The sequence below is a fragment of the Meriones unguiculatus genome, chromosome X (assembly GCF_030254825.1).
Source record: "Meriones unguiculatus strain TT.TT164.6M chromosome X, Bangor_MerUng_6.1, whole genome shotgun sequence".
In the NCBI taxonomy this organism is placed as follows: Eukaryota; Metazoa; Chordata; class Mammalia; order Rodentia; family Muridae; genus Meriones; species Meriones unguiculatus.
Window position 1 is genome coordinate 6229296 of NC_083369.1, and position 144179 is coordinate 6373474.

The 144179-nt window shown below is 36.5% G+C and overlaps 1 protein-coding gene across 2 annotated transcripts; it reads right to left on the minus strand.

Annotated features, from left to right (window-relative positions):
* Nucleotides 1-20808: 20808 nt before the first annotated feature.
* Nucleotides 20809-110411, minus strand: Klhl4 (kelch like family member 4). 2 transcript variants are annotated; one of them, XM_060374543.1, is made up of 11 exons: nt 109841-110411; nt 69891-70055; nt 69252-69388; nt 62289-62485; nt 50854-51066; nt 39108-39276; nt 33216-33440; nt 31149-31311; nt 28847-29059; nt 22821-22992; nt 20809-22337 (listed from the first exon to the last, which is right to left on the minus strand). In XM_060374543.1, the coding sequence occupies exons 1-11, from the start codon at nt 110260-110262 to the stop codon at nt 22278-22280; spliced, it is 2136 nt and encodes a 711-aa protein (XP_060230526.1). In that variant the 5' UTR covers nt 110263-110411; the 3' UTR covers nt 20809-22277. The 2 variants fall into 2 exon arrangements, with proteins under 2 accessions (XP_060230526.1, XP_060230525.1); XM_060374542.1 differs by having other exon boundaries at nt 39090-39276.
* Nucleotides 110412-144179: the final 33768 nt, after the last annotated feature.

Here is a 144179-nt window from a genome sequence, read left to right on the forward strand (position 1 = left end):
GTTAAGTCACCTTTTGGTGAGGATTTGCATGGGATACAAGTACCTTCACATACATCTCCAATTTGGAGAAACCATTCCCAATAGGTATTTTCAGCAGTTTTCCAATCATAATCTTTCCAGATCTCTGATCATCCAGCCCACGAATCAGTGAAAAATCTCAAATCTGACCAAATATCCTTCCAAACAAAAAGTATCACCATATGTAATGCCTGAAGTTCTCTCCACTATTTTTCCTTTATTTGTGTCTTTCAGAGTTTCCCAAGAAAGGGATTGTAATGTAGCAGCTGTCCAATTTTGAGTGGTGCCTTCATATTGTGAAGAAGCACTGGTAAACCAGGCACTATTCTTTTACTCAGACAATCAGTCATAGGGTATATTTTGTGAAGTCGTAGGTGCATGTTAAAAACAGTTAGCATTGTAACAGCAGTAGAAGCCATAAGAATTTGGATGACTTCTTCATATAACATGCTTGTGCCTTCAAGAAATGTGTGGACCTGATAGTTTATTTACTATTTACATTTGGTTATGGATTGCTACTGGGCACAGCTTATTTTATGACTTTGTGGATAAGATAATACCCACCACATGATGGAAAGCTTAGCTCACATGTTAATTTGCTGGGTCATTTTCAAACATACAGTTTTTGCTAAGGCCCAGTTAACAGGTCAAGAGCTGTCTCTCAAAGACAGAATAGTTGTCTGCAAATGTCAGCAGAGCCTTGCTCCAAAATCCCGAAGGTCTCTTCTATGATTTACCTAAAGCAGCTGTCAAGATTTAAATCCAAGATTATTTGACTAAAGCATAATTAAAGATTCTGAACTACAAACAACCACTTAAGCTTCTGCTTCATTTGTGACCATCAGAAAATGTGGCAATGGAGGATGGTTCCCCTTTCTACACATCCTCTCCAGCATGTACTGACATTTGAGTTTTGATCTTAGTCATTCTGATTGGTGTAAAGTGAAATCTCAGGGTTGTTTTGATTTGCATCTCCCTAATGACTAAGGACATTGAACCTTTCTTTAAGTATTTTTCTGCCATTTGATATCCCTCTATTGAGAATTCTCTGTACCACATTTTTTAAATTGGATTACTTGGTTTGTTGGTGTTTAACTTCTTGAGTTCTTTATATATTCCAGATATTAGCCCTCTTTCAGATATAAGTTTAGTGAAGATAGTTTCCCAGTCTGTAGGCTGTCACTTTGTTCTGATGACAGTGTCCATTGCTTTACAGAAGCTTTTAAGCTTCACACTTTCACTTATTGATTTTTCATCTTAGAGCTTGTGCTCTTGGTGTTCCTGGAGAGTACAGGAGCTCCAAGAGGAGATCAACAGAGCCAAAAAACTAAGCCCTGCATGCCCTGATGAGACTGATACAATCAAGGACCATACATGGAGAAGACCTAAATTCCTGGATCAGATGTAGCCTATAGGGTCAGTCTCCATGTCAGTTCACTAGTCAAGGGCACATGGTCTGTCTCTGGCATGAACTCAATGGCTGGCTCTCTGATCACCTCCATATTGGGGGTGGGGTGCAGCCTTGCCAGGCCACAGAGGAAGACAATGTAGCCAGTCCTGATGATACCTGATAGGCTAGGGTCAGATAGAAGAAGGGGAAGCCCTCCCCTATCAGTGGACTAGGGAAGGGGCATATGGGGAGAAGAGGGAGGGAGGGTAGGATTGGGAGGAGAGGAGGGAGGAGCCACAGCTAGGATACAAATTGAATAGATGTAATAAATGATAATAACAAGAAAAAGATAATTCAAAAAACAAAATGTGGCACTTAATTTTTGTTGTAATATAATTTTAAGATGTTTTGTTATACTACAGTGATGTAGAAGGAATAATATTTTAAAATAATACTTTTGGGAGTTTTTGAGATTCCATACACATGGACAGTATATATTGATATACCAAATCACCACAGCTCTTTCAAATTCCCTCAGACTATCCAAAACATGGTCTCCTACTAAACTCATGTCCTCTTGATTTTTATTTTGATTTGGTTTTTGTACCCTACTGAGTCCAGAAATTATTGCACATACATATATACACACAACAAATGAGGGTTGAATCATTGACTAGAACATACAGAATATATGAGGGAATATATATAGGCTTTACTACTACAAGAAATAAAAGATCTTTCATTGTCTACTTGTATACACTAATTATCAATGGTTCTTCAGCAAGGGCTAAAGCCTTGTGTACCTCTTCCCTATAAATGCTAGAATTTTTGACTCCTTAAATGTCCATAATCCTGCTCATAAAACTAAAGTTGCTGTGAACTCATGATTGTAAATTCCATGTCTTTTACAGAACACAGTATTTCATAGCATTCTTCCCCATCATTTGGTCTTTATATTACTTTAATATCCTCTTGAAAGATGTTCGCTGAGCTCTCATGGCAGTATGTGTGTGTATATGTAAATATTTATATATACATATACATATGTGCATGTATATATACATGTATATGAATACATGTATACACATACATGTGTGTATATATGTATGTACATATGTATGTATATATATGTACATATATGTATATACACACATATTATGCGTGCATATTTGTATCTATAATATTATCTATATTATAATATTTCACAACACTAATTTGGCAGCTCAAATTTGGCAGTATGAGGGGTTTAAAGTTTAATTATTTCTAATTTTACATTTTTTGATAAAAAACTTATTTAAAAACATAATCCTCATCCATGTTATTGTAAACAGAACTAATGAAACCTGTATCTTTGCAAAAGTAATACAACAGACATGAAAATAGGAGTGTCAAACTGAGAATAGGGAGGTGATTAGTATGGATAAAGAAGGAAAAGAGGGTAGCAAAAGGATGAATATGATCAAAATTAATTATGTACCTGTAGGAATGTAACAAGGCAACTCATTATGAATAATTAATATATGATAATAAAGACATTAAAAATCCAACAAGGTCTCAAGTGCTTATGTGTCTTCTGTGTGTTTCATAGCCTCTCTATGTCACTCTATCTCACCTCTAGACTTGGAAACATCTGTAGCTCTCTGTTGAGAATTACAAAATAATTTAAAAAAAATAAAGGAAGGAACTATACATTAGCATTCAAATATTTTTACTTTTGAAACACTGCAGCATAAGGGTCATTCAGCCTTCACTGGGCATATTCTAAAACACTATCCTTATAGTCAGAGAGAAAAGGGGTTATTTAAATTCAATTTGTCAATGTACAAACACCTTTGTGCAACTTATGCTGCATATTTACAAAAAATACAGTAGTAGTATCAGCAGCAGCAGTAGATTTAATAAGCATGACTCTGGATTTAATTTTGAAAATTAAAAGCATTTTGGATGAGAAAATTGTGGAAGCTATTAATTTTTATTTAGCATTTTCATATATAGTGCACGACTGCTGTGTATAGTCAGCATAACTCAAATGGGCACCCCAGAACTTCTTACATTCTGTTTGCAACGTGATTCTTAATTATTTTATTTTACTTACTTATTTTTTTATTAATTACTGCTTATTCACTTTGTATCCCAACTGTAGCCCACTCCCATGTTCCCTCCCAATTCTACCCTCCTTCCTTCATGTCCACCCATGACCCACCACTAGACCACTGATAAGGGCGGTCCTCCTCCCCTTCTATCTGATCTTAGTCTATCAGTGGCTGCATTGTCTTTCTATGTGACCTGGTAAGGCTGCACCCCCCTCAGGAGAAGGTGATCAAAGAGGAGGCCACTGAGTTCATATCAGAGACAACAGTCCCTGTTCCCATTACTAAGAAACCCACCTGGACACTGAGTTGCCAAGGGCTACATTTGTGCAGGGGACCTAAGTTATCTCCATGAATGGTCCTTGGTTGGAGTATCGGTCTCAGAAAAGAGCCCTGGGCACTGATGTTTTGTTTCTGTTGTTCTCCTTGTGGAGCTCCTGTCACCTCCAGATCTTTCTAACTCCCTCTACTTTTATAAGATTCCCTGCACTATGCCCAAAGTTTAACTATGAGTCTCATTCCCTGCTTTGATACCCTGTAGGGTAGAGTCTTTCAGAGTCCCTCTGTGATAGGATTTTGTCCTTTTCCCTGTTTTCTCCCTCTTCTGATGTCCATCCCACTTGCCTTTCTGAGTGAGGATTGATCCTCTTACCCGGGGTCCTCATTCTTGCTTGGCTTCTTTAAGTGTACATATTTTAGTATGATTATCCTATATTATAGGTCTAATATCCACTTATAAGTGAGTATATACCCTGTGCATCTTTCTGCTACTGGGATACCTCACTCAGGATGATCTTTTCTAGTTCCCATCATTTGCCTGAAAATTTCATGATTTCCTTGTTTTTAATGCTTAATATTCATTTTTTATCCTAATTGTTGCTTTTTAACTTCTTGAGTTCTATTTATTTTGTGGATATTAGACCTCTGTCAGATAGAGGGTTGGTGAAGATCCTTTCTTAGTCTGTAGGCTGTCGTTTTGTTCTAACTATAGTGTCCTTTGCTTTACAGAAGCTTTCCAGTTTCATGAGGTCCCAGTTATTGATTGTAGGCCTTAGAGCCTGTGCTGTTGGTGTTTTGTTCAGGAAGTTGTCTACTGTGCCAATGAGTTCTAGGCTCTTCCTCATTCTTCTTCTAACAGATTTAGTGTGTCTTGTTTTATGTTGATGTCTTTGATCCACTTGGACATTAGTTTTGTGCAGGGTGATAAATACGGGTATATTTGCATTTTTCTTCATGTAGAAAACCAGTTTGACAAGCACCATTTTTTGAAGATGTTGTCTTTTTTCCATTGTATTGTTTTGGAATCTTTGTCAAAAATCTAGTATTCATAGGTGTGTGAGTTTAGTTCTCGATCTTCTGTTTGGTTCCATGGATCCACCATTCTGTTTCTATGCCAATACCATGCAGTTTCTATTACTATTTCTCTGTAGTACAGCTTGAGATTGGGGATGGAGATGCCTCTAGACGATCTGTTGTTGTACAGGATCTTTTTGGAAATTCTGGCTTTTTTTTTTGTTTGTTTGTTTTTGTTTTTGTTTTTCTATATGATATTGAGAATTGGTCTTTCAACATCTGTAAAGAATTATGTTGGTATTTTGATGGGAATTGCATTAAATATGTAGATTGATTTTGGCAGGATGGTCAGTTTCATTATGTTAATCCTACCAATCTATGAGCATGAGAGACTTTCCATCTTCTGATATTTTCTTCAATTTCTTTCCTCAGAGACTTGAAGTTTTTTCAAATAGGTTTTTCACTTGCTTGGTTAGAGTCACACCAATGTACTTTATGATATTAGTGGCTATTGTTTATTTTCTTAACTCAAGTGACAACGCATGCTGGTGAGGATACAGAGAAAGATGTACCCTCATCCATTGCTCGTGCAAATGCAAACTTGTTCAACCACTTTGGATATCAATCTGGCTCTTTCTCAGAAAATTGGGAGTAGCACTACCCTCAAGATCCAGCTATATTACTACTAGGCATATACCCAAACGATGCTCCACTATTCAACAAGGACATTTGCTCAACTCTGTTCATAACAGCTTTATTGGTAATGGCTAGAATTCTGAAACAACCTAGATGTCCCTCAGTGGAAGCCTGGATATAGAAATTATGGTACATTTACACAATGGAATATTACTCAGCAATTAAAAACAAGGAAATCATGAAATTTGCAGGCAAATGTATGGAACTAGAAAAGATCATCCTGAATGAGGTAACCTAGAGTCAGAAAGACATGCATGGTATATAGTCATTTTTAAGATTATATTAGCCATATAATATAGGACAATCATACTAAAATCTACAAAACTAAAGAAGTTAAACAACAAGGTATCCTTAATTTTAAATGAGGGTTCTTTTTGTACATAAGACAAATTAAAAAAAAAGGTGGGGTTATGGTAAGCTCTTCTTACAACTAAAACATACACACACAGAGAGAGAGATTTACACATACACAAACACTTTTTTTTGGTATCTGCAATCCCCTCTTCAGAATGTTTTCTCTCTAAACCCAAGGTATCTTCATAAATTTTAAGTGGAGACCCAGGAATATCTACTTGTAATTTACCATGCCTTCTTATTGATTCCCTTTTTCTTATATCTACATCATTATTATTATTCTACATCATTATTATTATTCTTATAAAGTCATAAGGGAATTATAATTTAAATTGTTACACATAAAAGCCAAAAATAGTTCTTTGAATGAAAATATTGAGTGTTTGGCATTGACATTTCTGTTAACAGCTCAGCTAAATGAGAGGTATAACTTTGTGATTCAGTCTAATATTCTCAAACAACTAGAAACATAATATCTCTACAATACCATATAGGTGCCATTTTAATAATTTTAAAGTATTTATTTAGAATATAATTTATATGCTAAAATGAAGACTCACTGAAATGACAGAATTTGTGTTTTAATAATTTTATTTGTAGAGTTACATAACTGTAGCCAAAATGGAACTTTAGATTTGTGTTATGTTACAAAGAAATTTCAAACACATTCATTTTTATCCTAACTTTTAGCCAGCCTTTATCTACAGCTCAATTCTTTAATGGCTTTTCAAGTTTAAACACTAAAAAATAAATTAAATTTTATGATTCTAGTCCCTGCCAGAAAAATCTGTGAAGACAAGACTATCATTCTACTACATTCAAAAGATGAGATCTCTAATCCAATATGACTGAAAGACTTCAAACTATTCTAAATAGATATAGAAAGTTATACCTCTGTTCTAGTCTATTTCTTAAGATGGAACCCTTATTTCAAGTTTTAAGTTTTAGCCTTTTCCCAACCTCAAAATATATGTAATTTCTTTTTTAATCATTTTTATTTTTTATATTAATTGCAGTTTATTTAGTTTGTATACCAGCTGTGGTCGCCTCCCTCATTACTTTCCAATCCCACCCTTCCTCCCTCACCTCCTCCCTGCTCCTCTCTAATTCCACTGATATGGGATGTCCTCCTTCCATCTGACCCTAGCTTATGAGGTCTCACCAGGACTGGCTGTAATGTCCTCCTCTAAGGTCTAGCTAGGTTGTTCCTCCCATTGGGGGTGTGGAGGTCAAAGAGCTAGCCACTGAGTTCATGTCAGAGACAGTTCCTGTTTCCATTACTAAGGAACCCACTTGGACACTGTACTGCCATGGGCTACTTCAGAACAGGGATTCTAGGTTATATCCATGCATGGTCCTTGGTTGGAGAAACAGTCTCATAGAAAACCCCTATGTCTAGATATATTTGTTCCTTGTGGAGCTCCTGTCCTCTCCAGGTCTTACTAATGTTCCTCTTTTTTTCTAATATTTATTTATTTATTTAACTTACAGTATATTCATTTTGTATCCCAGCTGTAGCCCCTTCCCTCACTTCCTCATTTCCTCCCATGACCATCCCCAAGTCCACTGATAGGGGAGGTCCTCCTCTCTTCTCTCTGACCTTAGCCTCTCTGGTCTCATCAGTACTGGCTGCATTTTCTTCCTCTGTGGCCCGGTATTTTTTTTTTTTATTTCTAGTTTTATATCAGTTTAGATTTTTTTAGTGGTTCCATTTTGTGATACGTTCTACTTTTATGTCATGAATTGGTTTCATTATTTATTTTATTTGATTGAATTTTACAGATTTCATTAAGGGATTTATTCATATGCTCTTTAAGGTATTTGATTATAGTTATAATTGCTGTTTTGAAGTCTGTCATGTGCTACAGCTATATTACATTTTCAGATCCTACCGTTGTAGGTTTACTTTGTTTTTTATGGAGGCATGCTGGCTTTGCTGTTACTATTTTTGGATTGGTATCTGGACATCTGAAAGATGACTGAGGTGATATTAGGTGTTGTTATCTCATCTTGTCTTTGTTGGGTTGCTGGTCAATTCCTTGATTTATGTTGCCTGCTCCAGATCTTTTTTAGTGGGGTGACTGTGGTACATATTGACTCTACTGGTTGGTGGGTAGTAGAGAAAAGTAGGGATGTCATTGGAGAACAGGCTAAGAGAGGCTACTAGAAAGAGATAAGGGAATCTACCTCATGAGGCAGGGTCCACAGGAAGTTGAAGCTGTGTTATGAGGAGTGACTTCTAAAAGTAGGTTGCAGTAAGATAAACAATAATGTGGAGAGATAGGGATGAAAGAAATAGGGAGGGGGGCGGAGCCAAGATGGCGACTAGCACACACAGTTTCTGAGCAGTGGGATACCTGATCTTCTGAGTTGGAGAATGGAAGGACCCCCAACCCAGGAAAACCACAGCGAGGCTTTCTGAACACCAGAGAACATCGCAGGAGGTGAAAACTTTGGCCTCCGGTCACCCGGAGACTTGCTTGGGGAGGGAGAGAAAAGATCCTTTGTTCTTGCTGCACTCCCTTCCCCCAGACCTCCTTCCTCCTCGGCACAGCCTCACAGCGGACTCATCTTTCTCAGCGCAGACCTAACTGCCTGGGGTATACAACCGCTGAGACGGAGCCCCAACCACTTTAGCGGCAGACAAAAGCCAGCAGTACGTACCCCGGAGTCCCAGATTCGCGCAGCGGCTGCACCATCCTCCCAGGGCGCGAATCTGCTAGACACCATACTAGCTCTGCAGGATCGCCATCACTGACTGTACGACCCGCCCAATCCCACAGTGACAGAGAATACGCTATATACTCACCGGAACCAGGCAGAAACGTCATACAACCTGGACACACCAGGCACTGGGCCTCCCAAGCTTGGAGAGCACAACGAAGAGATCCCAGGACTTCCCAGAAAGCATTGGGACTAGCAAGCCAGTCTCCAGTTACAGCAGGACGTGGCAGCGGAGCAGTACTGAACTGGCGGGGCACCACAGCCCTCCAGTTTAAGACTAACCAGGGCCAAACCAGAGAACAGAGAGCCTGATTACCCCATCCCTGCTGAAGTGACCACCCTGAAATCTCCAGCTGCAGCAAGACCTCAGAACCTGGCAGTGACAGCAGCACAGAACTGGCGGAACACATCAAAGAAGCAGGGCCAAACCAGAGAGCAGAGAGCCCCGGATACCACGATCTCGGCCAAGAGACCTGCCTGTAAGTGAGTGCACCCTTGAGAATCTGCAGTTCCCCAGATCCTGGGTCCTTCTAAATCAGAAGCCAGGCATCGAACCCCCCTCCCACCCACATACCCACTTTGGGAAACAGAGGGGCACTAGGGACATTGAAGTTCCTGCCCTGTGGTCCTGATTGAGGAGCTAAGACAGTTAATACCAGAAATTGCGCTGCGATCATCATTAGCGCCTGCGACATATACAGTACAGAGCCCCTCCCACACACTCAAGGGTTCAACATTAGCCATCACTCTGTCCCTCGAGAAACTCATCCACGCACACTTACACACACAGACACACACGCGCGCGCGCGCACACACACGCTTGCATTTGCCCCGTTTGCGCCTGCGTACTTTCCTCCCACAGGTACAGCTAGTCCTCAGCACACGCTGAGAGTGCTCAGTTTCCTGAAGAACTCTCCAGACACCAGAGAGAGACAGCACCAGTCTGATCTGCAGAATACAAAAACAAACAGGGAAGGTTTCAGATAAGCCAATGGCCAGAGGTAGGCGAAAGAACACTTCCAACATAAATCAGGACATCATGACTTCACCAGCAAACCCCAAAATCGATGGATACACCAATTCAGCAGAAGCACAGGAAAATGATTTTAAAGCCATGCTTGCCCAATTATTTGAGGCTCATAAGGAGGAAATGAACAAGTCTTTCAAAGAGATGGCCAGTCAATTGGAGGCAAAGAAAGAAGAAATAGACAATATCCTTAAAGAAACACAGGCAAACATAGCCAAACAAATAGACACAAGTAGAGGAAAAATTAGTGGCATATAAGAAGGAAATGAAAAAAGAAATAGAGGCCATCGTAGAGAGACAGGAATCCAAATTCAAACACATGAAAAAAATGGTGCAAGGCATGAAAACAGAATTAGATTCAATAAAGAAAACACAAAATGAGAAAACCCTTGAGCTGGAGAACTTGGAGAAAAGATCAGGAACCACAAAAGTAAGCATCACCAACAGAATACAAGAGATGGAAGAGAGAATCTCTGGAGCTGAAGACACACTTGCAGAAATGGATACTTCTCTCAAAGAAAAAGTAAAATCAGAAAAGTTCCAATCACAAAATATCCAAGAAATCAAGGATGCTATGAAAAGACAAAATCTAAGAATAATAGGAATTCACGAAAAAGAAGACTCCAGACTCCAAGGTCCAGAAAATATTTTCAAGAAAATCATAGAAGAAAATTTTCCCAACTTAAAGAAAGAGATGTCCATAAATATACAAGAGGCCTACAGAACTCCAAATAGACTAGACCAGAAAAGAAACACATCACGTCACATCATAGTCAAAACACTAAATCTACAGAACAAAGAAAAGATATTAAAAGCAGCAAGGGAAAAAGGCCAAGTAACATATGAAGGTAGACCTATCAGAATCACGCCGGACTTCTCATCAGAAACTATGAAAGCCAGAAGGGCCTGGGCAAGTATCATGGAGACTCTAAGAGATCACAAATGTCAACCCAGACTATTATACCCTGCAAAGCTTTCAATCAACATAGATGGAGAAAACAAAATATTCCATGACAAAACTAAATTTATACAATATCTACACAGCAAACCATCCCTACAGAAGATACTAGAAGGAAAACTCCAATCCAATGAAAACAAATTCACCCAAGAAAACAGGGCATACAGATAATATCCCAACAAAAATGAAAAGAAAACAAGCAATGAATCAGGGTTAGATCATCGACTCCATTACAAAAGGAACTAACATGCATTGGTCACTATTATCTATCAATATCAATGGACTCAACTCACCAATAAAAAGACACAGGCTAACAGAATGGTTAAGGAAACAGGATCCAACATTCTGTTGCATCCAAGAAACACACCTATGCAACAAAGACAAACACTACCTCAGAGTAAAGGGCTGGAAAACTGTTTTTCCAGCAAACGGTTCCAGAAAACAAGCTGGAGTAGCCATCCTAATATCTAATAAAATAGACTTTCAACCCAAGTTAATGAAAAAAGATAAGGAGGGCCACTATATTCTCATCAAAGGAAAAATCCACCAAGAGGACATCACAATCTTGAATATCTATGCCCCAAATACAAGAGCACCGACGTTCGTAAATGAAACATTATTAAAGCTTAAATCATACATTGATCCTAATACCTTAATAGTGGGAGACTTCAACACTCCACTCTCACCAAGGTACAGATCAACTAGACAGACACCAAATAGGGAAATAAAAGCACTCACAGAATCCCTAATTCAAATGGACCTAATAGACGTCTACAGATCATTTCACCCAAACTCAAAAGAGTACACCTTCTTTTCAGCACCCCATGGAACCTTTTCCAAAATAGACCATATAGTGGGCCACAAAGCAAGCCTCAACAGATACAAAAGGATTGAAATAATCCCTTGTATACTATCTGACCACCATGGACTAAAGCTTGATCTCAACAACAACAGAAACAACAAAAAGCCGACACGCACATGGAAACTAAACAACTTACTACTCAATGACAGCTGGGTTAAGGAAGAAATAAAGAAAGAAATTAAAGACTTCCTAGAATTCAATGAAAAGGAAGGCACAACATACCCAAATTTATGGGACACACTGAAAGCAGTGCTCAGAGGAAAATTTATAGCACTAAGTGCCTGCAAGAAGAAATTCGTAACATCACATACAAACAACTTAATGGCCCAACTGAAAACCCTAGAACAAAAAGAAGCAGATACACCCAAAAGGAGCAGACGGCTGGAAATAATCAAACTAAGGGCTGAAATCAATCAACTAGAAACAAATAAAACTATCCAAAGAATCAATGAAACAAAAAGCTGGTTCTTTGAGAAAATCAACAAGATAGACAAACCCTTAGCCAAACTAACTAAAAAGCAGAGAGAAACTATCCAGATCAGCAAAATCAGAAATGAAAATGGGGACATAACCACAGACATTGAGGAAATCCAAACAATTATTAGGTCATACTACAAAAGCCTGTATGCCACAAAATTTGAGAATCTAAATGAAATGGATAATTTTCTTGAAAGATTCCATCTACCAAAACTAAGTCAAGATCAGGTAGAAAGACTGAATAGCCCTATATCTCCCAAGGAAATCGAAGCAGTCATTAACAGTCTCCCCTCCAAAAAAAGCCCTGGACCAGATGGCTTCAGCGCAGAATTTTACAAGACCTTCAAAGAAGTGCTAACTCCAATTCTCCTCAAGCTATTCCACAAAATAGAAACAGAAGGAACACTACCAAACTCATTCTATGAAGCCACAGTCACCTTAATACCTAAACCACACAAAGACCCAACAAAAAAAGAGAACTTCAGGCCTATCTCTCTTATGAACATTGACGCAAAAATACTCAATAAAATACTTGCAAACCGAATCCAAGAACACATCAAAGATATCATCCACCATGACCAAGTAGGCTTCATCCCAGGCATGCAAGGGTGGTTCAACATACGGAAATCCATCAATGTAATCCACTACATAAACAAACTGAAGGAGAAAAACCACATGATCATCTCCTTAGACGCCGAAAAAGCATTTGACAAAGTCCAACATCCATTCATATTTAAAGTCTTGGAGAGATCAGGGATACAAGGCACATACCTAAACATAGTAAAGGCAATATATAGCAAGCCTATAGCTAACATCAAACTCAATGGAGAGAAACTTAAATCAATCCCACTGAAATCAGGGACAAGACAAGGCTGTCCATTGTCCCCATATCTCTTCAACATAGTACTTGAAGTCCTAGCCAGAGCAATAAGACAACTAAAGGAGATCAAGGGGATACAAATCGGAAAGGAAGAGGTCAAAGTGTCACTATTTGCAGATGATATGATAGTATACATGAGCGACCCCAAAAATTCAACCAGAGAACTCCTTCAGCTGATAAACACCTTCAGCAAAGTGGCAGGATACAAAATCAACTCAAAAAAATCAGAAGCCCTCCTATATACCAAAGACAAAAAGGCTGAGAAAGAAATTAGGGAAACAACACCCTTCACAATAGCCACTAATAACATAAAGTACCTTGGTGTGACCCTAACCAAGCAAGTTAAAGACCTGTTTGAGAAAAACTTCAAGTCTCTGAAGAAAGAAATTGAAGAAGATATCAGAAGATGGAAAGATCTCCCGTGCTCATGGATTGGTAGGATTAACATTGTGAAAATGGCCATACTGCCAAAAGCAATCTACAGATTCAATGCAATTCCCATCAAAATACCAACTCAATTCTTTACAGACCTTGAAAAAAAGATTCTCAGCTTCATATGGAGAAACAAAAAACCCAGAATATCCAAAACGATCCTGTACAACAACAGATCATCTGGAGGTATCTCCATTCCTGATCTCAAGCTGTACTACAGGGCAACAGTAATAAAAACTGCATGGTACTGGCATAGAAACAGAAAGGAGGATCAATGGAACCGCATAGAAGACCCAGAAATAAATCCACACACCTATGAATACTCGATATTCGACAAAGAAGCCAATTCCATTCAATGGAAAAAAGACAGCATCTTCAACAAATGGTGCTGGACCAACTGGATGTCTACATGCAGAAAAATGAAAATAGATCCATATTAATCACCCTGCACAAAACTAAAGTCAAAGTGGATCAAGGACCTCAACATAAAACCAGATACCCTAAATCAATTGGAAAAAAAAGTGGGGAACAGCCTAGAACTCATTGGCATAGGAGACAACTTCCTGAACAGAACACCAACAGCACAGGCTCTAAGAGCGACAATCAATAAATGGGACCTCATGAAACTGAAAAGTTTCTGTAAAGCAAAGGATACCGTCATCAAAACAAAATGACTGCCTACAGATTGGGAAAGAATCTTCACTAACCCTTTATCTGACAGAGGACTAATATCCAGTATATACAAAGAACTAAAGAAGCTAAAAAGCAGCAATCCAAGTAATCCAATTAAAAAATGGGGAACAGAGCTAAACAGAGAATTCTCGACAGAGGAATATCAAATGGCAGAAAAACACTTAAAGAAATGCTCATCCTCATTAGCCATCAGGGAAATGCAAATCAAAACGACCCTGAGATATCACCTTACACCCATCAGAATGGCCAAGATGAAAAACTCAAGCGATAACACATGCTGGAGAGGTTGTGGAGAAAGGGGAACCCTGCTCCACTGCTTGTGGGAATGTAAACTGGTACAACCACTCTGGAAAGCTATCTGGCGCTTTCTAAGACAAATAGGAATAGTGCTTCCTCCAGACCCAGCTATACCACTGCTAGGTATATACCCAAAGTTTGTTCAATTACACAAAAAGGACACTTGCTCAACCATGTTCATAGCAGCTCTATTTGTAATAGCCAGAACCTGGAAACAACCCAGATGTCCATCAACGGTGGAATGGGTACAGAAATTGTGGTATTTTTATACAATGGAATACTACTCAGCAATCAAAAAGGAGGAAATCATGAAATTTGCAGGCAAATGGTGGGATCTAGAAAAGATCATTCTGAGTGAAATATCCCAGAAGGAGAAAGACAAACATGGGATATACTCACTTATATAGACCTATAAGATATGATAAACATAATGAAATCTATACACCTAAAAAAGATAATCAATTGAGCGGACATGGGGTAAGATGATCAATCCTCGTTTAGAAAGACAGATGGGATGTGCATTGAACGTATGACAGGAGTCTACTGAGCGCATCTGAAAGACTCTAACTAGCAGTGTTTTCAAAGCAAAGACTCATGACCAAACCTTTGGCAGAGTACAGGGAATCATAAGAAAGAAGGGGAGTTAGTCTGATGGGGAAAGGATAGGAGCTCCACAAGGACCAAATATATCTGGGCACAGGGTCTTTTCTGAGACTGACATTCAACCAAGGACCATGTATGGATATAACCTAGAACCTCCACTCAGATGTAGCCTGTGGTAGCTCAGTAACCAATTGGTTTCCCAAAGTGAGGGGAACAGGGACTATTTCTAACAGGAACTCGATGACTGGCTCTTTGGTCTCCCCACCCCCGAAGGGAGGAGCAGTCCTGTTAGGCCACAGAGGAGGGCTTTGCAGCCAGTCCTGAAGATACCTGATAAAACAGGATCAGATGAATGGGGAGGAGGTCCCCCCCATCAGTGGACTTGGAAAGGGGCACGGTGGAGATGAGGGAGGGAGGGAGGGAGGGACTGGGAGGGAATGAGGGATCGGGACACGGCTGGGATACAGAGTTAATAAAATGTAACTGATAAAAAAAATAAAATAAATTAAAAAAAAGAGAAAGAAATAGGGAAATACTGTGTCTCTACCATGAGTTGGAGTTTCTAGTGAGTGGAGCAGAGGTGGGGCAAGGGAAACCTGGAAAACTATTTTTTACAGGGCTGAGGGTAGAAATAGAGAGTATAACAGAAGAAAGAAGGCATGATATGAATCACCTATTGACAGAGTCTGGTAATTGGAATTCTGCCTCCTGGCTTTGGCAGATGCGGGTCTTATTCATAGTTCCATTTCTCAGAAACTGTCCTTGGCTGTCTCTGCAGGCTGGATGCTCTGAGCCTGAGAAGTAGATAGCAAGCTCCCTGCAACCTTGGGAACCAGACAGCAAACTTTGTTTGTGCTGTGATCATGTTCTCATTTAAAGCCCCTTTTTATAACCCACTTAGTTTTGATGATTTTCTTTTACTTCCCAACTAATTTCTGTCATATCTTTGTATCTATTTGTACAGTAATCTAGTGCTGTTCTGTGTTCATGGTTGCAATGGCTATATCATGTCCAGACTTCCCTCATCATAAACTTCCCCCATCCATTTTTTCATTTTTCATTTTGATGTGTATTACAGGATATAACAATTCTATCCACTAATTCTGCCATTTTCCCCATGTTTTTAATTGGATCCCATCATCATAAAGAGAAGGCCTTTGATTTAAAAAAAAAAGCATTTATTCACTGAGTTGCATAGCAGTTTATTGAAAGCCATTTCTAAACTAGAAACTGACAAGCATTGGGCATACTACAGTGAATAAAACCAAGAGTCATCTTTTGATTAGAGGAAGAGAATTAGCTGTTTCTTACTGACTTTGAGATTTTCTCAGTCAAACAAATTAATGTGCATTGGCTGTCCAGAATGCCATATGAGTTCGCAAAGACTTTCCGAGCCTCATTTTGCTAATGCTGAATTGGCAGAAACAAGACAAATGTAATTATGAAGATAAATGAAGGCATGGTCTTCAAAAGTCTGTGCCTGCTTTTTATATTTCAGGCCTATATTTGTAAATGTTGTTTTTATTTTCTCAGATGAGAGGATGAGATTCAAGCTTTATGAATACATTGCTTGGTCTGAGCCCAGAGTGATTCTATCTAACTATCCTGACCTAAGGCCTAGGCCTAGAAGTTTCTAGCTCACAACTCCTCCCCAAGCTGACCAATTGACACTGGCTTCTCTCTGCTTCTCACTGAATTGTTTTGTTTGGCAAAAAAAACTGCCTGTGAATTCCACAAACTCAATTGCATGAACTCAACTTCATTCAAGTGAATTGCACCAAACTTCCAGGAACTGTGCTGTACTCACAAACTCTACTGTACTGACTCCTCTCTCTCTCTCTTCCTCTATCTCTCTCTGCTTTCTCCTTTCTCTTTGGTTTCTTTTCTTTCTTCTCTCTCTCTGTCTCTCTGTCTCTGTCTCTCTGTCTCTCTGTCTCTCTGTCTCTCTCTCTCTCTCTCTCTCTCTCTCCTCTTAAGTATATTCTCTTTCTACTGTGTTCCTGTGACAGTTGCGTGTATCCTATCTCTGACTCATTCTGTCAAACCTTTCTGTGATTCACCACATTGTCTGCCCCCAATTAGAAGTCATTGTTTGGGATAAAAGGTACATATTAAATTCCAGCCAAAAGGATTAAAGGTGTACACTAAGGGCATATCTTTATTCTAGCAGGATGACACAGACCTGGATATTTGAATGTGATCTCTTGTGAGAGCAGCCATGTTGCTAGATTAAAATTCCTCTACATATTTTAAAGTAAACTAGTCTTGCTCTGAAAAACTGACATCCCACTGTATACTCCACTATAGTTCAATTTTTTCTATCAATTAAGTTTGCTTTTAGACAGTTTGCACGTGTGCAATACATATTCATCACTCCCACTTTTATCTTCTTACCACTTAGCACTCTTGTCAGAGCCTCTTCTCCTCACAAATTCATGTTTTGTGACTAACCAAAAGTTTTATAATTCCTCCTAGATCCACTCTTAGCTTTCTACCAACCCAACTTCATATCCTCTTTTTTTTTTTTCTTCTTCTAAAGCTAGTAAGTGGAATGTACTGTCTTTGGTTTGAGGTTACCTACCAGAGTGCAGTAAATCTACCAGGAGTCAAACTCTTAAAGAAAATGGACTTTCTTCTCACAGGAGTTATCTATGGCCAATTTTCCTTTGTTAGGGACTTTGTCCTCAAATTCTCCTTGCATGCTGAGACTTCATCTGACTTGAGCATGTTGTCACAAACACTGGGAGATGATATGTGTAACTCTCCCATCATTTTGAACATAGCATTTCATTGTAATAATCTATCACTTGCAGCTCTTACATATCTTTCTATCTCCTCTTCCTCCAAAAGTCCTGAGATTTGGGAGGCTGTAGTAGGATATAAATATACTATTTAGGGCAGAATATTCCACAGTCTCTTGTTTTCTGCATGTTGAAAGGTTACAGGTCTTACTGTTTACCACCATTTCCAACAAGAATAAGATTCACTATGAACTAATGAGATTAAAGTCAGAAGTTATTAGGAGTCCTTTTAGAAAAGTAGTAATAAATTCTCTCCTAAAGCCTATGATTTGTTTAGCCACAGATTGTTGGACTCAGTATTAGTGCCAGGTATACTGTCCATTTTGTAGAGTTGAAAGCAATCTAGTCAGAAACTATTTGGTTATTCCCTATAAAATTTGTGCTACTATTTCACCATTGGGCATGCCTTTCTAAGCCAGTCATAATGGTATTCTGCATGGCACACAACTGGATAAGAATGCTAAATAATTTTTTCTTCTGGTAGCCTGTGTAGCACCTTCCAGTACTTAAGATACTTGAGAATAGATATGAAGATACCAGGTCAGTACCAACTTGATTTTTCTGAAATTTCTGAATCGCATATGTAATACTGTCAGCAAGAGTCTTATTGTCAAGAGCTGCACAGAAGTGTAAACATAAGGAATGGTAATAGTCGGTAATGCTTAGGAATCTATACTATCCTGGACCAAACAACTCCAAAAAGGGTAACTCACTCAGTCCTGGCCTTGGACGTTTTTATTTCTTAGGCTGTGTTGTAGGGGTATTGTCACCCACTATCAGGTAACATCATTTATATTATCACACAAACATACATACACACACACACACATATACATACACACATATCAAGAAGCAACATTTTTTGTCTACTAAGTGCAACGTGTTTAAACACATGAGTTCATACACTTGTTAAAATATGTTAATTAGTGTCATTTTCTGTAGTGATTTGAATGAGAATGGCCCCATAGGCTCATGTGTTTGAATGCTTCATCTCCAACTGGTCCTCTGTTTTGGAAGGATTAGGAGATTTGTCTTTCTTGGAGTAGTTAAGTGTTTTTCACGGGAGGTAGGCTTTGATATATTTTTTTAAATTTTATATAAATTACAGTTTATTCACTTTGTATCCCACCTGTAGCCTCCTCCCTCATACCATCCCAATCCCCAACCACCCTCTCTCACTTCCTTTCTGCCCCTTTCCAAGTCCATTGAAAGGGGAGGTCCTCCTCCCCTTCCATCTGACCCTAGCTTATCTTCAGGACTGGCTGCAATGTCCTCCTTTGTGGCCTAGCAAGACTGCTCCTCCCTCTGGTGGGGGGGGAGGTCAAAGAGCCAGCCACTGAGGACAAGTCAGAGACAGTTCCTGTTCCCCTAACTATGGAATCCATTTGGATACTGAGCTGCCATGGGCTACTTCCCATCAGGGGTTCTAGATTATATCCATGCATGGCTTTGATATTTTAAAAGCCCATGCCAGGCTTAGTGTATTTCTTTGCCTGCTGCTTGCTGCCTGAGTAGCAGGATGTAAATCTCTGAGCTACTTCTCTAGTAACATGTCTGTCTGCATCCCTCTCATGATTAAAATGAACTAACCCTGTGAAACTGTAAGCGAGCACACAATTAAATATGTTCTGAGTCCCCTGTCAGTGGACTTGGAGAGGTGCATGGTAGGAGATGTGGGAGGGAGGCTAAGATTGGGAGGGAATGAGGAAGGGAGCTACAGCTGGGATACAAATTAAATAACCTGTAATTAATAAAAAAATTAAAAGTTAAAAAAATGTTCTTTTTTAAAAATTATCTTGGTCATGGTATCTCTTGACAGCAATAGATACTTCTCTACCCAAGTCTGCTTAAAAGAGCACTGATAGATGTTCTCAGCTAACACATGGAAAGAAGGGACTGTCTTCACTTCATTTCCCAGCTATGTTTCATTGAGGCAAATATAGCTATGCTTTTGTGTTTTAGGCTCTGTAGCTCTCTATCCTTATGGTTCATATGCATAGAAAGTTTTGGACTTCATTTTGCAGTTCATTGTAAGCTAGATTGGCTAAGCATACTTTTCAAATGGAGCTGTGAAGTGGTAGTGCTGTGCATCATATGCAGTTCTCCTAGAAGTCAATTAGTGTTTCAATGGAAGCAAAGCAAGCTGGCAAAAAAAAAAAAAAAAAAAAAAAAAGGTGATATTCCATGGGTACTTGTTTGACTAGGCTATAGTATGGGCACAGTTTGTTGATACCATGAAATCATTATCGTAACATTTCAAATCTGTAATAAACAACAGGCCATTTAAATTCTAATTTACAAAACTATACACAACCTTATTTAACATGGTACTTCAATGGGCTGGAGAGATGAATCAGCCATTAAAGGCTAGGCTTAAAACTAAACATATAAAACATTGTACTTCACTGTTCTGGTCATCTTCCCATATTTCACTGTAGGACCTTGCCGTAAAGAAATTCTCTGAGCTACCCTTGTCTATCCCTAGATCATAAACTTCTCATTCCAAAGTGATATTGCCCAGAGCCTATGAGGAAGGGTTACTTTCAAAGAAAGCCAGAAGAATGTGAACAGACTAGGCTTCCCGTCAAGCAGTTACTATTAAGTACAATAACATGTCTAACAGTCTATTTTTTTTTTTTTTGGTGGAACTTAATCACAAGAACAGTTTTCTCTGGGTCATTTCTAAAACCTCCTGTAAAACCAAAACTTTGAATAAATTAAGAAAAAAAATATTGTACTTCAAAACCAAAAGTATAAAACATGGTACTTCAAATGTTGTGATGTGGTTAAAGGCTGAGATGTTGCTACCTTTAAAATAATTTACAAAACAGTGTTAATCTAAAATATCTAACAAAGCTCTCACCAATGCTACTGTAAACAGCACTAATGAAACTCATTCAGTAACAAGGTAAATGGAATAATCATGAAAGACAGGACTAGCTGAGAAGAGGAGTGATGTTAGTAAAAGGAAGAAAAAAGAAGGTACTTAAAGTATACATATAATCAAAATACATTATGGACATGCTGGAAATGTGACAATGGAACTCATTATTATGTATAACTAATACATGCTAAAAAAAACATTAAAAATCCACCAAGGTCTTATGTGTGTTTTATAGCCTTTCTATATTACTCGATCTCACCTCTAGAAATGGAAAAATCTGTAGCTCTGTGTTGAGAATTACAGGCAAAATAAGAAACGAAGAAGGGAGCCTTTTATTAGCATTCAAATATTTTCACTATAGGGGCACTGCATCATTAGAAGGATCATTCAGCATGCACTGCATACATTCAAAATTCATAGTCTCTATAGCCAGAGGGAAAAGATTTTATTTAAATTTAGCTTGTCAAAGTACAAACACTTTTGTGAAACTTATGTTGTGATTTAAAAGAAAATTAATAGGTAACCATAGTTCATTTTATAAGGACCTCTCTGGAGTTTGTTGTTTGCTTTGATAGTCTACAGTACAAAATTCATTTAAAAGAATACATTATAGAAATTCTAAAATGGAACGCTTACTTGAATAGTTGACTTCATAAACAAGAATTTTCAATATTTCAACATATTGTTTCATCATTACATAGGATAAATGAAAATAAGTTTAAAATTTAAATGAAAATAGTAGTTGAAAGTTAAAATTTAAATGAAAAGACTCATAGTCTTTTTTATTTTTAAAAGTGTAGTTTTATAGTATACACATGTCCTTACCCTTTGCTACTGGGTAAACATGATTATGAAATTTAAAATAGTAAGTATTGATAGGTAACAGGAAATTATAGACTTGGCTGTGCATATTAAACATTTTGATGTTTCTAAGTGCTAATTTTGTATATCATTTTCTCAATTATAATCTTCTTTAGAATTGTTTAAATCATTTTTAACTTAATAGAAGGTGTTTCCAGAGAACACATTAAATGTTTGAAGAGTAAATTAATTTCTATGCACATGAGACCCACACATCCTAATGCTCAGGTCACAAGTATTTATCAATATGATATTCACTGTTTCAGAATATAGATTGTGAATTTTACTGCAAATGAATATACTAACACACCACATCATGAGATAGAAAATCTATACGTGTATTTTGGCAGATAGTTAACTGAAAATTATAGGTTTGTGGGAAGTTTGATATAGTGTGATTAGTATAGCAAATTACATCAATGAATGATCTGTTTCATCTTTGACAAAAAAAATCCTTTTTTTTTTTTCTTGGCAATGTGAGGTATTATTAGTTCTGTGAACTATTGTTTGAAATCCAGACTTTATGCTTTAAAATTTCTGTCGTTTTGTATTTTTGAATTAAGTTATTCCAGACAGTAGAGTACCTTTAGGGAAAAAAAAAATGTTTTTACTTCCCAGATCCTTACATGAAAATTGTTAATGCATTCATCACCTTCATATATTGCCCACAACAAAAATATTCATTAGGTGTTTTAAAATTTTGTGGTAATAAAGCTAAACATAGCCCATTAGGTTTCTCATTAGACTATTAACTGAGACAGTATATACACTTAACACTAACATGTTATTGACATTTAAGTCTTGTTTTCAGCCGTACAAATATTAATAGTTTCAACTCCACATGAGAATGATGCAACAAAATTTAGTTTGCTTATCAACTTCACAGAAGAGCTTTTTTTTTTCATTCTTGAATTAATTCCATTAGCTAATGGCAATTTCAGTGTAGCTTCACAACTACAACACATGCCCCAGCTCTTCCAATGTTCACAGGAACTTCCTACGGGAAAAATAAGAAAAGAAACACTGTCTTTACCATAACTCATAATGTTGGCATTCAAAAATACTTAACCTATTTTGACATAACTTTCACATTGTCTAAAATAATAATAATAATAATAATAATAATAACAATAATTGTAGCACAGATAATGGTAGACTGTAGAATGCTAATACATCATGTCTAGAGAATCAGTTGCTTTTGGATCAGTTTTACATTCGCAACAATTTCCTCAGTTGAAAAGGCACAATGATATTACTCAAAGATTTTGTGAGGATTTGGCATATATGGTTTTACTGCCATTCTCTGTGAATGAAACAGAGGTAGAGCTAAAAACAGAATCTAGGTTTCCTAAGTACTTGTTAACTATGAAAAGATCTAGTATGGCTGTACAAAGAATAATAAAAACTTAATTCAAAAATTATGCTTTAAAATCTTTCTTTAAATTCTGAAATATACAAATTTGATTTTTTACAAGAATACCTCTTTCCATTCATCTTTCTGAACATCATACGATTCAACAGTATTCAAATAAGTATGACCATCATATCCACCAACCACATAGAGTTTGTCTCCAAGGGGGCATACTGCAACAGCATCTCGAGGAACACTCAAAGGTGCTATATTTGACCACGAGTCACTTTTTGGATCATATCTTAAGAGATTTAGGAAGACAAATGGAAAATTAAAATGCAGTAAAGTTTCAATGAAATGACAGAGATTAATAAAATGTGTACTAATGTAAAACACAGTTAAGAAACATTATAACTACTATTCAAGGTAAAAGAATTTTCATCAAAGAACATGTACATGACATAACACTCTCGTCACAAGAGGGCGCAAAAAGCATATATAAAGAAAAGAATGCACTTCTTTCTGTCCCCTTTCTCATATGATATAAAAAGAGCATTAAAACCTTCTGTAAGAAAAATTTCTGCAACATTGAAGCACATGTTAAAAATATATAACACTAAATATAAAAAGTGTGAAATATATCTAAATCAATTTAATCATATGAAATAACTCTCTAATCATGCTGACGCATTTGTAAAAGCACACTTAAAGTGTTTTCTCAGGGCTGGAGAGATGACTCAGAAGTTAAGAGCACTGGCTGCTCTTCCAGATGTCCTGAGTTCAGTTCTCAGCAGCCACATGATGGTTCAAAATAATCTGTAGTGAGATCTGGTATCCTCTTCTGGCATGTAGCTGTATATGCAGACAGAATACTGTATATGTAATAAATAAATAGATTTTAAAGAAAGAAAGTATTTTTCATATATTACCTTACATTAACTTACGTATATTTGTATTACCTCCCTTAAAATCAGGCTCTAAGAGCAACAATCAATAAATCAGACCTCATGAAACTGAAAAGCTTCTGTGAAGCAAAAGACAATGTTTTCAGAACAAAACGACAGCTTACAGACTGGGAAAGCATCTTCACCAACCCTATATCTGACAGAGGGCTGATATCCAGCATATATAAAGAACTAAAGAAGTTAAAAAGCAATAAATCAAGTAATCCAATTAAAAAATGGGGTACAGAGCTAAACAGACAATTCTCTGTAGAGGAATATAGAACGGCCGAGAAACACTTAAAGAGATACTGAACATCCTTAGCCATCAGGGAGATGCAAATCAAAACGACCCTGAGGTTTCACCTTACACCCATCAGAACGGCTAAGATGCTGGAGAGGTTTTGGAGAAAGGGGAGCCCTCCTACATTGCTGGTGGGAATGTAAACTGGTACAACCACTTTGAAAGTCAATCTGGCACTTTCTCAGACAATTAGGAATAGTGATTTCTCAAGATCCAGCTACACCACTCCTAGGCATATACCCAAAATTTGCTTAAGTATACAACAAGGACATTTGCTCAACCATGTTTGTAGCAGCTTTATTTCTAATAGCCAGAACCTGGAAACAACCCAGATGTCCCTCAATGGAGGAATGGATACAGAAATTGTGGTATTTTTACACAATGGAATACTACTCAGCAATAAAAAGCAAGGAAATCATGAAATTTGCAGGCAAATGGTGGAACCTAGATAAGATCATTCTGAGTGATGTATCCCAGAAGGAGAAAGGCACACATGGTATTTACTCACTCATATAGTCCTATAAGATATAATAAACATAATGAAATCTATACACCTAAAGAAGATAAACGAGAAAGAGGACCCGGGGTAAGATGATCAATCCTCACTTAGAAAGACAAATGAGAGGTGCATTGGATGTACGAGAAAACAAGTAACAGGACAGGAGCCTACCACAGAGGGCTCCTGAAAAACTCTACCTAGCAGTGTATCAAAGCAGATACTAAGACTCATAACCAAACATTAGGCAGAGTGCAGGGAATCATATGAACGAAGGGAGAATTAGTATGACATGGAAAGGATAGGAGCTCCACAAGGACCAAATATATCTGGACACAGTGGGCTTTCCTGAGACTGACACTCCACCAAGGACCATGTATGGATATAACCTAGAACCTCTGTTCGGATGAAGCACGTGGTAGCTCAGTAACCAATTGTTTTTCCATAGTAAAGGGAACAGGGACTATCTCTGATAGGAACTCAATGGCAGACTCTTTGACCTTCCCACTCCAAAAGGGAGGAGCAGTCCTGGTAGGCCACAGAGGAGGACTTTGCAGCCAGTCCTGAAGATACCTAATAAAACAGGGTCAGATGAAAGGGGAGGAGGTTCTCCCCAATCAGTGGACTTGGACAGGGGCAGGGAGGAGATGAGGGAGGGAGGGAGGTTTTGGGACGGAATGAGGGAACAGGATACAGCTGGATACAGAGTTAATAAAATATAACTAATAATAAAAATAAAAAAATCATTAAAAAAAGAAAATGGTAAGAGAAAACAAGTAACAGGACAGAAGCCTACTGCAGAGGTCCTCTGAAAGAGTCTACCTAGCAGTGTATCAAAGCAGATACGGAGACTCATAACCAAACCTTAGTCAGAGTGCAGAGGATCATATGAAAGAAGGGGGAGTTAGTATGATCAGAAGAGGACAGGAGCTCCACAAGGATAAAATATATGAGGGCACAGGAGACATCTATGAGACTGTTTCTCCAACCAAGGACCATATAAGGATATAAACTAGAACCCCTATTTGGATGTAGCCCATGGTAGCTTAGTAACCAAGTGGGTTTTCCCTAGTAAGGTGAACAGGAACTATTTCTAACATGAACTCAACGACTGGCTCCTTTACCTCCCCCCTCTTGAGGGAGGAACGAACTTGCTAGGCCACAAAGAAAGACATGGCAGCCAGTCCTGTATATACCTGATCGTATATATATGATATATCAGATGGGGAGGACCTCCCCTAGCAGTAGACTTGGAGAGAGGCAGGGAGGAGTTAAGGGAGGGAGGGTGGGGTTGGGAGGGAATGAGGGAGGGGGCTATGGCAGGGATACAAAGTGTGATTAATATAAATATAAAATTAAAATTAAAAAAGAAAGAAAATGTAAAAAAATAAAATAAAATTTTAAATAGGTATCTAAAATATACCATTTTAATTTGTATCTGAATTTAATATCAATTCAATAATATTTAATACTCTCAGAAAACTATAAATCAAGACAATTTCTAAGTAGTTCATATATTATTGAATGCCATTACTGTACCACCTCAAATTTTTATAGTATGTTGGTATCTAGAACAAAAAATATTTAAAATAGCATTGCTACTCTCCCTGTTTCTCCTTTTTTCAGTCAGTCTATAAACACACATTCATAACTACATATTACTTCTAATGGAAATGTCTATTGATCTTGAAAACACAAGATAATTAATCATGATAGAATAATTGGGAGTAATTTTTTAACTTCTTGAACTACACTTTGAAATTCATTTCTACAAAAAAATGAACTCCTATGGTTTGGGAACTTTCTAATTTAAATGCTTACATGTTAAATAATACTTTGAGAATCCAAAATATTTGGGTAAATCAACCATTTTTTTCAACAAATAATAAAAAAAATAAAACATTTTTTGTACTAATTAGTAATTGTCAATTAAACACAAACGGGAATCACCGAGAAAGTGAAGACCTCAATTGAGGAATTGTGTTAGTTAGATTTTGGCATATAATAATGTCTGTGGGTATTTTCTAGATTAATGCTTAGGTGCTACCCATTTTGGTCTGTGCTGTCACAGGGCAGATGGGCCTAGGGTACATAAGAAAACATGCTTAGTAAGACTTAGGGGACAATCAAGTAAGCAGTGTTTTTCCATGGTCTCTGCTTCAGTTCAAACACCCCAGTTCTTGCATTAGTTCCTGACATGGTTTCCTTGATAGATTATAAAGGTATAAACCAAAATAAATGCTTTTCTCCACTTAGTTTTGGTCAGTGTTTTCTCACAGTAGAAGAGAAACAAACCAGAAAATGAGAAACCCCTTTCTTTACTTCAGTGGCTTTAAATGTATGTGAGGGTGTTTGTCTGTCTGTATGTGTGTGCAGGCATGCGAGTGTGCATGTAAGTGTGGGTATTGTGTATTTCTGTTTGTGTTAGCAAGAAACTTTCTTTTATTTTTTACATTAATTACGTTTTATTCACTTTCTATCCCAGCTCTAGCTCCCTTCTTCATTCGCTCCCAATCCCACACTCTCTCCCTCATCTCCTTCCATGCCCCTCTCCAAGTCCACTATAGAGGAGGTCCTCCTCCCCTTCCATCTGACCCTAGTTTATCAGGTCTCATCAGGACTGGCTGCAATGTCCTCCTCTATTCCCTGGAATGACTGCGCCTCCCTCGGGGGGTGGGTTGGTCAAAGAGCCAGCCACTGAGTTCATGTCAGAGACAGTCCTTGTTCCAATTACTATGGTATCCACTTGGATACTGAGCTGTCATGGGCTATATCTGAGCAGGGGTTCGAGGTTATATCCATGAATGGACCTTGGCTGGAGTATCAGTCTCAGAAAAGACCCCTGTGCCCAGATATTTTGGTTCTGTTGCTCTCCTTGTAGCGCTTTTGTCCTCTCCAGGTCTTACTAACATCCCCTTCTTTCATATGATTCCCTGCACTCTGCAAAATGTTTGGTTATGAGTCTCAGCATCTACTTTGATACATTGCTGGGTAGAGTCTTTCAGAGGTTCTCTGTGGTAAGTCCTGTTTCTTGTTTTTTTCCTTCTTCCAATCCCATTGTCTTTGTAAGTGAGGATTTAGCTTCTTTAGGTGTACAGATTTTATTATGTTTATCCTATATTATACGTCTAGTATCCACTTATAAGTGAGGGTATACCATGTGTGTCTTTCTACTTCTGGGGTATGTCACTCAGAATATCTTTTCTAGTTCCCACCATTTGCCTGCAGGGCTGAGTGATCAAAGAGCAGTGATCCAAGTTCATTATAGAGACAGCTCCTCTTCCTATCACTTGGAAATCCACATGGAGACTGAGCTGCTAATTGGCCACAACTTAGTAAGGGGTCTATCTCCTCTCCATGCATGGTCCTACATGTGTGCATCAGTCTCTGCATGACCCCTTGTGCTCATATCCTTTAGCATTGTTGGTCTCTTTGTTCAGCTTCTGTCCCCTCTACATCTCTCCATTCCCACCCCTCTCTTCTTCCATAAGACTCCCTGTGTTCTGCCCAAAGTTTGACTATGAATCTCAGCATCTGTTGTGATCTCCTGTTGGGTGAATCATTTCAGAGGACCCTCTATAGCAGGCTCCCATCCTCTTTCCTCTCATCCACCCTTTCTGGTGTCTATATGTTTGACTTTTTTAAAACTATTTTTGTGCCTACACATGCTGTCTACTTTAAAAAGGAATGCAGACAGATGTTTTTTATTTTAAGCAACAAATCATGCTATTTATCTGAATCAATATTGTCCAATCAAAGAACTTAGCTTTGAGCAAGGAAATATTTTTGCAGTAAGTAAGGTCAGAAAATTAATTTTGTTTGAAAATTCTGCCTATATTTCTTTATATCACTTTTAAAATAATTTTGAGGATCAGGTTGAGTTTTAAACAGTAAACTTAATTTGATTTCAATCCAATGAGTTGATTGATATCTTTTCATAAAGTGTCCTTACTCTTTTATCTCTTTTGTGCCACTACTTTATAATGTAACTAAAGTAAATAGTTATACATCATGATGCTTTACACTGAATTTTATAGACATGTGCAAAATACTTTTTGTCTAAGCATGACTGCACAATGTTACAAAGAGTGAATATACTTAAAAGAGTAACATATTAAGGGATTACATTCTGGTAGTTTCAACTTTTTTTCATTAAAAAAAATCTAAATAAGTACATCCATAAAACTTACCTTTGCAGCCAGTCCTGAAGATACCTGATAAAACAGGGTCAGATGAAAGGGGAGGAGGTCCTCCCCAATCAGTGGACTTGGAAAGGCCCAGGGAGGAGATGAGGGAGGGAGGGTGGGGTTGGGAGGGAATAAGGGAGTGAGATACAGCTGGGATACAGAATTAATAAATTGTAACTAATAATAATATTAATAATAATAATAATAACAAAAGATAAAAACCTTACCTTTCCACACAGTCAGAAAGCCTGGAGCAATGGTTAGGAGCAGGGGCATCATGACCTCCTACAACATACAAGTATCCATTGTGTGTTGCTACCCCTACACCTCCACGTCTTTTGGACATGGGAGCACACAGACTCCACTTGTTAGTGTGAGGATCAAAGTACTCCATTGATTTGAGGCAGGAACTTCCATCACGCCCACCAATAGCATATAGCCTAGAAGAAATATAGGCATATATACATACCTATGTATGTGTGCATATTCACATAAAATTTATGCACAGAAATGAGAAGGAAGGCATTCTTTTACTTTCTCACAATTATAATTCATGTTCTATTTCATCACTATTTGTAACAGAACAGCTGTGGTTTGTGAATGGGTACTTATCTGTGGAACCTGATCCAACCTAGCCTATTCCAGATATCTCTCTTTCATTTTTGTTAATGTAAATTTCATGAAACACTAAAAGGCCCAGGAAACAAGTGTGTGCAGAAAGCCAGAAGATATCAAATGGTTTTGCACATGTCCCAACAATCATTTTCAACAAAGTTACATTTATATGTTATCTAACTGCTTCATTTCACACTTTCTGTCATGTGCAAATTAGTTAGTATGAAATATTTTTCTTAAAAGATATTGATATAAATCAACTAAGGAAACAATATAATTGAGAAGGTGGATTATCATTAGGAAGAAAATGTAGCTATTACACTTTCCTTAGTGACTTACGAATGTCAAGTATTTTGATATATAATACTTTAATTTAAATTTCACCCTTTAATAATAAGATGATAAACATTTACTAAACCATACGCTTGCAACATTCTTTCACACTGAATTTGAACTTCAGAAACTCAATAAAACAAATTGAAATAATTTCAAGTTGATTTGAACCAATAGGTTGTATAGAGGAGATTATGGAACTGAAACACTTGATATCCTCAGGTTAGATCAGTCAGTCATTTTACGATTGTGTGAAATCCCAGTATATTATGGATATTGACCCTCTTTCTGCTGTAAAAATTTTCTATTTGTTCTTCTGTTGAGTTTTAAAATATCCTTGTGCTGATATTTTTTTACTGTGTTTATCTATTTGCTCAGGTACCGGTTTTATGTGTAGTCAGAGTACAAAGTATAGAGTAACATAGCTGTTTCAGACACTGACTACCCTATTGTATGAAATTCCTATCATGTAAGCTATTCTTGAGTGGTGTCATGTCCCTGAAAATATAGATATAAGTAGCATTATACAGACTAAGCATGTTATTTTTAGTAATGCATATGTATATACATACATGAATGTGAAAAAAATAATAAAAGAAGCCATAAATTTGAAAGAGAAAATAAAAGGACTATGGCACACTTTTAAGGGAAGGAAGAAATGATGTAACTGTATCATAATATCAACAATAGGAGAAAAAATTAAATGAATTCATTGAGTAGAAGCATCATTAACTTTAGTTAATTAGGTTGTTCTCAGAGGACTAGGGAAAAAAGTAAAGTTTTAGAGGAAAAACAGATGGAATTCAATAATTCTGAACCTTTTACTATTGGAAGAGATATTGCTAAACAAAAACTTATCTGATTTATAAACATAAACAGACAAATTATTTTATAAAGTTACAGTTTATAATGCAAAACTTAGGGTAAATTGGAAATGATTATCTGCTATAGTGTTCCTCAAATGTATGTATGTACAGTTTTCCTAATGATCTCATTAAAATGCAGATTCTGACTCTTTTGAGTTAGGGCTAAGATGCAAAATTTATCCATAAGAATACTTATGTTTCTTGTCCCAGGACCAAAATTTGAAAAAGAGAGTCCACAAAATATTTTTAAAAGTACTTATCCAAGTGAGTTCCATAGTAATGGGAAGAGGGACTGCCTCTGACATAATCTGATAGGCCCGTTCTTTGATCACCTCCCCCTGAGGGGGGAGCAGCCTTACCAGGCCACAGAAGATGACAATGCAGTCATTCCTGATGGGATCTGATAGACTAAGATCAGAAGGAAGGAGAGGAGACCTCCCCTATCAGTGGACTTGGGGAGGGGCATGTGTGAAGAAGGGGGAGGGAGGGTGGGACTGGGAGGGGAGGAGGGAGGGGCTTATGGGGGGATACAAAGTGAATAAACTGTAATTAATAAAAAATAAAAAAGATATAAAAAAAGAAAAAAAAGCAGAAGAGATAAAGTAAAAAAACAAAAAAAGTACTTATTTTAAATAGCTATTGTCCATTGTAGTGAAAAGAAATTTCCACCAAATAACTTTTATAGTTTCTACTAAGGTTGCCAAGTTAAACTTACTTGTTGTTTAATGCAACAACTCCAACTGTACTTCTGGGAGTTGACATGCTGGCCACGTAATTCCACTGACGTCCATCAGGATCCCATCTTTCTACAGTATTTAGATAACTCCATCCATCGTGACCTCCAACAGCATACATTGGTCCTTCAAGTGTGGCTACGCCTAAATAACAAAGTATGAGGGCTCACTTAGGTATGCCTTATTCAATACATGTATTTTCACTTTACAGTTAAACTGTTTAAAAAACTTTCTATTTGGTATCTGAAATAGTTTTCTGTTCATATAATACTTTATTGATTCTTCTATGAGGTCAAATATGGTTTAATTATCATTAAAAATTCAACTGATCACTATATATCATGGAAAGCTATCATTCCTGTATCATTAAAATCAACAGAAGTAGTTGAGTATAGTATCAGGAAAGCAATTAAAATGGAAAGTAACATTTTTTCTGATATAATTTCTACACTGTTCATTAATGCATACACATACAGGCTAGGATAATTAAGATAAGACAAACCACTACTCTCAACCTAAATGTGGAATGACCTTTCATTCCGTATTTGAATACAGAGTTAAAATTATTTTCTAGATATTATTCAGTAAGCATCTAACTTCAAGAATTATCTGGAAGTTTTTGATAGAAATTATGAATGATCCTTTTCTGCCCCCCGGGACTCTGGGAACTGACCTTTTCGTTCACTTTCATCTTAACCAGAATCTCATTGTGTTTTTCACCCATCTCATATGTGATTATTAACATCTGTTAGAATGTAATTCTAATTTTAATTTTAATTTTATTAAGTACAGTTTATTCACTTAGTATCGCAGTGTTGTCCCCTCCCCCTTCCAATCCCAATCCCACTATCCCTCCCTCTTCTTCTCCTATGCCTCTCTCCCTGTCCAATGACAGGGAAAGTCCTCCTCCCCTTCCATCTGACCCTAATCTATCAGGTCTCGTCAGGACTGTCTTCATTGTCTTCCTCTGTGGACTGGTAAGGCTGCTCCCTCCTCATGGGGAGGTGATCAAAGAGCCAGGGCCTGAGTTCATGTCAGAGAAAATCCCTGTTCCCCTTACTAGGGTACCCTTTTGTACACTGAGCTGCCATGGGCTACATCTATGCAAGTACTAGGTTATCTCCATGCATGGTCCTTGTTCGTAGTATTAGTATCACAAAAGAACGCTGTGCCCAGATTTTTTGGTTCTGTTCCACTCCTTGTAGAACTCCTGTCCCCTCCAGGTCTTTCTCTCTCCCCTTTCTTTCATAAAATTCCCTGCACTCTGCCCATAGTTTGGCTGAGTCTCCACCCAGCAGGGTATCAAAACAGATGCTTGGATGGTATTTTTAAAAGCTTTCTTTTATGTCTCTACAGGATAAGCACATGTATAAGAATTACACTGATATAACAGATAATAACTACACTGTGTACAATTTAGCAGAAATAATTTCTCAAGACAAATGAGAAGAAAATTCCATTCCTAGAACTGACATTTAGAAGCCCTAAGAAAGTTTATTGAGCTAATTAAGAGAAATGATTCCACATCTAAAAGTGGGTACTGATCTTTCCAAAGACTGGATGAGTTCAGTTCTAGAACTTATGTCTGGTAGCTCTCAACTGCATGAGATCTGACATCCTTTTCTGATCTCTCAGATACCATTCATATTTTTATAAACCCACACATAGACAAGTTTGGTTACACATGATTTTAAAAAGAAACCTAAAATGTTTATTATGTAAAAGAACAGTCAAGTACTCTATTTTTCAAATACTATAATATTTAATACACATGGAACTTCGGATGATGAAAAGTGTACTGTGACAAATATTCCGAAGAATTAAAGTTCCCCGTCATTCTCCACTACATCATCCCCTATTGTTGGTAGAAGTGACATGGAATTAAAATATAATTTATGTTTCCATGAGAATTTCAGGTTAGCTTAACCTTTCCAGAATTTTGAAGCTTCTGTGAATTATTGAATAACTCCTCATAAACTGCAGCTGGATCTAGTTTTAAAAATGTTCCTGTACATTTTTGAGAAGTTATATAGCTTTAAATATCTTACCTAATCCATGCCTGTGTGTTGACATAGGAGGCATCACAACCCAGGTTTTGTTAACTGGATTAAAACATTCCACAGTATTCAAAGTTTTTAAGCCATCTCTTCCTCCCACAACATAAAGTTTATTATCAACAACTGCAACTCCAAACTGAAGCCTACGGCCGCTCATATTGCCAATATGGATCCAACTGTTGGTTCTGAGGTCATACTTCTCAATTGTAGTGGTACCTGTTAAAGATGTAATTAAAAATGATAAGACGATGCTAAGATTCTGAATTGGCTTATTTCATGTTGTGTGTTCTAATTTACGGTATAGCATCAGTGAAGAGAGCTCAAATTAATTTAAGTATGTCAGATGACAGTAATTTAAAGGCTAGGAGTGATAACTCTACCACTTTCTGGGTTAAAATGGAAGATTGAGAAGAAAAGTGTTAAAGTATGTGGCTTATGTCAATAAAATATGAAGTTCGTGCTAATAATAAATATAACATGAAGTACGATAAAATAAAATTGTGGCTATATTACTAGTAGTATTAACACAGGTCTCAAACATGCCTACAAAAAAAAACCCTTGTCTTGGATTCTATTATTTGTATATACTTAAAGTTTTAATTATGATAATAATTCTTCAATTTTACATTTTTCTACAACTGAAGGATTTCTTTGTTGAGTGTATTTGTGTGTGTACTGATTTAAAATGAATTAAGTTTCAGATAATTGACTAAATAATCAGATATTAAAATTCCTTTCAAGTAAATTTTTTACATTGTTTCTCAAAATGTTATGTGAAGAATTGTAGGTAAAAGTATAGAATTCTGAGGAATTACCACATTGATGGAGGTTTTTATTTATACTTCTGAAATGTCAATTTAGTGAAGTAAAATACTCTCAACAATACAATAGTAAATTCTTACTCTTACTTTAATGAATTTTTAGTTTTTATAAACAATGCATTTTGTCATTCATCAAAGTCACTGCAGAATATTTTCAGTTAAGGTAGATTTTTCACAATGGCTTGCCCTCTCATTAAAAAAAATGAAAGTGAAAGTTGATCAAATTTGTTTTCATTCCTATAGTTTACTGAAGCCAGTGAATTGATGTTTCAGGGAAACATCATTAATGATGATTTATCAGTAATTACACAATTATCCTAATTGTATAAAATCAATCACAAGGATAACTAACACACTTTCCATGTTCTGTTTTCTGATAGATTTGTGGGAAAAATAATTCATTGTAACAATGAAGATAAAGTTAACATCTGCAAAAATGTCATTGACAGTTGTATGGCTATAGTCTAGGGCCATAAAAAGGCAAACCTTCAACTGAGCATATATTACCTCTAGCTAATTTATTTTAGTTTAGGTCATCTTATCTTCACTAAGCATATTTAAATAGTACATTTAAAACAGAAAGAGATACAAATTTATGCATGGCTTCACATGTTTTCTGTGAATGTTTTTGTTTCTATTTAATCCAATTTTCACTAAGTTTTCTTCTGATCTATTTTAGTGAAAACTATCACAGCCAATTTAGATTAGAATTCAAAAGTAAGCTGTGCTAATTATTAACAATACAGAGTAATAGAAAACTGATAGATTAGGATATTACACAAAGATTCATTAATTAACAATCAAAAAAATTGAACTTGAAATATTTAATTATCTGCGTTGTGCCAGGTCATTTTTCTATGGCATTAGGCTAGCTACAGAAAAAATTTTTAACTTTATTACAATCATAAAAGTTTTGAATAGTAGTTAAGTAACTTGAACTATAAAGATTTTCTCAGTTTCTTACTCACTGTAACTGAAAATTCATTCAAAATTTAAAATTTGGTTCTCATCTTGATTATAGTTTTCTGATGGTTCTTTTATGATACATTGTACTCATTAAAGTTAGCTTTAGATATGTATGTGATAATTGTATTTAATTAAGTAGTTTTATATTGATCACATTATACAGAAACAAAATTAAGTAACAGAGCACTATATTCCTGGATATTAAAAAGTAAAATTTCAAAAAACATCTTTAAGGAAAATTCAATAACATTCTGTAATGCAAGGGATATGTAGTAATGTGAAAAACTGTACTGATAGAGGCTTTTTCAATATAATGCTTTGTTTGCATAAGTGAATGCTACCCTTTACATATGTTGTCCTTACTACTTAGATTTTTATATCTAATTCTTTACTGTTTTACTATTGTTCTTAAGTGCTCACACTGGTTTTTCAAGAACTAGTAGGAAGAGTTTTGCAGCTATCCTTTCTAGAAGAGTGGCAATAGAGATAAAGGAACATATATGTTTAGTAAGAATCCATTCAACAACATTTCAAGATTATCTAATCTTAAAATGCCCAAAGTCAAAGTGATTGAATCACTTCCAGCTTTATGGTGAAACTTATATTTTTCAAAAGATACTCAAAACTACTAACTCATTATTTTCCCAACAGTCTTAAATTTATTTTAGTTTAGGTCATCTTATCTTCACTAAGCATATTTAAATAGTACATTTAAAAGAGAAAGAGATACAAATTTATGCATGGCTTCACATGTTTTCCATAGAGCTTTTGGTTTGTTTGTTTTTTGTTTTGTTTCTGTCTACCAAAAACTCAGAAAGAGGCCCTAAAAATGACAGGTTTCCCACACTGAACTGTGGTAACTGAAACAGGTTACAAAATTTTCTATTTCATTTATTTGTAGAATCAGGCATGAAGCTGGTTATGCTTATAACCACTTTTTGTTAAAAAATTCTTTTAAGTTTAAAATAGCAAAAAGACTACAAAATAGAAGGAAATACAACAAACATGCACACACACAAAAATGTATATATTGTACCAGAGAAATGGTTCAGTGTGTAAAGGTGCTGGCAACTAAGTCTGATGGCTCAAGTTTGATCCCAAGGAGAAAACAGATGCCTGTAAATCATATCCACATGCACACTCTGACATACATGTGCTCACCCACATACTTAATGGATAAAATAAACAAATACCTTAACACTTAAAATTGTTTCTATATTGCAGATGGTGTCTTTACACATATCACAAACTAGAATCAGAGTTTATATTTCAAAAGTAGAACAGTATCCTGGCATGTATAATGCCCTGAACAGACTGCGAGGACAGAAAGAAAAATATCATAAGGAATGATAGTTGCATTTCTATTTTGCACTTAGTATGTTTGGCTTTTAATTTAAGTACTATGAAGCTGTAAATGTTATTCTATTCAGTGCATATAATGGTTCATGTCTGTAATCTCAGTACTTGGGCTGATGCAGGAGGATTGCCATCACCTTTAGGTCAATCTAGTGTATGGAAGCAAAACTAAACCAAAAGGTGAAAAACAAAGCATTAAAAAAAGCAATAAAATACCAACCTTTCAAACTGAAATTATTGTATCGTATAATATTTGTTATTTTCTGAAGAACACTATTTGTATGAAGTAATTCAACAATATTGGAAATCTAAATCCCATTTACAATCTACTTTTCAGAAGTGTTAAATTTAAAATATATGTATATATATATGTATGTATATATATATATATATAATTTTGTTTTGTTTTGTTTGAAACAGTGTTTCTCTGTGTGGCTCAGACTGTCCTAGAACTTGTTCTGTAGACCTCAAACTCAGAGATCTCTGCTTGTCTCTGCCTCCAAAGTGCGGGAATTAAAGTAGTGTGCCACCACTACCTGTTTTTTTTTTTTTCCCTAGAGATCATATGTTGAAAAAAATTAGTCTATAATATGACAATCTTTAGAGGTGTTTGAATTAGAATAACTGATAAATGATGAAATATTACCCTTACAAATAAACTAATTCTGCTCTCACAAGTTATCATGAGAGCAGAAATAGCAAGTAAAAATGGACAACATTTATAAGAAGCGATAACATATGAAGAAAATAAAACCGTGAATAAAAATAAATTACATTATATGTATGTATAAAAGTGTCACAATGAAACTATTGTATTATACAGTTAATGGACACTAATAAAAATTAGTGTTGCTCCTATATATGTTTTTTTTTTCTATTTTCACTTTCTTTTTTGTTATTCTACTTTCCACCATGTTAGACTTCCAGCTGTATTTTTTTTTTTAATTTCCAGTATTTCAAAATTTCCAGACTCGGCCTTTTTTATTAATTTATTTACTTCAGAAAAAAATAGTTTTTCTTTCCCTTATTCTGTACTTGGGGTTTTCTTTTTTAAGTTAGATTTTTATTTTCTTATATTAATTACAACCAAAGACCATTCATGGTTATAACCTAGAACCCCTGCTTAGATGTAGCCCATGGCAGCTCATTATTCAAGTGGGTCCTTAGTAAGGGGAACAGGGACTGTCTCTGACATGAACTCAGTGGCAGTCTCTTGGATCACCCCTCCCCCCATCCTCCATGGGAGGAGCAGCTTTGCCAGGCCACAGAAGACAACAATGCAGCCAGTCCTGATGACACCCGAGAGGCTAGGGTCAGATGGAAGGAGAGGAGTCCCCCGCATCAGTGGACTTGGGGAGGGCCATGGAAGGAGTTGAGGGAGGGAAGGTGATATTGGGAGGGAAGATGGGGGGGTCTACAGCTGGGATACAAAAATGAATAAACTGTAATTAATATCAGACTTTTATAGTAATAGAAAATTCACTAAGTGAAAAGGCTTTGTAATTAATTATCATATTTCCTATACCCTACTACAACATCCAATCAAAATAACGGATTTTTTACTAGGATAAATTTTCAATTTATAGGTCAGTTTGTTAATATATATCAAATACAATTTTACTTTTTGATTTATGAGTACGCTTGTTTCTAAATATGATTTACATTCTTTAGAATCAAATTTTCGTCATAAAACCCTTGCTTCAGGAGAATCATCGGTTTGTCTGTCCCTCTGTCTGTCTGTCTGTCTATCTATCTATCTATCTATCTATCTATCTATCTATCTATCTATCTGTCTATCATAAGTGAAACAGATAAATGCACCCAAATATATTTTTGATACAAATTGAATAGTGACCCCTAATGGAGAGATGATTCAGCTAGAAAGAGCACCAACTGCTCTCCATCAGAACCCAGATTCCATTCCCAACATCCTCATGGTGGTAGAAAACCTTCTATAACTCCAAATCTATGGGACCTAATGTCTCTTTTAGTCTCCTTGAGACTGTACTTATGAACCAAACATGCATATGGTTTACAGGCATGCATGTAAACTAAACACCCTTGCATATATAATAAAATAATAAAAACTACATATAATGCTTCATTATATTAGAAAAATGTTTTCTAAGAATAAATAATCACTTTCAGAGGAGCAAACAAGACATGTTCAAGAAGGGGAAGGATAACAGCTTCAGAAGCTAGTCCTTTTATTTCATGGAATTCTTTTTCATGTAAAATCATCTTTTCTTGGTACTCTGATATCACTTTAATATTTTCATAATTAGTTTTAAGCATGTACCAGATAGTTGAGAGTAATTGCTAGGGGTCACTATTTCATGTCTGTCAAAAATACATTTGGATGCACTTCTCTGTTTAACTTATGATAGATAGATAGAGGATAGATAGATAGATAGATAGATAGGCAGACAGATAGATAAATGTCACTGAAAAGATTTGATGAGGAAAAATGAATGTTTAGAACTAGAATTGTGTCCATAAAGTAAAATCCCCATTCAGAGTTAAGACACTCATAATTAAAGGATTTTGGTCTATAAGAAGGAAAGTGAGGTCACAGAAAAATTACCCTATTTATGGAAACCAGCTTCAGATACACTTACTTAACAAAGATTTAATAGCATCTTCATAACGTGGAAACTGTTAGAAATGTCTCTTCTTTTTCAAAAAGAGATATTTTCCCAATTAATTAATGTGTTGCTTTTACCTTTAGCAGCATCCATACCTCCCACTGCATAAAGAGCACCCACAGTTGATTTTCTAGGCTTTGTACGAGGGCTTTGCAACATGGATCTTCGCTCAGGCAGAAGATGATACTTCATAGCTTCCATTAGTAGCTTCTGACACTCCAGATCATCAGTAAACATTGAACTGTTTTCCAGATCTGCGAGTAACTGGAAAGTAATGGTGCATGGCACATATATCAGGAGTCCAACATCAGAAAGACTATGTTTTTTTTTCTATCATGTGAAAGCCTACATATGAAAAATGACAAATATAAAATGAGTTACCAAAAGTAATAAAAAAGAATTTCTGTGGTCAAAAAGGTTGAGTAGCTTTATCTACTGCATGTGACAAGTGCAATAAGTTTATATTTTTGTGTATTTGGGTTATAACATATGTCACAGAAACATGCTCTGTTAAGATATTATCCATTTCAATGGCAATGTTTATTTATCATTACATGAGAGCATTATTTTGAAAGCATATGTTTTTTAAAGTGAATTAGAATACATGCTAACTAATCAAGACCAGGAGAAGTGGGTGATAGATCCTATCATTACCTGACACAATACAGATCCTTAATAATATTGATGAAATATAAGTAAAATAGTGCTCCCACGATGAACTGGAGAAAACGCATGTACAGATTTCATAATGTTGACATGTATTAAACTCTATTCATTTGTTTTGGAACTGTGATATAATAGTACACCAAAAGAAACTATATTTGCTGGAGCAAAATTAATCTCATCTCATATAATTTCTTTTTCTGGTTAAATTCAATTCTGTTTTGTGTTTGTTTTTGTTTTTTGCAAATTGTAATCTCTAGTAAATTAAGTTCCTATTTTGGTTGCCTGATAAAATTATAGGTATTTCTTTAACATCGTATATGAAATAGGTTTAAAGACTACTTACAGTCTCTATAGAAAGAAAAAAAGAAGATATCAGAAGATAGAAAGATCTCCCATGCTCATGGCTTGGCAGGATTAACAGAGAAAAATGACCATCTTACCAAAAGCAATCTACAGATTCAATGCAATTCTCTTCAAATTATCAATAAAATTCTTTACAGACTTGAAAGAAAAATTCTCCAATCGATATGGAATAATTAAAAAAATGGCTAAAACAGTCCTCTACAATAAAAGATCTTCTGGAGGTATCTCTATCCCTAATCTCAAGCTGTACCATAAAGTAACAGTAATAAAAACTGCCTGATACTGGAATAGAAACAAAATGGTAGATCAATGGAATCGAATAGAAGACCCAGAAATAAACTCACAACTTATGGACACCTGACTTTTGACAAAGATGCTAAAACCATAAGATAGAAAATAGATAGCATCTTGAAAAAAGTTGCTGGTCTAACTGGATGTCTACATGTAGAAAAATGCAAATAGATCCATATTTATCACTCTGCACAAAACTAAAGTCTAAGTTGATTAAAGACCTCAACATAAAACCAGACACAGTAAATCTGTTAGTAGAAGAATTGGGAAAGAGCCTTGAGCTCATTGGCACAGGAAACAACTTCCTGAACAGAACAACAACAGCATAGACTCTAAGATCAACAATAAATGAATAGGAGCTCATAAAACTGAAAAGTTTCCTTAAAGCACAGGACACTGTCATCAGAACAAAACGACAGCCTACAGATTGGGAAAGGATCTTCCCCAATCCTATATCTGACAGAGAGCTAATGTCCAGAATATATAAAGAACTTAAGAAGATAAAAAAACCAACAAATCAAGGAATCCAATTAAAAGTGAGTTACAGAGCTAAACAGAGAATACTCGATAGAAGAATATCAATGGCAGAGAAGCACTTAAAGAAATGCTCAACATCATTAGTCATTAGGGTAATGAAAATCGAAACGACTGTGATATTTCACCTTACACCCATCAGAATGGCTAAGATCAAAAACTCAAGTGAAAATACATGCTGGAGACAATGTGAAGAAAGGGGAACCCTCCTCCATTGCTGTTGGGAATGTAAATTTGAAAAGCACTTTGGAAATCAATCTTGTGCTTTCTCAGACAATTAGGAATAGTGCTACCTCAAGATCTAGTTATACCATTTGTAGGCATATATATATAAAAGATGCTCAAGTATGCAACAAGGATATTTGTTCAACCATGTTTGTAGCAGCCTTATTTGTAATAGCTAGAAGCTGGAAACAACTCAGATGTCCCTTAGTTGAGGAATGGATACAGAAATTGTGGTACATTTACACAATGGCCTACTACCTAGCATTTAAAAAGAAGGAATAGTGAGATCTAGAAAAGATCATCCTGAGTGAAAAATCCCAGGAGCAGAAAGACACACACTTATAAGTGGATTCTAGATATATAATATAGGAAAATCATAATAAAATCTGTATACCTAAAGAAGCTAATCAAGAGGGAGGACCCTGGGAAAGATGCTCAATCTTCATTCAGAAAGGCAAATGGAATGGATATCAGAAGAGGTAGAAAACAGGAAACAGGAGAGGAGCCTACCACAGAGGGCCTATCAAAACATACGCTGAGAGTCAGAGCCAATCTTTGGGCAGAGTGTAGGGATTCTTATGAAAAAAGCAGGAGATAGAAATTCCTGGAGGGGACAGGAACTCCACAAGGAAAAAATCTGGGCACAGGGGTCTTTTGTGATACTAATACTACAAACAAGGAACATGCATGGAGATATCCTAGAACCCCTGCACAGATGTAGTCCATGGGCGCTCAGTGTCCAAGATGTTTCACTAGTAATGGGAACAGGGACTATCTCTGACATGAATTAAGGGACTGACTCTTTGATAACCTCCAGCTGTTGGAGAAACAGCTTTATCATTCCACAGAGGACAACAATGAAGCCAGTACTGATGAGACCTGATAGGCTAGGGTCAGATTGGAGGGAAGTAGGACCTCCCCTATCATTGGACTGGGGAAGGGGTATAGGAGAAGAAGAGGGAGGGAGGATGGGATTTGGGGGATAGGGGGCTACAGCTGGGATACAAGTGAATAAACTATAATTAATAAAAATGAAATAAAATTTAAAAAACTAAGATATGAAACTTTCCGAAAAAAACACTTATAGACTTCTCATCTTCATGTATTTTATTTCTGTGTTTTGTAGAATATATTGACTTGTTTGGAAAACTACATGTGCATGTCATTACTTCAGGAAATTTTCACTTAAACATATTTTAGGCATAAAGCATTATTAGAGTTGAGAGAATTAGAGTTATATGTTTAAGCAGATCATATTCTTTCTTCTAATGCAGTGAATTTTAGAAAATCTAGAATAGAGAATGACTTTACAACCGAGCTATACCATCCTAGGAATATGTACAAAGAATGCTAACTGAGAATTCCCTGCCCCCACCATGATTATTGCAACACCATCCACAAATCTCAGATATGGAATAAAACTAGATGTCCATCAACAAAAAGACAAAAAAATATAAAAATGCTGGAAAATACAAAATCTACATAAAGAACTTAAGTTTCAATAGCTTCAGATAGACAGGGTTTCTTAGATTTTTGCATACCTAAAATATCTGATGCACAGATTAAGACTACAGACTAAGATCAGAAAGGAGAGGAGAGCCTCACCTATTAGTGGACTTGGGGAGTGGCATGCAAGCAGAGGGAGGAGGGAGGGTGGGATTGGGAGGGGAAGAGGGAGGGGCTTATGGGGGGATGCAGAATGAATAAAGTGTAATTGATGAAAAAAAAGACTATATTAGTAAACCAGATGTTAGACAGTGATTTGGTTGGTCTGTATAGGAATAATAACTTAGATTCCAAAAAGTTGACAGACAATACCATGCTTAATGAAAGATCATTTCCTATTATCTAGTCATCTGTTGATGAGCATCCAGTGTAGAAGCACAACCAACAAAAGCAAGAGCAATATGGCATCTCCACAACCCAGTTATAGAGGGAAAAGTAGCCCTGGATACACTATCATAAATGAAATTCAAGAAGATGACTTTACATCTATGCTTATGAAGACAATAATGGAGGAAACAAATAAAATGTGTAAAGAAATAGAGGAAGATAAAATCAAACAGATTATGGCCATTCGTAAGAAGTACAGGATGATGAAACCAAACAGTTTGTGGCCTTCAGAGAGGAAATAATTAAATCAATGAAAGAACTAAAAGAACAATGGACTATTTAAACAAACAAGTGGAGGGGCTGAAGGAAAAACAGGACAGTACAGTCAGATAGGTAAAGGAAATCAACAAAAGGTTTCAAGATCTGAAGAGAGAATTGGAAACAATTAAAGAAAACACAAACTGAGGATATCACAAAGAGGAAGAACTTAGGGAAGAACTCAGGAACTACAGAGGTAAGCATAACCAAGAGACTTCAAGAGATGGAAAAAAGAATCTCAGGTGTGGAAGATACAATTGAAGACATCAATATATATCTCAAAAAATGTTAAATCTAAAACATTCCTGAAACATAACATTTAAGAAAGCCAAGACAATATGAAAAGACAAAATCTAAGAGTAATAGAAATAAAGAGAAAAGAAGCTTTCCATCTCTAAGGCTCAGAAATTATTTTCAACAAAATCATAGAAGAAATTTCCCCAACCTAAAGGAGAGGCTTATAAGCATAAAAAAGGCCTACAGAAAACCTTATAAATTAGACCAGAAAAGAAAATCCTCCTGCCACATAATAATAAAACCTGTAAGTATACAGAACGAAGAAAAAAATACTAAAAGCTCAAAGGGAAAAAGACCAAATAATATGTAATATCAAACCCATCAGAATCATACCTGACTTCTCAACAAAGACTATGAAATCCAGAAGGGCCTGGAAGGATATCATGCAGACCCTAAGAGAGCACAGATGTCAGCCCAGGCTACTATAACCAGCAAAATACTCAGTCATCATAGATGTAGAAAACAAGATATTCAATGACAAAAACAAATTTAAATAATACCGACACACTAACCCAATGTTACAGAAGATACTAGAAGGAAAAATTTAACCCAAGAAAACTAAGTGCATTCAGGTAAACACAGGAAATAAATAACCTCAATACAGAAAATCAAAGAGTAGCCAAGCACACAGACACACTTCCACAGCCAACAACAAAAATCAAAGGATCTAACAGCTACTGATTATTAAACTTCATCAACATCAATGGACTCAACTCTCCAATAAAAAGACACAGACTAACTAACAGAATGGATGCTTGAACAAGACCCAGCAATCCATTGCATAGAAGAAATTCATCTAAGTCACAAAGATAGACATTACCTGAGAGTAAAAGGCAGGTAGACAGTTTTCCAAGCAAGTGGACCCAAGGAGCAAGCAGGAGTAGCCATTCTAACATCTAATAAAATAGACTTTCAACCAAAATTAATCAAAAGAGATGGTGAAGGTCACTTCATACTCATCAAGGGAAAATTTCACCAAAAAGATATCACAATTTTGAACAACTATGTCTCAAATACAAGGGCACCCATATTTTTAAAAGAAACATTAACAAAACTGAAACCACACACAGATCACCACACCACACTCTCAACAAAAGACAGGTATACAAAATAGAAATTAAACAAAGAAACAATGACTCTAACAGAGGTCATGAATCAAATGGCTCTAACAGACATGTACAGAACCTTTCGCCAAAACACAAAAGAATTTACCTTTTTCTCAGCACCTTATGGAACCTAGCAATGACTATAACAGAGGTCATGAATCAAATGGCTCTAACAGACATCTTACAGAACTTTTCATTCAACTTAATGGCTCACCTGGAAGGCCCAAGAGAAAAAAAATATAGAAGAAGAAGAGCAAATACTACCAAGAGGGGTAGATGGCTGGAAATAATCATACTCAGGGCTGAAATAAATAAATTAGAAACAAATAAGACAGTTCAAAAATCCATGAGACCAAGAGCTGGTTCTTTGAGAAAATCAACAAGATAGACAACCCTTAGCAAAACTAACTAAAAGGCAGAGAGACACTATCCGAATCAACAAAATCAGAAATGTAAATGTGCCATAACAAGAGACACGGAGGAAATCCAATCATTAGGTCTTAATTCAAAAGTCTATATGCCTCAAAATTTGAAAATCTAAATGAAATGGACAATTTTCTTGATCGATTCTACTTATCAAACTTGAATCAAGACCAGGTAAACAAATTAAATAGTCCTATATCCCCTAAAGATATAGAAGCTTTCATAAACTCCAACCAAGGACTATTCATGGAGATAACCCAGAACCCCTGCACAGATGTAGCCCAGGGCAGTTCAGAGTCCAATTGGGTTACATATTAATGGGAAGAGGGACTGCCTCTGACATAATCTGATTGGCCTGCTCTTTTATCACCTCCCTCTGGGGGGGAGCAGCCTTACCAGGCCATAGTAGAGGACAATACAGCCACTTTTGATGTGAACTGACAGACTAAGATCAGAAAGGAGAGGAGAACCTCCCCTATTAGTGGACTTGGGGAGTGGCATGCAAGCAGAGGGAAGAGGGAGGGTGGGCTTGGGAGGGTAGGAGGGAGGGGCTTATGGGGGGATGCAGAATGAATAAAGTATAATTGATGAAAAATTTTTTAAAAAAAGGGAAAAAATAATTTAAGAACCTTAAATGACTTTCAAAATTGGAGGAAAACATGGAGTTAGTCAATTGGCATGGAGCACGTCTCGCCCCTGGGGGCAATGGTCTCCTGAACCTACTCAGACCTCGGACACCACCACTGCTAGTTCTAGAACTGACGCAGGATGTTCCAACGAGGGGTTAAGGCTTCTCATAATATTTCCTATAAGCCTACACCTGTTTGTCTATATCCCCCATTTTTATTCATTATTAGCCAGATAGAGCCAAGTAATTGTGGAAATGTTACTTGCTTTTTTGCCCAATGCTGGAATGCTAGTAAATTTAGGTATGCCCTGGTTACTCGCATGCCTCACTGGGTGCCTGTGCCCATTGATGCCCCTCACGCTATGACTCTCTTCAGACAGAAAAGGGATCTTGGAACTACAGCCACCATTGTTACTACCATTTCATTGGCGGCTGTTGGAGCTACCACCAGGGCATTAGCCATGAGTCATACTGGGCAGACTGCTCAGACCCTGAATAATCATTTAGCCAATGTAGCTCATGCCTTAGTTGTACATAAAGGAATTAATGCTCAACTAAAAGGAAGCTTGAAGGTGGTCAATCAGAGGATTGACCTCTTGCAGGAGCAAATTGATACCCTATGGCAAATCGCTCAACCTGGCTGTCAATGAAAGTATGCTGGACTTTGTGTCACTAGCATACAACATGAGAATTTTTCCTGTGCTGCAAATCTGTCTAAACAATTGTTGAGCTATATTTTAGGTAATTGGACTGGAGAATTCGATACTACGATGGAGCAGCTGAGAGTGGCCATTGTCACAGTAAATTCTACCAGAGTGGACGCAGGACTAGCCACAGGATTATCACCATGGATTGCTGCAGCCATGAATCATCTGAAGGAATGGGCGGGCATGGGAGCGTTAGCAGGCCTTCTGGTGTTGGTCTCCTTGGTTTGCCTGTGGTATATATGCAAGATTAGAGTCTCACAACAGTGTGATGTAGCCATGATCATTCAGGCCTTTACAGCCATTGAAGCAGGACATTCTCCCCAAGCATGGTTGGATACCATAAAAAGCTAAAATGATACGCTCAGGATGCGAGGCTAAGCACTGCACTCAGGGTCAGCAGCTTGCGACCCAGAGAAGAGCATGTCTGATTGCATGCGGGTTGATGCCCCAGGTCCCGCCTCTGAGAAAAAGGTATCAGACGGGTCTGATGCTCTTTGGGTGGATGACACCTAAATGAACATCAGTACAAAGTCCCAATTTATTTCTAATATCAGAGATCAGACCTCTACTCTTGCCTGATGCGTCTAAAACAAAAAGGGGGAACTGTAGAGAGCTGCGGAATGCTATGCCTTAAAGATGGAGCTGGTTTCCGCGTTCCACCTTCCCGATGGTGAGTGCTCTCTGTCACGAACAATTCCACATTTGGTTAAGGCTGAGGATCTGGCTTGCTTCCATGTATGTGGACCTATCTGCATTGCCCACGTGACACGCCTGGGTTGGCTACCCAGAGGCTATTTAAGCTGTGGGCTGGCTTTCCCCAGAGTCAGATGATTATTCAAGGTTCCTGAATAAACTGCATTGAAAAAAAAATTCTCCATGTAAAAAGCTCACTTCCATATGATTTTTGTGGAGAATTCTACCGTCTTCTTCAAAGAAGAGCTAACACCAATACTCTTCAAACTATTCCACAAAATAGAAACAGAAGCAACATTACCATACGCCATTCTATGAATCCACAGTTCCCTTGATACCTAATCCTCACAAATATCAACAAAAAAGGAGAATTTCAGGCCAATCTCTCTTATGAACATTGATGGAAAAAAAAAGCTCAACAATATACTCGCGAACCGAATCAAAAAACACATCAAATATATCATCCACTATGCCCAAGTAGACTTCACTCTAGGTATGCAGGGGTGGCATAATACATGGAAATACATCAATGTAATCACCATATAAACAAACCGAAAGAAAAAAAAACACATGATAATCTCTTTAGATGCTGGAAAAGCATTTGATACAATCCAAAATTTGTTTATGTATAAAGTCCTGCAGAAATCAGGGATACAAGGCACTTAACTAAACATAGTAAACGCAGTATGTAGCAAGCCTATAGTCATCATCAAACTAAATGTAGAGAAACTGAAATCAACCCCACTGACAAGGCAAGGCAGCCCACTCTCTATCTCTTAAACATACTACTCAAAGTCCTTGCTAGAGCAGTAAGACAACTGAAGGAGATCAAGGAGATACAAATTGGAAAGGAAGAAGTCAAAGTATCACTATTCACAGATCATATGATTGTATACATGAGTGACCTCAAATATTCTACCAGGGAACACCTACATATGATAAACACATTCAGGAAAGTAGCTGGATACAAAATCAACTCAAAATAATCAGCAGCCCTCCTGTATTCAAAAGACAACTGGGCTGAGAAAGCAATTAAGGAAACAACAACCGTCACAACACAATAGACACAAAGGATATAAAGTAACTCCTTGCAACTTTCCAAGCAAGTCAAAGACTTGTATGAAAAAGCTTCCAGTCTTTGAAGAAAGAATAAAAGAAGATATCAGAAGATGGAAAGATCTCCAGTGCTCATGTCTTGGCAGGATTAGGATATTAAAACTGGACATCTTATCAAAAGCAATCTACTGAATCAATGCAATTCCCATCAAATTACCAACACAATTCTTTACAGAAGGTGAAAGAAAAAAAATCTCAATTTTATATGGAATAACAAGAAAACCAGAATTGCTAAAGCAATCCTATACAATAAAAGATCTTCTGGAGGCATTTCCCTCCCTGATCTTAAGCTGTACTACAGAGCAACTGTAATAAAATCTCCATGGTACTGGCATAGAAACCAACTGGTGGATCAATTGAATTGAATGGAAGAGCCAGAAATAAACCCACACACTTATGACACCTGACTTTTGACAAAGATGCCAAAACCATACAACAGTAAAAAGTTAATGGTGATGGTCTAACCGGATATCTATATGTAGATAAATGCAAATAGATCCTTGAAGAGCCTTGAATTCATTGGCACAAGAGACAACTTCCTGAACAGAACACCAACAGCACAGGATCTAAGATCAACAATCAATAAATGAGACATCATGAAACTGAAAGTCTACTGTAAAGCAAAGAAAGGACACTGTCGTCAGAACAAAACAGCAGCCTACAGATTGGGAAAGGCCCTTCACGAACCCTATATCTGACAGAGGGCTAATATCTAGAATACATAAAGAATTAAAAAACAACAACAACAACAACAAATAATAATTCAAGAAGTTAAACAGCAACAAATAAAGTAATCCAATTTAAAAAATGGGGTACAAAGAGAAACTGAGAATTCTCAATAGAGGAATATCGAATGGCAGAAAAACACTTAAGGAAATGCTCAACATCCTTAGTCATCAGAGAAATGGAATTCAAAATATTCCTGAGATTTCACCTTAAATCCATCAGAATGGTTAAGAGCAAAACTCAAGTGACAACACATGCTGGAGAGGATGTGGAAAAAGGGGAACCTTACTCCACTGCTGGTGGGAATGCAAAATTGTACAACTACTTTGGTAAATTAATTTGGCACTTTCTCAGACTATTAGGAATGTTGCTACCTCAAGATCCAGCTATCCCACTCCTAGGCTTATATCAAAAAGATGCTAAAGTATACAACAAGAACATTTGTTCAGCAATGTTCATGGTTGCTGTATTCATAACAGTCAGAATCTGGAAACAAACCTCAACTGGGGAATAGATAAAAAAATATTTGTGGTAAAATTACACAATGGACTACTACTCAGCAATTAAAAACAAGGAAATCATGAAATCTGCAGGCAAATGGTGGGATCTAGAAAAGGTCATCCTGAGTGACATATCCCAGAAGGAGAAAGATACACATCTTATATACTCAGTTTTAAGTTGATATTAGACATATAATATAGGATAGTCATTCTAAATCTGTACACCTAAAGAAGCTAAGCAAGAAGGAAGACCCTGGGTAAGATGCTCAAGTCTTATTCATGAAAACAAATGGGATAGATATTGGAAGAGGATGAAAACAAGGAAAAAGACAGGAGCCTAACCACAGAGGGCCTCTGAAAGACTCTATCCAGCAGGGAATCAAAGTAGATGCTGAGCCTCATAGATAAACTTTGGGCAGAGTGCAGGGAATTTTATGAAAGAAAGAGCAACTAGAAAGACCTGAAGGAGACTTGAGCTCCACAAGGAGAGCAATAGATCTAAGAAATCTGGACTCAGGAGTCTGTTTTGAGACTGATACTCCAACAAACGACCATGCATGGAGATAAACTAAAAACTCTGCACAGATGTAACCCATGGCAGCTCAGTCTCTACATGAATTTCCTAGTAAGGGGAACAGAGACTGTCTCTGACATGAACTCAGTGGCTGGCTCTTTGATCATCTCCTCATGGCAGGGGAGGAGGCAGCCCTACCAGGCCACAGAGGAAGACTATGCAGATAGTCCTAATGATAGGTTGGGGTCAGATGGAAGAAGAGGAAGGCCTCCCCTATCAGTGGACTGGGAAAGGGTATGGGAGGAAAAGAGGGATGGAGAGAGGATTGCTATGGGATGAGGGAGGGAGCTACAGCTGGGATACAAAGTAAATAAATTGTAATATATTTTAAAAAGAAAAATATAACACTTATTTTTAGAATCATCTTTCCTATAATCCTTCAGTTCAGTACACATGATGAGAATTCCATTGTAATGATTGCATCTTTAAGGACAGAAGCTGGCTTTCAATTACAGGAAATAATTACCCATTTTTGTAGGTATTATCCAGGATATGACTCCTCCTAAAACCAGTCACATAAAGCTGCTATCTTGATTATTATGACTTTTCTTAGAAGGTGAGTGGTGCTTGGAAAGGAGACACAGTCATTTTCCTCCCTTGTTATAGTATGGTAAGGAAGGCAACTGAAACTGATAAGTATTATGATGTTGGAGATCATCGGTAGGTTACTTTTAAAGCTGTATTTCTTTTTCTCCATTATTAATACCTCTAATTATACACTTTTTCAATACATTCTGTACACACCATTATATATTTTTTTGAAAAAAACTGACAAATATTAATGGATTGCTACATTACAAAGTAGAAATCTAATATACTTTACCATGATTACGTTCCATACCTGTGGAGAAAGCAATGGCAGTCTGATATAAGAAAGCAGCTTCCCCAGGTCTCGTTGCCTAGCTTGAGCATCATGACCTACCCACTGCATAAGAGCATGGAAAATTGTTTCTTCATCAGGCACATTAATGTCATCACTACACAGAAGTTTTGAAATTTCATTAGCTGGAAGCAGAAGGAATTCTTGGTTCTTCACAACATCAATGAAGTGTTCCTAAAAGAGAAGCAACATCTTCTGATACAGTACTTGAAAGGTAGCTTAAAAAATAATATTTTGGATAACTCAGCTCTAGATAAAAAACAATACAAAAGCATTGTACTTTGTTAACTTTCTCAAACATTTGAACACATTTTAATGTGTCTTATGTCAAGTTTCCATTTGTTATTGTCATATATTTCTTCTGGTATCAAACTACAAGCAGGTATGTCTCAGTTTTTCAGCTAAGCATCGCTGTAATTTCTAGTTCTTAAATGAATATTTCTGAAAACAGCTTATTTCAAATATTTTTACAGTGAATATCTCAAGTTTTAAGTACAGTAATCTATTGTACTCTTCAAACAGAATTAAAGAATTACTTTTTTATGGGTACATCTTAAGACAGATTCTAAATAATTGGGAACTTTGAATAAATCAAATCATTACTTCACCTCTACTCCTAGTTTAGTCATTAGTGAAAGGAAACTAAGAGAAAAATATCCCATAAAGTAAAAAAGAAGACTGATAATTTCATAATGATATGCCGATGCCACAATTCCCAAAGTTGTATGCCTATTTAGACAATGAACCTTTTTTGATTAAGACAACCAATTGAGACAGAACTGATGTTTTTAATGTAGCAGAACACTGTAGCTGTAGCTGACATTCTTCCCATTTATAGCAACCATTGAAATACTATTCACACATTAATAAATGATTATGCAAGTGTTAATTAATCACTATGGGACCTACTGTGGGGGTGGGCTTACTACAATGAGAAACTTGTTTGATCTCCTATATAATTAGCTGAAAATTAACATCTCTATCATGTTTACTATATTTTGCTCAATTACACAACTGTCTTTTTTAGGTGATAAAGTGGTTATAGAAATGTCAAGGAAAAATAAATACTATAAAAAGTTAAATGTATGGTTTATTATGTGTTAATTTTGGGTCTGTATCCCTCAAATGAAAATGGGAAATCTGAGACAGAGAATTTCAGTGTATAAAACCTACTCAGTGCCAAGGTGGATCACAGAGAAGTTTATTTAAAATGGCTACATTGATGAAGTCAGTGTCTGGCTCTTTGATCACCTCCCCATATGGGGGATCAGCCTTACCAGGCCACAGAGGAAGACAATGCAGCCAGTCCTGATGAGACCTGATAGGCTAGGGTCAGATGGAAGGGGAGGACTTGTACAGGGACATGAAAAGAGGTGAGGGAGGGAGGGTCAGATTGGGAGGGAATAAGAGAGGGGGCTACAGCTGGGATACAAAATGAATAAACTGTAATTAATATAAAAATAGAGTTAAAAAAGAAAATTAAAATAATGATACATAATTATCAACATGATATGTAATATATATGCACAAATTATACTTTGTGACCCAATTGCTATCACTTCAGAGTTGTGGCCTGATAAAAATATTGAAAACTTATGAGCAATATAGATTAGTACAAATAAAAGTGTATGTATTATGTTAAAATATCTGTGCATGTCACTCTGGTGTTTATTACTGCAGAGAGTAATCATTTTCAACAGTTTTATTTTGAAATTATTTTTAACCTAACACACTTTTCATTATGCAGTTTCCCCAAAATATTTTTTTTATGTTTGGCTAATCATTTATGGTCTGTACTTCTTATAACTTTTTAAAAATAAGTGTACTGTTTGTTATATTCTGAGTACTTATTTGACTGAGTAGAGACTTTTATGTGCCAACTTGGGGCATGTATCTGAGAAAGATTTTGGATGAAAACCAAACAAAACAGGGTAGGTAAGCTGCTTTCCTTATTCTACCAACTCAACTATAATTTGTGTGCATTACAGTGCATTAATGATTAACTCTGAACTACCAGTAATACATTGGTGTCATATTATGATAATAATAATAATAATAATAATAATAATAATAATAATAATAATCACTTTCCCTTATAGTCTCCCTTGGAGTCACTTAACCAAGAACAAGCCTAGATTTGATTCTGTACTTTATACTGCCTGTGTTTTCTGTCCTGTGTCTGTTAAATGAGTCGGAATAATGTGGTGAACATGCATTTGTGTCTGTCCGTTCGTATTTGTCTCTGTGAGTCTCTGTGTCTGTCAATAACAGAATTATATTACGTATTATTTAACAGCATAGAAGAAAACATCACATGGCTATGGGATGGAATATTTTTTAGAAATCTTTTTTCAATTTTTGTTTTTTAATATACTTATTATTATTATTAGTTATAGCTTATTAACTTTGTATCCCAGCTGTATCCCGCTCCCTCATTCCCTCTCAACCCCACCCTCCCTCCCTCATCTCCTCCTTGCCCCTTTCCAAGTCCACTGATTGGGGAGAACCTCCTCCCCTTTCATCTGACCCTGTTTTATCAGGTATCTTCAGGACTGGCTGCAAAGTCCTCCTCTGTGGCCTAGCAAGACTGTGCCTCCCTTGGGGGGTGGGGAGATCAAAGAGCCTGCCATTGAGTTCCTGTCAGAAATAGTCCCTGTTCCCCTTACTATGGGAAACCAATTGGTTACTGAGCTACCAAGGGCAAGGTTTTTAGAGATATTTAGCCAGTGGTTCCAACTGATCCCATTTGACCCAGGCAACAAATATCTTTGTTTATAAAACAATATTCATACATATTCGATTTTAACCTTATGGTGGACTTTAGAAAGTTGTTTCCAGCTTCTGTATTTGCTGCTTTCAGCAAATGAGATACATGAATGGTCTAGGTCAGAAGTATGGAAGAGTATATAACTTCAAATTATAAGTATGTGTTACCTTAGGTTGTGAAAGTTTATTACATGGTAAAGCAAAGAAAGTAAAGTTGATTGTCACATTGTTCTATTAAAATAAGGCTATACAAACACTTTGAGTGTATAGTAAGAGAACAACCTTAAATCTTAAGTGATTTCCACATGTGCTATTAACTCTGTAATTATATTTTCATAATATTGCATAGCCACAATAATTGAATACCTAATTTGTCTAATATTATTTTTAGAAAATAATTATTTGTAATATAATCTTATTATAAGATATTGTAGGAAGCATTTTTCTAATTTTATTGTATTCAGAATAAATGCTAATATTACTAGAAAGAGTGTTAAGACATAAAGCACTATTGCATTTTTATGGACATATCTGCTTTGACACTCAGTTTGGGTAGCACAATACAAAGAGGAAGACAAGTATTTTTGACCAACAATAATAATTCAAGTTGTTTATCAGAATGTATTCTGTCTGCAAGAGTAAGATAGCAGACAGGAAACTGTTAATACTTAGTTCAAGAATTTAGCAATTTAACAGGAAGTTTTCATGTTTGACTTTTATGGCAGGATTAACCTATTAACTACATAACTGCTGTTCTTTTAGATTGTATGGAAACTGTATTTAGGAGATAAGAATATAAATAACATGACTAAATAACACATTGTAAAATGTCAATCTGTGATAATGTGATTCTCCACGAACTGGTATTGTTTTAAGATTTATCTGAATTTTATGTGCTAACATTTAGAAAACTATATGTATATATGTCATAAAAAGTGTTAATTGTGTTGAATAATAGTTTTCTATTGTTCACTAGTGTGCAATTGTGTCCTTTTTTAAATTTCAAATGACTGAAGCAATTTCATTTCTTCAAATTTTTTATTATTATTTTTTTTGGATAAAGATTTAAAGAGATCCATCACTCTTGAAATCTACTACTGTAGAGGTCTGTTTTGTTGTTGTTATTTGTTTGGTAGGTTGGGTTTTTTGTTTTTTCTTTTCTTTTTTTTATTCATTCATTCATTCATTCATTCATTCATTTATTTCTTAAATAATGTTTATTTTTTATATTAATCACAGGTTATTTACTTTATATCTCAGCCATAGGCCCCTTCCTCATTCCCTCCCAATTCCACCCTCCCTCCCTCATTTTCTCCCTGCCCCTTTCTAAGTCCACTGATAGGGGAGGTCCTCCTACCTTCCATCTGACCCTAGCTTATCAGGTATCTTCAAGACTGGCTTCCATGTCTTCCTCTGTGGCCTACCAAGGCTGCTCCTTCCTCACGGGTGGGGGGAAGTCAAAGAGTCAGCCAATGAGTTCATGTCAGAAATACTCCCTGTTCCCCTTACTAAGATATCCACTTGGATACTGAGCTACCTTGGGCTACTTCTGAGCAGAGGTTCTGGGTTATATCCATGCATGGTCCTTGATTGGAGAAACAGTCTCAGAAAAGACCCCTGTGCCCTGATATATTTTGTCCTTGTGGAGCTCCTGTCTTCTCCAGGTCATGCTGACTCCCCCTTCTTTCATATGATTTCCTGTACTCTGCCCAAGGTTTGGTTATGAGTTTCAACATCTGCTCTGATACACTGCTAGGAAGAGTCTTTCTGAGGCTCCTGTCCTGTTATTTGTTTTCTCCTACTTCGAATGTCCATCTCATTTGTCTTTCTAAGTGAGGATTTATCATCTTACCCCAGGTCCTCTTTCTTGTTTATCTTCTTTAGGTATACAAATTTTAGTATGTTTATCCTATCTTATAGGTGTAGTACCCACTTATAATTGAGCATATAATGTCTGTGTCTTTCTGCTCCTGGGATACCTCACTCAGGATGATCTTTTCTAGATCCCTCCATTTGCCTGCAAAATTCATGATTTCCTTGTTTTTAATTTCTGAGTAGTATTCCATTGTGTAAAAGTACCACAATTTCTGTATTCATTCCTCCCTTAATGGACATCTGGGTTTTTTCCAAGTTTAATTATGAATAAAGCTGCTAGAAGCATGGTTGCACAAATGTCTGGAGAAATAAAAAAACCCAGCATTTCCAAAACGATCCTGTACAACAGATCATCTGGAGGTATCTCCATCCCTGATCTCAAGCTGTATTACAAAACAATAGTAATAAAAACTGCATGGTATTGGCATAGAAGTAGAAAGGTGGCTCAATGGAACCAAATAGAAGACCCAGAAATAAACCCACACACGTATGATTACTTGATTTTTGACAAAGAAGCCAAAACGATTCAATGGAAAAAAAAAAGACAGCATCTTCAACAAATGGTGCTGGTCCAAGTGGATGTCTATATGCAGAAAAATGAAAATAGATCCATATTCATCACCCTGCACAATACTAAAATATAAGTGGATCAAAAACCTCAACATAAAACCGGATAAACTAAATCAGTTAGAAGAAAAAGTGGGGAAGAGCGTAGAACTCATTGGCACAGGAGACAACTTCCTGAACAGAACACCAACAGGACAGGCTGTAAGAGCAACAATCGATAAATGGGACCTCATGAAACTGAAAAGCTTCTGTAAAACAAAGTACACTGTTGTCAAAACAAAACAACAGCCTACAGACTGGGAAAAGATCTTCACCAACCTTATATCTGACAGAGGGCTGATATTCAGAATATATAAAGAACTAAAGAAGTTAAAAGGCAACAAATCAAGCAATCCAATTAAAAATGGGGTATGGAGCTAAACAGAGAATTCACTGTAGAAGAATATAGAATAGCAGAGAAATACTTAAAGTGATGCTCAGTGTCCTTAGCCATTAGAGAGATGTAAATAAAAATGACCCTGAGATTTCACCTTATACCAATCAGAATGGCTAAGATCAAAAACTCAAGTGACAACACATGCTGGAGAGGTTGTGGAGAAAGGGGCACCCTCTTCCATTGCTGGTGGGAATGTAAACTTGTACAACCACTTTGGAAATCAATCTGGCACTTTCACAGACAACTAGGAATAGTGCTTCCTCAAGATCCAGATATACCACCACTCCCAGGCATATATCCAAAAGATGCTCAAGTACACAACAAGGATATTTGTATTTTTTCTTTAAATCAGGGAAGCAATAGTAATCCAGTAAAAATTTTAGTTTATATCCAATGTCTAGTTTCCCTTAATCCTGTGTATTCTATATAATTTGATTGTTATCCAATTAAATAAATGTGGTTTTATTCTGCACAAATTCTAAATTATTATGATGTACTGATATATTCACTTGATTCATTATAACTTGTTAGTATTAAAATAAATAAACTCAAAATAGTTTTTAACCAAATGACAAGGTGTTTCTATGACATAAATCCAATTCAATAAAATCACTTGAGTTACAAATCTTGATCTGATGCTATTTACACTTTTCTTTTTTCTCCTCTTCTTTTCTGAAACAGAATCTCATGTATCCCACGCTGCCCTTAGAGGCTATGTGGAGTTGAAGATAAATTAGAGCCCTTATTCTCCTGCCTGTAGAATACAGGTTATAATACAGATATTATATGTCATGATCAGTTTACAAAAGGCTTGTGATTTGTACCCAGAGTGCTGTATAATCTAAGCAAACATCCTACAATCAGAACTGTTCCATAGTCTTAGTGCATTTCAAAATTGAGAAATATTTGACTTTAATTATGCAAAAAATCAGAGAGCTAATATTTTTAAATCTGTATATTCAATTAGAAATACAGAGTTCTCAATTTATTTTTACTTTTAATTTTTGAGATTGTAATATAATTATATATTCTCTCTTTCCTCCTCCAAATCTTCCCATACACTCTTTTTCTCTTTAAAATTCATTGAATACTTTTTCATTAATTGTTGTTACATGCATATATGTACAAGTATTTGCATAAACACTCCTAAATATAACACACTTTGTACATACTTGTATGTATGTTTTCAGGGTTGATCATTTGATTTTGGATAAATTATTGGTGTACTCTTTACTGAAAAAGACTGTTTCTACCACACTCAGCTTTCCTTAGTTACCTGTAGTTTTATATATTTATATCTACAACTATAACTGTACCTATATCTATCAATATCTATCTATTTATATATCTATGGAAAGAGAGAGAGAGAGAGACTGGGTCTGGCTTGAGCATTTGATCAGAGAGCAAGCCACTGAGTCCATGTCAGAGAGAGAGTCCCTGCTCACTTTACTAGGGTATCCACATGAAAAATGAGCTTCCCATGGGCTACATCTGAGCAGGAGATCTAGATTATCTCCATACATGGTTGATTCATCCATCTCTGCAGGTCCCCTGGAGCCCCAGAGTTTTTGGCTCTGTTGGTCTCCTGTGGAGTTCCAGTCCCCTCCAGATCTTTCTACTTCCCCCCCCCCCTCCATAAAATTCTCTGCACTCTGCCCAAAGATTAGCTATGAGTCTCAGCATCAGCTTTAATACCCTGGTGGGTAGAGTCTTTCAGAGGCCCTCTGTGGGAGGCTCTTGTCCTGTTCCCTGTATTCTCCTACTTCCAATGTCTATCCTATTTGTCCTTATGAATGAGGATTAAGCCTCTTCCCTAGGGTCCTCCTTGTTCTTTAGCTTCTTTTGGACTATGGATTTTAGTATGTTTCTCCTATATTATATGGTTGTTATCCACTTATAACTTAGTATATTCCGTATGTGTCTCTGTTCTTCTGGGTTACCTCACTCAGGATGATCTTTTCTAATTATATCCATTTGCCTGAAAATTTCATCATTTCCCTGTTTTTTAAATTATTATTCTTTATTTTTTTATATTAATTAGAGTTTATTAACTTTGTATCCCAGCTGTAGCACCATCCCTCATCCCCTCCCAAACCCACCCTCCATCCCTCATCTCCTCCTATGCCCCTTTCCAAGTACACAGATAGGGAATGTCCTCCTCCTCTTCCATCTGACCCTAACTTATCAGGTCTCAGCAGAACTGGCTGCATTGTCTTCCTCTGTGGCCTGGCAAAGCTGCTCCCTTGTCAGGAGGAGGCTGTCAAAGTGCTAGCCAGTGAGTTCATATCACAGACAATCCCTGTTCCCCTTACTAAGATATCCACTTGGATACTGACATGCCATCGGCTACATCTGAGCAGGGGTTCTAGGTTATAGCCATGAATGGTCCTTGGTTGGAGTATCAGTCTCAGAAAAGACCCCTATACACAGATATTTTGGTTCTCTTGCTCTCCTTGTGGAGCTCCTGTCCTCTCCATGTCTTCCTATCTTCCCCCTCTTTCTTAAGATTCCCTGCACTCTGCCAAAATTTGTTTATGAGTCTCAGTATCTGCTTTGATACACTGCTTGTTAGAGTCTTTCATAGGTGCTCTGTGGTAGGTTTCTGTCCTGTTGCCTATTTTCTCCTTCTTCAAATGTCCATCCCATTTGTCTTTCTGAGTAAGGATTGACCATCTTACCCAGGGTCCTCTTTCTAGCCCAGCTTCTTTAGGTATACAGATTTTGTAGGTTTATCTTATAGTATATGTCTAGTATCCACGTATAAGTGAGTATATACCATGTGTGTCTTTGTGCTTCTGGGATACCTCATTCAGGATGATCTTTTCTAGATCCCACCATTTGCCTGCAAATTTCATGATTTCCTTGTTTTTAGTTGCTGAGTAGTATTCCATTGTGCAAAAGTACCACAATTTCTGTATCCATTCCTCCTTTGAGGGACATCTGGATTGTTTCCAGGTTCTGGCTATTATGAATAAAGCCACTATGACCATTACTTGAACAAATGTCTTTCTTATGTACTTGAGCATATTTTGGATATATGCCTAGGAGTGGTATAGGTGGATCTTAACATAACTCTATTCCTAATTTTGTGAGAAGGATACGTTGATTTCCCAAAGTGGTTGTACAAGTTTACATTCCTACCAGAAATGGAAAAAGGTTCCCCTTTCTCGACATCCTCTCCAGCATGTGTTGTCCTTTCAGTTTTTGATCTTAACCATTCTGATATGTGTAAGGTAGAATCTTGTTTTGATTTGCATTTTCCTGATGACTAAGGATATTGAACATTTCTTTAAGTGTTTCTCGGCCGTTTGATATTCCTCTGTTGAAAATCATCTCTTTAGCTCTGTTTCCCATTTTTAATTGGATTACTTGGTGTTTAACTTTTTGAGTTATTTATATATTCTGGATATTAGCCCTCTGTCAGATGTAGTTTTGGTGAAGACCTTTTCCTAGTTTATAGGCCGTCATTTTTTTTTCTGATGACAGTGTCCTTTTTTTCACAGAGCCTTTTTCAGTTTCATGAGGTCCCCCTTATTGATTGCTGATATTAGAGCCTGTGCTGCTGTTGTTCTGTTCAGGAAGCTGCCTCCCATACCAATGAGGTCAACGCTCTTCCCCACTTTTTCTTCTAAGAGATTTATTGTGTCTGATTTTTTGTTGAGGTCTTTGATCCACTTGGACTTTCCTTTTGTGCAGGGTGACAAATATGGTTCTATTTGCATTTTTCTACTTGTAAATATCAGTTAGATCAGCCACATTTGTTGAAGATGCTATCTTTAAATTTATTTAATTTTATTCACTTTGCACAATATTTCTATCCCCATCCTACTTCAACTTCCAGTCCCACTCTCCCTTCCTCCTCCTTCCTTTTTGCCTTAGAAAATGGAAGGCCCCTCATATCCACCCTAGGTCTTCAAGTTCCATCAGGACTGAGCATGTCCTCTTCTCTTTTGGCTGGAAAGGCAGTCCTGCCTGGTGGAAGTGATAAAAAATCTTACAGAGAAGCCCCCTCCAGGTGCAGTTCCTACTTTCCTCTACCTGAGTACCCACATGAAGCCTAAGCTGCCCATTGGAGAACATTTTGTATGTTGGGGGGATCTATGTCGTGTGCATGTATGGACTTTTGTTGATCCTTCAGCCCTCAGCAAGTCCCTCTGGGCCTTGTTAGTTGGCTCTATTTTTTCTTCCTTTGGATCTGTTGTCATCTTTTGGTAATTTTCTTTTTCCTCCTAATTTTCCACAAGTTCCCCTATGCATTGCCCAATATTTGGCTGTGATTCCCAGCATCTGTTTTGAGGTTTTGCAGGACAAAGACTCTCAGAGAACAACTCTGATAGTCTCCTGTCTGCAGGCTTAACAGAGAGTTGTTCATATTGTCAGGAGTTGGCACTCTCCCATAGGGTGGATCATTTGTTGGGCCAGGCATTGGTTTGGCATTCTCTGCTCTATATTAATCCCTGCACATCTTGTTTGCAGGGTAAATTGGGTCAAAATTTTTGTGGGTGTGTTTCTGTTCTCCCTCAACTAGAAGATTTGTCTAGTTAGGAGGTGTCCTCTTTGGGATCTATAGCCTCTGCTACTAGGAGTCTCTGCTTGAATCTCCCTCATATCCTCCCAGGAGCCTGCCATGACTTAGACCTACAGCTTGTCATAGAAATGTCTCCACCCTCAGTTTCTCTTTGCAGGTCTTCTGTCCTCTTTCCCTTACTCTACAGAGGTCTAATCTCCACCTTCATGCTTCTGTGCTTCCTTTCCTACCTTGTTCCCTCTTTTTGACCACTATATCTGTCTCTTCTATTTTCCCTTCCAAGTGAGATTAATACATCCTGCCTTGTTATTTATCTTCTTGTTATTTATCTTCTTTGGGCCATTTTGCTTATCAATCTGTAGGATTACCATACTAAAGATGGCTATCTTAACAAAAAGAATCTACAGATTCAATGCATTCCCCATCAAAATACCAGAACAGTTCTTTACAGACTTTTAAAGAATAATTCTAAACTTCATATGGAAAAACAACAACAAAAAAGACAGAATACTTAAAACAATCATACACAAAGAGAGAATTTCTGGAGGTATCTCTAATTTGACTTCAAAATATACTACAGAGCAATAGTAATTAAAAAAATCATGGTGGTGGCATAAAAATAGACTGGTTGATCAATGGAATTGAACAGAAGACCCAGAGATAAACTCACATATCTATAATCACTTAACTTTTGACAAAGGAGCCAAAACCATACAATGGGGAAAAAGAAAGCATCTTTAACAAATGGTGCTGTTTTACCTGGATGTCTACATGTAGAAAAATGTAAATATACCCATATTTATCTCCCTGTACAAAATTCAAATCCAAGGGTATCAAAGACCTCAATGTAATGCCAGATACACTAAATCTAGTAGAAGAGAAAGTGGGGAAAAGCCTCAAACTCATTGGCATAAGAGACAACTTCCTGAACAGAACACCAACCACTCAGGCTCTAAGATCAATTAATAAACAGGACCTCATGAAACTGAAAGGATATTGTTCAATTTAGTAAGAAGCAATAATTTAATTTCTGGTGCTAACAGACTTAATAAAACCTTTTTTTAAGTGCAGAAATTTAAACATTGAGTATTCAACTAAACAAAGGTTTTTCTAATATATCTTATTACTAGTTACCTGAAAACTATGTAAGTTCACATAGGCTTTCTGTTTTATAGACAAAGTATAAATTACTACAATAAGCTAATTTGAAACAGTTGATCTTACCATTGTGTACTTATGTGCCACATTCTGGAGCTCCACACAGCCTTGGGCATCTCCAAATGAGCGAATACCGAGGCAGTTTGAAGGGTGAAGCTGCTTTATGAGGAAATTGCAGCAGACATCAATGACCTGAGTCAACTGTAAGAGACATGCTGCAGCCAGCAAATTTTCAATGGTGTCTTCTCTCAGTTGCAGCACACCTAAATGGTTTAAATTGGTAAAGAATGATTACACATCACATAAAATGGAACACATATATGTTATGTGACATTTTTCTTACCCTTTATAGGACATCTATACCTTTTAATGTTCAGTAGCTTTACTAGCAATATGATTTAATTTTCATTTAAGAAATACAAAAGAGTTGTTGTGTACATATAGACAAGGAGGAAAAAGGTTGTCATACAAGACTATATGAAATGACAGTAGCAAATGAATAGTGAATATGATAAGGAATGGTAACTTAATATTTGCGTGTAGACTTAGAGCTTGCATTTTAACTTATATTAATTATTTCATGTTTTGTACACACATAAGAACATCATTATGAACTCAAACTATGGTAAGTTCTTAATATGTATAAATGAGGCAGAAAACCTCACATTATGAGCTAAGAATATAATATTTTATTTTCTAAGGATCATAAAATTAGTCATAGGTATGATGACCATTTTTGTACAGGTATAGATCTTGCTAAAGAATAGACATACAGATATTTTTATCTACTGTGTGTATGCACATTAATTATACGGTATTAACTTTGCCCAAGTATTATGCCCAGAATTCCCTCTGACAATATCTCAGAATGATGCGAATATTGCAATGAGTTCAAAACTGAAAACTACTAAATTGAAGCAACACTTTGGCAATTGTCACTTATGAAGTTATCACTTATGATTTATAAGTTTAAATTTGTAAGTTTCAAATGTGTTTTAATGCTTTATCCATTGTTTTAGTGAGCATTATTTTTATCTTATTACAAACACTTGTAAATAAAATATATCCTTATGTTTGTCATTTTAACTTAGAGAAGATTTCAACATTGTTTCAAAAGTTTTACATAAGCAATATTGTTGGTAAAAGTGTTTTCATTCTAAAAAACCTTATATGGTTTGCACAACCACAAATAAAATAAAATTTATATATTGCTATTTGCTCACTATATTTTAATTTGTAAAATAGATGTATGCAGTACATCTACACATTTTCATGTGTTATTTCTTGAACTGCAATTTAAAAGAAGAGAACTAGATGAGGGAGGGGGCTATTGCCAGGATATAAAGTGAATAAATTGTGACAAATAATAATAAAAAGAACAGTAAAAAGTAAAGAAGAGAACTGCTATTATATCCTAAAACAAGAAGTATAAGTATATGCTATATTTTAAACTACCAAGTTCCATTATATTCCTTTTTAAAATTTACTTAATTAATTAATTACAATCTATTCACTCTGTGGCTCCATCCCTCATCTCCTCCAAATCCCTCCCACCCTCCCTCTTCTCCACCTATGATCCTTCTCTAGTCCACTGATTGGAGAGGCTTTCTTCCCCTTCTATCTGACCCTAGCCAATCAGGTCTCACCAGGCCTGGCTGCATCTTCTGTGGCCTGGTTAGGCTACACCCTTCAGGAAGAATGGATCAGAGAGCCAGCCTCTGATTTCATGTCAGAGACAGCCTCTGCCCCACTTAAGAGGGAACCCAATGGAAACTGAGCAGGGGGTCAAAGTCTTCTCCAGGCACCGTCTTTGGTTGGAGTATTGGTCTCTGCATGCCATCCTGGACCCTAGTTTTTTGGTTCTCATGGTCTCCCTCTGGAATTCTTGTACCCTCCAGGTCTTTCTATCTCCCTCTTGTTCCATAAGGTTTCCTGCATTCTGTTCAAAGTCTCAGTAACTCTTTCCATACCCTGATGGGTAGAGTCTTTCAGAGGCTCACTGTGGAAGGTTCCTGTCCTGTTCCTTGTGTTCTTCTACTTCTGATTTCTAACCCATTTGCCCATCTTTTTAAAAAATTTATTTGTTATATTAATTAGAGGTTATTCACTCTGTATCCCAACTGTATCAAAATCCCTCATTCCAGCCGGATCCCACACTCATTCCTTCATCTCTTCCCATGCCCCTATCCAAGTCCACTGATATAAGAGGTCCTCCTCCACTTCCATCTGATCCTAGCCTATCAGGTCTCATCAGGACTGGCTGCATTGTCATCCTCTGTGGCCTGGTAAGGCTGATCCCCCTTTGGGGGCAGTGATCAAGACTCAGTCACTGAGTTCATGTCATAGACAAACCCTGTTCCCCTTACTAGGGTACCCATGAGGAGACGGAGCTGCCATGGGTTACATCTCTACAGAGGTTCTAGGATATATCCATGAATTGCCCTTGGTTGGAGTATCAGTTTCAGAAAAGACCCCTGTGCTCAGATTTTTTGGTTCATTTGCTCTCCTTGTGGAGCTCCTGTCCTCTCCTGATCTTTCTATCTCTCCCTTCTTTCATATGATTCCCTGCACTCTGCCCAAAGTTTGGATATGGGTCTCAGCATCTGCTTTGATACCCTGCTGGGTAGAGTCTTTCAGAGTCCCTCTCTGGTAGGATTCTGTACTGTTATTTGTTTTCTCCCTCTTCTGATGTCCATCCCATTTGCCTTTCTTAGTGAGGGTTGATCATCATACCCAGGGTCCTCCTTCTTGCATAGCTTCTTTAGGTGTACAGATATTAGTATATTTATCCTATATTATAAGTCTAATAACCACTTATAAGTGAGTACATTCCATGTGTGTATTTTTGCTTCTGGAATACCTCACTCAGGATAACCTTTTCTAGATCCCACCATTTGCCTGCAAATTGCAGGATTTTCTTCTTTTCAATTGTGTAAATGTATCACAATTTCTGAATACATTCCTCAGTTGAGGGGCATCTTGTTTGTTTCCATGTTCTGGCTATTACAAATAAAGCTGCTACAAACATGGTTGAGCCAACATACTTGTTGTGTACTTGAACATATTTTGGATATATGCTTAGAAGTGGTATAGCTCCATCTTGAGGAAGCACTATTCCTAATTGTCTAAGAAAGCACCAGATTGATTTCCAAAGTGATTGTACAAGTTTACATTCCCACCAGCAAGGGGGAAAGATCCCCTTTTTACACATCCTCTCCAGCATGTCTTGTCACTTGAGTTTTTGATCTTAGCCAATCTTATGTGTGTAAGCGAAATCTCAGAGTAATTTTGATTTGATCTTAGAGCCTGTGCTGTTGGTTTTCCATTTAGGAAGATCATTATTTACTTTAGATTGTTTTAATTTTTATATTATCTAGGTTTAACTTTATTAATTCGTGTGTGGTTATTAATTTATTTCTTTTAGATTTTCTAATTTATTAGAACATATCTTCAAATATACTCTAATGATTCTCTGAATTTGATTGGAACCTGCTCTGATGTTTCCCCTTTCCTCCCTAATTTCATTGAAGTTGTTTATTATTCTTAAACACCCAACTCCTTGTTTTATTGTTTCTTTGTATCACGTTATGCTTATTTATTTAATTAATGTATTTCCTGAACTTAATTATTGTTTCATAATTGCTAATATTTACATTGAATTGTTGTGTTACCAATAGTGTACATTAAGATGCTTATTTGAGAAGCCAAAACCCTGTAATTGAAAAATAACAGCATCTTCAACAAATGGTGCTAGTTTAACTGGATATCTACATGTAGAAAAATGCAAATGGATGCACATTTATCACCTTGCACAAAATTAAAGTTCAAGTAGATCAAAGACCTCAACATAAACCCAGACACACTAAATTTGTTAGAACAAAAACTGGAGAAGAACATTGACCTCATTGGTACAGGAGACAACTTCTTGAGGAGAACACCAATAACATAGGCTCTAATATCAACAACCAATAATGGGGACCTCATGAAGCTGAAAATCTTCTGTAAAGCAAAAGGACACTGTTATCAGAAAAAAGGGCATCCTATAGACCAGGAAAAGATCCTCACCAACCCTACATCTGACAGAAGGCTCATATCCAGATTATGTAAACAACTGAAGAAAATAAACACCAAGAAACCAAGAAATCCAATTAAAAATGGACACAGAGCTACACAGAGAATTCTCAACAGAGGAATATCCAATGGCAGAGAAACACTTAAAGAAATGATCAACATCCTTAGTCATCAGGAAAATGCAAACTCAAACACCCTGAAATTATACCTTACACCCATCAGAATGGCTAAGATCAAAAACTCAAGGGATGATGCATGCCGGAGAGGATGTGGAAAAAGGAGAACCCTCCTCCATAGCTGGTGGGTATGTAACCCTGTAAAACCAGTTTGTAAATCAATGTGGTACTTTCTCAGAAAATTAGGTCTAGTGCTACCTCAAGATCCAGCTTTACCTCTTCTAGGCATATAGCCCCAAACTGCCCCACCATTCAATAATGTCATTTGTTCAATTATGCTCATAGAAGCTTTATTAGTAATAGCCAGAATCTGCAAACAACCTACATTGGTATAATTTTCTTTTTAGAATGTATACACTTTACCTTGTTCATTCAAATGCTGATTTCTCTCCTCCACTCTCTGGTTTCAATCCGGACATTGCATTGTGATACTTGTTCTAAGCATCACCTGTCTCAATGTTGTGTAAACATGCCAAAATAAAGCAACTAGCCACAATGTTGAACAAGGGAAAGGAAGCAGGAAGAAAGAGAGGAGCCAGAGGACAGGAAGGTGTGAGGAAGAGGAGGAGAGAAGGGCAGGAATGCTGGGAGAACAGAAGCAGGAGAAGTGATCTTGGAACGACGTGGAGAGATGGACTGAACCTAATTTATCATTAAAAGCAAGTATAATGTGGGAAATCTAAATGTTAGTAAACTATGAGGGCTTGGAGGTTTAGGATGGAGTAACTATTTCCCAGCATTGTGTTCTAGGTTAATTAAATAAATCCTAGTGTCTGTGTGGTGATTTGGTTATACAGCTGTTTAGGATTACCAGCAAGCATTACTAAAAGATAATTATTAGTAAATCTGAATCGATGATTACAACAAACCTAGATGTCCCTATATATATATACCAAAATATATATATACCGAAATGAATGTATACCAAAAGTGGTATATTTACATAATGGAATACTATTCAGCATTTAAAAACATGGAAATCATGAAATTTGCAGGGAAATCATGGGAACTAGAAAAGATCATCCTGAGTGAAGTAACCCAGAGCAAAAGACACATACAGTATATGCTCACTTATAAGTAGATACTAGCCCTATAATATAGGAGAAATATACTAAAATGTATTCTTAAAGAAGCTAAACAACAAGCACCCTAGGAATGATGCTTAATCCTCAGTCAGAAAGGTGGACAGGATATACATTGGAAGTAGGAGAATACAAGTAACAGGACCGGAGCTACCTGAGAGGACCTCTGAAAGAATCTATCTACCAGGGTATAAAAGGTGATAATGAGACTCATGGTCAGACTTCGGGCAGAGTGTCCGAAAGACAAGAAAAAGAGGGAGATAGGAAGACCTGGAGTAGATAAGACCTCCACAAGGAGAACAACAGAGCCAAAATACTGGGGCCCAGGTGGCCTGCAGAGACCAATACTCCAACCAAGGACCTTGCATAGGAAGGATCAAAACCCTTGTTCAGAGGAAGCACACAGGCTGCTCAGTTTCCAAGTGGTTTCCTTAGTAAGGGCTACAGGAACTTTCTCTGACATGAACTCTTTGGCTGGCTCTTTGATCACCTCTCCCTGTGGGATGCAGCCTTGCCAGGCCACAACGGATGATGTTGGAGCCATCTTTGATGAGACCTGATAAGCTAGGTTCAGATAGAAGAGGAAGAAGTCAACCCCTATTAGGGGACTAGGAAAAAGACATAGGGAGAGATGAGGGAGGGTTGGTTGGACTGGGAAGAGACAAGGGAGGAGGTTTTATTGGAATACAAAATGAATAAACTGTAATAAATAAATAAATTAAAAACTATATTTTAAATTGAATTTTTATTTTTTATATTAATTAGTTTATTTACTTTGTATTCCAGCTGTAGCCCTCTCCCTCATTTCCTCCCAGTGCCACTCCTTCTTTAAAAGTTTCATAAATAGTTGCTTATTTGAAATCTCTTTAACTTTTAAAAATTAATTCATTTGTTTATTACAATTTGTTCACTTTGTATCCCAGCTGTAGACCCCTCCCTCATCTCCTCCCAGTCCCAACCACCCTCTCTCTTCTCCCCCTTATGTCCTTTCCCTAGCCTACTCATAGAGGAAGATCTCCTCCCCTTCTATCTGACCTTAACCTATAGGTCTCATCAGGACTGGCTGCATCATCTTGAATGTAGATATGTATAGTTATAAATTTTGCTCTTTGAACTATTTCTAGTATGTTATAATTCCATTTTCCTTTAACGTGGGAATTTTTTTTTGAGTACTGGGATTACAGGCGTCTACCACTACACCAGTCTGAATGTGGGAATATTTTAATATCCTCATATCTGTGATGATATGTTAATCATTTAATAATACCATGTCAAATGCTCATGAGTTTGTTTAGTTTCTGTGTTTCTTTTGTTGGTTTGTAGCTTTACCCCATTGTAATCACAAAGATTTTATGTTTATCTTTATAACTGCTCTAACTTTTTAATGACTTATCCATGTCCAAGAGTTTACAACTGTCTATAATTCCAGGTCCAGGATCTTGTAACCATTTTCAACCTTTACTTAAACATTCTTGTGTTTTTATGTTAAAATAGCTTTCTCTTTTCCTGGTAATAATATTTAACAGCATACACTTTATATTATTATCATGGTGATTAATCCGCAATTTTGTCTTTTTACCAGTTTTAGAAAGTGATTTACTACTGTATGGCATAATTTTCATACTTGAAACACATAAATACTTATAACATGTGCTATATAATATAGAGTTAATGTTAGTTAATAGACATTGAAAGCTTACCTGTATAAGCATACTGAACCAAAGAATTAAGTGCATTTGGATCTACTCCTTCCATCCTGACCTCTTCTTGTTTTGCTTCAAGCACATCATTAGTAAACATTGCAGCAAAATAATCAGACACAGCACTAAGAACCAATCTAAAAAGAGAAATTTTGAATCAATGATTATATGAGTCAATAGTATCATGCAATGCTTTCAATAAGTTTGTAAGTAAGCTTACTAGTAAGCTTTTTCCATAAAAAAGTTACAGTTGTCAGCCATGGTTGCAAATGTCTTTAATCCCAGGGCTAGGGAGGCATAGCCAGGGAGTTTCTTGAGGTCCAGGTCAGCCAAGTCAACATAGGAAGTTCCAGGCCAGACTGGATTACATAGTAAGAACTTGTCTTAAAACAAATATACAAAATATTACTGATGATACAGCAATTAAGTAGGCTGACATTTTTAGGGCTTGTGTTGTTTTGGTTTTCATCATTAACATCACCAACTTTAACTCTATAACTACTGCAGAAGAAAATATTAACTTTTCAAGATTTCAACGTAAAAATGGTTTCCTCATGGTCCAATATTTAATCAGTTTACAAACTCTTCCTTACTCATTCTTATAGTATTTGGAAGTTCTGTCTGCAAAAGGATATTTACCGATGAGCTGGGATTTTGAGAGGTCCTGCAATAAGTAACACATCACACAATTTTTTCTCTTTCAGATAGTTTTCCATTTTACAGAGAGTATAATCTGCATGGTTTCGAGAACGGAAGTGATCCTCAGAACTAATATTCATTTCTTCAGGTTCCTCAACGTGTAGTCTGAAAGTTAAAATGACAATATGATTTATCATATCATTATTTTACACATCTCAACTTTCTCCTAATTAATATGTATATATTTACTAGAAACCAAGTCAAGACTTATATATAAAACATATTGAGTAAATTACATAAAAATTTGCTTTCCATAATAAATATGTCACTACTGTTAATGCCTCATCTTCTCAACATTTTTTTAAATGAAATCATAGAGTTTTTATTCTTAACAACACTATAACTGAATCTGTTTCAATCTGATATTTTTATGTGTAAAAACATAATCAACAAAATATCACCCCATTTTGTACTATTTTTTCAATTCTAATGACATTCACAATGATGTGTTTATATTCAATCAAAATAATATTTTCAATCATATATAGTAGGTGCTTATGTCAGAAATACTTTTTTTTAAATATTTAAAGTTTTTTGTACAATATAATTTCATAATACTCTTTCTCTACCTCCAATTCCTGCAGCTTTTATCCTACCACCCAACTTCAAGTTTGCTTTTTCTCTCAAAAACAACAACAACAAAAACAACAACAAAATAAGAAGACAAAATGAAAACAAAACAGGCAAACTTAAGAAAACCAATAAAAGAAAAAAATACCCAAAACAACAACAAAATAATTAGCGCAGATAAACATGAAGTCTTGTTGTTTTGATTTTGTTGGTCTGTTTTTTTCTTTTTTTTTTTTGTTTTTGTTTTTTGGGGGTGGGTGGTGACCAACTGTTACTGGTAATCCTGGACATTGGGCTTGCCCTAGATTGATTGATATATATATAGTGACACTCGATTGGAGAACACGGATTTTCTTTTTCTCAACATGTGTAAGTTTCAAATATCTTTTTCCTTAAGGGTGACACCTTCTCTTCATTTCTCCTTCTCAATTCTGGGTTTTGTCTGGTTTAATCTATATAGGACTTATACATAGTGTCATAAATTATGTGAGTTTATGTGTATCAATCCTTCTGGAAGAAGTGTTTTCTTCGAGTAATCAACCTCCTCTGATTCTTCAGATCTTGATGACTATAGTTTCAAGATACCATATCTTCTTTTACAATATAAAACCCAGAAAACAACTATGTGCATTTCCATCAGGGTCATTCATCTTTCAATATGTAGTGTTTGGACAAACATAAGGGTAAGGAAATTTTTACCAACAAAAGTTGAATTTAAGCATTCTAAACTCAACAATGGTAAATTAAATGCCCACAAGAACACAAACACAGTAGATGTTTTAAAGTTTGATAGTTGGAGTAATTCATTAAAATATATAGCATATATACATACTTATTTATGTACTAGTTTCTATGATTTGTTTTTTTATTAGCAGATATTCACTCTGTGTAATTATTAATTCCATGAAAATGTTGCACTTTTCAACTTTAAGCAAAATTATAGAATTTCCAAGATTTAAAGAGTCTTTCTTTTAATTTTTTGAGATTGTAATATAATTACAACTTTCTCCCTTCTCTCTCCAATGCCTCCTTTAAATGATTGCCACTAAATACATTTTCATTTAATCGTATTTGTTCCTCTAACATATTCCGTTATCCATCCTTTTCTACTCCATCCCATTATCACCCACTCTTTTCACTGATACTCCTACTAATACTATCATATGTGATGTAGGTTCTACTTATCAACTCCGTAATCATCAAACAAAATTATAGTTTCCGGTACTTCAGTCAAGCCAATGTACATTTTTTTTCTTATTAAGGAAAACATTTAATTGAGGCTGGCTTATGTTTCAATAAATTGAAAATTACTGTGAAGATCTAAATAATCTATTCGAAGTGTGGACGATTCTTTAAAAGAAACCACAATTATCTTTATTCTGGACGCTAACAGAAATAATACTGATCAGGTATGTCCTGTGATAACCATGCCCATTATTCACCAGCAAATTTAAACAATATTTTTTTAATTATTATTAGTTACACTTTATTAACTCTGTATCCCAGCTATATCCCACTCCCTCATTCTCTCCCAATCCCATCCTTCCTCCCTTATTTCCTCCCTGGTCCATTCCAAGTCCCCTGTTCGTGGAGGACCTCCTCCCCTTTCATCTAAACCTGTTTTATAAGGTATCTTCAGGACTGGCTGCAAAGTCCTCCTCTGTGGCCTAGCAAGACTGCCCCTCCCTTGGGGGGTGGGGAGGTCAAAGAGCCTGCCATTGAGTTCCTGTCAGAAATAATCCTTGTTCTTCTTACTATGGGAAACCAATTGGTTACTGAGCTACCACGGGCTACATACGAGCAGAGGTTCTAGGTTATATCCATACATGGTCCTTGGTGGAATGTCAGTCTCAGAAAAGACCCCTGTACCAAGATATTTGGTCCTTGTAGAAGTCCTATCCTTTCCACGTCAAACTAATTCCCCTTCTTTGTTATGATTCCATGCACTCTGCCGAAGGTTTGGTTATGAGTCTTAGTATCTGCTTTGATACACCACTTGGTAGAGTCTTTCAGAGGCCCTCTGGGGAAGGCTTCTGTCCTATGTCCAATGCACATCCCATTTGTCTTTATAAGTGATGATTGATCATCTTACCCCAGATTCTCTTTCTTGTTTATCTTCTTTCGGTTTATAGATTTCATTATGTTTATTATATCTTATAGGTCTATATGAGTTTGTATATACCATGTGTGTCTTTCTCCTTCTGGGATACTTCACTCAGAATTATCTTTTCTAGATCCCACCACTTTCCTGCAAATTTCATGATTTCTTCATTTTTGATTGCTGAGTAGAATTCCATTGTGTAAAAATGCCACAATTTCTATATCCATTCCTCCTTTGATGGACATCTGGGTTGTTTCCATGTTCTGCCTATTACAAATAAAGCTGCTACAAACATGGTTGAGCAAATGTCCTTGTTGTGTACTTGAGCAAATTTTGGGTATATACCGAGCAGTGGTATAGATGGGTCTTTAGGAAGCACTATTCCTAATTGTCTGAGAAAGCACTAGATTGACTTCCAAAGTGGTTGTACCAGTTTACATTCCCACCAGCAATGGAGGAGGGTTCCCCTTTCTCCACAACCTCTCCAGCATATGTTGTCACTTGAGTTTTTCATCTTGGCCATTTTGATGGGTGTAAGGTGAAATCTAAGGGTCATTTTGATTTGCATCTCCCTGATGGCTAAAGATGTTGAGCATCTCTTTAAGTGTTTCTCTCCCATTCTATATTCCTCTAGAGAGAAGTCTTTGTTTGGCTCCATACCTCATTTTTTTTTATTAGATTACTTGATTTATTGCTCTTTAACTTCTTTAGTTCTTTATATATGATGAATATCAGCCCTCTGTCAGATATAGGTTTGGAGAAAAAAAAATCAGAAGCCCTCCTGTATACTGAAGACAAAAGGGCCAAGAAAGAAATCAGGGAAACAACACCCTTCACAATAGCCACTAATAACATAAAGTATCTTGGGGTGACACTAACCAAGCAAGTAAAAGATCTGTTTGAGAAAAACTTCAAGTCTCTGAAGAAAGAAATTGAAGAAGATATCAGAAGATGGAAAGATCTCCCGTGCTTATATATTGGTAGGATTATCATTGTGAAAATGGCCCTCCTGCCAAAGGCAATCTACAGATTCAACTCAATTCCCATCAAAATACCAACTCAATTCTTTACAGAACTTGAAAAAAAGATTCTCAGCTTCATATGGAGAAACAAAAAACCCAGAATCTCCATAGCGATCCTATACAACAACAGATCATCTGGCGGTATCGCCATCCCTGATATCAAGCTGTACTACAGACCAATAGTAATAAAAATTGCATGGTATTGGCATAGAAACAGAAAGGAGGATCAATGGAACCGAATAGAAGACGCAGAAATAAACCCACACACCTATAAATACTTGATTTTTGACAAAGAAGCCAAAACCATTCAATGGAAAAAAAGACAGCATCTTTAATAAATGTTGCTGGTTCAATTGGATGTCTACATGCAGAAAAATGAAAATAGATCTATATTTATCACCCTGCACAAAACTAAAGTCCAAGTGGATCAAAGACCTAAACATAAAACCAGATACTCTAAATCGGTTAGAAGAAAAATTAGAGAACAGCCTAGATTTCATTGGCACAGGAGACAACTTCCTGAACAGAACACTAACAGCACAGGCTCTAAGATCAACAATCAATAAATGGGACCTCATGAAACTGAAATTCTTCCATAAAGCAAAAGACACTGTTGTCAGAACAAATGACAGCCAATGTGCTTTTGAAGATAGTTATTTCAATGTAAAATTCTACCCAAAGCTATTTACAAATTTAGCTCAATACAATAAAAATACTAACAATATTGCTCATGGATATTGAAGAACCCAGGGTTTTTTTTTCTACTTTCATATAAATTTTATGATTAAAAAAATGTGAAGGATTTCCAAGATGGCTGTGGTCAAGGCACACTGTGTCTGAGTGGAAGATGATCAGATACTGAAAGTTACAGTGAGGGATCTAGTGATGAACCCAAAAAAAAAAAAAAAATGACTTTGGTGCTTCCCCTGGAGAGGACGTTACATATACCAGGTTCACAGATGCATAGTTCCAGCCAAGTCTGTCTCAAAGACACTGTTGAGGATCTTCTGCCTAGTATGGTCCTGGTCTGGTGGAGACTACACAGTGCTTTCAGGAGTGCTTCATTCCATCAGCCAGACCTGAGACCACTCTAGCTTCCCCAAGAGCTGGTTCTAGACCAGAGGCAATGCCCCAAACCCAATCCATGGTTCTTCTGGTCCCCATGTAAAGACCATCTGGATAAGACAAACTCACAGGGTCCTAAGCAAAATGGCAAAGCAAAGCCAAATCGGAGTACCAGCTCAGCAGCTACTGAACCAGCAAGCAGCTATATGACTGAATTTGAAACTATAATGCCAACACATGCATGCCCATTTGGTGAAGTAGCTGACCCAGTAATGCCAACACCCACTCATAATCTGCCTAATCTGCCTAATCTGCCTGAGCCACTGGGGCACAGCCACCAGAGGTGTCTTCCAGCCTATGCTCCTTCATCCTATGGAGGCCCAAGTCTGGCAGAGCAACAATCAGCTTAGAGCCCGCTCCCTGCTGACTCCTGATGTACCTGACTCAAAATAGGACAAGGCCAGCAGAGGAAGCTATACTTGGGCTCTGATTCTTATCATGTGTCATACCAAGGAGGCCAGCATGAAGCCCCTAGTAACTAACATTCAACTTAGAACACTTTGTATCTACTGCTGAACTCTCTGACCATCAGAGATCAGCAGACCTGCTAACAACAGAAACATCAAAATGGGTAGAGGTCACAAAATTGGTAAGAGCACAAGGAACAAATCCCAGGGAAAATTGATATCATCAGAAACCAGCAGTCTTAACACAGCAAGCCTTGGAGATACTATCTCACCCAAAGCACAAGAAAAAAAATATTTTAAATCTGAGGTTATAAAAATGATAGAATCCTTAAAGGATGAAAATAAATCCCTCACACTAGAACAGGAAAATTCAGCCAAACAGATGAAAGAATTAAACAATCCCTTAAAAGAAATTTTAAAAATATAAGAACCTACAATAAAATAGGAGAAGAAAATGAAAACTGCTCAAGACCTAAAAATGGAACAAGAAGCCATAAAGAAAATCAGATGTTTGTGTTTTCCATCACAATCCTGGAGATGGAAAACTTTGGGAAGAGGACAAGAACTACAGACACAAGCATCACCAATAGAATACAAGAGATGGAACAGGGAATTTCAGGTGTAAATGATATGATTCATGAAATTGATATATCAGTCAAATAAAATGTTAAATGTAAAAAGCTCCTGACACAAAACATCCAAGATATCTGGGGCACTATGAAAAGACCAAGCCTAGGAATAATAGGACCAGAAGAAGGAGAAGATTCCTGGTTTCAAGGCCCAGAAAATATTTTCAACAAAATCATAAAAACAAACTTTCTCAACTTAAAGAAAGAGATGCATATAAACATACATAAAACTTATAGAACACCAAATAGATTGGACCAGAAGGAAAAATCATTCCACCACATAATAATCAAAACCCTAAATATACAGAAGAAAGAGAAAATATTAAAAGCTGTAAGGGAAAAAGGCCAAGTCATATATAAAGTCAAATATATCACAATTACACCTGACTTCGCATCAGAAACTCTAAAAGCTAGAAGGGCATTAACAGATGCCACTCAGACCTTAAGAATCGGCACATGTCTGCCCCAACTCTTATACCCAGAAAAACTTTTATTCACCAAAGAGGGAGAAAACAAGATATTCCATGACAAAACAAATTTAAGCAGTGTCTATCTACAAATCGAGCCTTACAGAAAATACTAGAAGGAAAACTCTAACCAAAGGTGGCCTACTATACCCAGGAAAACAAAGGTAATAAGTAACCCATAATCAGCAAAACCGAAAGAAATAGACATCTCTCTCTCTCTCTCCCACCACGTACATCACAACGTCAGTAAGTAAAAACCAGTGGTCATTAATATCTCTCAACAACAATGGCCTTAACTCCCCAATAAAAAGACACGGGTTAACAGGATGGATGCAAAAACAGGACTCATCATTCCATTGCATACAAGAAATACACCTCATGAATAAAGAGAGACATTACCTCCAAGTAAAAGGATGGACTCAAGAAGCAAGCTGGAGTAGCCATTCTAGTATGTAATAAAATAGACTTCCAACCAAATTAGTCAAAAGAGATGGGGAAAGACACTTCATACTCATCAAAGAAAAATTCCACCAAAAAGACATCTATGCTCCAAATGGAAGGGCACCACATTTGTAAAAGAAACATTACTAAAGCTTAAACCACATATGAAACCCCACACATTATTAGTGGGAGATTTCAATACCCCACTCACTCCAGTGAACAGATTAACAAGACAGAAATTAAGTAGGGAAATAATAAAACTAACAGATGTCATGAATCCAATGGATCTAACATATCTACAGAACATTTCACCCAAGTACAAGAGAATATGCCTTCTTCTCAGCACCACATAGAACCTTCTTCAAAACTGATGATATACTCAGTCACAAAGCATAACTCAGCAGACATAAGAAGATTGAAATAACCTCCTCCATCTTATCAGTCCAACATAAATTAAAGCTGGAACCCAACAACAACAGAAACAAGAGAAATTCTACAAATTCATAGAAAATGGACAACTTACTAATAAAAAAACAATGGGTCAAGGAAGAAATAAAGGAATTATTGACATTCTAGTATTCAATGAAAATGGAGGCACAACTTACTCCAACTTATGAGACTCAATGAAAGCAGTGCTAAGAGGAAAGTCCATAACACTAAGTATGTTCATAAAGAAATTGGGGAGATCCCATACTAGTAACTTAGTAGCACACCTGAATGCACTAGAACAGAAGTAAGCAAACACTCCAAAGAGGAGTAGACAAGAGGAAATAATCAAACTCAGGATTCAAATCAATGAATTAGAAACAAAGATAATGATGCTATAAGAATCAAGGCAACAAAGAGCTAGTTCTTTGAGAAAATCAACAAGATAGACAAAACCTCAGCCAAGCTAACTAAAAGGCAGAGCAAGCATACCCAAATTAACAGAAGCAGAAATGAAAAAGGGGGTATAACAACAATGAGGGAATCTAAAAATAAATAAATAATAACAAAAAAAAACCCAAAAATCCATTGGGTCTTGCTTCAAAAGCCTAAATTCCACAAAATTGGAAAATCTAAAGGAAATGGACAATTTTCTTGATATACTTCACCAACCAAAGTTAAATCAAGATTAGGTAAACAGTTTAAACAGACCGATAACCCATAAGGAAATAGCATCAGTTATCAAAAGGATCCCAACAACAACAAACAAACAAAAAAAGCCCAGGACTAGATGGTTTTAGTGCAGAAATCTATCAGACATTCAAAGAATAGTTAATACCAATACTACTCAAACTATTCCACAAAATAGAAACAATGTTGGAACATTGCCAAACTCACTCTAAGAAGTCATAGTCTATCTGATACCTAAACCACACAAAGGCTCAACAAAGAAAGAGAATTTCAGAGCAATTTCAATCATGAACACTAATGCAAAAATACTCAATAAAATACTCACTAATTGAACCCAAGATCAAATACATCATCCATCATGATCAAGAATGCTGTATACCAGCGATTCAAAGATGGTTCAACATACAAAACTCTATTAATGTAATCCACCATGTAAACAATATCAAACAAAAAAAATCATGGGATTATCTCATTAGATTCAAGTAAAGCTTTTGACAAAATCCAACACCCCTTCATGATTAAAGTCTTGGACAGATCAGAGATACAAGTCACATACCTAAAAATAACATATAACATATGTATATATATATATATATATATATATATATATATATATATACACATATCAAGCTGATTGTAATCATCAAACTTAATTGAGGGAAACTCAGTGCAGTTCTACTAAAATCAGGGAAAAGACACATCTGTTCACTCTCTCCCTACCTCTTCAATATAGTACTTGAAGTTTTAGCTAGAGCAATAAGTAAACTAAAGAAGATCAAGGGCATACAAATTGGGAAGTAAGAAGTCAAAGTATCATTATTTGCAGAGGATATGATAGTATATGTAAGTGACACCAAAAATCCCATCAGAGAATTCCTACAGCTGACAAACAGCTTCAGCAAAGTGTCTGGATTCCAGATTTATTAAAAAAGCTCAGCAGCCTTCTGTACACAAATGCCAAATGGGTCAAGAAAGAAATTAGGGAAGCTACACCCTTCACAACAGCCTCAAAGAACATAAAGTATCTTGGTATAACTCTTATTAAGCAAGTGATATACCTGTATGACAAGAACTTGAAGTCTCTGAAGATAAAAATTGAAGAAGATATCAGAATATGAAAATATCTCCCATGTTCATGGATTGGTAAGAGTAACATAATAAATATGGCCATCTTATCAAAGGCAATCTACAGATTCAATGTGATCCCCATTAAAATACCAGCACAGTTGTTTACAGGCCTTGAAAGAACAAATATAAACTTCATATGGAAAAACAGAAAACCCAGAATAGCTGAAACAATCCTATATAATAAAAGAACAACTGGAGATATCTCTATTCTGACTTAAGCTACACTACAGAGTAATAGTAATAAAAATTACATTGTACTGGAATAAAAACAGACTGGTGGATCAATAGATTCGAAGAGAAGACCCAGAGATAAACCCACACAGCTATGGTCAGTTGAATTTTGACAAAGTAGCCAAAACCATATAATGGAAGAAATACAGCCTCTTCAACAAATGGTTCTGGTCTAACTGGATATCTACTTGTAGAAAAACGCAAATGGATGCATAATTATTTCCCTGCACAAAACTCAAATCCAAGTGTACCAGAGACCTCAATATAACACCAGATACACTAAGTCTAATAGAAGAGAAAGTGGGGAAAACCCACACACTTATTGGCAGAGGAGACAACTTCCTGAACAGAACACCAACAGCTCAGGATTGAAGAGCCTGGAGGCAAGAAGAGCTCCACAAGAAGACCAACAAAGCCAGCTCACCAGGGCCCAGAGGAGACTGCAGAGACTGAAGCATCAACCAAGGGCCATGCATGGACTGGACCTAAGTCCCCTACAAAGATATAGCAGATGGCAGTTTAGGCTTCATGTTGGTCTTCTAGTAAGGGAATTGTGAAGTGTATAGTATACAGACTCATTTGCCAGCTTTTTGATCACTTGCCCCTGGTGGGATTTCATTGCCAGGCCACACGGGAAGAGGGCATGCTCAGTCCTGTTGCAACTAGATGATCTGGGGTGGATGGAAAAAAGGAGTTCCTCTTTTCTGAGGAATAGGAGAGGTGGGAGGGGAGGGGAGGATGGAAGGGCTAGTACTAGGATGTGAAGTGAAAAAAATAATTAATAAAAATATAAAAGAATTGTGAAGAATGTTCTAGGTATTTTGACTGGGATTGAATTAGTTTTGTAAATTGTTTTCGGTATAATGGTTATTTCCACAATATTAATTCTACTGATCCATGAACATGCAGTGTCTTTCCATTTCTAGTCTTCTTCAATCTCTTTCTTCAGAGATATGAAGTTTTATTATAGAAGGTTATTTTTCTTAATCTCCTTAGTTAAATTATTCCATAGTATTTATTGTCTTCCATGATGTATAAATTGGAGTGTGTCCATAATCTTTTCTCAGTGTGATAATTTTTGTGCTGTACAGAATGGCTAATAGAATGGCTAATAATATTTGTAAGTTGATTTTGTACCCTGACACTGCTGAAATTGTGAAGTTTTCTTGTGGGGTTTCTGGAATCTCTAGTATTTAGCATATCTTTTGTCAGAATACTTCCAAGTCTGTTGTGAAACTGTCTTTCATAGAAATGGCTGCAAAAATTAAACAAAAACAGTGGCAATGTCACTGGGCCTGTTAACATGGAAAGGGAAATTTGTTGGAAGGTCCCAACCCTAGAAAAAAATTACAGGCATCTAATGAATACTTGGAAGAAAGAGAATTAGCTTCTTCCATGGATGAGGTCCCTTACCGGTTCTGTAAAGCATTATTATAATCCTTGAAAGTCATATACACACCACTAACAAAAATTGACTCAACAGTTTGTAGTTACATATAACTGTGCATGAAAATACATCCACATCCATACACAGATATATATGAATGTAACTATAATAATAAACGAATGGCTATCAACTTCAGAGTGTGTGTTGGGGGGATGTGAGGTGAAAAGGAAGGAGAAAGTCATGTACTTGTACTTCAATTAAAAACAATAATATTAAAACTAAAAAAATCGATTTCTGTTTTCTATTAATGTGCTATATCAATTTTGAAAAATATTTTTCTTTTTTCTTTGTTGAATTGACTTTTAAGTTTTTCAAGACAGGGTTTCTCTAGTATCCTTGGCTGTCATGGACTTGCTTTGTAGAGCAGACTGGCCTCGAACTCATAGAGATCTGACTTCCACTGACTCTGTGAGCACTGGAATTAAAGGCTGGTGCCATTGGCAAGCCAGGCTTTGACTTATATTTACTTTGTTTGTTTATTTGTTTTTGTTTTAATTTAGTTTCTATTCTTTTAATTTCTTCACTTAGTCCCTCCCTAATAGCATGCTTACTCACTTCTCAACTAGCACCCTTCCTACGTTCACTAGTTTTGGTACAAAAGTTTTGCAGGCAAACCTGAAGACTAAGATGCCCATCTGATATTTATAAGTAGAGGACCTAGGATCAGACCATGCAATGTCCTTGGTTGGTGCTTCAGATTCCACAGGCCCCTCTGGGTTCTGGATGATTGGCTCTGATGGTCTTTGTTCCCAGTCTTTGCCATTACTTCTGTCTATTATATTTCCCCAAGAATCAGGAGAGTGGGCAGTATCTCTGACATGGACTATGTTACCAGCTTTTTGATCACTTCCCCCTAACGAGATGGTCCTACCAGCCACAAGGGAGGAAGACTAACACAGTCATCATGTGACTAGATGAGCTGGGGTGTCTGGATAGGGGACTCCCCTATTCTGAGGAAATAAGGAAAGGGAGATGCTGAAGGGTGAGTGGGACTGGGAGGAGAAGAGAGAGGGACCTATGACAGAGATGTAAATTGAATTAATTGATAAAAAAAAGAATGATGAAAAAGTAGTTTAGGCTGGAAAGATGGCTCAATAATTAAAAGTACTTAATATTCTGGCAAAAAAAAAAAAACAAAACAAATTTTGCAGGCAACTCACCATATTTTAATGTTTCCTCTCCTCTAACAATGTAATTTACATTAATTTGTCAATCAGTCTGTGCATAATTGCTTTAGTTAATACCAAATAGTTACTTAAATAGTAGAACATTCTCAATAGAGAATACAGGATATTTGGAATTTTTGTGGCCAGAAGTGACTTTTTTTTTCTGAGTTTTATTCACACAAACTTGGTAAAAGACAAAATGTTTTATTTAAATACCAATTCACATTTTTTACATAGATGTAGTGACTTAAAATATATTTCATATATATTATGCATACTTTTTCTTTTTAAACTTAATTTTATTTATATACTTATTTACTACAAATTATTAACTTTGTATCCTCAATGCAGTGCCCTTCCTTATCTCTTCCCAGTCCCACCCACCCTCTTCTCTCCAAAGCTCTTTCCCTAGTCCCCTTATAGGCAAGGTCCTCCTCCCCTTCTCTCTGATCCTAGCTTATCAGTTCCCACGAAGGCTGGCTACATCATCTTCCTCTGTGGCCTGGCAAGGCTGCACCCCCCAGGGGGAGGTGATCAAAGAGGCAACCACTGAGTTCATTTCAGAGACAGCACCTGTAAAGCAAAGGATACAGTCATGAAAACAAAAGGACTGCTTACAGATTGGGAAAGAATCTTCACCAACACTTTATCTGACAGAATATCCAGTATATATAAAGAACTAAAGAAGCTGAAAAACAGCAAACCAAGTTATCCAATTAAAAAATGGGGCACAGAGAACTCTCTGTAGGGGAATATGGAATGGTAGAGAAACACTTAAAGATATGATCAATGTCATTAGCCACTAGGGAAATGCAAATGAAAAGTACCCTGAGATTTCACGTTACACCCATCAGAATGGCCAAGATGAAAAACTCAAGTGACAACACATGATGGAGAGCTTGTGGAGAAAGGGGAACCCTCCTCCACTGCTGGTGGGAATATAAACTTGTACAACCACTCTGGAAATCAACTTGGCGCTTCCTCAGACAACTAGGAATAGTGCTTCCTTAAGATCCAGCCATACCACTCCTAGGCATATATCCAAAAGAGGCTCAAGTACACAATAAGGACATTTGCTCAACCATGTTTGTAGCAGCTTTATTTTTAATAGCCAGAAGCTGGAAACAGCACAGATGCCCCTCAGCTGAAGAATGGATGGAGAAATTGTGCTACATCTACACAATGGAGTATTATTCTGCAATGAAAAATAAGGAAAATCATGAAATTTGCAGGTAAATGGTGGGACATGGAAAGAATCATCCTGAGTGAGCTGTCCCTGAAGCAGAAACACACACACAGTATATACTCACTCATATAAACATATAAAATAGGACAAACCTACTAAAATCTGTACATCTAAAGAAACTAATCAAGAGAGAAGACCCTGAATAAAATGTTAAGTCCCCATTCTGAAAGGCAAAGATGGTGGACATCAGAAGAAGAAAAAACAGGAAACAAGTTAGGAACCTGCCACAGAGGGCCTCTGAAATTCTCTGCCCTGAAGACCATCAAAGCAGATGCTGAGACTTATGGCCAACTGTTGGGCAGAGTGTATAGAATCTTATGTAAGAACTGGTAAACAGTAAGAGCTGGAGAGGACAGGAACCCCACAAGGAGAGCAACCGAACCAGAAAATTTGAACACAGGGGACTTCCCAGAGACTCATACTCCAACCAATTACCAGGCATGGAGATAACCTAGAACCCCTGCACAGATGTAGCCCATGGCAGTTTAGTGTCCAAGTGAGTTACATAGTAATGGGAAGAGGGAGTGCTTCTGACATAGTCTGATTAGCCTGCTCTTTGATCACCTCTCCCTGAGGGGGAAGCAGCCTTACCAGGCCATAGAAGATGACAATACAACCACTCCTGATAAGATCTGATAGACTAAGATCAGAAGGAAGGAGGGGAGGAACTCCCCTATCAGTGGACTTGGGGAAGGGCATGTTTGAAGAAGGGGGATGAGGGTTGTGGGACCGGGAGGGGAGTAGGGAGGGACTTATGGGGGATAAAAGTGGATAAGTTGGATATATGCCCAGTAGTGTATATACTCACTCATATAGACATACAACATAGGACAAACCCACTAAAACCTGTGCATCTAAAGAAACTAAGCAAGAGAGAGGACCCTAACTAAAATGTCCAATCCCCATCCGGAAAGGCAAAGAGGATGGACATCAGAAGAAGAAGGAAACAGGAAACAACCTAGGAACCTACCACAGAGGGCCTCTGAAACTCTCTGCCCTTCAGACTATCAAAGCAGATGCTGAGCCTGATGGGCAACTGTTGGGCAGAGTGAATGGAATGTTAGGTAAGAATTGGGAAATAGTAAGAGCTGGAGAGGAAAGGGTCTCCACAAGGAGAGCAACAGAACAAGAAAATTTGAACACAGGGAACTTCCCAGGGACTCATACTCCAACCAAGGACTATTCATGGAGATAATCCAGAACCCCTGCACAGATGTAGCCCAGGGCAGTTCAGAGTCTAATTGGGTTACATAGTAATGTGAAGAGGGACTGCCTCTGACATAATCTGATTGGCCTGCTCTTTGATCTCCTCCCTCTGGGGGGGAGCAGCCTTACCAGGCCATAGTAGAGGACAATGCAGCCACTTTTGATGTGAACTGACAGACTAAGATCAGAAAGGAGAGGAGAACCTCCCCTATTAGTGGACTTGGGGAGTGGCATGCAAGCAGAGGGAGGAGGGAGGGTGGTATTGGGAGGGGAGGAGGGAGGGGCTTATGGGGGATGCAGAATGAATAAAGTGTAATTGATGAAAAATTTAAAAAAAAGTGGATAAGTTGTAATTAATAAAATAAAATTTTAAAAAAGGATATCTGCAATGACCAAGTGGAACTTGTCCTATGAAAGTTGATTCAGTATTCAAAACTTAGCCAATATTTAAAATCCTTTTTTTAAAATTTTTTATATTAATTACAGCTTATTCACTATGTATCCCAGCTGTCGCCCCCTCCCTCATTCCCTCCCATACCCACTCTCCCTCCTTCATCTTCTCCCATGCCCCTCTCTATTTCCAGGGGATGTCCTCCTCCCCTTCCATCTGACTCTAGCCTATCAGGTCTCATCCGGACTTGTTGCATTGTTTTCCTCTGTGCCTGGTAAGGCTGCTTCCCCCTCAGGGGGAGATGATCAAAGAGCAGGGCAATCAGTTCAAGTCAGAATCTGTCCTTGTTTCCTTACTAGAGTACCCATTTAGATACTGAGCTGCCATGTGCAGGGGTTCTAGGTTATATACATGAATGGTCCTTGGTTGGAATATCAGTCTCTAAAAAGACCCCTGGTCCCAGATTTCTTGGTTCTGTTGCTCTCCTTGTGTAGCTCCTGTCCCCTCCAGGTCTTTCAGTCTCCCCCTTCTTTCATAAGATTCCCTGAAATCTGCCCAAAGTTTGGCTATGAACGTCAGCATCTATTTTGCTACACTACTGGATAAAGTCTTTCAGAGTCCTTCTGTGGTAGGCTCCTGTCCTCTTCCCTGTTTTCTTTCTCTTCTGATATGCAAACCGTTTGCCTTGCTGAGTGAGGGTTGGTCATCTTTCCCTGGGAACTCCTTCTTTCTTAGCTTTTGTAAGTGCACAGATTTTAGTGTGTTTGTCCCATAATATTTGTCTAATATAATATTTGTCACTTATCCACTTATAAGTGAGTATATACCATGTTTATCTTTCTGCTTCTGAGATACCTCACTCAGGATGATCTTTTCTAGTTCCCACCATTTGCCTGCAATTTTCATGATTTCCTTGTTTTTAATTGCTGTGTAGTATGCCATTGTGTAAATGTACCACAATTTCTGTATCCATTCCTCCAATGAGGGATATCTGGGGTTGTTTCTAGCTTCTGGCTATTATGAATACAGCTGTTATGAACGTGGTTGAACAAATGTCCTTGTTGTGTACCTGAGCATATTTTGGCTATATGCCCAGTAGTTGTGTAGCTGGATCTTGAGGAAGCACTATTCTTAATTGTTTGAGAAATTGCCAGATTGATTTCCAAAGTGATTATACAAATTTACACTCCTATCAGCAATGGAGGAGGGTTCCCCTTTCTCCACATCCTCTCCAGTGTGTACTGTCACTTGAATTTTGAAAGTAATAAAAAATAAAACAATGTGTCAATGAAGTGATGCGTTTGATGAATTCTACCTTTTTCTGATGAAAGCAACAAATTACAAATGGACATTACCTTACTCAACTCAGTATGTGATTATAAATACTAGATGTTCTCATCTTAAAGGTGAACAAAATCATAACAAGATACAGCCACATGCCTTTTTATATGGCTGTTTTCAAAAACCAAAACAAACCACACAAAATTTTAAAGAATAATAACTATTCACAGATATTTAAAGAAATTAGAATTCTTGTACATTTTGAGATGCTCTATAAAATCAGACCTTTTGTGGAAAACATTATTTCAACTCCTCAAACCAGTATGCGAATTAAGCACTTGTAATTCTATATATGAAAGAAAATACAAGCAAAGACTCAAGTAAATATTTTTTACAGATTTGTTCACAGCATAATTATGTACAAAATATTCAAGGCATAAATAATCTACATACTCATCTACTAATAAACAAAGTAATATATTCATGGGATGGAATCATATTCACTTTAAAAGGCTTAAAATCTTGATACACACTACACCATGAATGAATTCTAAAGACATGTTGCAGAAAAATAAGCCTCACAAAAATTGATAGTACTGGGTGGTATGTATATAAACATGCTGGAGATGATGTGCAGATAGAGGAACACTCCTCCATTGCTGGTGGGAATGTAAATGTGTATAGTCACTTTGGAAATCAATTTGGCACTTTCTTAGACAATTAGAAATTGTGCATATAAAGAGAGAGAGAGAGAGAGAGAGAGAGAGAGAGAGAGCAGTCCACATGAGCACAACAGAAAATATAAAGTTAAACAAAAAGGTGATCAACAGTCAAAACAGTAGGCTCCATTCTGCCTACTCCCCTCCTGACTGTCTCACCCAGGTCAGAATCAGCCAGCACAGCAGTGAATCAGTTCACATCAGTGAACACAGCACAGCTGAGCTGGCTTGTGGCCCAGGTTTCATTCCCCACCATCTAAGGGAAGCCTATGGCAAGCTGGAGCAGCTCAAGACAAAGAGATATGTCTGCTATATATATGCCATATATCTGCTATATATCTGAGATATATATGCCCGCAGCCTGGCAAACATAGACCAAAATCTGCAACCCCACAATAGACAGAGACCCCAGTGCAGCTAAGATAGCCACCTGACCCAAGTACCGTTGACCCCCTCTCCAAGAAGGCCTGTAGGGCACTGGAGATGCTCTAGACTAGGAGATCTTTCTGCCTTCTCCCCAGCAGTCTAGCCCACCTGGGTCAAAAATGACACAGCCAGCATAACCAATGAACCCAGCAGAGCTGAGCCAAGCCAGAGACCGAAATCCTAGCCTCCAACTTCTTAAGAAAGCCTGTGGTCCACTGGAGCAGCTCTAGACTCACAGATCTTTCCACCTGTGCCCTGGGTCACAAACAGTGAGCCTACAGAGACAGTGAATCTATCAGAGACTACTTGAGATTCCAGAGACAGGTGGATCCAGTCTACAGTACAGGCTCCCAGAATAATCAGTCAATGCTAGAGACAACCAGATGGCTAGAGACGAGCACAGAAATACAGACAACAAAAACCAGGGCATCATGGCTTCAACAGATATTCTATTGCAGCTGAAACAGAGAAAAAATGATCTTAAATAGATAATTATACACTTATTTGAGGAATATAAGGAGGAAACAAAAAAAATGGGGGCACATATAGAGGAACATAAAGAAAAATGATAAAAAAAATAGAGGCTATCATGGACAAACAGGAGTCCACATTCAAACAGATGAAGGAAACAGTGCAAGATATGAAATCAGAATTAAAATCAAAAAAGAAAACATACACAGAGACTACCCTGGAGTTGCAGAACTTAGAGAAGATATCAGGAACCAAAAAGTTAAGCATCACAAACAGAATACAGGAGATGGACAAGAAAATCTCAGGCACTGAAGATACAATTGCAGAAATTGATAAATCTCTCAAATAAAAACTAAAATTGGAAAAGTTACAAATACAAAACATGCATGAAATCAAGGACATCATGAAAAGATGAAATCTAAGAATAATAGGATTAGACAAAAAAGAAGATTACAGGGTCCAATCCTCAAAAAATATTTTTGAGAAAATCATAGAAGAAAATTTCCCCAACCTTAAAAAAGAGATGTTCATAAACATACAAGAGGCCTATAGAACACCCAATAGAATAGACCAGAAAAACAAAACAAAACAACAGCAACAACAAAAAAAAAAAACAAACAAAAAAAAACTCGCCTGATACATAATGGTCAAAACATTAAATTAAAAAAAAACATTAAATTTATAGAACAAAGATAAAATATTAAAAGCAAAACGGGAAATAGGCAAAGCTAAATATAAAGGCAAACCTATCAGAGTCACACCAGACTTCCAAACAGAGACTATGAAAGCCAGAAGGTCCTGACTGTATATCGTACAGAAGCTTGGAGATCACACATGTCAACCCAGACTACTATATCCAGCAAAATTTTCAATCAACATAGATGGAGAAAACAAATTATTCTATTACATGAATAAATTTAAATAATATATGTGCAACAATCCAGCCATACCGAAGATACTAGAAGGAAAATTTCAACCCAACAAGATCAAATACGCTCAAGAAAACACAGGATAAAGACACTATTACATCAAAAAAAAGGAAAAGAAAACAAACACAGAAACACACAATCACAATCAACTCCACAATAAAAGGAACTAACAATCATTGGTCACTAATATCTATGAACATCAATGGACTCAACTCTCCAATAAAATGACACAGACTAATAGATTGGTTGTGGAAATAGGATCCAACATGCTGCTGCATTCAAGAAACATACTTCTGCCACAAAGATAGACACTAGCTCAGAGTAAAGGACTCACAAAAGGTTTTCCAAGCAATTGGACCTAAGAAGCATGCAGGACTAGCCATCTTAACAACAACAACAACAACAACAAAAGACTTTCAAACAAAATTTATCAAAAGAGATGGAGAGGGAGACTTCATTCTCTTCAAAGGAAAAATCTACCGGGAGGACATCAAAATCCTGAATATCTCTGCACTAAACAAAAGGGCTCCTGCATTTGTCAAAGAAACTTTATTAAAACTTAAATCACACATTGATCCCAACACCTTAATAGTGGGTGACTTCAACAATCCACCCACACCAAGGGACAGACCATTGAGACAGACTCTTAGCAGAGAAATAATGACACTTACAGAGGTCTTGACTCAAATAGACCTAATAGATGTCTACAGAACCTTTTCTCCAAACACAGAAGAGTAAACCTTCTTCTCAGCACCTCATGAAACATCCAAAATTGACCATATACTCGGGCACAAAGCAATTCTCAACAAATAGAAGAAAATTAAAATACTCCCTCATATCCTGTCATACCACTCTGGCCTAAAACTAGACCTCAAAAACAACAAAAATAACAAAAAGCATACAAATACAAATCAAAACTGAACAACTCTCTATCCAATGACACCTGGGTATAAGAGGAAATAAAGGAAGAAGTTAAAGACTTCCTGGAACTGAATGAAAATGAAGGTACGACTTACCCTAACTTATGGGACACAATGAAAGCAGTGCTAAGAGGAAAGTTCACAGCACTATGTACCTTCAAACAGAAATTTGAGGCATCTCATACAAGCAAATTAATGGCACACCTGAAAGCCCTAGGAAAAAAAAAAAAGAAAGAAGCAGACACACCCAAAAGGAGTAGATGATTGGAAGTAATCAAACTCAGGGCTGAAACCAATACATTAGAAACAAAGAGAACAATTCAGAAAAATCAATATAACCAAGAGCTAGATATTTGAGGAAATCCACGAGACAGACAAAACCTTAGTCAAACCAACTGAAAGGCTGAGGGACACAGTCAAATCAAAATCAGAAACGAAATGAGCCCACAGTCACCTTGATACCTAAACAATACAAAGACCCAACAAAGAAAGAGAACTTCAGACCAATCTCACTTACAAATATTAACACAAAAATATTCAATAAAATACTCTCAAATGGAATCAAAGAACACATTAAAGATATCATCCACCATGACCAAGTAGGCTTCATCTCCAACATGCAGGGGTGGTTCAACATATGAAAATTCATCAATGTAATTCACCATATAAACAAACTGAAAGAAAATCAAAACACATGATCATCTCTTTAGATGCTGAAAAAGCATTTGACAAACTTTAATATTCATATGTTTAAAGTTTTGGAGAGATCAAGGATTCAAGGCTCATACCTAAATATAGTAAAACCAATATACAGCAAGCCTATAGCTAACATCAAACTAAAGGGAGAGAAACTCATATCAATCTTACTGAAATCAGGGACAAAGCAAGGCTACCTATTATCTCCTTACCTCCTCAACATTGATCTTGAAATCTTCACTACATTAATAAGACAATAAAAGGAGATCAATGTTATAAAAATCAGAAAGGAAGAAGTCAAACTACCACTATTCTCTGATAATATGGTAGTATACACGAATGAACACAATAATTCTACCAGAGTATAACTTCAGCTGATAAACACTTTCAACAAAGTGGCTGGATACAAAAATAACTCAAAAAAGCAGTAGCCTTCATATATACAAAAAATGGGGGGATGAGAAGGAAATTAGTGAAAAAAAACACCCTTCAAAATAGACACTAATAACATAAAGCACAAACAAAACAAACAAACATAAACAAACAAACAAAAAAAACAAACAAAAAAACCTTCAAGTCTCAGAAGAAAGACATTGAAGAACATTTCAGAAGATAGAAAGATCTCTTATGCTCATTCTATTGGTAGGATTAATATAGTGAAAATGGCTAATGGTACAGAAAGCAATCTACAGATTCAATGTAATTCCCATGAAAATACCAGTACAATTTGTTACAGATATGGAAAGAAAAGTTCTCAATTTCATATGGAAAAACAACAACAACAACAAAAAACCCAGAATAGCTAAAACAATGAAAGATTTTCTGTAGGTGTCTCCATCCCTGACTTCAACCTGTACCATAGATCAACAGTAATAAAAGCAGCAAGGTACTAGAATAAACAGAATGGTGGTCATTGGCATCTAATCGAGGACACAGAAAAAAAAAAAAACCCACACATGTATGGAAACTTAATTTTTGACAAAGAAGCCAAAACCACACAATGGATAAAAGACTGTACCTTCAACAAATGATGCTGGTCTAACTGGATGTCTAAATGTAGAAAAATGCATATAAGCCCATATTTATCACCCTGCACAACGTTAAAGTCCAAGTGGATCCAAGACCTCAACATAAAACCAGACACTCATAATCTGTTAGAAAAAAACAATGTGGGGAAGAGCCTTGACCTCATTGGCACAGCAATTTCCTGAACAGAACACCAACAGCTCAGGCTCTAAGATCAACAAATAATAAATGGGACCTCATGAAAACTGAAAATACTCCGAATAGCAAAGAACACTGTCATCATATCTAAACGCCAGCCTACAGGTTGGGAAAGCATCTTCACCACACTATATCTGACAGAGGGCTAATAGCCAGACTATACAAATACCTCAAGAAGTTAAAAAGCAACAAATCAAATAATCCAATTAAAAAATGGGGTACAGAGCCAGAGAATTATTAATAGAGGAATATTAAATGACAGAGAAACACTTAAATAAATGTTCAAAATCCTTAGTCATTAGGGAAATGGAAATCAAAACGACCCTGAGATTTCACCTTACAACCCTCAGAATGGCTCAGATCAAACACTCAAGAAACAACACAGACTGGAGAGGAAGTGGAGAAAGGGAAATCACCTTCCATTGCTGCTGGGAGTATAAACATGAACAAGGAATTTGGAAATCAATGTGACGCTTTCTCAGAAAATTAGCAATAATACTACCTCAAGATCTCACTATACCACTCCTAGGCATATATTCAAAATATGTTCAAGTATACACCAAGGACATTTGCTCAATGACCATGTTCATAACAGCTTTATTCGTAATAGCCAGAATCAGGGGACAACCCAAATGTCCCTCAACTGAGGAATGGATACAGAAATTGTGGTACATTTACACAATGGAATACTACTCAGCAATTAAAAACAAGGAAGTCATGCAATTTGCAGACAAATGGTGGGAAGTAGGAAAGATCATCGTGAGTGAGGTATCTTAGAAGCAGAAAGACACACATGGTATATACTCACTTATAAGTGGATATTAGACATGTAATATAGGGTAAACATACTAAAATCTGTATACATAAAGAAGCTAAGCAAGAAGGAGGAACCTGGGTAAGATGATCAATCCTCATTGAGAAAGGCAAATGGGATGGACATCAGAAGAGAGAGAAAACAGGGAGCAGGACAGCAACTTACCTAGCAGGGTATCAAAGCAGAAGCTGAGACTCCTAGCCAAACTTTGGGCATTGTGCAGGAAATCTTATGAAAGAAAGGGGAGATAGGAAGACCTGGAGGGGACATTTGCTCCACAAGGAGAACAACAAATAAAAAAATCTGGGCCAAGGGGCCTTTCTGAGACTGACATTCCAACCAAGGACCACACATGGACATGACCTAGAACCTCTGCTCAGATGTATCCCATGGCAGCTCATTATCCAAGTGGGTTCCCTAGTAATGGAAATAGGGGCTGTCTCTGACATGAACTGAGCAACTCGCAATTTGATCACTTCCACCTGAGGAGGGAAAAGCCTTACTAGTCCACAGAGGAAGGCAATGAAGCTAGTCCTGATGAGACTTAATAGGCTAGTGTCAGAGGGAAGGGGAGGAGTTTCTGCCCTATTGGTGCACTTGGGGAGAGGCATGGGAGGACATGAGGGAGGGAGGGTGGGATGGGGAAGAAATGAGGAAGGGGGCTACATCTGTGATACAAAGTAAATAAACTGTAATTAATGAAAAATAATTTTAGAAATGGGGTAAAGTGTTAAACAAAGAATTTTCAACAGAGGAATATCAAATGACAGAAACACTTAAAGAAATGCCCAACATCCATAGTCATCAGGAAAATGGAAATCAAAATCACCCTGGGATTCTACCTTACACCCATCAGAATGGCTAAGATCAAAAACTCAAGGGACAGTACATGCTGGAGAGGATGTGGAGGAAAGGGAACCTCCTACATTACTGAGGGTGGGACTGTAAACTTCTACAACCACTTTGGAAATTAATCTGGGGCTTTCTCAGACAATTAGGAATAGTGCTACCTCAAGATCCAGCTATACCACTCCTAGGTATATACCCAAAATTTGTCCCACCCTTCAATAAGGACATTTGCTCAACTCTGTTCATAGCAGCTTTATTCGTAACTTAGTATCTGGAAACAACCTAGATGTCCCAAAACGGAAGAATGGATTCAGAAAGTGTGTTACATTTACACAATGGAATAGTATTCAGCAATTAAAAACAAGGAAATCATGAAATTTTCAGGTAAATAGTGGGAACCAGAAAAGATCATCCTGAGTGAAGTATCTAAGAAGCAGAAAGACACATGTTATATACCCACTTATAAGTGGATATTAGCCATATAATATAGGATAAACTTATTTAAATCTATTGTCCTAAAGAAGCTAAACAACAAGGAGGACCCTAGGGAAAAGGTTTAATCCTCTTTCAGAAGGGCATGAAGGATAGACATCAGAAGTAAGAGAAGAAAAAGAATGGGACAATAGCCTTCCACAGAGGACCTCTGAAAGATTCTACCCACCAATGTTCAAAGGATATAATGAGACTCATAGCCAAACACTGGGCAGAGTGCCAGAATTTTTATGGAAGAAGGAGATATAAAGATTTGGAGCAGACAGGATCTCCACAAGGAGAATAGAAGAGCTAATAATCTTGGGGTCAGGGGGACATGCAGGGACTGATAATTTATTCAAAGACCATGAATGGAGGGGACCTAGTCCCCTTGTTCAAAGGAAGCTCAAAATCTGCTCAGTTTCCAAGTGGGTTCCCTAATAAGTGATACAAGGCATGTCTCTCTGGGAGTGTAACATTGCCAAGCCATAGAGGAAGATGATGCAGCCAGCCTTGATGAGATCTGATAAGATTAAGGTCAGATAGAAGAGGAGCAGGCCCTCCCCTATCAGGGAACTAAGAAAAGGGCATATGGGAGAAGAGTGAGTGTAGGTGGGACTTGGAGAGGAAAAGTGTGGTGACTGCAACGAGGATACAAAGTTACTAAATTGTAATAAATAAATAAACAAATTACTTAATTAATTAAATATTAAAAAGAAATTATCTTATATTTACAAGTAAATTAATTCAACCTCAGAGGTAGCTACTAGAATTTGGAAGAGTATGTGTGTTTTAAAACTTTTGTATCATTCCTGTTTTATACTTAGTTTTTTAACATGGCATGTGTTTCCTCTGACTGACAAAATATGTAAAACAAATGGGAATAGTAATAGTGGAATATGAACAAAATGCATTACGTTCATTATCCCATTATTTTCTAAAATGTAGTTGTAAAAATAAATACAGTCTTGATTTTTAAAATTGAATAAAAAAGAGTAAGCTAGAGCCATGTACTTAAAATTTTGAGAAAGTTCAGAGCTTTAAGGTGGTCAAATAAGTCTGTCAACCTGAAAGCATTTTCACCTTTCTTTTTCCTTCTAGGTGATATTAATCTTGAGTCTCCCAGCATGCTTCTAGAATAGGGGTAAACAAATTACAGTTTGTGGCCTAAATAAAACCAGCTAGCCATTGTTCAAAAATAGTGAACTAAGATGTTGTTTTACAATTTTGAAATGTACTATGCAAAATTAAAAATATAATTTATATAAATATGCTTTTATATATATGCCTCATTTGTATACAAGGTAGGAATGAAAGCAAGTATTAATATTTACTTGATTTTAATATATATCTTCTATTATTTAATAGAAAAGATACATTTACTTATATTCTAAAATACTCAATTCATTTTCAAAATGTCCATCTAGAATATCTACAAGGGATTAAAATGAAGTTTATTATCATATCTTATACATTTGTTACTTTGATTTAATATAAAAACAAGGAATGATAGAGTAAGATAATAACTGAATTTCTTTCTCCCCTTACAGCTTTTATTTTGATACATCATAAAAAATTATAGATTTACATAGAAAAGACATACATAAACACAAAATTAAAATATACTAACTGGGAGGGGGAATCCAAGATGGCGGCACCAGGAGGCCACTGTTTCTGAGGAGCAGGACAGCAATGTCTGTACAGCGACCAAGAGACTGAACTTTGGGCCCTAAAACAATAGAGATCCTATTTCCCAGGTGAGAGGAAACTCTACGGTATGGGGTGGTCCACTATCAGGTCACCCAGCCAGAACCCAGAAGAGACCCCGGGTTGCACAGTCACCAGACAAGAGCCACAGATCTTCTGGAAGTATCTCCATCTCTGATCTCAAGCTGTACTATAGGGCAGTATTAATAAAAACCTGCATGTTACTAGCATAGAAACAGAATGGTGGATCAATGGAATTGAATAGAAGACCCAGAAATAAACCCCACACTTATGGACACCCGATTTTTGACAAAGAAGCCAAAACCACACAATGGAAAAAAGATAGCATGTTCAACAAATGGTACTGGTCTAACTTGATGTCTACATGTTGAAAATACAAATAGATCCATATTTATCACCCTGCACAAAACTAAAATTCAAGTGGATCAAAGACCTCAATATAAAACCAGATACACTAAATCGGTTAGAAGAAAAAGTGCGGAAGAGCCACTCATTGGCACAGGAGACATCTTCCTGAACAGAACTCCAACAGCACAAGCTCTAAAAGCAACAATCAATAAATGGGATCTCATGAAACTGAAAAGTTTTTTTAACGCTAAGGACACTGTCATCAGAACAAAATGACAGCCTACAGACTGGGAAAGGATCTTCACCAACCCTATATCTGACAGAGGGCTAAAATCCAGAATCTATAAAGAACTAAAGAAGTTAAAGGGCAATAAATCAAGCAATCCAATTAAAAAATGGTGTACAGAGCTAAACAGAGAATTCTCTGTAGAGGAATATAGAATGACAGAGAAACACTTAAAGAGGTGCTCAATGTCCTTAGCCATCAGAGAGATGCAAATCAAAACAGCCTTGAGATTTCACTTTACACTCATCAGAATGGCTAAGATCAAAAACTCAAGTGCTTAACTATTTTCATTTTCTCAAAATATAAATGAGGCATACTAAATTTATTTAGAAACATGGATTGATAATGCTAACATTCACTGGACACTTGTAGATAATGAAATGTTTCTGAATTTCTCAATTTATTTTCTCAGCAAATATGTCAAATAGTCATATGAAATATTAGTGACTGTTCTTCATTTCATAGATGAGAAAAATTGAGGCACACAGAGATTAAACAGTTCATTAGAATTCATTCATAACAGCATTAAATACTAGAACTGGCACTTGGAATTAGATACTTTGCAAAGGCACTCAATCATGTTTTTTATATAGAGCATGGAAGAAACAAATTTTATTTGGATGGCAGTAGCTTTTATGTTACATATAATAAACATTTTGGCAATTGGTTTCCTTAATTTAAAAATAAATTTCTTTGTTATGTCAACTACTTATTTATTCATTTAGCATATTAGAATCTGATCATAGTTGTTTTTCTTCACTCTGTTAATCTTGTAAAAGCAGCGATGACTAATATTTTAACGAACTGACTACACACTGACAGACTAGGAAAACAAAGATGATGTCAGAGAAAACAAACAAGGAGATACAATGTCACACTTTGTTATCCATTGCAATTACATTAATCTCTCTATTCAGAGACAGCAGCAAAGTGTGAAATCAGAAGATGGAAGGAAAACCGGTTTGCATCTGCCCCCATCAAGATAATATGTTAATAAATGAGCTCAGGACTGATTATGTTGGTTAGAAATTCAGAGAGTTACAAAAGTAATCTTGACAAATTTCCATTTCTGCTTTTTGAGTAACAGATCACTATGAAAATCAAAGATGTATTGTTATAATGGTATGAGATTTCAGTATTGTTTATGTCAAGACCACTTCACGATTGCTCATTCCTCATTATTAGGTAAGGCGCAATTATAGAACTGCAGTTTACTGACTAAGTATTAGAAAATAGCCTTGAACTAACAATGTTCAGTTACAATAAAAGTCTGTTAATTCATTAAAAGTATCTATATTGCAGTGTATCTATACTTTAAAATGTTATCTTCTATTCAATAAATACATTCTCATTTAGTCACTTAAACTTAAGAGAAAAAAATGCTCATTTTCTCATTCTCCTTTCGGTTATGTAATTTCTAAGTCCTCTTGCTAACAAAATTGTCCTGCATGATCAAAGGTAAGTCAGTTATAAAGACTGGACGAATGATAATTCTGCTGTGTGATGTGTATAATAGCACCATCTCAGAATCTCAAGAGACGCAGAATATGACCCTTCCTAACCACGTTTAAATGATGCAAGCTATTATTTGATATCTTTTTACTATTAGAGTAGGCTTACTGATGATTTCACATGAGTTTGAAACTGATTTGAATAAAGGTTTATAGCACTAGGAAAACAAATGCCAAGTGAATGGAAAGGGTGGGAATGGTTGTGTTCCCACTTAAGGATAAGCAAAGTAAATTTCTTGTATAGAAGAAATTTTCACTGCTGCAGCGATTACAGATAGTGACAAAGTGATGTCACAATTGGGTATAATCAGTTGGTGATTTGGCTATATGTGAAGATGTTATAATAAATTAAAAATTGGTATAATGATCATATTTATTTAGGAAAAATAAGACCATGTTCAATTTGGAGTTTCTACTACTCTGACCTGTCCATGGTATCAGTACGAACTGATGCAAAAAGCTTTTGTCTAAAAACTGTTAGGTATTAAAAGTAAGGCAGTAAATGAATATTACATGCTCTGGAATATCTGTTAAGTGTTTTCCTGTTGAAACATTATGAGACATTCTTACTGTAAATTCCAGAATTTCTCCAAGGGGAAGCTTATTGTAGCATCTTCTATGTCTCTAAGTTTTCTTTGTTGGAGTCTTTATAGCCTTAGAAATTTACTAAAGGTTCTTTATTCTTTATATTCCAGTTGAGCTTTCAAGATTAGCTTTACATTTATGGTGCTTTTTTGTGTTACTTTTACTCCAATGTCAGATTTATCTATTTTACCAAATAAAATGAATATTGTTTCTATTCAACTCCTTTTATTTAATCAAATTTCAGTACTCTTACTTCTTGGACTACATCATTATTTTTGCTAATATAATTTAGATGGGAAAATAAAAAATTCTTGAGCTAACAAAGTTTTAGCATCTAAGTTGTATCAGTTTCGAGGAAATGAATTCTAATATACTAGGCTTATCATTTTGAGCATTATTTTCTTACTGTCATTAAAACTCTCAGTAACCTAGTGGGTTCCCTACTAAAGGGAACAGGGACTATTTCTGACTTGAACTCAATGGCTGGTTTTTTACATCCCCCCCCCCCCAGGGAGGAGCAGCTCTGCTAGGCCACAGAAGAGGATTTGCAGCCAGTCCTGAAGAGATCTGATAAGCTAGGGTCAGATGGAAAGGGAGGAGGTCCTCCCCTATCAGGGGACATGGAAAGGGGCAGGGAGGAGATGAGGGAGGGATGGTGGGATTGGGAGGGAATGAGGGAGGGGGATACGGCTGGGATACAAAGTAAATAATCTGTGATTAATATTAATAAATAAAAATTATTATAAAAATTTTCATATGCAATATATCAATGGACCAATAAACTTGGAACAGGAAGTACTTCAGATTTAAGATAGCTAATTATTACTCTAGACATTTGTATTTATATTTAAGCAATGTAGTTAAACCTTTTTATTTTTTATTTTAAAAAGTTTATTTATTAAAAAGTGACAGTTTATTCACTTTGTATCTCCACTGCAGCCCCTTCCCTTGTCCCCTCCCAATCCCACCCTACATTCCATATCTCCTCCTACACCCTTACCCAAGTCCACTGATAGGGGAGGTCCTTCTCCCCTTTCTGTCTGACCCTAGCCTACCAGGTCTCATCAAGACTGGCTGCAATGTCCTCCTCTGTGGCCTGGTAAGGCCGCCTCTCCCTCACTGGGAGCTAATCAAAGAGCCAGCCACTGAGTTCATGTCAGAGACAGTCCCTGTTCCAATTATTAGGGAACCCACTTGGAGACTTAGTTGCCATCGGCTCCATCTGTACATGAGTTCTAGGTTATCTCCAGGACTGGAGAGATGGCTCAGCTATTAAAGGCTAGGCTCACAACCAAAATAGGTTATTACCATGTATGGTCCTTGGTTGGAATATGTTTCAGAAGAGACCACTGTGCCCAGATTTTTTCGTTTTGTTGCTCTCCTTGTGGAGCTCCTGTACCCTCCAGGACTTACTGTCCCCTCCAGGACTTACTATTTCCCCCTTCTTTAATAAAATTCCCTGCATTCTGCCCAAAGTTTGGTTATGAATCTCAGCATCTGCTTTGATACACTGCTGGGTAGAGTCTTTCAGAAGCCCTTTGTGGCAGGTTCCTGAAAGATCATCCTGAGTGAGGTATCCCAGAAGCAGAAAGACACATATGGTGTATACTCACTTATAAGTGGATATTAGACATATAATATAGGATACACATACTAAAATCTATACACCTAAAGAAGCTAAGCAAGAAGGAAAACCCTGGGCAAGATGAGCAGTTCTCATTTAGAAAGGCAAACAGAATCGATACAGGAAGAGGGAGAATATAAACACTATGATAGGAAATAGACCCATCTATTGTATTATGGTATATCTCATTTTTCAACTTCATTCACAGACAGACTAAATTATATGGTATTTTGTCTCTAACTAAGCTTGAAGACTTATTTTTATAAAAGTTGTTAGTTTTACCTTTTTATTAAAAAAGCAAAGTAAGTTTATTAACAATCATAAAATTTTTAATTATTAAATAAAAAATATTGAATAGAAAAAAACAAATTTCTCAGTGTTTTCAAATCCTGGCATGTTCCTTTTTGAAATTCAGGGACAATAAATTTGTATTAAAAGGTATTAGAGAATTTTCAATATTATGATATTTTAAATATGCTAAATGGGCAGTTACTTTATTGGAGACCTGATTTTGAATTGGTTTTCATTGAATATTCCTGTAGGATGTAATTTTAAGTAATACTAAAGTTTGGCTACTGAGAAACCAATAGAAGTAGGAAGAGAAAAGGGTGAGAAGTACATTTTTTTATAATAACATTTGAAAATAAACAAAGGATATGTTACTATGACCAATAAGGCTAATAAAATGATGATTACTAGATTAAAGATTCATTTCTGAAAGTTGTGTAAACATTATCATTGATATTCTCCCTTATAATGCAAACTACACTGCTATATAAATTATTATATCTCTTTGTTGATTTGAAAAACATATTTTATAATGTTTCCAGAACACACTCATATAATGCTTTTGTTTAAAATATCAATAATTCCTTATTTCAGTGTTAAAATTAGATGACTAAAAACAATTTGATTTATATTTTTTCTCACTTCTAGTTTAATTTTAAGTAGTTTTAAAAATACAGTTAGAAAATTATCTCTCTTTCACTATGTCTAAATATTTGACATGCTCTTTAGTGAAATTATCTGGCTTTAGTATAATGAACATAAATAAATGATCCATTTATCACTGGAAGCTAACGATTTTATATAATGATTATTGTTCTGTATGTATCAGTTCTTTCTTCCAAAAAACATAGTAAACCATAATGTAAATGCATTTTAAAGTGATAAATGATACTTTTATCTAAAAATATCTATAAATAAATGTCACTAGTATCCATGGTATACTCAGTGATTAAGGTGTGATTATTTCTAATGGGAAACTAATATTATGAGTTCTATAGCCCTTTAATTGGTACATACTAAATGGTGACCATGAGAAATTTTATCTGGCTAAGACTATTTCATGATGTTATTAGAACTTTAGTTAACTCCAGTAAGATTGTCTTTAGACTATTACCTTGTTGCCACAAGATAGGACATATTTATTAGAGAAGGAGAATCAAGAGCATTACCATTTTAATGAATGTGGAAGAATACAAACAAGAAACACCAAATACTCATTTCTCATAAATGTGTGATCCACTAGAGTTGACGTAGAAAATACATTTAACATGATGATCATGGTATTTAGTTGTCAGAAAAGACAATATGGTTAAAAAGGAGTTTAAATCTTTTGAACACGAAGACGGTAGTATTTGTCAGAGAAAAGACTGCGAGTAAAAGAATTTAAAAATTGAACAAATAATTCTATTTCTAAAATGTCTGGAATTACTTTGTTAAATTGAAATTATGTGTTAAAATGGTCTCTATTTCATGAAAAACTCATATAAGAACTAACAGACTTCTGTACACTTTGTTTTAAATCTTAGTCAAAATTTCACCTCCACTCTTCTATAAAAAATCATGTAGTTTATTCCGTATTCTTCCATTTGAAATCAATTTTTATTGAATAATGCAGTGTAAAGTTAAATAATGCAGGCCATGTTCCTCAGAATAACACACTATTTTTTGCATTGTAAAAAGATATGCAACAACAAATACCCAGAAAAACATTTCACAGAGAAATATAAGTTATCCATATGAATAAGATATCTATGAAGAAATATTTTGAGAACAAAGAGTAAAAAGCTATGTTTGTGTGTTTGTGTGTGTGTGTGTGAGCGTCTGTGTGTGTGTGTTTTAGCATGTAAGAGTGTGTACCTGGAGTACAGTAAATGTTTAAATAAGGTGCATTTTGAGTATGCCAATAGTCATACTTTAACTTCTTCCTTTCCGATTTGTATCCTCTTGATCTCCTTTAGATGTCTTATTGCTCGAGCTAGGACTTCAAGTACTATGTTGAAGAGATATGGAGAAAGTGGGCAGCCTTGCCATGTCCCTGATTTCAGTGGGATTACTTTAAGTTTCTCTCCCTTCAGTTTGATGTTGGCAATAGGCTTGCTGTATATTGTCTTTGCTATGTTTAGGTGTGTGCCTTGTATCCCTGATCTCTCCAAGACTTTAAACATGAATGGATGTTGGACTTTGTCAAATGCTTTTTTGGCATCTGAGGAGATGATCATCTGGTTTTTCTCCTTCATTTTGTTTCTATGATTGATTACATTGATTGATTTTTGTGTATTGAACCACCCCTGCATGCTTGGGATCAAGTCTAATTGGTCTTGGTGGTTGATATCTTTTATATGTTCTTGGATTCGGTTTGACAGCATTTTCTTGAGTATTTTTGCATTGATGTTCATAAGAGAGAAGGCCTATTGTTCTCATTTTTGGTTGGGTCTTTGTGAGGTTTCCGTATCAAGGTGACTGTGGTTTCATAGAATGATTTTGATAATGTTCCTTCTACTTCTATTTTGTGGAGTAATTTGAAGAAAATTTGAGTTAGCATTTCTTTGAAGCTCTGGTAGAATTCTGTGCTGAAACCATCTGGCACTGGGCTTTTTTTGGAAGGGAGACTTTTGATAACTGCTTCTATTTCCTTGGGGGAACACAGGACTATTCAATCTTTTTACCTGATCTTGATTTAATTTTGGTAAATGGAATCTATCAAGAAAATTGTCCATTTCATTTAGATTTTCAATTTTTGTGGCATATAGGCTTTTGTAGTAAGACCTAATGATTGTTTGGATTTCCTCGGTGTCTGTTTTTATGTTCCCCTTTTCATTTCTGATTTTACTGATTTGGATAGTTTTTCTCTGCCGTTTAGTTAGTTTGACCAAGGGTTTGTCTATTTTGTTTATTTTCTCTAAGAATGAGCTCTTGGCTTCATTGATTCTTTGAATTCTTTTCTTTCTTTATACTTTATTAATTTCATCCCTGTGTTTGATTATTTCCAAGTGTCAACTCCTCTTGGGTGTGTCTGCTTCTTCCCCCCCCCCCCCAGTACTTTTAGGTATGCCATTAATTTGCTTGTATGAGATGTCTCAAACTTCTTTCTGAAGGCATTTAGTGTTGTGAACTTTCCTCTAAGCACTGTTTACATTGTGTTCCATAAGTGTGGGTAAGTTGAGCTTTTATTTTCATTGAACTTTAAGAAGTCTGTAATTTCTCTTTTTGTTTCTTCCCTCCTCCAGCTGTCATTAAGTAGAGAGCTGTTTAGTTTCGAAGCATGTGTATGCCAGCTGAAGAATAGTTGCTAACCTTTTCTTTTAATATAAACTACACTTCAGTATGGACAAGGCAAGGCTGCCCACTCTCTCCATATCTCTTCAACATAGTACTTGAAGAATTAGCTAAAGCAATCAGACAACTAAAGGAGATCAATGGGATACAATTCAGAAAGGAAGAAGTCAAAGTACCACTATTAGCAGATGATATAATCATATATATGCTTGACCCCAAAAATTCTACCACAGAACTCCTTAAGCTGATAAAAACCTTCAGCAAATTGACTAGATACAAAATTAACTAAAAAATATCAGCAGACCTCCTGTTTTAGGAAGACAAATGGGCTGAGAAAGAAATTAGGGAAACTACTCCTTTCACAATAGCCACAAATAACATATAGTACATTTGTGTGACTCTAACCAAGCAAGTGAAAAAACCTGTATGAGAAAAACTTCAAGTTTCTGAAGAAAGAAATTGAAGAATATATCAGAAAATGGAAAGATCTCCCATGCTCATGGCTTCACAGGATTAACATAGTAAAAATGGCCATTCTACCAAAAGCAATCTACAGATTCAACTCAATTCCCATCACAATACCAACATAATTCTTTACGAACCTTGAGAAGACCATTCTCCACTTCATATGGAAAAACAAAAAACTCAGAATTGCCAAAACAATCCTATACAGCAACAAATCTCCTGGAGGTATCTCCATCCCTGATCTCAAACTGTACTACAGAGTTATAGTAGTAAAAACTGTATGTTACTGGCTTAGAAACAGAATGGTGGATCTATTGAATTGAATAGAAGACCAGAAATAAACCTACACACCTACGGATATTTGATATTTGACAAAGAAGCTAAAACCATACAATGGAAAAAAGATAGCATCTTCAACAAATAGTGCTGGTCTAACTGGATGTCTTCATGTAGAAAAATGCAAATAGATTCATATTTATCACCCTGCACAAAACTAAAGTCCAATTGATCAAAGACCTCAACATAAAACCAGACACACTAAATCTGGTATAAGAAAAAGTGGGGAAGAGCATTGAACTTATTGGCACAAGAGACAAGTTCCTGAACAGACCTTCCCTATCAGCGGACTTGGAAAGGGTCATGGGAGGAGATGAAGGAGGGAGGGTGAGATTGGAAAGGAATAAGGGGGAGGTCTACAGCTGGGATACAATGTAAATAAACTATAATTAATATAAAAATAAGTTAAAATAGATTCTTAGCCAATGATAGTTAATTTTTTGTTTTCCACAAATAATTACACAGCTTCCTAAATACTGTAATTTTAACCATTAGTGTTGAACTGGTGATTTTTTTATACACATGTCATCCTACCCCACTGTTTACACTTATTTTGAAGGAACTTCAGACTAATGAGGAATTACAAAACATATTTTACATCTTTTAATGCAACAAGCACTTGCACTTCTAAAATTGGTTTCTTAAAATATGTTTTATGCCAAGAAATGAAGATGACAATGACATCTTTAAGTCTCTCTCATTTTTCCATTTCTATTAGTTTATTAATATATTTTTCAAAACCCATCTTCTCTAAGTGTTTCTGTTTGGCAGTCTATAAGAATATGCACTGGTATTTTAACATACCTTATAAACTTCAGTTACAGGGTCAATGAAATTGTTTTTTGTTTTACTTTCTTGGAGGCTGCTTACAAACTGTACACTGCTGATTCTTTGTTGTAGCAGAGAGAATATTAAACAAAGTTTCAGAAAGAATATTATAATAAATTTTCTCATTTTCAATTCAGACTTCCCTGTACATTTAAATATTTTCTAGGTAGATTCCATATTATAAAATGGTTTTGGGAGATAGTGAAACCCATTTTGAATTTGTCTCAATATGAACATATGAAAATTTTTTTGTTCAAAGGTATAGACCTCTCTTCATGAGACACACTGTGTGGGAGTATAGTATCTAGTTGCCTATATAGCACATTACCACCATAGTTACAGGATGTCTGGGAAGTCACCTCTATATCCAGGTGACACAGATGTGCTCATATCTCTACAATAAACAGAACAATGTGCAGTTTTTAGTGCATCATTTAATCTGAGAATGTTTTGTACTTCCTTCAGTTGGTTATGTGGGGGCATGTAGCATGATCTGCACAGAAAAAAAAAATGATGTATGGTAGTTAAGGACACTTCTGTGGAACAGGAACAGTGATCTCACACTTGCCTCACATTTGTGATCCAGAAGTTTTGCTTCTTTCATTGCAAGTGAATCTCTGCTCAACTTTAACTACTTTGGAAAACCTATAACTATGTGAAAGAATACCTTCTTTTCCACTCTGTGCCCTTTAATTTTATTTAATACTACTTATAGCCATTTAAATTTTATATTTTGTTTTGTTTATTCCAATATAAGAATCATCTCTTTCTCTCTGTCTATGAATATGAATTCATAATGATGTCTCACAACTGAAGAATGGATACAGAAATTCTGGTACATTTACACAATGGAATACTGCTCAGCAATTTAAAACAAAAAAATCATGAAATTTGCAGGCAAATGGATGGAACTAGAAAAGAACAACTTGAGTGAGGTAATGCAGAAGCAGAAAGACACTCATGGTATATACTCACTTATAAGTGGATAAAATCTATAGTCATAAAGCAGCTAACCAAAAAAGAGGATCTTAGGGAAGAGATTTAATCTTCATTAAGAAGGGCAAACAGGATAGACATCAGAAGTAGTAGAAGATTGGGAACAAGACAGGAACCTTCCACAGGATAGTCTGAAAGACTATCCAGCAAGGTTTAGAAGCAGATGTTGAGATTCATAGCCAAACTTTGGGCAGAGTGCAGGGAATCTCATGGAAGAAGGGGGAAATAGAAAGACCTGGAGGGGATAAGAGCCCTACAAGGAAAGCAAAAGAGTCAAAAAATCTGGGCTGAGAGGGTCCTGCAGAAAATGGTGAATCAAACATTTGACCTCCTGCTCAGATGTAGTCTATGGGCAGCTCAGTCTCCATGTGGGTTCCATCGTAAGGGCTGGTTCTTTGATCACTCTTCCTGGCGAGGTAGCCTAACTAGCCCACAGAGAAAGATGATGCAGACAGTCCTGATGACACCTGATAGGCTAGGGTCAGATAGTAGGGGAGGAGAACCTCCTAATCAGTGGACTAGATGAGGAACATAGTGGGGGAAGAGGGAGGGATGCCCAGATGCCTCCATGTCAATGTTCTGGCTTCAGCTGCCCCCTACAATCCCAATTTCAGAATTTGGGATCCTGTGCCCCTCAGATAAGATGGGCCTTCTTTGCTGCCATCACAACCATCTTGGACTCCCCTCTCCTGCCCATGGCAGCTCAGTGTCCAAGTGGTTTCCCTAGTGGGGAGAACTGGGACTGTCTCTGACATGAACTCAGTGGCTGGCTCTTCGATTACCATGCCCTGAGGTGGGAATAGCCTTACTACACCGCAGAAAAAGACAGTGAAGCCAGTCCTGATGAGACCTGATAGGCTAGGGTCAGAGAGATTAGGAGAAGGTCCACCCCTATCAGCAGATAGGGAGAGGGACAAGGAAGGAGAAGATGTAGAAAGGGTGGGATTGGGAGAGGACAAGGACAGGGCTTCACCTGAGATACAAAATGAATAAATTGTTCTTAATAAAATAAATTAATTTAAAAATAGAGAGTTAGTAGACAACTACCATAAAAATAAAATAACAAAAGAAATCAGAACACTTATATTAGGAACATTGATATATGCATCATCACTGTGCTTAGACATATGACAGCTGTTCCTAAACATATTACATACTTGTCTTTCGAGCTTGTATGTATATGTTTGGAATTTAATATTTTTATATCAATATATTAATAAAATATTAGCATGGTGACTTTAATATTTCAGAAGAATTAGTTTGACTTATTTTGTTATACAAAATACTTATAAATTAGTCCATTATGGATTTAACTTTTATCATATATAGAGTGCCTTAACTTTCTTTGCTTAGGTTTCAAAGCTCACCCATATTACTATCATGATTTCTCCATATGGATTGCTATTTTTTATTTTATTTTATTTTAGTCAAAGTAATTGTATCAAGGGTGCAGTACATTAGTGATAATTTAGCATTTTTTTTCCTCCACTTCTGTAGTCTTACTGCAGAAGAGAGAATTAAAGTAGCAAAAATATCCCAAAGCTCTCTTTAAACTCTCTTTGAGCAAAACATGGAAAATTATAATAGATGATAAAAAGATAATAAGACATAATATTTTAATCAATAAACTCCTCTGTTTAATCCTCCCCTCTGACTTCATAGTCTTGGGACACTTATAAATATTTCCTGTGTTTAGTTTAAGAAAATACTAACTGCTATGAAAATTTTATTATTAGAAAAATTCTTTGGAATATAAGGAATGTCAAAATCACAACCAAATATATCTGGTAATACCTTAGACTAGACATTTGCTTTCATTTCCTTCTAGCACTTAACTTATTTTACCCATTCTTTTTCTATTCAGTTTTAGTCGCAGACACTCAAAGGATTTTCTTAGTAAATGATAGTGGGCTTGTAGGAGTTTGTATATAGCAGAGTTAAATATGTGCATCAGGCTTTGTCCATTAAAAATATATAATGAAGATCATCGGAAAATGCTTTGAATTAAAAACATTGACTCCATATTATTCTGAAATTACTTTACTTGTACTAAATTCTGTTTTTAATCTTTAGGTAAAGAAAAACACATATGCTCACAAAGAAATACTTGAATTCCTTAAAAAAAAATCTGTATTACAGTGATCGAAAATTGTGATTAAATTTAATTCACATATTCCTTACACATTTACATTTCCATAAGATCAAGTTCCTCTAAACTTGTTATTTGCATATGTTGTTTGTCTATATCATTATGTTGATATATTTCATTTTCTTTTGATATTCTGTTTTGAACTGATGGAAAAGAGATAGCATTTTCTAAATATGTCAAACAGACTCACAAAATGAGGAAAATACCCTAGTCTTTAACAGGAAAAAACTGTCAAGCATCTTGATTTCCAAGGAAGTTAGTATAGTTTTGTGATAGATAATTATATGATTTTCAACACATCAAAACACGTTCTTTTTCCTACAGCCTTTCTAAAACTTAATTTCAATTAAAATCTAATTATTTTTATGGTTGTGAGCCTAGCTTTCTTTTAACTGCTGAGCCATCTCTCCAGCCCAGTAAAAAAAAAAAAAAAAAAAAAAAAGGAACTACAATTGATCCCACAACCTTGTAAAATCATGTGTTGGTTCTACTAGTTTTGTTTGCATATGAGATTCATTTCATTTTATCCACTCCTCTTATTATTTCCTTTTTGTACTTCTTTGTACTGATCAGGACTTCATATGAAACCTTTAATAGAAACAGTTGAAACTCTAATCTCAGCATAAAAAATGTTCTGTATTTCCCTTTGGAATGTTGCATTAGCTGTGACCCTTTGACCTTTTACTAGACTAAGATATATTTCCTAATTAGTTTCCCTGGAGTTTGTGTAATTAAAATTTTGAACCTTGTCAAATGCATTCTGTGAATCTTTGATATGGCAATGTGATTTCCCCTTTTATTCTTTTAATATAGTGTAGTAAAATAAAAAAAAATATTCGAGATGCATGAAATCCATGCTACGTATTCTTTTACAATATTACAGATTTGACTTGCTAATATTTTAAGAGTTTCACCATCTAGATTCATGTATAATTTCCTTTATTAGAAACATTTTTGTCAGTTTTTACAAGCGATATGCTGCTAGTTTTTTTCTTCCTGTATCATGAAAAATTTGTCTAAAACTGACATTATTTCTGTGTTAAAATTCTTGAGACAATTAATATTTCTCACTGAATTAAATAATGGAATTGAAATTAAAATTAAAAAATGAAGTAAAAAATCAAATTATGATTTAACCAAATTAATAATATAAAATTTATATTGGAAATAGAAAAAAAATGAGCAATGCAATAGCTTTACTTGTATTTGACAATAGTAGAAGACAGAATAAACATTTCTTCCATTCAAACTTTACTGGTAAAAAACAATTTAGAATGAAATCACATGTCATAAGAATTTTACCCCAAATTTTGTTTTCTTATATTATTTTAATGCTGTGAAATACATGGTATTTCCAATTTTAAGATTCCATTCGTATGAGGAACTTTTTATTCCTTGCATAACGGACATTTCTATGTTTACAAACTAGCTGTGAAAGTAATGCCACTTTAAATGACTCTCAAATACCAAAGAATTTTATATATTATCACTTAAAAAGAAACACAGTTTCAAAACTATTACTCTGTTCTCAGCAGTAAGCAAGGATATGCTCAACAGTTGGAACTTATATTTATTTTTGTCAAAGTTAAGCCTGTTCAAAAGATCAAAAAGAGTTCTGACTTAATGCATTTGCCAAAACTATCATCACTGTTGGTACATCTAATCTCTTAAAAATATCTGCAGAGGTTAATAATTTAAAAATAAACTTTTTTTATGTAAAGAGAATTCTGAATGACTAGGGAACGTAATTGAAATAAACCCACCACAGGAAAAATAACTTCACATTAATTATGAAATCATGCGTGATTACAGTGTTTTTTTCAAAGAGTTAGACGCCGGGGTTTCTTGAAGACCCTGATCGGCTACACACAGACTCAGACATTATTGTAACACTTCCTGTTTAGCATGAAATGAGAGTTTTAGAGAGTAAGTTAATCTAGGCTAAAGCTTTCACTTACATAACCAAAAAACTCCTACCGTGCTCTAGAATCTTCTATATTGTCATCACCCATCATCTCCAAATCTTGTGAGCGCTTTTCACTAGCTTCTTTGAGCAAATTTCCTTCTGGAACGCCTTTGGGAATGTCTTCATTTGCTTGAAGATGTACTATCACATTTTGTTGGTGCCAATTCTGAAGGACTCTTTGATGGGTAGGGGCTGGTACTGGCACTGGCGTCAGTATGCTGTGGTGGACAGGACTATTGCTTTTCTTCAGTCCGTTTCTGTCCCGTGAGGGTTTCTTCAACCTGCTCTGAACCGGTGTGCCTCTATGCTCATATCCTTCCTGCTGAAGGCAGCTTCCAGGGTTAGGCGATCCCTGAGAAGGATGACTAAACCATCTCCAGCGCAGCCTGAGGATCTGTTTCACATCAAACTCTTTCTTGCCGGACACTGACATTGTTGCTGGAGGAAAGACAAAAGCCTTCTCTAACAGAAAGGAAATGGAGCCTTTGTTATCTCCTGTTTCTCTGCCTCCTGTGTATAACAAACAAAAGCACAAGTGCTGGGAGAGAGAGAGAGAGAGAGAGAGAGAGAGAGAGAGAGAGAGAGAGAGAGAGAGAGAGAGAGAGAGAGAGAGAGAGAGAGAGAGGAGAGAGAGAGAGAGCAGTATTTCTTGCTTTCTCTCCCCTCCCCCCTGCCTGAGATATACTGTGAATACTTCCAGTTTAGCTGAAGCAGAAAGCTGCCGCTAACAGTGTAGGTGGGAACCCATACTGACAGGATGATGAGGTCAGAGCTTAAACAAGTAAATCAGCTTAACACAGGAAAGCAGCTATCACAAACACACTCCAGCTGCTAGATTTGCAAACTCACAGCCCTCTCGCCTGAACTCCTAAATATCTAGCCCAGCTTCTTTGACGACAAAAATGCATAGCTTCCGCTTAAACCTAAGCAAGTGAGTAAAAACAGTTTAAAGTTACTTCTACCCCTCTCCCCCTACCCACTGTCACACTTACTCCTCTATAGCCCAGTTTTAAAACTGTGTCAGTTTGTCCCAGTAGAATTTGTCGTGGTGGATTTGTTATGATCGTTTTTGAGATTCTTCTTATGGAAAATTTGGATATAGCTCATTAAGGAAAAGCATTTTATCCTCAGTCCCCTTATGGAGATCTGCAGTTATTATATGAAAGGTCTTCGCAAAATGTGTACACTTCTGTATAAACATTCTACTTGAAAACAGAAGCTATAAAAATAATAAAATCATGTTGATTTGCCATGACTACACCCCCATACCCTTACACACACACAGACACACACACTCATCCCCCTAAGTGCTGTCAGAAGAGTAACTAACTTAATAATATATGAAAAGAAAAACAGGGCTTTTTTGAGTCAGATTGAAAGAAATGTTTTCTATCGTTGACCATGGATTGAAAATGAACACATCATTCTGGCCCCTTGCTTATATAAACATCTCTTTATCATACCCTGTACTTTCACAGGCAGCAATAAGGCTTATTTTCTTTGCTCAGAAGTCTTTACAAAAGGATACAGCAGGACATGCTTTAAATTATCTCAATATCAGCACATGGCTAGTAGCATTCAAAATACTTTGACATCTGACTATTTTATACAAAGGCAAATATTTCTAACACAAACTAACGTATATCAATAGCACAATGTTAGTATCATTGTGCAAATTATTTTGAAATATGTCCAGATTTTGTGTTTTATACTTATAATAATAAGGGGGAACTTATCTTGGTATATCTTTAAAATCAATATTGAATTGTAAGATTTTGAGTTTTGATTTTGTAGTTAATGAGTTTTATTACGCTGTAACAGTCACTTCTTTGCATGCCAATTTCTGCAGATGTAACACAGAGAAGCTAATAGATCTCTAATCATCTACAAACACCGATGTAAATGGCTTTAAAAAGAATGAAATTAACTCTTATAAGTCTGAAGTTTATCACCAGTTGTGTATAAAGCGAATTACATCCTCTCTTTTCCCATTTTGCTTTTGTAAGTATGATTGTTATTTTATGGCTAACGAACTGGGCTATAGAGTTCCCAGATATTTGAATAGACTTTCATTTGTCTGTTCTGCTTCTGTGAGGGTGACGGTATAAGTTTAATATTTACATTAACAGAGTGAGAAAGATAGATTGGCATAATTCAATGTGATACACCCAACCAGTTGAATGCATGAATCTTTGTACAGATTTTAACTAATATCGCCTCTTTCTGAGACTCAGGCCTGAAATCATTCAAGCATGATCTATACTATCAGATCATATGCATCTCCAGCTTCCTTGCTGCATATCTGAGAACTACAGCCTCTATAATCATATAATTTATTCCTTTACCTTTATAATCACTTGCTCTTCTCTCTCACCATGCACCCTATTATTTATATTCCTAGAGAACCCTGGATAATTCAGGTTTGTTTGATATTCAAAAGTCAGCAAAAACATATTGGTAAGATATAGAGCTCATTTTGTGAGTTATGAGCAATTTATTCTCATGTCCAAATTTCTAATCTATTTTCCCACAGATTCTTTGGTTCTAGTGCTAGCATTCTGTAATCACCTGTCAGTTTTTTGGCCAGTAATCATCATGAAAACTCTGAGTAACAGAATAAAATACCAAAACAATTCTTTTTGTAACGTCAATGTGCAAAGATGGCTAAATATGGAATCCTTTCATATTGTCTAAGTATGTTAGATTCCAAGTAAACAACTAGGATTTAGGGTATATGTTTTAGACACCATGTATAGAATTCAGTGTTTTACAAAAACAAAGTAAACTGTTTATAGCAGACAGAATAAAGAGCTCTAATAGATGTGCACATGATGTGTGACAAGAATAAGAAGTACTGAATCCAATCAATGTAGCTTCAAACTAGGCTAAGGTTTGAATGTAGGTTCTCCCACCAGAGGTCATGTGCTGGAAGCTTGTTCTGCTTTGTAGCCATGGGCAGCAATGGTGGGACCTTTAAGTGATGGGAACTATGGAAGTCAAGTGATTAGAAAATCTATTATTAGAAACAATTAACATACTTGTCATAGGACCAAAAAGTTTACCAGGCAGAAAAAACAAAAAATGTTAAGGTTGATTCTTGAGTCATTCTTCGAATTCCTGCCTCTTTAAGTGATTTTCTTCCCTCTTGAACATTCTCCTACCACTATGGTGGCAATAATCATAAGACTCTCCAACCTAGAAGCAAATTGCCAAAGGTGCTGTAGTTTGGTACTCAATAAAAACTCACATTAACTTAGTTAAATTAAATTCCAAGATGATATCACATAGAATATAGGAACATATTACGGAGATATTAGAATTCTGAAATATTCTACAGCAGAACTGCTGAAAATTGGTTACTCTAGTCATTTAATTTTAAAAACTATGTACATTATATTTAATCAAATAATAGAGTATCTTCTTTTTAATTTGTAGTGTGTTTCCTTTACATAAAAAATGTGGAAAACGGACTTTAACAAAACATGTATATTGTGTGTGCACACACACAAACACTAAGGTGTGTATTGCAGTATTTTTAACATAATCCTTTTCTTCTTAAACTGTTTTCATTTTTTCTTTTTGAGTACCTTGAACTCAATGCAATAAAACCTTGGTTTTGAATTACACTTTCAATTAATAAATCAACAGTTGTATATAAGTCAATGTCTACCTTTTTCTATTATTATTATTATTATTATTATTATTATTATTATTTACAATTCATTCATTTTGTATACCAGTTGTAGCCCCCTCCCTTATCTCCTCCTGGTCCCGCCTGCCCCTTTCTTCCTCCCCTATCCCTTTCCCTAGTCCATTGATAGGGTAAGTCCTCCTCTCCTACTGTCTGACCTTAGCCTATCAGGTCCCATGAGACTTCCTGGATCCTCTTCCTCTGTGGACTAGCTAACTCGCCACACCGTGGAGAAGTGCTCAAAAAGCAAGCAACCTAGTTCATGTCAGAGACTGTATCTTCTCCTTTTACTAGGGAATCCACATGGAGACTGAGTTATCTATGGGCTACATCAGAGATGGAGGTTGTAAGTCTTCTCCATGTATGGTAGTTGGTTGATGCATCAATCTCTGAAATGCCTCTGTGTTCTGATATTTATTTATTTATTTATTTATTTATTTAGGTTTTCCTGGTTACCTTGTGTGGCTCCTGTCACCTCTGAGTCCCTTATACAAGAAGTCCCCCTTCTTCTAGAAGACTCTCTGCATTCTGTCCAAAGTATGGTTATGAGTCCCCCCATTTGCTTTGAACCCCTGCTAGTTGGAGTCTTTTAGAAGTTATTTGTGATAGGCTCCATTTCTGTTCCCTCTCTTTTACTGATTTCAGTGTCTATCTTGTTTTCCCTTCTGAATGAGAATTAAGCATCTTTTATAGGGTCCTCCTTGTCATTTAGCTTCTTTAGGTCTATAGATTTTAGTATATTTATCCTATATTATATATCTACTATCCACTTATAAGTGAATATATGCCATGTGTGTCTCTCTTCTTCTGGGATACATCACTCAGGATTATCTTCTCTAGTCCTATTCATTTGCTTTCACATTTCATGATTTTCTTGCTTTAATAGCTGAGCAATATTCCATTGTGTAAATGTACAACAATTTCTGTATCCATTCTTCTGCTGAGGGATAACTAGGTTGTTTCCAGATTCTGGCTGTTATGACTAAAGCACCTATAAACAATCAAATGTCCTTGTTGTATTGTAGAGCATCTTTCAGATATATATGCCCAGAAGTGGTATGACAGGATCTTGAAGTAGCACTATTTCCAGTTTTCTGAGAAAGCATAAGATAATTTTCCAAAGTTGCTGTACAAGTTTACATTCCCACCAGAATGGAGGAGGGTTTCCCTTTCTCCACCTTCTACCCAGCATATGTTGTCACTTGAATTTTTTATCTTGCCCATTCTCATTGGAGTAAGATGGAATCTCAGGGTCATTTTGATTTGCATTTCCCTGATGACTATGGATGTTGAGTATTTCTTTAAGTGTTTCTCTGCCATTTGGTATTTCTCCATTGAGAATTCTCTGTTTAGCTCTGTACCCCACTGTTTAATTTGATTATTTGCTGTGTTGGTGTTTAATTTATTGAGTTCTTTATATATTCTAGATACCAGCCTTCTGTCACATGTGGAGTTGATAATGATTTTTCCCAGTTTGTAGGCTATGGTTTTGTTCTGTTAAATGTGTACTTTACTTTACTGAAACTTTTCAATTTCAGGAGGTCCCATTTATTGATTGTTGATCTTAGAGTCTGAGCTCTTGTGCTCATGGATTAGAAGGATTAACATAGTAAAAATAGCCATCCTACCAAAAGCAATCTACACATTTAATTCAGTTCCCATCCAAACACCAATACAGTTCTTTTTAGTCCTTGAAAGAAAAATCCTCAAATTCACATGGAAAAACAAACAAACAAAAAACACAATAACTGAAACTATCCTGTACAATAAAAGAACTTCTGGAGGTATCTCCATACCTGACCTCAAGTTGTACAGTAAATAAAAACTGCATGGTACTGGCATAGAAACAGACCGGTAGATCAATGAAATTAAAAAGAAGACCCAGAAATTAATCCACACACCTACAGACACCTGATCTTTAACAAAGAACCAAAATCATACAATGGAAAAAAGACAGCATCCTCAGCAAATAGTGCTGGTCTAACTGGATGTCTACATGTAGAAAAATGCAAATAGATCCATATTTATCAACATGCATAAAAGTAAAGTCCATGTGGATCAAAGACCTCAACATAAAGCCAAACACACTAAATCTGATAAAAGAAAATGTGTGGAAGAGCCTTAAACTTGTTGGCATAAAAGACAACTTCCTGGACAGAATGTCTAAGTCTTTTTAAGTAGAATAGTTAAATATAATTTCTAACACTTCTGGAAAATAAGAAAACTTAAGAGGAACTTAGAAGTGAATTTAGAAACAAACTATCCAATTAATAAAAATCCAGTCTCAAGGTTTTGGGTACAGATTCAATTTAACACTTCATAATTACAAATCTTGCAATGTACAGTGTATATATACAAATGCTGAAATGCAGAAAATTATATATACATTGAACCAAATTTTATAAGACATAATTTTGTCATGAATTTCATCATTCATGCCACGCCTTGGGTTGAATATATCCCAGAGACACTTTACCCAACATTGACTACTAACTTCTGCTAGGGTAAACACTGGGGTTTGATCTTATGCAGATCAGCTCAGCTTTGACATTCTAAAAGGCCTTCAGGAAGGTTTTAGTTGCCACCAATAGGAGCGCATCTCCTATCAAAAGCCAAGTCAAAAATAACACTCCATAAAGGTGACTTAGCAGATGACTCTTTGTGTAAATTAGCAAGTCTGAGAAACCTTCACAGGAACCATAGTAAAAGGCTGTCAAACAATCAGAACCATTTGAAAGCTTACAAATACAGTTTGTTAGTTTACATTGAAGGCAAGAAACATTAAAGTTTGAATCTTGTTAACATTTCCAAACAACAAAAAAAAAGGAGAATTTACATAGGCAGTTACAGGGCCTTCCAACAGTTTTTGAAGCAAGCTTGTTTTGGTCTGCTGAAAACCAGAGTCAGATCAAAGTTTCAGTTAGTCCTCTTTTTTATTCTTTCTGATTTTGTTGAGAATTGTTCTTATTAACAGAACAATCAGTCCAGTCCATTGTACAAGAGGTTTCTCTTCATGATGTCTTCTCCCAGGAGCAGAATGAAACAAAAGCGGGTCAGGAGCTTAAGTCCAATGCAGCTTTCTGATCTCAGTTAGGGCAGAATTTATGATTGTCTAAAGCGGGAACATCCTCCTTCTGGGGAACAACTCCTGCAAACCTTACCAGCCTTTCTGGTATCCACCTGGCTCTTTCTGCATCCTGTGAAAAAAACACAAACATGCCCTCTTCTCCATATTAATAAGAGGTCAGGGCCCTGCCATATTTCAGTAATCAGATCTTTCCATTTTACTTGGGTATAATTATCTTTGGTATTAGGATGCCACAATTGATCAGCCACAGAACAGCCTTGTATATCCACATTCAAAAAATTAAAATAAAGAGAGCATGATTAATATAATTCTGTGGTGTTTGGGGATATAGCTCCCCCCTTTTTATTTTTTGCAATTGGTTCTTAAGAGATCCATGGGCTCATTCCACAATTCCTTGGCCTTGACGATTACGTGGAATGCCCATTTTATGATTAATACTCATTTGTGCACAATAATGCTGAAAAGCTAGACTTGTATATCCCAAGGCATTATCAGTTTTTATAATGGAAGGAATACCAATTGCAGCAAAACACTTTAAGCAATGACTTATAACATGTTTGGTGGCTTCTCCTCTTAAGGGAGGTGCCATGATAAATCCTGAAAAAGTGTCAATTGTTACATGAACATATTTTAGTTTCCCAAATTCTAGGACATGAGTTATGTCCATTGGCCACAAATGATTGGGAGTGAAGACTCTAGGATTGACACCATAATGAGGTACATTAAAATGTTCAGGACAAGATGAATATGATCTTACAATTTGTCTAGCGGCTTCTCTAGTAATATTAATTTTTTTTCTTAAGCTCTTGCTATTTTGATGATGTAATGCATGAGAATTTTGAGCCAATTCCTGTTGAGTTAATCCAACCAAATGTGTGGCTTGATCTAAATTATTTCCTAAAGTTAAGGGTCCAGGAAGCTGTGAATGAGCCCTAATATGTCCTATATAACAAGGCTGCACATGGCTCCAAAATACTTTGTTGAATCTCTCTAAATAGATCTTGTATTTGTTTATTAGCTGTATAAACATATGTTACAGTCTCTAGGACTTGCAAGGCTTTAGCTCTATAATGGCTATTAGTGTACACGTGGAAAGAGGCAGAAGCCATATTTTTAAAGACTGTAGCAACAGCTCGTAATTCTACAACTTGAGCTGAGGCTGGCAATGTTTGCAAAACAAAATTTTGTCCCTGTAGTACATATACAGCTTTTCCATTTGAAGATCCATCTGTGAATACTGTTGGAACTTGAGGTAATGGCTTTTGTTTAATTATTTTAGGAAATACAAAAGCATGCTCATTGGCAAATTGAAGTAATTTATCTTTTGGATAATGATTATCAATACGTCCTAAATAATGAGCAAAAGCTATGGTCCAACAATCTGCATTTTGAAATAACCAATCTATTTGCTGTTTGGTAAAAGGGACTCCAATTAAGGCGGGCTCTCTACCAAAATACTTGAGAGATTCTGTAAGAGCTATTTGAACTAAACTAGCCACTGCTTCATAATATGGTGTCAGAACTCAAACAGGAGACACAGGCAAGTGCAACCATAATAATGGTCCTTCTTGCCACAACACAACAGTTGGAGTATGAACTGTAGTAATGCACCCCATTCTTTTGAATAATCAATATATTGAACATGTTGTTTTTCAATAGCTAATTCTATGTTTTGCAAAGTATCACGAGCTTCTTTGGTAAGTTCCCTTTTTGATAAAGGATCAGCCTCTCCTTTTAAAATGTCAAAAACTGGTTTCAGTTCTCCCATAGTTAATTTTAAATGGGGTTTAGCCAATTAATATCACCTGACAACTTTTGAAAATCATTTAAAGATTTAGGTTGTTTTTTCTTAATTGAATTTTTTGAGGCATAATGGTCTGAGGATATAATTTATGTCCCAAATACAAATAGGGTAGTTTTGTCTGCACCTTTTCTGGTGTAACCACTAAACCTAGATCCTTTAAAGCTTGTTGTAAGTGTGTAAAAGCATTTAATAAAATCTCTTCATTTCTATGAGCCAGTAAAATGTCATCCATATAATGAATAATATACACAGAAGAATATGCATCTATAGTTTTAAAAACAGCTTGAGCCACAAATGTTTGACATAAAGTCGGACTGTTTGCCATACCTTAATGTAATACAAGCCAATGATACTTCTTCATAGGTTCTTTAAAATTTACTGATGGCACGCTAAAAACAAATCTTTTACAATCTTGAGGAGCAAGAGGAATAGTATAAAAACAATCTTTTAAATCTAGTATAATTTTAAAAGTATCTCTAGATATAGCAGAAGGGGTAGGCAATCCAGGTTGTACGGCTCCCGTTAATTCCATTGTTTCATTAACTTTTCTGAGGTCTTGTAAGTCTCCATTTTCCTGACTTCTTTTTTTATAACAAAGATAGGGAAGTTCCAAGATGAGTTTGATAGAGCAATATTGCCGATATCAAGCTGTTCCTGTACTAACTGCTCAGCGGCTTTAATTTTCTCAAGGGAAAGAGGACACTGATTCACCCACACAGGATCATCTGCTTTCTTTGTTATTGGATCTGCATGGGGTACAGGTTGTTCAGTGACCTCCCCTAAAAATGACCCAACCCCTTTTTAAAATTTCTTGGGGTAGGTATTACTTGCTGAGCTATGTCTTGTCCAGATTTTTTTAATCCTGAATTAAGCATCTGATTGGTAACTGCATTGATAGGACTATAAAGATATACTCCCATATTACTCATCACATCTCTACCCTACAGATTAACAGGAAGGCCAGGGATAATGTATGGTTTAAAAGTTCCCTCATGTCCTTCCACATCCTTCCAGATTAACTCATCACTACTTTGTTCAGGACATTGGCTTTGTCCTATTCCTTGTAACTGTGTAATAGAGGATTGTTTAGGCCAATGCATAGGCCACTGATCAGCAGTTAAGACAGAGACATCAGCTCCTGTATCCAATAACCCTGTACTTTTTTTTTCCATTAATTTGTAACACTAGCTCAGGTCTATTGGGACCGACAGCTTGTACCCAATAAGTATCAGAGGATCCAAAACATGCATCTCCTCTCCTATCCTTTTTACTTGCATTTTTGTCTGAACTTAGGGGAGCAATATTAATTGAATTAATCTTTGACCTTGATTTATTACAGATATTCCATTTGGAGAGTGTGTCATAATTTTTATCTCCCCTTCAAAATCAGCATCAATTACTCCAGGAGCTACTAAAATTCCCTGCATAGTACTACTTCTTCCTAATAATAGTCCCACAGTCCCTCTAGGTAATGGACCATAAACTCCCGAAGGTAGGGCCTGCATCCCCATTTCAGGAGTTAATACTGTGTAGGCAGAGGAACTGAGGTCCAGTCCTGCACTACCTGTGGTTGTTCTACAGAGGTCCTGCATGGATTTCCTTGCTGAAGGACCATGTTCTGTAGTGCCCCATAATATTGTTGTGGGGCCTGGGGCTGGCCCCCTTTCCAGTTTCCCTGTATTAAAGGGTTTCCTGCAGCATGCCTTTTAGACTTACACTCATTAGCTCAATGCTTTCCTCTTTTACATCTTGGACATAGACTGGGTTCCTTTTGATTCCCTTTTTTCTTACTAACATCAGGACAATTTTTTCTTTGATGTCCCATTTGCCCACAACCATAACAATTTCCAGATACTCTATTCTTTGGGCCTTTCTTTTGCTGAAGTAATGTTTCTTTAATAGACTTCCCCTGTAGGGCTGCAGCCATTGCTACTCCTTGAGTATAAGACGGCCCGATGTCCGAACATAACCTAATATATTCAGAGATATCTCCTTTCTTTCTAACAGGTCTCAATGCTGCTTGGCAAGCACTGTTAGCATTCTCATAAGCCAATTGTCTTACTAATAATAATCCAGACTTTTCATCACTTATAAGTCTGTTTGCTGCTTGCATTAATCTTGCCACAAAATCTTGAAATAACTCATCAGGTCCCTGACAGATTTTAGACAAATCCTCCACCTGTCTACCTGCTTGTGGAAGTTTATTCCAGGCCTTCTGGGCAGCAGTATTTACCTGAGCATAAATGGCCACATCAAAATCCAATTGTTGTCCTACTTCCTTGTAGATTCCTTCTCCAGCAAGCATGCCATATGTCTTATAAAAAATTTGAAGCTTTAAATAGAGAATTTTCTATAAAATAGTAGTACAATATTTATTTTCTACCACTATAAAAGTACACTGATAAGCACACCAAAATTGGCGGGGACATACACCATTTTAAAATGTGTACATAAAAAAAATTATAGTTATTATAAGTAAATATTATTTTAAGAAGTACATACAGCAATAAATCAGCTAGGTCAATTTTATGAATATACCAGTTTGGCTTATCATAGTTAACCACTTACCAATGTACTTGGATGCTAATTAAAACTTTTATTCAAAATTTGTTCAAGACTGCAAATGCATTCCTTTGCTCTCCAAAGCAAAGATTGGTGAAGAAATGAAAAATACAAAAATAGTAAAATATTCTCAAACAGAATGAGAGTATAGTTACAGTGCACTGATTAATTCAATTTGAAATTGATAAAATTTAATATCTTAGGAAATATTTTCATGAAAATTTCAACTATACTTTGAATATTTATACCTGGAGTTCAATATTGATCAAGTATGGAAATTAAAATGATGTGATGTTTTTATGCCATTGTAAGATTTGAGAATTTTGAATGTACAGTTGCCTGCAGATTTATGTGAAAATGTTCAATATTTTAACTAATAAATTTAAATTATATATAGAATGAAATATTGCTTTGCATCTGTTGGCTACTGTTAAAAAGGTCTTACACACGAGGTTCTTAAAACATTACAGGGGAAGGAGGATACAGAGTTTCAGAGGTTATAAAATGCTTTTTTAAGTAATTTTTTATACAATACATTTTAATTCTGATTTGCTCCTCCATCAACTCCTCCCAAATCCTATCCATAGCCTTACCACCCACCTAACTAATGTTGCACCTACCCATCTTCATGCTTTCCTCCATACTTGTCATTTTTAACATGGGGATTACATGAAAATAAAATGTAGGAAAGAGTAGATTTATGAGGTTACCCAAACTACAAAAATTAGGCCCAATAGAACAAAGCTGACTTGTTTATATGAAATAATTCCATAATTATACTATAATTCCAACATTATTTAAAACTATAATGTGCCAAAGAGAGCAATGAGCTCATGGTTACCCAAATTTTATTTTTGTACTTACTTATATATTACATTGTTTCATGTAAAGAATAAAAGGTAGACATATTTCATGAGTCATCATTTATGCTAATTACCTATCCAACTGAAAGAAATTCACATGAGCATTATATAATCTGCATTTTAAGCAGTCTTGGAGATATGAATCATGACATGGAAATACACATAAATATCAGTGTTTACTGTTAGCATTCCAGGTAATTGGAAATCCCAATTAGTATCAAGGCTGAGTGAACATTTTTATATTGATGCTAATAAAATCCCAAGTGTTAAATGCACATATTTTATTTCTTTCAAATATGATTAGTGCTCATTTGTATATGCAGAAATGATGAGTTCCACAGAAGATTATACTGTATATTTGAGATATTTGAGTAAAATTGCATTTTAAAAGAACAATCTAGGTTTGTGAGAACAATTGCATATAGTGATATTTCTGAAAAAAACGAAATACAATTAAACAATTAGAGTTACATAAAGTAAAATAATTGAAGTAATTATATTGTCAGCCTTTTTTATCAATTCCATATGTAAGAAAAACATTAAAAAATTAACTCATTCCTCAGGTTTTCACTATAAAAGAAAGCAAAGAATAATATAGATTTATCTAGTATATAAAATGTTTTGAAGGATAATTTAAACCATAAAATATTTATAGATATATAAAAATAAGCAATGTAGAAAAGTGTCATTATATTACTATTATTAATGAGTTTGGATGCATCTTCCTGTCCAAAAACTGCTATAACAAAACATATTAAAGATGATTATTCTCAGTCCTAAATAAAACAATGTGTAATATGATGGGGAGACACACTGGAATAATTGGAATTGTGGTTAAGTGATATATTTAAGTGATATTGCTGTTCTTTTATCAAAAGGTAAATAAAACTCTCTTCAAAGAGCTAACTATCCACCTAAATATTAACATTTATCTCTTGTGAAAACATTTGTAAAACTGCTTGTTTAGCATAATCAGAGCAACATAACAATAAATTATATAACTGTGTGCTGTCATGAAAAAAGTACTACTGAATTAAGATCAGAAATATGAGAAAGACGCCTTGATTTTCCTGTTTTACAAAATATTTATCAATGTTTACTTTTAGCCATTCTGATGGGTGTAAGGTGAAATCTCAGCAGTGTTTTCATTTCTGTTTCCTTGATGATTAAAGACGTTGAGCATGTCTTTCTTTTTCACTTTTTAAAAATTCATTTATATTTTTATAAATCACACTTTATTCACTTTTTACCCCATGTTTACCCCCCTCCGTTCTCCCTTCCCCATTTCACCCTAGCTCCCTCATCTCCTTCCGTGGCCCTCCCCAAATCCACTGATAAGGGAGTTTCTTCTCCCCTTCCATCAACCCAAGCCTATCAGGTCTCATCAGCACTGGCTGCATTGTCCTCCTCTGTGGCCTGGTAAGGCTGCCCCCATCTCAAGGGAGGTTATCAAAGAGCCAACAACTGAGTTCATGTCAGAGATAGTTCCTGTTTCCATTACAAAAGAACCCATTTGGACACTGAGCTGCACTGGGATACATCTGTACAGGGTTTCTAGGGGTTCTTGGTTATCTCTCTGTGTATGGTCCTTGGTCCTTGGAGTATCATACTCAGAAAAGACTCCTGTGCCCAGAATTTTTTGATAAGTGTTTCTCTGTCATTTGATATTCCTTTTTTGAGACTTCTTGTTTAGCTCTGTAATAGTTTTATATTAGAAAAAATATATTTCACCAAAACATTTGATCAGATTTGTTTAACGCAATTACATTGTTTTAAAAAAAAGTTTTTCTATGTAATTCTGACTGTATGTTTGCCTTTTTTTCTCTTTCTCTATTTGTGTATGTGGTGTGTCTGTGTACACAAATATACATACGCCTTATATATACAGTATAGTGTGCATGCAAAATACATACACATTATATATTTTAATCAAGTATTGATTAAATGCAAGATATATATATATATATATATATATATATGAGGAATATGTGTTATTTATAACTAAATTTTAAAATATATGTATTTAAGAACTATTTATGGATATAACCTAGGACCCCTGCTCAGATGTAGCCCATGGCAGCTCAGTATCCAAGTGGGTTCCCTAAGGGGAACAGGTGCTGTCTCTGACATGAATTCAGTGGTTGGCTCTTTGACCCCCCCTCCGAGGAGGTAGCAGCCTTGCCAGGCCACAGAGGAAGGCAATGTAGCCAGTCCTGATGAGACCTGATAGGCTAGGGTCAGGTGGAAGGAGAAGAGAAACTCTCTTATCAGTGGACTTGGGGAGGGCCATGGAAGGAGATGAGGGAGGGAAGATGGGATTGGGAGGGAATGAGGGAAGGAACTACAGTTGGGATACAAAGTGAATAAACTGTAATTAATATAAAAAATAAAAATTTAATTAGAAAAGAAATATTCAGCTTTATATGTACTTTTTTCTTTGAGATTATAATTATAACATTTCTCCTTTTCATTCTTCCCTCCCATATACTCCTTAAATACTCCCATATAATCCACCCTATGACCCTTAAAAGTCATAGCTGCTTTTCTTAATTAATTGTTGTTGCATGCATGTATGTATGCACAGACACATTTATTCCTAAACATAACCTGTATAATATGTACAATGTTATGTGATATATGTTTTCAGGGCTGACCAGTTGGCACTGACAACCATTTGGTGTATTCATCTCTGAGGAAGACCACTTCTCCTGCTCCCAGCTTTCCTCACACTGATTGTTCTTCTTTTTATAGGGTTCAGGCTTCATGTGCTTTCTTCCCTGTGCTTTGCAATGTCCCCTGGAGTTATTCTTGTTTGGTTCATGTTTGGCAATCATGTTGGTAAGACTTCATGGATGTAGCATCTGATATTCCTAGGAGACATAATCTAACATCAAGTTCCCTAATCTTCTCACTATTATTTTTCTTTGTGTAGGCTTCAGGCTTCATGTACTTTCTCCCATCTACTTTGGAATGTCCCCTGGTGCTATCCTAGTTCAATTCATGTTTGGGCAATAATGTTGGTGAGATTTTATGGATGTAGCATCTGATATTCCTAGGAGATACAGTCTTACAGCAAAGTCCCTGATCCTCTGACTCTGCTCTCTCACAATGTTCCCTGTGCCTTAGTTAGGGGATTGTTTTGTAGATGTATCCACTGGATATGGGCTGCAAAACTCTGAATTTTTATTAGTTTTGATTTTCTGTAGTGGTATCCATAAAAAGAATCAGTTTTAAAAAGAACAATGTACATAAAATACAGTCCACAACAGAAAACCTGAAGGGTCAAACATGAAAAACTATTGGAAATATTAACAACAATTATGCAGATAAACATTAAATATTATTTGATAGCATAAAAACATCAATCTCTGACTAAAATATGTAGTAATGCAACAGGAAATCATCCTCAGTTATAGTACAGTAAAACATTAACAAAATATACCTTCATAAAATTGAAGTTGTGTAATACTTAGTGGCCATGTAGGTATTCACCTGAAATATATGACCATAGTATATTTTCATATAGATCTGTGAAGTGAAGATACGTGCAAAAAAATCATATCAGAAGCATTCTTTTTAAAGATTTAAAACTAGCCTTGATGTGAGTGTGTGTGTCTAATTATTGTAATTTGTTATGTCATGTTCAGTTGGTATTCCTGGGAGGCCTGTTTTTTGTTGTTTGTTTGTTTGTTTGTTTGTTTTTAGTGGAAATATAGGAGAAGTGAATCTGGGGGAGAAGGAAGATAGGGGTAGGGACTAGGAGGAGGGGATAGGGGGAAACAGCAGTTGATATGTAAGGTATGAAAGAAAAATAAAATTAAGTGTGTTTGTGCTTGATTGCATGCATGCATGTTTACAAATTCTATGCCTGATGTTCATGAAAGCCAGAATAAGACATTTCATACCTTGAAATTGGAGTTGCAGACATTTGTGAGCCACCATCCTGGTACTGGGAATGAAATATGGGTCCTCTGCAAAATTAATAAACATTTTAAACCATGGGGCCCCCTCTCTAGCCCTGTGTAAATGTTTATAATAGAATGGAATTATTTTATATATATATTATATATACAGAATATACGTTATTATATATACTATCATTAATATATGTAGTCTAAATATAATAAAGCAGTATCTGTAGTATTAAAAAAAGGAAACAATAATGTTAAATGGTGTGGAAGATGTGAAGGCAGCATAGTGTAAGCAATACTTGAAGGATTATGTAGCATTGAAGACCTTTGGAAAAAAGTTGTAAGGAAACCTATTTCTGTAAAAAGCTTCCTAAAAATATATAAATGCACGTATAAAAAGAGTTTTAATGGAATTACAATATAACAGGGAGAAATTACCCAATTAGACACCTCATGTGGGCAAATAAAAATGCCAATGGTTAAAATAGGTTAATATTATAAATACAGGATTTAATAGAGTCTGTTCAATTCAATAATGGCTACCTTTTTATGGAAATGTCAGTAACTCTGTCCATGAGGCTGAACTTCTCAATTGGTCTTTCATTGATCTCAGAATCCTGACGTATGTTCTAATGCCAATACATCCATGCCTCAGCAACAGGAAGGATGAACTTGCCAATGAAAGTGAAGTTAAAGATTCCCTGGATTTGGGGTTATAGATAATTGTGAGCCACCATCTGTAACCCAAACCTGGGTCCTCTACAACAAGTGCTCTTAACTGCCATCTTTCCACCTTCATGGTGTGTCTAATTTTTGTCAGCACAGTCAATATTTTCTCTACTTCTCCTTCTATGTATGTCTCTTTAGTATTTTAAATGCTACAAAGTTTTTGTCAACTTTGAATTAATGTTAAAGAAAATTATTAAACATACTAAATTCACAAAATTATATTTAAAAAAAAGAAAGTGAAGGTAAACAAAGATTAAACAGTTTCCATGTCTTTTTTTTACATTTTTTTCTTTATTAATTACACTTTATTCCCTTTGTATCCCCCCTGTGGTTCCCTCCCTCCTCCCATCACAATCGGTCCCTTCCTCCACCCTCTGCATGCATGCTTCTCTCCAGGTCCACTGATAGAAGAGGTCTTCTTTTCCTCCCTTCTGATCCTAGTCAATTAGGTCTCAACAGGAGTGGCTGCATTGTATTCTTCTGTGGCCTAGTAATGCTGCTCCCCCCTCAGGGGGAGGTAATTAAAGAGCAGGCCAATCAGTTCATGTCAGAGACAGTACCTGTTCCTATTACAATGGAACCCACTTGGATACTGAACTGCCATGGGCTACATCTGTGCAAGGGTCTTACATTATCTCCATGCATAGTCCTTGGTTGGAGTATCAGTCTCAGGAAAGACCCCTATGCTCAGATTTTTTAGTTCTGTTGCTCTCCTGTGGAGTTTCTGTCCTCTCCAGATCTTACTGTTTCCCACTTCTTTCATAAGATTCCCTGCACGCTGCCCAAAGGTTGCCCATGAGTCTCAGCTTCTGCATTCATAGTCTGCAGGACAGAGCTTTTCAGAGGTCCTCTGTGTCAGGCTCCTGACTTGTTCCCTCTTTTCTCCTTCTTTTGATGTCTAGCCTCTTTGCCTTTCTGGATAGGAATTGAGCATTTCAGCAAGAGTCCTCCCTCTTGATTACTTTCTTTAGGTGTACAGATTTTAGTAGGTTTATCCTATATTATATGTCTATAATATAGATATCTTTCTGCATCTGGGACAGCTCACTCAGGATGATCTTTTCCAGATCCTGGAAGTCTACATGTAGAAAAATGCAAATAGATCCATACTTATTACCCTGCACAAAACTAAAGTCCAAGTGGATCAAAGAGCTCAACATAAAACCAGACACACTAAACCGCTTAGAAGAAAAAGTGGAGAATACCCTTGAATTCATTGGCACAGGAGACAACTTCTTGAACAGAACACCAATAGCACAGGCTCTAAGAGCAACAATCAATAAATGGGACCTCATGAAACTGAAAAGCTTCTGTAAAGCAAAGGACACTGTCCACAGAACAAAACGACAGCCTAGAGATTGGGAAGGGATCTTCACCAAACATATATCTGACAGAGGGCTAATATCCAGTATATATAAAGAACTAAAGAAGCTGAAAAGCAGCAAACCAAGTAATCCAATTAAAAAATGGGGTACAGAACTAAACAGAGAATTCTCTGCAGAAGAATATCAAATGGCAGAGAAACACTTAAAGAAATGCTCGACCTCATTAGCCATCAGGGAAATGCAAATCAAAGGGACCTTAAGATTTCACCTTACACCCATCAGAATGGCTAAGATCAAAAACTCAAGAGACAACACCTGCTGGATAGGTTGTGGAGGAAGAGGAACCCTCCTCCACTGCTGGTGGGAATGGAAACTTGTACAACCACTCTGGAAAGCAATCTGGCACTTTCTCAGACAACAAAGAATAGCGCTTCCTCAAGATCCAGCTATACCACTCCTAGGCATATATCCAAAAGATTCTCAAGTACACAATAAGGACATTTGCTCAACCATGTTTGTAGCAGCCTTATTTGTAATATCCAGAAGCTGGAAACAGCCCAGACTTCCCTCAACTGAAGAATGGATGCACAAATTGTGGTATATCTACACAATGGAATATTACTCCTCAATAAAAAACAAGGAAATCATGAAATTTCCATGTCTTTTTATGTAGACTGATACAAGAAGTTGTCACATAGATTTAGGTGAGATCTGCTCACCTCAAATTATCCTGTCAAGAAAATCCTTACAGATGTTGCCAAATGCTTGAGCTTTAGTTGATTCCAGACATAGACAAGTTAACAACCAGATTGAGTATAATAATTATCCTCTAGATATTGATGGTAAGGCTCTATTACTGAAGAAACCACATATTTTTGTTTTGAAAAAGGAGAAATCAGTTAATATGGATATGGAAACTTCATCCTTACTGACAGGTTCTCATAGTTCAGGAAAGTACTATGCAGTCTACCCATAGGGGAAAAAAGTAAATGACAGTCTTACCCAGCTTTAAGCCCTATAGACTACAATAGCAACTGGTACAGAAAGACCTTCCCAGTGGTGCAATAGTGGAACAAACCTCACAGAAGTAACCAACTATCTGACTAAATTTAAATTCACCTCCAAAAAGTGACAACTAAGTGTGGTACCTTTGTTGGGACTGGGCAGGTTATTAAACCCCAGGGGCAAACCTGTAACTGCTTATCTGCTAAATGTACACAGTATTAAGGAAACTCCTAATGACTTATCACTACAGTCATGGATTAGTGCAGTTCCCATTTCTCAAACTGAGAAGCTTCTTGCAAAATCTGGAGATTAGTAAAATGAGACACACTACATCAGTGTTCAGATAAAATGAGACTGCAGAGCACATGAAGCATCTACATCACATCCTGTCCTTCCAAGGCTACGGAATCAATAAAGAGGATGAAGTATAATCACTGTCAAAAAGAGTAAAGAAACATTTGATGAATATAAGAAAATGGTGTTTTCAGGGCACAGCATGGTAGTGGAATTTATGAACTCAGTAGTTTGTGATAGCATGCATAAGACTTGAGAAAACTCAAGTGAGAGCAAATACCAGATGTAGACAGGAGGTGGGGTATAAAATCCTATACCTACGTGAGGAGCTATTGGCAAATGACAGCTGCTGGGAGAGGGAAAACTTAGTTTTCTTTAAGGGTAAGGCCGCTAGTAGGATGACCATGGCCAAGTTGAAGGTCACAAATTTAAACATATGCAGATGTAATAAATTGGTCTTGATGTTAAAAATAAATTAGGACACACATTTAAGTGGTCATATTTGGCAAGAGTTGAAGGATGGCCAGGAAGAATATTGTGAAATGAATTGTCTACCAGTGCCCATGGTAGATAATAGAAGATAAGATTCTAAGGAAGAAACAAAATAATGTAGTAGACTAAAATATTGTCTTATTGTATATATTAAGCAAGACTAACTTGTATAAATACATATACTAGTATATATATAAATATGTGTATAAATATAAATATATAAATATGTGTATATATAAATATACAAATTATATATATATATATTTGGGAGTATAAAATTTGAGACATATACAGGTTAGGTTTAGAATGTATACAGTTAATATATACATGTTTATAACCTTTATTTATACTTTATTTATTTATAACTTTTATTTATACTTTTGAAGATTTAGGCAATCAAACAGAAGACTATGATTATAAAATATTTCACAATTTATAAGAACTCATTTTAATATGCTGGATTTCTTGCATACTTCTGTTACACAAACATTCACAGGAAAAGAAGGAAATCAGTTTTTTTTCTGCAATATGTTTGCCTATATAAGACTTGTATAATGAAAACCCAGTCACATGATGGGTATGGTGAAAACCATGCTAATTTAGCCACTCTTAAAAATTTTTCAGTACAAATCATTAGATTTATTCTTATCAATTACTGATGAAGGAAAACTCAGACATCTCTAAAACAACATGGGCTATTCTGGTTGCCCTTGATTATATTACCATTACTTTGTGGGAAGACCCTATTACATAAGGCATCACATACTTTCGTTGCAGGACATACAGAAATGTTTCAAACCAACAGGAAATGTCTTCTTCCACCACTAACTAGTTGCAATGGTACCAAAAAACGTTATGTAAGCTGTTGGAAGAGAAAAGTCATCAATAGTCTTACCCAGCACTGAACTCAGCATGCTGTAATAATGACCTGCCAGGCAAAGTATGCACACTACTGGAATAGTGGCAAGGCTTTTAATGAGTAACTAGCCACTCTCTGATTGGAATTGAGGTCTGCTACATAGGAGGGGATTTCATAACTAACAAAGCAATCCTGGATTAAAGCCTTGGGTGGTCAAAGATCCTACGGTATTCGTCATTATTATTTTAATTATTGGCTATGTTGCCAAACTGCCACTAAATATTTATGTTTAAACCCATAGACCTAGGCTGCTTTCAGCCTTGGCTGGAAAAACTCCTTTTTGCAATGGATGACCGTTGGTGGAGAGATGGAGAATTGTTAAAATTTCTGAGAATAAGAGAGCAGGTACATGTCCATAAAAAGGACAAAGTTCATGGACCATCATGAAAGAGAAGGTTAAAACAATGTAAGAGCTGAAGGATGGGAGTGCTATAAAACACTGTCTTTAGAACATAATGTATCTGACACACTCCATGAACTCACAGCAGAAAGAGTGACCTGCAGAAGAGCCAGAATTTTGTCATAAATGAGGTTGATGATATTCAGATCCCATTATGCCCTGAGGAGCTATTCATAGTTTATAGTCTCTGGAAGGAGGCACATTTAAAAAAAAAATGTGCTATCTAATAGGATTCACAATTTCCAGGATAGGACTCCACATCAAAGTACATTGGGGGTGGAGGGGTGGTATTAGCTGGATTTAATGGCTATTTCTTTAAGATGTGAAGTTTGGAAAAGCAAATAAAAAAAGGCATGGAGTTTGTAGAGGTATATATTGGGTAATAAGTGGGAGAAGTTACATGGGATAAGTACAGGTTATTTTGGTGTATACAATTCTCAAGAATATATAATGTTTTAAACAAATAAATAATTTTAAAAGAAACAGAAAAACATAATCCCTTGTATAGCTTTTGATAATGTTAAATAAATTTTATACTTTAAAAAAGAAAAAAAGGATAATAAAAGAAAAATAAGAGTAAAATGTAGGAGAAATTATAATACCTAACATACAATAGTTAAATTACAATACTTGACAATAAGGTTTTCTACATATCTAACAGCAGGTAGGACTTTGTGATGTTAACTGAGACAGGCATACATTGATGTTGAAAATAGTGAACTTAAAAATTAACACACAGTTATGGCCAACTGACCATGGTTTAAAATGGGGTATCAATATGAGCTAAGGCAAATCTCAAACCTGTTAACTCTAGTAATCTATCTCCAGCTGAATTTTGTGAAAGTTATAAAATATCCCAATGGAAAAACAATAACAGTAAGGATGGTAGAAGGCTATTTCAGAAGTTAAGAGCACTGACTGCTCTTCCAGAGGACCTGGGTTTGGTTCCCAGCACACACATGACAGCTAGCAAATATCTATAACTCCAGTTCCCCCAGGATCTGGTGGCCTTTTCTGGCCTATGAGTGAACTGTACAGCCATACATGCACACAAAACACCCCCACATACATAAAATAAAAATGAAAATATTTGCAAGCCGCATAGCTAGCAAAGGACTAGAATTTGGAATACATGAAGAACTCAATGATATGAAAACACATAAGTCAGCTAAAAAACAGACAAAAGACCCAAGCAGACATTGTAGCAAAATGAATGTAAAAATGCCATTTGAGAATGTGTGAGGAGTGTTGTGCCCAATTTGCAAGACCATAAAAGACCTCCACCAGGAGTCGGATCCTTGCAAAACACATGAGGATCTTTTTATTACAAACTACAGCCTGGTCTCACACACCCTCACCGCTGAAGCAGTAAGAGCCTAGAGCCTCGTGCTCAGTTTTGTTTGGTGATTTAAAGAGTCTGGTCTTTCCCAGCAAGCCCAAAGCAGGGGGATTCCTGTCTGGCAAGCATATATTGGTCGAAACACAAAAGGGGATGTTGCATTTTTGAACTAATTGGCTATAGGAAGGCCCCCAAACCATTAATGGTCTGGCTTTCCTTGTTTGGCTGCCCTAGAGGAGAGGCTTTCCTAGTAACTGTATCTCCAGTGGGCAAGAAAAGAATGCAGTAAGGCTATTTTTTTCCCTACAGGTGGTTGAACATGTCTCCAACTAGCTAGCCTTCTTTCTGGTTTGTGCTTTAAACTTTAAAAGAATACTCACTGATTTTTAATTCTTTGGTCTCTCAGGAGTTATTCAGTATCTTTGACTGCTGACACATTGTGAGCTATGGTACTGCTCTGGTATGACTGTAGATTGCCACATGTTGATGCTTGCTCACAATAAATTGTTTTCTAAAACAGTGAGATTTATGAGGGGTAATAAGATTATACGCTTATCATATGCAAAATGTATTATTTGGAAATCTAGATTAGTTTTAAGAGGAAATGATTAGTTCTTCAAAGAGTTAACTGTCAAGGGAAATGGGCACCTTTCCTCCATTTTTGCCACACTTCTAAAGACAAGGTAATATCATATACTTTCTTGTCTCTGCCTTCAGAACTTTGTACCAAAAGAAACCTTTCTTCTTAAATTATCTAATGTAATGCACTTTGTTTTAGGAACAGAAAATGAACTAAGACAATTGCTTTTTATGGCAAAAAAAAAATGAGATTGTTACAATTTCAAATATTGGTGAGAATGTCTAGAATGTCATTCACTCATAGTCTAAAGTGGTAATATAAAATGGTCTAACCATTCTGAAATAGAGTTTGGTAGTTTTATAAAATTAAATATGAGTGCCGTACTATCAGACAGTTTTACTCTTGCAGCAGTATCTGCAAGAATCCATAAGTTCAGATTCTTTAGCTTTGTTGTTACCTTTGTGAAACTCATGTGCCCTCCATGTTACTCTATCCCCAAGCTTCTCTTCTTCCATTAGACTCCCTGCACGCTGTCCAAAATTTGGCTGGGATGGGAGTCTCAGCATCTGCTACTACCCCTATTGGGTGGATCCTTTCAGAGGACCCTCTTTAGCAGGCTCCCATATGTTACCTCTCTTCCATCACTTCTGGTGACAACACATGCTGGAGAGGATGCAGAGAAAGGGGAACCCTCCTCCATTGTTGGTAGGAGTGCAAATTTGTACAACCACTTTGGAAATCAATCTGGTGTTTTCTCAGAAAACTGGGAATAGTACTACCTCAAAATACTAGGAATAGTGCTTCCTCCACTCCTAGGCATATACCCCAAATATGCCCCACCATTCAATAAGGACATTTGCTCAAGTATCTGCATATCAGCATTATTTTTAATAGCCAGAATCTGGAAACAACCTAGATGTTCTTTAACAGAGGAATGGATACAGAAATTGTGGTACATCTACACAGTGGAATACTACTCTGCAAGTAAAAAAAAAAAAAATTCATGAAGTTTGCAGGCAAATAGATGGAACTTGAAGAGATCAACCTTAGAGAAGTATCCCAGAAACAGAAAGACAGGCATGGTATATACTCCCTTATAAGCAGATATCAGCTGTATAATGTAGCATAGCCATCTATAGACTTAAAGAATCTAAACACTAAGGAGGACCCTAGGGAGGATGCTTAAATATCATTCAGAATGACAACCAAGTAATTTAAGCATTGCATTCATAATGTATCCCTTTTACAAAGCATCTGCCAGTTAAACTAATTTCAATAAATAGTTGAAAAATATAATAGCTTGTCTTGAGTAGAAAGGGAGAAAATATTCTGAGAATATTTCCAAATTTCAATTAAAATAAATCACTTCAAAACTTGTGTGACTCTGTTGCTAGATTTGTAGTTTTTGAATATTACTTGCACTCAAAGAGTAGGTAGAATAAGTATTAGCAGAAATGGGCAGTATTGGAAATGGTTCATATTCAGGAATAATATGTTCATTTACTGAACTTTAATTCTCTGAATTCTATTTTTTGAAAGAAGAATTTCATCACCTAATTAGCTGAACAATCCAATATTTATTAATAATAGGCACCGCTAGGTAGTTCAATATGGTTGTTTCTAGCACAAATTTTCAGAGTGTTTTTCAATGTGCTTTCATAGTCACTTATGCCACCTAAATAAATCCTTAAGCTACCTCATTCCCAGTAGTAAACCATTCAAATATTTACAAGCATTTTCACCCTGCCTGAGATGGTAGATACGTTTTATAAATCAAGATGGATGCTGCTCCATTAAATAAATTTAATGTGTTGCATTTAATCAGTCCTTGATGTAGAAGGAGCCAGGTGGTAGCACAGAATCACCAAAGGTAAGGTGATTAGTATAGGCAACATATTATCCATAAATGGCTTGATGCAAAATGAGCAAAACAGTAAAAGTGAGTTTTATGATGGTATGACTCATATGTACCTTTGGTGCTATCAGTCATGCTATTTCCAGTCATGAAACATATCAGAAGGCTATTGGATTTTTGTTGATCTGTATAAGGAGAGAAAACAAAAACTCAAACAAATTAAAGAAAGGCTACAGATGTATTGAAGCAAGAGAGAATCTGAACCCTTGAACCAATTCCAAGAATTTAAACAGTTTACAGACCCAGAACTCCTTGAATGAAGGGAAGGCCATTACTCCCTGAGGATGGACTTTGCAATGTTACTTTAATGCTATATAAAACTCTCCAGTCTTGAATCATAACTTAGTTGGAAGGGATATTGATTGTCTGTTTCACAAAATATTGCACAGTCAATTATATTGATTGGACCAAGTGAACAGGAGGTAGCAACCACTTTAGACTTGTTGGTAACACATGCACATCAAAGGAAAAAAAGCCTGTGTTATTAACTGCTAAGCCAATATTCAGTGGACAGTTATATATGTGCAATAATTATATGTGATTATGATCTGGATATTGTTTTAAATTGGAAGGCCACACCTTCTCCTGGCATCCTATGTAAAGACAAGGAAGAAGCTTTTGCTCTTTGCCAGCACCCTCACCTTGCTTCCACATCTATCTACTTCTTTGTTGTTCCAGTATATATTGAACACTAGCTAAGACACTCAACCTTGAAAACTGAAAAATTTAAGGTCCTTGTATATTCCATCTAGAGACAGATACTGCACAAATAGTTAGACCATAAGCTTTAAGGCACTTTAATAAATTCTGTATATATTTATTCTATCAGTTCTGTTGCTCTACAGACTTATGAAAATGCATTTACTATCATTTTATGGTTTCTAAACATTATAAAAATAAAATACACTTATTGCATATCTGTGTGCATTTGTTTTTGATAAAATGCAAGCCTCGATGAAACATCATTGAATTTTTTTTATGTGTAAATCTAGGAGCAACTTTTTTATAAATGAAAAAGTATTAAACCCTCTCTTTTGTAAAATTTAATAGTATAACCCAGCCTGTACTTTTATATAAAGGTAAATAAAACACTGGAATGATACATTTTATCAAATACTGCAATTTTAGAAAATGTTACTGATTATCATTTGTGAAGCTATGCTTATACTTCATAACTTACTCATTGAATACACTCAATTTATCTTTTTTTTTTTTTTGAGACAATGTTTCTCATTGTAGCCTTGACTGTCCTGGACTCCAATTGTAGAACACACAGGCCTCAAACTCATAGAGATCTGCCTGCCTCTGCCTCTCTAAATTCTGTCATTAAAGGTCTGTATCACCATTCCAGGCTCACACAATTTAATTTAAAACAGTCCTGTTTTTGTTTGTATAACAGAATATATTGAAGTTCCCAAAATAAAGTGAGATTGCATTTCATTTCACGTTAAAAAAAAGGTACATGTATTAGAGAACATTTCATAAGAGAAGCCAGAGTCCAATAAAAAGTATACATAGGATATAATAATTGCTCAGATATTGGAACTACTAATATAGTAGTACTTAATAAGTTGTTTACAAATAAATTAACCAGGAGATCTAAGATATTGGTGTTGACCACACAGGGTATCCGAACAGCAACTCAGCAGTGAGAGCAGGGTGACAGACCTGCAATCCTTACTGTGGATGCCAAAACCCCAATGTCTGTGTTGCTCAGGTGAGAGGAAATCCACAGGAATACTTGAAAGTCCATCTTCAGGTACCCGGTTAATACAAGGAAAAATTCTCAGGCTCTTGCCTGGCACTGCCACAGCCTTAGGCCACCTACCAAAGCCATTTTCCGTGGATACCTTCCTGGGAGTTGATGGCTTGGTTCTTGGGAGCTCACTCTCACTGTCCGTGGACTGAATGTTTTCCTGTACTGAAGGTGAGGCTCTGAACCTTGCTACCCACACTCACAGTTCTATGGACATCTTCTTGGTAGTAACAGCTCCTGGTTCAAAATACTGGAGCCCACTCTCGCCATCAGAGGTGAGTCGTTCTCATTTTCACCATCTTTTGGAAGGGATATCTTCTGGTAAGGGAGGTGCTGCTCCAATCTGCCTACACCCCTCATGCCTGGCTCACCTTGGTCAAAATCAGCCATTACAACACAGATAGTGAACACAACAGAGATGAACTATGTGTGGGACACAAGTTCGACTGTCCATCTTGAGGAAGCCAGTGGAGCAATTCAGCCCTAGAGAACACACTAGACAGAAAACTCCAACTCAATGAAATCAGCTACACTGGAAGAAACACAGGATAAAGACACCATCTCAACAACAACAACAAAAAGCAAATAAAATGAACACAGTATCACGAACAACTCCACAATAAAATGAACTAATAATCATTGGTCACTAACAACTATGAACATCAGTGGTCTCAGTTATTCATTAAAAAGACACAGACAAACAGATTGGTTGCATAAACAGCATCTAACATTTTGCTGCATTCAAGAAACATACTTCTGCAACAAAGATAGATACTACCTCAGAGTAAAGGGCTGGGAAAAGGTTTTCCAAGCAAATGGAAACAAGAAGCAAGCTGGAAGAGCCATCACAATATCTAATAATATAGACTTTCAACAAACATTAATCAAGAGATGGGGAGGGACACTTTATTCTCATCAAAGGAAAAAAAATCTACCAGGAACACATCACAATTCTTAACATTTATGCATCATAAACAAAGCTCCTGCATTTGTCAAAGTAGTATTGTTAAAGCTTATATCCCAAATTGAACCTGACATATTAATACTGGGAGAGTTGAAAACCTCTTCAAACCAAAGGACAGATCGAAAAGACAGAAGCTAACCAGAGAAATAATGACACTTACAGAGATCTTCCATCAAATAGACCTACATATATCTACAGAACTTTTCACCCAAACACCAAAGAGTATTCCTTCTTCTCAGCACCTCATGGAACCTTCTCCAAAACTGGCCAAATAGGAAGGCACAAAGCAAGCCTCAACAAATACTAGAAGATTGAAATAATCATTAGTATCTAATCAGACCACCATGACCTAAATCTAGACCTCACACAATAACAGAAATAGCAAAAAATCATACACACACACACCTAAACTGAACAATTCTCTACTCAATGACAATAGGGCAAAGAAGAAAGTAAAGAAAGAAATAAATGAACTCCTAGAATTCAATGATAATGAAGGTACAACTTACCCAAACTTTTGGGACACAATGAAAACAGTGCTAAGAGGAAAGTTCACAGCACTAAGTGTCTTCAAAAAGATATTTGTGACATCTCATACAAGAAACATTTTAGCACACACAAAAGAACTGCCTAAATAAATAAATAAATAAGAAGCAGACACACCCTAGAGGACAAAACAGCTGGAAATAATCAAATCCAGGCCTGATATCAATAAAAGTTAAAAAAAGAACAGTTCAAAGAATCAATGAAACCAAGAGCTTGTTCTTTGAGGAAATCAACAAGTAGAGAAATCCTTAGCTAAACTAACTAAAAAGGAGAGAGACTCTATGAAAATCAACAAAATCAAGAATGAAAAGGGGGACATAACAGCAGAAACTGAGGAAATCCAAAGAATCATTAGATTCTACTTCAGAAGCTTATATGCAACAAAATTTGAAAATGTAAATGAAATGTACAATTTTCTTGATTGAGTCAGTTTACCAAAGCTGAATAAAGATCAGGTAAATAATTTAAATAACCCTATATCCCTTAAGGAAATAAAAGCGGTCATCAAAATTTTCGTATCCAAACAAAGGCCAGGCCCAGACAGTTTCAGTGCAGAATTCTACCAGACCTTCAAAGAAGAGCTAATACCAATACTCTTTAAACTATGCAATAAAACAGAAACAGAAGGAACCTTACCAATGTCATTCTATGAGGTCACAGTACCATTAATACCTAAACCACACAAAAATGCAAAAAAAGAAAGAAAACTTCAGACCAATCTCAGTTATGAACACTGACACAAAAATACTTAATTAAATACTCTCAAACAGAATCCAAGAACACATTAAAAATATCATCCATCACAACCATGTAGGCTTTCACCCTAGCATGCAAGGCTGGTTCAGTATATTGAAATCCATCAATATAATCCACCATATAAACAAAATGAAAGAAAAAAAAAACACAATCATATCATTAAATGCTGAAAAAGCCTTTGACAAAATCCAACACCCATGTATAAAGTCTTGAAGAGGTCAGGATACAAGGCACATACCTAAACATAGTAAAGACAATATACAGCAAGCCAACATCAATATAAATGGAGAGAAACTAAAACCAGTCCCACTGAAATCAGGGACAAGGCAAGGCTGCCACTTTCTCCCTATCTCTTTAACATAGTACTTGAAGTCCTAGCAAGAGCAATAAGAAAACTAATGGAGATCAAGTTTATACAAATTGTAAAGGAAAATGTCAATGTATCACAATTAGCAGTTGATATGATAATATATATGAATTCTACCAGAGAACACCTACAGGTGAAAAACACCTTCAGCAGCATGGCAGGATAAAATATTAACTCAAAACAAAACAAAAGAAAACCAGAAGCCCTACTGTATACAAAACATAAACAAGGTGAGAAAGAAATTAGGGACACAACATCCTTCACAATAGCCACACAAGATATAAAGTACCTTGCTGTCACCCTACACAAACAAGTGAAAGGCCTGTCTGAAAACAACAACAAAACAAAACAAAACAAAAAAAAAACTTCAAGACTATGAAGAAGGAAATTCAAGAACAAACCAGAGGATGGAAAGATCTCCCGAGCTCATGGATTGGTAGAATTAACATAGAGAAAAATGCCATCCTACCAAAAGCAACCTACACATTCAGTGCGATCCCCATTCCAATAAACAACACTACTCTTTACAGACCTTGAAAGAATAATTCTACATTTCATACAGAAAAAATATAACCCAGAATAGCTAAAACAGTGTTAGACAATAAAAGATCTGGAAATATCTCCATCCCTGGTTATTGATGATTATTAATATTGAATGTTGATTTATCTTTTAGTTAAAGTGTGGTTATTCCTAAACCAAATGTATACACAAGTCACCACAGAGAGAATCGGATTTATTTAATTAACCTAGAGCACAATTCTGAGCAACAACTATTCCATCCAGAAAACAATCTGAGGTAGTTTCCTCATATCTAATAAAATAGAGTTTCAAAAAAGTTAATTAAAAAAGATGAGGAAGGGCGCTTCATTCTCATGAAAGGAAAAATCTACCAGGAGTACATCACCATCCTGAACATCAATGCCCCCACAACAAGAGAACCAGCATTTATAAATAAAACATTATTAAACCTTAAATCACACATTGACCCAAGACCTTAATAGTGGGAAACTTAGACATTCCACTCTCACCAAGGGGGAGATAAACTAGACAGAATTTAAATAAGGAAATAATGATACTTACAGAGGTCCTAAATAAATGGATCTAATAGTTGTCTACAGAACTTTTCACCTAAACACAAAAGAGTATACCTTCATTTCAGCACCTCATGGAATCTTCTCAAAAATTGAACATATATCTGAGAGTGGACCGGACTGATTCCCACTCCTGATGAGATCTGATAGACTAGGATCAGAAAGAAGGAGAGGAAGACCTCCCCTATCAGTGGACTTGGAGAGGGGCATGTGTGGAGAAGGGGGAGGGAAATGGGATTGGGAGGAGAAGAGGGAGGGGCTTATGGGGAGATACAAAATGAATAAAGTGTAATTAATAAAAATTAAAATAAAAAAAATAAAAAAATGAAAGTATAGTCAGGAACAAAGCAAGCCTAAACAGATTCAAGAAGATTGAAATAATCCCTTATATCCTGTTAGTCTACCACGGGCTAAAACTAAACCTCAACAACAGAAATAACAAAAACCCCTACATATACATGGAAACTAAACAATTCTCTACACAATGACAGCTGGGTCCAGAAAGAAATGAAAACAGAAATTAGAGACTTCCTAAAATTCAATGAAAATGAATTTTAGCACAATTAAGTTTAGCACAACTTAGCCAAGCAGTGCTAAAAGGAAAGTCCATAGCACTAAGTGCCTTCAGAAAGAAGTTTGAGGGGGAGGGGCAAGATGGCGGCGCCGGGAGGACTCTCATTCTGAGCAGCAGCACAGCAGGATCAGCACAGTGAACAGCAATCAGAACTCTCGGCCATAAAACACAGTCATTGTGTTTCCCAGGTGAGAGGATACCCCACGGTGGGGGATTCAATCAGCTTTTAACTCACCCGGCTAAACCGCGGAAGAGATCCCTGTTCCGCCAGACGCTTGGCTGCCGGCCGCCAGCCCCAGCCCCAGCCCAGAGCCACAAGCCAGTGTCTCTGGTCACGGTCACAGACTGAACCTTGGGCACCACACTATCAGAGACTGGAATTTTCAGTCGAGAGATAACCCCAGGGTACAGGAAACGATTGGGACCGGCCTTAGGTCACGTAGACATCCCCTGGAAAAGACTCGGGCGGGTTCCACGGGCACCCCAGGAGCCAACCTGGAGCCAGAGCCGGGGACCCAGGTTCCGGCACAGAGCCCTGCCTGCTTGCGGGCCTGATTCGCCGCCGGAAATAGAAACGGCGGGTCTGATCTCAGAGCACTCAGCTCACCCCCAACCTGAAAAGGTCCCTGGAAAATTACCCAGCTTAGGGAGCCACTCAGGCTCCCAAAAGATGCAAAGGCAGACACAGGCAGTTTCTGCGCACCAGACAGCTGGCAGAGACTGAGCCGCCATCACACAGCTGTGCTCCAGGCACAGGCAAATTTCTGTGGCCAGCCAGCTGGCGGACACTGAGCAGTGTGCACCAGGGCAAAAAAAGACACTAGGAGTCCGTGTCTCCAGAGAATCCACGGGGAAGGAAGGAAACTGTACTGATCTAAATCACCCAATCCTTCCCTAGAAAAAGTCTAGCAGTCTAGTGGGACCGAGGCGCCAGCACTCAGCTGTGCTCCAGACACAAGCACAAACAGTTGAGGCGCGCCTGATGTCCAACTGGGTCACAGCAGCTGATCATTAAATTTGCAACAAGAAACCCAGAAACAGGGCAGCTGCCCTCAGGACTTCCCTGGGTGAGAGGAGAACCCTCTCGACTAACAAAGACCACAGTTACCACTCAGGTCTATATCCCTGAGCAACTCCTGAAAAAACACCAGCCATCCAGGGACTATACCCAAAAAGCTGAGAAGACATCCTTCAAGAAAAACCAGCTTTCTGCAAAGGGGATTCTCTCCACCACAGGATCCCCAGGAACCACCAGAAAATAACCCCAAACTCCTAAGATAACACAATGGGTAGAGGCCAGCGTAAAAGCTCAAGCAACAAAAGACAGAGCAATATGGCATCTCCAGAACCCAGTTACCCAGGGGCAAGTAGCCCTGGACACCCCACCATAACTGAAATCCAAGAAGATGACCTAACAAGTATGCTCATGAAGATGATAACAGAGGAAACAAATAAGATTCGTAAAGACATAGAGGAAGATAAACTCAAACAGAATATTGCCATCCGTAAAGAAATAGAGGAAACTGCAGCCAAACAGTTTATGGCCTTTAGAAAGGAAATGCTTAAAACACTGAATGAAATGATACAAACAGAGTTCAAGGAACTAAAAGAAAAACAGGAAAGTACAATCAGACAGGTGAAGGAAGTAAACAAAACAAATCAAGACCTGAAGATAGAATTGGAAAAATTAAAGAAAACACAAATGGAAGAAATAATGGAAAGGAAGAATCTAGGGAAGAAAACAGGAACTACAGAGGTAAGCATAACCAACAGACTACAAGAGATAGAAGAAAGAATCTCAGGTGTAGAAGATACAATGGAAGAAATCGATGTATCTGTCAAAGAAAATGTTAAATCCGAAAAATTCCTGACACAGACCGTCCAAGAAATGCAAGACAATATGAAAAGACAAAACCTAAGAATAATAGGTATAGAGGAAAAAGAAGACTCCCTTCTCCAAGGCCCAGAAAATATTTTCTTTTTTTTTTTTTTTTTTTTTTTTGGAAAGAATTTATTATTTTTTTATCTAAACTTTTTTTTTTTTTTTTTCAATGCAGTTTATTCAGGAACATTGAACAATCCTCGGACCCCGGGGAAAGCCAGCCCACAGCTTAAATAGCCTCTGGGTAGCCAACCCAGGCGTGCCACGGGGGCAATGCAGATAGGTCCACATACATGGAAGCAAGCCAGATCCTCGGCCTTAGCCAAATGTGGAGTTGTTCGTGACAGAGAGCACTCACCATCGGGAAGGTGGAAGGCAGAAACCAGCTCCATCTTTAAGGCATAGCATTCCGCAGCTCTCTACAGTTCCCCCTTTTTGTTTTAGATGCATCAGGCAAGAGTAGAGGTCTGATCTCTGATATTAGAAATAAATTGGGACTTTGTACAGATGTTCATTTAGGTGTCATCCACCCAAAGAGCATCAGACCGTCCGATACCTTTTTCTCAGAGGCGGGACCTGGGGCATCAACCCGCATGCAATCAGACATGCTCTTCTCTGGGTCCAAAGCGGCTGACCCTGAGTGCAGTGCTTAGCCTCGCATCCTGAGCGTATCATTTTAGCTTTTTATGGTATCCAACCATGCTTGGGGAGAATGTCCTGCTTCAATGGCTGTAAAGGCCTGAATGATCATGGCTGCATCACACTGTTGTGAGACTCTAATCTTGCATATATACCACAGGCAAACCAAGGAGACCAACACCAGAAGGCCTGCTAACCCTCCCATGCCCGCCCATTCCTTCAGATGATTCATGGCTGCAGCAATCCATGTTGATAATCCTGTGGCTAGTCCTGCGTCCACTCCAGTAGAATTTACTGTGACAATGGCCACTCTCAGCTGCTCCATCGTAGTATCGAATTCTCCAGTCCAATTACCTAAAATATAGCTCGACAATTGTTTAGACAGATTTGCAGCACAGGAAAAATTCTCATGTTGTATGCTAGTGACACAAAGTCCAGCATACTTTCATTGACAGCCAGGTTGAGCGATTTGCCATAGGGTATCAATTTGCTCCTGCAAGAGGTCAATCCTCTGATTGAACACCATCAAGCTTCCTTTTAGTTGAGCATTAATTCCTTTATGTACAACTAAGGCATGAGCTACATTGGCTAAATGATTATTCAGAGTCTGAGCAGTCTGCCCAGTATGACTCATGGCTAATGCCCTGGTGGTAGCTCCAACAGCCGTCAATGAGATGGTAGTAACAATGGTGGCTGTAGTTCCAAGATCCCTTTTCTGTCTGAAGAGAGTCATAGCGTGAGGGGCATCAATGGGCATAGGCACCCAGTGAGGCATGCGAGTAACCAGGGCATACCTAAATTTACTAGCATTCCAGCATTGGGCAAAAAAGCAAGTATCATTACCACAATTACTTGGC

Bases quoted from the DNA above. Each gene is read 5' to 3' on its own strand.
- Klhl4 (XM_060374542.1), bottom strand. From the start codon at position 110,262: ATGTCAGTGTCCGGCAAGAAAGAGTTTGATGTGAAACAGATCCTCAGG. The intron at 51,067-62,288 runs GTAAGATCAACT...CTTCTCTTTTAG, and splicing joins TGGCACATAAGTACACAATG to GAACACTTCATTGATGTTGT. The intron at 22,338-22,820 runs GTATTCTTGTAA...TTTTTCCCGTAG, and splicing joins AGAAAGATGAATGGAAAGAG to GAAGTTCCTGTGAACATTGG.